This window comes from Arvicanthis niloticus, chromosome 10, assembly GCF_011762505.2.
Source record: "Arvicanthis niloticus isolate mArvNil1 chromosome 10, mArvNil1.pat.X, whole genome shotgun sequence".
Taxonomy (NCBI): domain Eukaryota; kingdom Metazoa; phylum Chordata; class Mammalia; order Rodentia; family Muridae; genus Arvicanthis; species Arvicanthis niloticus.
Window position 1 is genome coordinate 25,220,906 of NC_047667.1, and position 140,921 is coordinate 25,361,826.

Genomic DNA, 140,921 nt, shown 5'->3' on the forward strand with positions numbered 1-140,921 from the left:
CACTCACTTCTCACCATAGTCACCTTCAAGACGAGGAAACAGGGGTGCGGGGAGATGACAGGACATACCTGTAATATATAGCTAATGTGAGGAAAGCTGGGTCTGCCTTGCCATGCCCTTTCCCCTTCACAGGACACTCTTTCCTTCTGCCCATTTCTCCATTAAGTGTGGGCCAAGTCCTTGCTTCATGGCCGTTGCTGTGGTAACAGGGCTGCCCTGCTGTGCAGCCTCCTGGCAAATCCCACAATGGGTTTCTGAACTTATGGGGCCTGCTCCAGTATGTACATAGCACAGGGCAGAGGTGACACTTGGTGAAGCTGGGGCTAGGCCCCAAAGCTTCCTGGTGCCTTGTCAGTGAAGCAGTTACACACAGACACACAGACACAGACACAGACACACACACACACACACTCACACACACTCACACTCACACTTGCATACACACACATGCACACACCCACACACATACACACACACACACATACACACATACTCCTACACATATGCACACACACATACACACACATGCATACCCCCACACATGCACACACTCCCATACATGCACACACCCACACATATGCACATACCCCCACACACACACATACACCACGTGCCCTTTTTCTCCTGGTGCGCTGTCAGTGAAGCAGTTTCAACTCCTCCCCTTTCCACAAACCTCAGCACCAATAGCTTGCCTTGTCCACCTCACTGAGAAACAGTGAAGTCACTGGGAAGTCCTTCCTCTCAGTTCTTCTAATCATACTGATCTACCTACCCCCTTCTTTCTTCTTTACCTACTGAAAGCTGAGTCTTTGCTCCATGCATTTCCCACTCCAGCCCTTCCACCCTCTCCCTATCTCTGTACTGTGTCCTGGTTGTGTCATCTTCCAAGCGTGGCTCAGAGCTACCAGACACCGCCGCGCCTTACGTAGGTGAGGCTCCCACTCACCTCTGAGCTCCAGTGTGCCTCTCTAGAATCTTCCTGAGCCTCTACCTGACCTCCAGCCATCCTTCAAACCTCTTTTCCTGTCATTTCTAGGATATGGCCAAGCTGTTGAGAATCTGGCCCTCAGGACACGCCCTGGGACACGCCCCCAAACATAGACATCCCCAAACATCTTTCCCATCCCAGAAAGCATGGCAGCATTACTGTGACTGCATTTTACCCCAGTCAGAGGCTAAGTTCCCTGAGAGCTGGAGCTGTGCTTGCCTTGTTCACAGCTGCCTCTCTAGAGCCTAGCACTCTGGAGGCCCAGACACTGCTTGTTAAACAGGTGTTCTGACCAGCTAAGAAGCATAAACCCTTCCCGCTCACTTGATGTCACCAGCTCAGGAGGCATTTCAGCCACCTTGGCTATTGGGGAGGCCAAGAACAGATGAGAGGAAAACTCTCTACCTTATTAGTCATGGTGGCTCATCCCTTTAATCCAGCATTCCAAAGACAGGAGATGTGGCTCTCTCTAAGTTCAAGCCCAGCCTGAGACTGAGTTTCAGACTAGCCAGGGATACATAGTAAGATTCTGTCTCAAACAAAACAAACAAATAAAAACAAAACAAAAAAGCCCTCTGTCTCCCAGTGTGCCAGGTGGGAACCCTACTGTGGCCTCCAGGATGGAGGGAGCACCCAACCTACCCACAGTGTCTCCCCTTCACCTGACTCATGGTTAGAGAGGTAATAGCAACCTACATAAAAACATTCCCTTTGCTATAAAACACTATCAAAAGGTGTTGTACTTTGTTGAAGCACCTGAGAATCTTGTATGGTATTTAGCATGTACAGAATGCCAACTATATAACAAATCCTGTTTCAATGGTTTTGATTACGTATTTAGCCTTCTTAGAAATTAAAAAAAAAAAAAGATCATTCTCTATTTTGCAATTGTGACACAGAGATCTCTGACCTAAGTCTGTGCACCTAACAAGAGGCCCAGAAGGAAGCTGGACCTAGGCAGTTTGGCACTGCATTCTACATTCTTAACGGATACACTATTTGTCAGGTCTACACTATCCTATCCTGACTTATAGGTACAGATAGATATACAACATGGGAAACTAAGTCTTCGTCCCTTTGAAAAATTCAAGCAATTTCCTATTTGAGATACACAATGTTCTAATTCATTGTGTGCAAATTGCATCCTCTACCCGGCTTCAGCTTACCTAATGAGTGGTTTCCATCAGGGGTAGATGGTCTGCTCAAATAAAGCCCAGGAGGAAAGGATGACAGAGGAGGAATGGGGCGGAGGAGTGAGCAGGTGTCAGATGAAACAGATGTCCCCTCAGGAGGACCACCTAGCAGAGTCCATGTACCATAGGGGCAGTTGGGGTCCCCTTCTGTCACTGGGAGGCACCAGTGTTCCTGACAGTTCTATGACGATTTGGAACCCAGCTGCTGGGTGGGGATTATGCCAGAGGGATAGGAGTGACATTTGCAGAAGGGATGGGCTCAAAATGCACACAAAGACTGCAGAGATGAGGGAGTCTCTTCCATCTGGAAGGTACAAAGCTCAGAGCCTCCATGGAAAAGCCAGAAAAAAAAGTATGCTCTGGTGCCATCCCGTCAAAGTCACAAGAACTCTAAGCTCTGGCTCTGAGGTTTCACGGGGACTGCTCTGAACAGGGCCTGCTGTTTCAGGATTGATTTACTGTGGTGCTAAGGATTGAATCCAGGGCCCTGTACATGCTAAGAACGTGTTCTACCACTGAATTACATGCCAACCCATTACATGCTTTTTGTAAAGAGGAGAGGTGGCCACACTGCAGTTGTTAGAGCAGCCTTGGGAACTGAGGCTTATTCCCTGACTGCTATGTCACATAAGGGTCAGGAATTTCACATTGCTCTATAAGTCTATTTCTGCTCAACCTTAGGGTACAGATGGGCTCATGTCCTTGTTAAGGTTTCCATTGCTGTGATGAAACACCATAGCCAGAGCAACTTGGGGAGGAAAGGGTTTACTTGAGATATGCTTCCAAATGTAGGAGACGCTGGCTCCAGGAGCTGGCCTTGACGCCCCACCTGGTGTCTTATAAAGACCGGCCCCTGCTCTTGGGGCTGACAGCTCTCGAATCCTAGGTAGCATCATCACACCATGCTCTTGTTCTTGGCCTTGGTTTTGAAGCTGTGTATTCCTATTCTGCCCACCCAGAGTTGCCTGGATGCCAGCTCACCAAGATGGATGTGCAAGCATTCTGATTATTTTGATTTGGTTTGATTTTTGAGACAAGGTCTGGCTATGCTGCACTTCCCAGATCTCAAACCGTTCCGTCAGTATCCAAGTACTGGGATTGCAGGCATGCCCCTCTCTAGGTCTCTTCTATGTGGTGGGAAAGGCAAAGAAAGACTCATTTGGACAGATGACATAGATTTGATGTTAGCCACGCCCTGCCCCATCACCTACCTCTCCTTGTCTAGCATAAGGGACCCACATCAGCCCAGGAGTAGGGGGCTGCAACACGGGGCATGGGCTTTTTTCTGAGACTTTTTTCTTTTTTTCTTTTCCTTTTCTTTTTCTTTTCTCTTTATTTTCTTTTATTTGTTTTTTTGTTTGTTTGTTTGTTTTGGTTTTAAAGACAGAGTACCTCTGGGTACCCTTTGCTGTCTTGGAGCTTACTCTGTAGTCCAGTCTGTCCTTGAACTCAGAGAAACCTCCTGCTCTGCTTCCCAAGTGCTGGGATTATAGGCATGCACCACTGCCACTGGCCCTCTGGGCTTTTTCTAATTTTGGATATGACTTAAACTCTTGGCTCCACCCAGTCTGAGCCTTCCTTTTGGGTCCTCCAAGTTACTTTAGAGATTACAGAGAGGAGAAACAAGGTCTTTTCAACCTTCTCTACATCCTCCCATGACCTTCCTGACACTGATTCTGTTTAAGGCAATGTATTCTTTCTGTCTACTGCTTCAAGTTTCAGAAAACATGGAACTAAGGGAGGACATAGGCAGACATTTTAAGAGTGACGTCACTTTGGGCCAACTTGACTGTCAGTCAAAAGGACCCTTGAACTGATCCTAGCATAGGCCACCAGATCCAGCACACATTACCTGGGAACTGGCATCCACCACTGCCCAATACTATCCTGAGGCTGGCTGGGTTTCTGGAGAGCTGGCACCATCAAGGTTAACCTAAAATGTAAAGTGTTAAGTGCTGCTTTGTTGGAAATTTGCTGGGTAGGGCCTGGCTCAGGCAAATGTCTCCCAGAGCTAAGAAAATGATGCGTCTAGGGAGACTGAGAATCAATAACTCAAGGACAGGAGTGGCCTTTGTGAATTTCATCAGAGGGGAAGTGCTGTTGACAGAGGAGGGGCTAGCCCCTCTGGAGATCCATCTTGGAGGCTTGCTGCTCATCCTCCATCTAGGAGGTCTTTGTCACCTGCCTCATCTGCTTTCTTTTCCCTCTTCCCTCTCCTGGCTTGCCCTGACTGACCTCTTGATGTTCCTCTTGGGATCCCTCTCCTGTTCTATGCCAAGTTCTCAGTCTGTGTTTCCTAATTCCTTGTCACTGCCTCCCTCTGGCAGGTGGAAGGGGGGTAGGGGAGGGTTAGGGAGGGGACAGCTCTCCCTTTGAGCCCCCATACCATGTAGAGCAGGAGAGAGAGTTCCTCAGGGGCTGAGAACTGCCATTCTTTATCTCTATGACCCAAGATAAGCCATCCAATCTGGACCTCTATGCAAAGAAGAAGCTGAAGTAAGCTACCTTTTAAAAATAGCTCCATTGGGCTGGAGAGATGGCTTTGTTGGCAAAATGCTTGCATAAGCATGAAGATTTGAGTTTAGATTCTCAGCACCCACGTAAAAAGCCAGGCACTATGGCTATGGCACACGTAGGTAATCTCAGCTCAGGGGGGTGGGATAGGTAGGTCCCTGTGGCTCACTGGACAACAGCCTAGCCAAACCGGTGACCTCAGTTCAGTGACTCTGAGAGCAGTTAAGGAAGATACCAGATGATGACCTTTGACCTCCACACACAAAGCAGCATTGTTGATGTAAAATTAACAGCAAATTGCACATATCTAACACTTTGCCTTGAGAAATGCAGATGCCTGTCAGGCCATCTTTGTCTTACATATATACTGACCACCTGAAAGACTTTCTTTGTGCCCCTTTGTAGCCTCTCCTGACCTCTTCGGGGCCCCTACCACCTCTATATCCCTCCTTTTGCCAGACAACCACTGATCTGTTTTCTGACACTCTAGGGTCACTATATTTTCTAGGCTGTTTCTATCAATGGAATTAGACAGCTTGTGCTATTTGGTGTGCTTCTTTCTCTGAAAATAGTTGAGATTCATCTACTCTGCATCAGTAATGTACCATTACTCATGCCTTTTCCTTGTGAATAGGATTCCACCGCGAGCAGGCCTGTTTCTGTACCCATTCCCTGACAGTGAGCATGTGGGCCTATAGCAAAAGCTGTTGTCATCACCCCCACACCCACCCAAAGCAGGAGACTTCCTAGGTTGCTCTGCTCACTTTCTTAGCCCATCAGCTGTCAAAGGGCAGATCCAGACTCTTCCTTCATAGCAGTTCAACACAAGATGGAGTCACTGTCAGCTTGCTTGGGTTTGACTCTTGCTCTGTGTGATCGTAGCATGACTTTGATGGTTTGTTGTGTGGAGAGAATTATTCCTCCTTCCCGGAGCTCTGAGCATTGCATTGCAGCATGAAGCTCAAACATTTACCACGTGCTCGGCACAACCTTCAGAAAGAGGAACCGGGAGCCGGGCGGTGGTGGCGCACGCCTTTAATCCCAGCACTTGGGAGGCAGAGGCAGGCGGATTTCTGAGTTCGAGGCCAGCCTGGTCTACAGAGTGAGTTCCAGGACCGCCAGGGCTACACAGAGAAACCCTGTCTCGAAAAACCAAAAAAAACAAAAAACAAAAAACAAAAACAAAACAAAAAAAAAAAAAAACAAAAAAAAAAAAAACAAAAACAAAAACAGAAAGAGGAACTGTTAATATTTTGTCTGTGCTTCTGAATGGGTTAGTCCTGTGATATCTGAGCAGCCACCATAACCCTTTTTAGTGGCTCCATCTCACTGAGGGGTAACTAAGATCCGAGGAAATGAGTGACCTGAACAGGGCCAATCTTTGAGCTAGGGACGAATGCAGATATGTCCTGAGATCCAACCTGGGAATAGTTCGAGGTCGAGGCAGAGAAAGGCCCTTAGTGTTTTCCAGTGACTTCTCAGGGTGGTTCCTGAAGACTCCTGGGTAACAGAACAGCACAGCCAGTGTAACTGTGGGACCCCAAAGGGTTAATATTTAGCCACATATTTCTTTAGTCACTACAACCCAGTGACCGGGAAATTAGTAAAATCTTAGTCAAATTGGGATGCCTAGAGAGAGATGGTGAAAGACTTCTGGTTTTTTTCATCTACCCCCAAGTAGCCCCAAATCCAAAAGGGGCTTTGACCTGTTTGCAGGCTAGGGCCCTGGAAATCACTTAGACTCTTTGGCATCTTTAGATGGGAGCTCTCCAGACTCTGGGTCTGTTTTTACTAACCATATCAGAGTAGGTTAGGCTATGCCAGGACCACACACGACCTACAAGCTCAGCTGCTGATCACAATAAAAGTTTATTTCTCATGTACGGTCTGTGAATAGCACAGGTGTGACAGTGGCAGTGGCTCCTAAAGCTTCACTTTTTATTGGTTCAAGTCACATGGCCACTCGCTATCAAAGGAGTAAGGACATGCAGTCCTGCCCTGTGCTGGGAGGCAGAGTGCGGGGGAATTCAGGAACGGCACTAATGACTACTACCCTAGCCAGGTGACCTTTGAACCCATTTCCTCTTTCAAAAAACAGGCACGATAATTGTATACCTCAGAGATGATCACAAGGGTTAGATGAAAACGTGTGTGACACAGTCCAGTGTGGTTACAGGGTGAGTGAGAACTCTCCCCTTTCAGCGGGCCAGATCCCAGGGAGGCAGTCCAGAGTTACCTGTGTACAGAGGGGTGCACAAGGCTAAGGCTTCCTCCTGGAAAGCACCGTGGCTCCCAGTGTACTGCCATGTCACCAGCAGAGGGTAGAAAAGTTCTTGCAGATCTGCCTATCCACCCAGCAGATCTCACACTGACTGCTTAGATGATGAACCTAGGACTCCATGCATGCAGGGCAAGCCTTCTACCATTGAACTCCACCCCTGTCCCACATTAATGACACCTCATCCTCACAGCCTGTCCCCTCTCAGCCTAGTTCTTGCTCACTCCTGAGAGTCGCTCTCCATTCTGGTATTCTTTTTGGTAAACCCACCCCTCTGTCCAGACAGAGGTGGAGTCTGTTGGAGAAAAGATGGAGAACCCACAGACAATGTGAAGGACCGACATCTATTTTGAGGTAAGCACTGAGTGGAATTCTCGGTGCTGGTTCCCTCATTGCAACTCCACAATGGTCCTGAGATGAGGACGTGATCCTTCTTGTTTTGAGATGTGGGAGCTGATGCTGGGCATGGTTACATCACCGACTCAGGGTTACATAGCTCATAATGTGGATGTGAGCTCTGGATGTGAGCCCAGACCTCCGTGACTCAGAAGATCACAACTCAGCCTCTGGGCTGTCTTTCGTTATTTCACTCAGACCAAAGTTTTTTCAGGACTATAAACTCACGACAGTCTGATTTCAGATGTTTAGCCTTGGGGTCCTTATCATGCTGCCAGGGGACGGCACAGCAACCAAACTTCCAGCTTCGCAGCTCAGCTTCTGCTTCACCATCCTATGCAACTTTGGGCAAACCTCCTTACCTCTCTGCACCTCGGTTTCTTCATTTGAAAATAAGATGGCTGAATAATGTGACCTGGGGGCTCTTTTTGAGTCTCGACATTGGCATGGAGACTGGTGAACGTGAGAATTGCCACATCAATACTGTTAGCAGGCACAGTAAAGTAGAAGGGTGGGTAAAGTCACCATGTTTAAGAACTAGGTACAGCCAGGTGGTAGTGGTGCATGTTTTTAACCTCAGGATTCAGGAAGCAGAGGCAGGTAGCTCTTTGAGTTCGACCCCAGTCTGGTCTACAGAGTGACTTTCAGGGTAGCCAGGACAGAACAAAGAAACCTTGTCCCAAAAAATCAAAACCAAACAAACAAAAAGAAGCATATACAATGGAGTATGTCTGTAATCCTAGTGCTCTGGAGGCTGAGGCAGGAGGATCATGAGTTTCAATGCTAGCCTGTGCTTCATGGAAAGACTTTGCTTTTAAAATAGAAGGAAGGAAGGAAGGAAAGAAGGAAGGAAGGAAGGAAGGAAGGAAGGAAGGAAGGAAGGAAGGAAGGAAGGAAGGAAGGAAGATGTTTGCGGTTACATAGAGCATTAATTAAATCCTAATTATTATTTGAAGCCAAAAATGAGTTTGTTTAAGAGTGATGGATGTCTGAGATCCATGGGCAGCTAACTCTCTGCCTTCCTTGCTATTTATAACAGACTCTGGTTTCCTCTGTGGCCGAGTCTGTCTCCTTCTAAACACAGGAAGTGAGGCTCAGTTCATGTCTGCTCTCAGATCTCCTGAGTCTGCAGCTCAATGGATCTTTTCTGGGGTCCTGAGCTTCTTGCTGGTGGGAAGGACTAGGTTCTGCCTCTGGCTGGATATTGGAGTTTGGAGCTGGACATCCTCTAAAGGGCCCTGTTAGAGGATAGGCTGAAGCCTGCTCCCCTGGAACCAAGCACAGATGCTGGGATGGGCCTGGGGTTAGAACTTGAGATTTTGAGCTCTGTATCCACCACCACCATTTTACACTAAGGCTTATTTAGATTTTGCAATGTTGTCCCTGAAGGAGGGGGCAGGGACACAGAACGAAGACACAAGTTCAGACCTCCTTTGGGGACATTCCTGGTACCTATGGGGATCCCTTTCGTGTTTTTATCTGTTCCCATAGCACTGCTGTTTAAAAAGTGGAATGTGTCTAAGAGAACTCAGGCCAGATGGCTGCCCTAAGTCACTGCTGGAGTATTTTAACTACAGTTGCGTGGGAGCTTCCTGATTTGGAGGGGGCTCCCCACACCTCCCCTAGGTTCCCATCTGCCCAGACGCCCACAGCTCCTGTCAGGAAAAATGATGGAGGACCCAAGATGCCTAGGGGAAGGAACTCAGCTCAGAATAGAAGTTGGGGCTTATGGTCTAGTCCAGTTAGAGACTCAGCCTCGCTCCCACCCCCCCTTGCGTGTGTGTGTGTGTGTGTGTGTGTGTGTGTGTGTGTGTGTGTGTAGCACTGAGGGCTGCATGCAGTAACTGATCCTGAGAAACATCATGGTTCTAGGAGGAGAGCAGCCGAGAAGAGGTGGGAATACAGTAAAGAAGCAGTGGTTGTTGACGCTGGATAGAGCTCAAAGAGGGCAGAGATTGTCTTAGTCTTTCTCTGAACTAATCTAAATCTCTCCAAATGGCAGCTTAAGCCTCTTTCTCGCCTTGGATCCCCATGTGACCTCAGCCCAGTTAGTCCCTCACCCCTGAACAGCAGAGCCTAGGAGTCAGGGTCTGGACCCCAGCCACCCAGATGCTGCTTGCTGGCCCCAGAGGGAGCTGCTGGAGTGGCTGGGGCCACTGGAACCTTGAAACCCTAATGGCTAGGAGGCCTGAGTCTACAGCCCTGTGCTTCCTTGCTTACCCCAGAGCTGTACACTCAGAATGTCAGGAGATGCAGAGAGGAAAGCTCCGGTGGCATTTCCCAGCAGTGGAACTGTGAGTCAGAAGGGTCACCTACTGTTGGAAGTCTGAGCAGACCTATGGCAAACAGGAAACCAGAGTTAAGAACCAAAGAAGTCCAGGGATGGGATGGAGGGGGAACATTTTTGGTAAAAACACATTATCATCCAGGAGGGCTAAGCCTGGGGGGGTGGGGGGGGTGGGACCTAAGGGCACCTTAGGTAAAGCTGGGCCAGTCCAGCTCCCTTCCCCACAGGCCTAAAACCACATGCATGAGTCCCAATCCTCTGTGTGTTGCTTATGAGACTGTTTCCCCACTTACAATATTGAAAAATGAACCCTAGAACCTGGCTCGTAAGATTAGGAGGACGAACAAGAGCATAAGCACATAGAACCTACCTATGTAGGTGGTCGTGAGCATCCCTCAGCTCTCCACATCCTACTTTTGTTAGAAGACGGAGAGGGTCTCAATTCCTCAACACTGTCTCTTGCTCTGAGGGATGGGATTCGCTGGCTTCGGGTTTCAGATGGTAATATTAATAAAATATGTAGGATCGCACCAGGACTCCTTACACACCACCACTACCACCACCTCTCTGGGGCCATGGCTATCCTCCTGTTTGCTATGAGGGTGGAAAGAATGAACTGACATAGCTTTCGAATTTCCCCTTAAAATTATTCCAAACAAGGATCTGGGCTCCCGAGTGAAGCAGTCACAAATGGGGGTGGGGGTGGGGGTGGGGGTGGGGAATGATGGCACCAAGAAGTGGATCCTCAAGACCCTGACATACACCCTTGCTAAAATGTCTCACAGGGTTTCATCATCTGAGGCTGATGCAAGAAGCCTGGAGTCAGACTCCCCTGCCTCCCCTCCCCCAGAGGTCTCCATCCACATCTTGAGCTGCAGCTGGGTCCTCCTCTTGGGCCTTTTCCAGAGGAAAGAGCTGGGTGAAGCCTGGGAAGGGAGGGCAGCTGGTGAGGGGCCCTGTGAATGGTCCTAATGTTGGGAGTTGGGGGGCAGGGAGAAGAGTGGGGCTCAGAGGGAGGAGGTGAACTGGAAAGGGAATTGACTTCACATCACTGGTCTCCTTTCTCAGGGCCCTGTGTTGAAGTCTCCTGTGCTGAAGAATCCTTTATATGCATTTGCGATGGCAGCGGCTGGCCTTCTCCTCCCCTTCCCGTCCACTTTGCCGTCTAGCCTCTCCCAGGTATCTGAAGTCAAGTGCTCCTGTGTTCCTACTACTTCCCAGGCAAATCTGGCCTCCCACATTGACCCTCTGCCCCCACTGTCACAAAGAGTGTGAACCAGGCCATGTGGGTCATAAAGGTTAGTGGGACCCTGGTCTAGTGAGGAAAGCTGAGCTGGCCAGCCATCAAAGCGAAATATGAGCTTAAAGACGTTGCAGGGTGGAGATGGGGAAATTTACTTAGACATTAACAAGAATCCCCTTCAATAAAGGTTGGCGGATTTACCGAAATAAATGCAGAAGGGACACTTTGCTGGCTCTTTCAGATTGCTAATCTCTGTGGCATGCTTTGAGGTGCAGCACCCTGCCCAGAGACCAGGTTCTTACCCATGCCTAGCCACAGATTCGCTGTTTGACCTTGGGGTGTTCCTCTATGAGTCCCGTTCCTCATTTAGGAAAGGAAGATCCCACTGAGACTGAAGTACCCTGACTTCGAGGGCCGTGGTTCCCGAATGGTCAACTTCCCAGGGACGAGTCCATCATGCCACTCCCGTTTTCACCCCCAACCCCCCATCCCCAGCCCTCCAATCCTACCCCGCCCCTCCCAGCAACCCGATGGACGCGAGCCAAGAGGTCTCTTTAAAGGCTCAAGTCCCGCCTCTGCTGCTTGTTGGGGCTTTCTATTGGCAGCTCCGAGGAGGGGCGGGGCTCTGCGCGGCTCCAAGGGACTGGGGGTGGGTCCTGAGGCGGCTCGGCCCCCGCCCCCTTTGTTCGCGCTGCGGCGGGAGGTGGCGGTCCGGGTGGGAGGTGTGTGCGCGCGCGTGTGCCGCGCTGTAGGGAGCTGCGGGTCTCACTGCCCGCTGTCAACGAGCTCAGCACCTCCGCGCGATGGCTGGAGGAGACCTATGGGACCAGCCCCGTGGGGCCGGCCGCGGGTGAGCCCCTCTGCCGCCTCCTGCGAGCATGTCACCTCCAGCCTGTGGGGTCGCTTTCGCCAGCAGCGTCCGTGCCTCCGCCTTCTGCAGCCGCAGCCGCTGCCTGGAGCAGTGGCCCCCGGACCCCCGCCCCTGATCCGCGCCCAGACCCTGGTGCCAGAGGACCATGGCTGGCCAGGGCGACTGCTGCGTCAAAGTGGCCGTCAGGTATGGGTCGATGGCGGGGAAGGGGCGTGCGAGGAGGGGTTCGAGCTTTGTCTCGCGTGTTCTCGGGGCGGGGGGCGCGGGCACCGCTCGAGCTGGAGTCTGCAGTCCAGGAGGAGGGGCCGACGCGCGCTGGCCCGGCTGCCGCAGGGGAGCGGCGGCCCTGCGGACTGATGGAAGGTGGCTTTGTTTGGGTGGTAATTTCTGGCCCCTCTTGGGAGCACTTAATGATCAGAAAATCGAATAAACAAGGAAATCCGGTATTTCACACCCAGCTTTGGCCCAGGCCGGAGCGTCTGTGTGTTTCCTCTTGTCCTCCCCATGAGGCTGCTGTCTCATTCTGGGGTATAGGAGGGAATCCCCCCTCCCCCCATCTACCCCAGTTAGCTAGTTCTATGCTTTTGATCCAGTTCACCATCCTGGGAGCGGATACAACAGACAAAGCTCGGTTGTGGGACCCATGAAAGGGTTGGAATGGTGCCTTGGCTTTCCACAGGGTGCCAATGGCTTTTGGAGAAAGCCCTGCTGGTCCTGCCCCAAGAGGAGATGCAGCTAGGGAGGAAGAAAAAGGTATATCTGAGAGACTAATCCAGAAGGGGTGAAAGAGGGTGACAGGACCCTAATGCTACATCCACAGGCACATAGGTGAAACTGAGCAAGGGGGAAGGGCCCCTAGATTTATCTGGAGTCCCATTCCCAATATCCGTTGGTACTGAAGGAATCTGGCAGACATTAAGGGGAAAGAGGACGTGACAGAGTGGGTTCTTTTTCTAGGGGCACACAGGTGCAGGGACAGGAAATGCTACAAAGTTGAACTGTCTGTTCTTTGTGGTGTGTGAAGATGCCTTCCACCAGCTCTCCTGATTTTGTTTTGTGGTCTTATCTTTAAGAAGAACATATTGGGAGAGAACCAGTGTAGGAACTGGTGACCAACTCAGGGATGCACAGAGGAACATACATCTCTGTTCCAGTCTTGTAGAGTGGGGGAGGGGAGCAGTCAAATTCTAGGGTGGGTCCCTAAGACATATGTCCAGATCCCCTGGGTCAGAAATGACCTAGATTCCAGGGATCCTGGGAAGTGGCTTCTAGACAAGATGAGAGAAATCGATGGAATAGGTTTTCTTCCTGCCCCAGAGCAGTTACACCACCACCACCACCTTCACCTGACCAACTCTGTGGACCCCAGAGAGAAGGCTCGGAGGCTCAGTATATAGCCCAGGTGCTGAGGGAGGGGGACTGAGGGCCACCGGTCCAGCAGCTCCTACAGCACTCAGAACATCACTTGTGCACACTCTTCCTGGCACTGAACAGCCTGAGACAAAGAGGAGCCCTGCAGGTGCCTGGTGGGCTGGTGGGGCGGAGCCAGTCTGCTACTGAGGCTGACATTGCAGCCAGAACCTTTGGAGGTCGAGGGAAGCACATGGTCGGGGTGGGAGTGAGACATGTCAATATGGCATCTTCAGCAGATGGGAAGAGGGGAGCTACCTACCATAGAAAGAAAATGGAAACCCAACCCCCAACCAGTGTGAACAAGGACTGACAGGGCAGGAGATGGGATGCCCTATCCATGGGGGCTTTCCTTTCGACTCCATTTTACTCGAGAGAGCCAAACAAAGGCCTTCCCCCTTGATTAAGACTTCCCAGTCTGGCCCTGGCATGGTAAAATATTGGGGTTCCCACTTCAAGAGCCTAGGGGAATGGGCACCTGTGTAGAGAGTAAGGGGTAAGCTAGTGTTCCTTCCCACAACCACCATCAGGACGTATCTGGGGCCTTTACCACGGAGAAAGGATGGTGGCTGCCTTCTGTACCCAGAGCTTTGGGATGCTCTTCCCCAGAGCAGATGCCCTGCATCCCCTGGCGTCAGCTGTGTATATGAAGTTGTGTGGAAATTGAACATCTGAAGAGCTAGCCTTTCCAAGGGCTCCAAGAAGGTGAGAGTCCCGCCCACTCATCCCGTCTGGCTCTAGATCAGCCAGCCCGGCACACGGCACACGCCAGACCTCAATGGGCAGCCGGCCGTGCAGGCAGACAATGCCTGGACAGAGCCCAGGTTCTAATCAGAGAGCTGAGGGTGGGACTGGGCTGGGAGAAGGAGCAGATGGTGCCAGTGATGTGCTTTAGGGGGAATTCTCCTTGGTTCAGCATCTCTTTCCACGTCCCACCTCCAGTGTCCCCACCTGTGTTACTGACAGGACTGGGTGTGAGGCTGCAGTCCATGACACATTTATGAGCAGAAAGGATTTGGGATTGCCTAGCCCTAACCACTACTGTAAGTTTCCTAACTGCTGACAAAGAGAGCTGTCTTCCTGACTTCCTGGAAGTCCTCTCTGAGTTCCCATGAGAGTCACTTATGATGAAGCCCTGAGTGCTGGCCCTATGTATGAACAGAGAGTGAGACAGAACTTATCAGGGGTGTGTATGGGAAGATGGCCTAGGATGTTAGAAAGTGGACCCCGGGGCTCTTGATTTACATCCCGAGGAAGATAAAGCTGTCTGTGTACAAAGTACTGCTTGGAGGCCTGGATTCCCAGAATCAGAAAGAGGGAACTTTCAGGATGTGGGGGAGAGGGCCAGGTGCGACCGGGCCCCCAAATCTCCACACTGTGGTTCTCCCCTGCTAGGTAGAGTCAGACCCATCTGCCCCTGAACCCAGGCCAGTCAACCTCACAGTAGAGATTCCCAACGTGTCCTTCCGCTCGCCCTCCTGGGATCCTTTTATCCACTAATTCCTGTACTCTAAAAGCTGGACTGACTAGCTTTTACCTGGGGTAGGGGAGAAGGGTGTGCAGCCAAGCCAGAGAGGGAGAAGGCTGAGTTGAACCCACCATGCTGCAGAAACAGAGGACTGGCAAATAGGGGCCATAAGTGGGGGAGGGGGGGTAGTAGGGAAGAAACCGAAATTGGCAAAGTTTAAATTGGGGAAGGAAGCCAAGCTACATGTTGAGTTTAAGACCCTTTCAGGTGCCCCCTGGCTCTGAGCCTCACCATAAAGAGAGTCCTTGGTGTTGCCTAGCCCCTTCCCCTTATCTCTGCCTGACTTTGCTCAGCTTCCTTCCTTTAGTGTGCTGGGGAGGGGGAGGTGCTTTGGCCAGCCCCACAACCAGCCAGGGACCCAGGGGACAGTGGTGGATTTCATCCTTGCTCTCTCCTAGCTGGGCTATCTCTCTTCAGCTACTTTCCAAGTATTAGGCTTCCCTGGAATCTTGCTCAGTGACTGCCTAAATTTTTAGTCAAGACTTTGCCAGAATGGGAAGGAGAGTAAAGACAGAAGAAACTGTGGGGCTATGTGTGTGTGTGTGGGGGGGGGGGTGCCTTCGGGGTCCCAAAGCTAAGCAGTGCTATCCACTGTCAGCTGTACCCTGTGCCATTCAATTTATAGATCTGGGAAGCTGAGCTCTCTATGGGCTGTATAGAGACTTGAGATCTTGCTAGTGGCCTCCTGTTTAAGAAACAGGACTTATATCATCACAAGGAAGTGGAGTGTTGTAACCACAGGCCCCGGAAATTGGCCCCTCCGCTACCCAGCCAGCCTGTTTGATTGGATCTTAGCTTTTGAAAACAACAGAGCAGAGGTAGGGTGGGGCTAGGGCCACGGAACCAGCAGGGGTAACACAAGGTTGACACCCTTATTATAGCTCTGGGACAAAGGGCAGGGCAGAGCCCAAGTAATTGTCTACCAGGTGGGACATGTGGTCACTTCCCTCTCTTGTCTTTCTGGACCTGGTTTTACCCATCGGAGAATGGGAACACTTGGCTGGCTCTGATCTGATCCTTGTGCAGGGAGGTACTTGAGCTTAGTGCCTTGCAGGAAACAAAATGTGAGAAGACTCCTGGGACACTGAGGATGAGTGCAATGTTTAAACAAATATCTCTAAGTTAGGTGTGCTTAAGAGGTGTCTCTCTAGTTTAAATGATAACATCTATTTAGTAAAAATAAATTCATTTGCAGTCAATCTATTCATTTTTCTGACTGTGACTGAACACCATAATTGCTTAAATTTTTGTTCAGTGCTGGGCACTGTGCCTGTCCTATCATGCTCAGCTGACCAAATAATTGATGCTACTCTCACGAGCAAACACAGGGGAACAGGGATGGGAAAGGCTGGATCTGAACTCAGGGCACTCTCCTTTGCAAGCATATGCTTACCAGACACCCCTAATCTGCCGTAACTGGATTCTCAGTCCAGCTGCTAATTGGCTGAGTGCCGTGGTGGCTTCTTCAGTTTCTTCAGATGCTTTATTGCCCTGCCCTGTTGTGGTGAAAGGGATGAAGGAAATACATACAATACTGTGCAGATGCATGGCAAAGGGCGACGTTCTCCAAGTGTGCCTCAGTGGTTGCTGGGCACAGCTGCCTGTCACCACCGAGGCCTGAAGTCCCAGATCCTTGCTGTTTTCTTTGGGGTTTAAGAAGCTGCTGTTCTTCTGTTCTGAGGTCCTTGCGACTGTCTCCTGCCTGAGCTCCGACTGGACATTCTCCAGGCAAGGATGCTCTAGCAGATGTTTCTCAACCTTCCTCATGCTGCAACCTGTTAATACAGTTCCTCATGCTGTGGTGACCCCCAACCATGAAATTATTTTCATTGCTACTTTATAACTGTAATTTTGCTACTGTTATGAATCGTAATGCAAATATCTGTGTTTTCTGATGGTCTTTTTAGGGTCACAACTCCTGTAGGGTAGCCACCCCAGTCATGTCCTCTGGACATTAGTGCCTTGAGAACATTGAGGAAAGCTGTGTCTTTTGCCCCTCCATCTTGGAACAGCTGGAACTCTGTGAATCAGCTGCCTCAGCTGAGAAGATTAGGGGTTGGGACTATGAAGTCCTGGGGCAGGTGGTGGCCTATTGGGTGCCTTGTCCTCATCTCTGGTGGGTTCCTTCTTTTACCTCCATTTTCTCTAGAATATGGAAAGGAGAGTGTGCTATGGTTCCTATCCCCAAATGCTTGGCTCGCTACCTTGGTGGCACGGCAGTAGGAGAAGCTACCTGTCTTTTCTCCAGGCCAAGCTGCCCTATTTCAGTGAGATGCACTTCATCAGAGACCCAGCTGCCTACAGACTTGCAATAGGGAATGGCAACAGGACCAGTGTGGTGGAGGGAGGCTGGCTGCCCTCCATCTCAGCCAGCCAGCCAGCTGCCTGTTGCTCAGCATTCCTCAGCTGGGGAGTGTCCCCTGGGCCCAGCCCCTGCTGAGCTGCCCCCTACCAGATGCAGATGCCGGCACAGCTCTGGGATCTGGGCTATGCCTGATGCTGCAGTGTCTCCAGTCTCTCGGGAGGTCATGGAAAACCCCTACCAGATGCCCTGAGATGGGGGTAGGACAGAGAAAGCACAGCTGAGTGGCAGCTCCCTGGGCTGGACTTGCTCTTTTTCACAGGCTCCAAAGACAGAAGGGTCAGACTCAACCCCATCACAGGCTGAGATACCTCCCTCAGACAGGGGCTAGCCTCCTCGCAGCCTCCTGCTCTCTGGCTTCTGACATCTCATTCATCTGCTTGCTGCTTCCACCCTTGCCTGCTGTCGGTTTGGTTTCAGAGAGTGGCCTTGATGCTGAGGCCACAGACAAAGTTCTCCTGAGGTGTCTCAGAGAAGGTGCCCTCCCTGTTTCTGCTTCTGGGCGTGACTCAGAACTCAGTGGCCAGGACTCTAGGATGAACTGAAAGTAAAGTTGAGGACATCCCCTTTTGAGGGGGTGGAGTTAGACCCCTAGACACCCCAGTGCCCTGTGAGGGTGTTGTGGAGTGTCACATCCCCTCCCCATGATCTCAGAGGCAGAAGTCAGGCAGAGCGTGTTGACCGGCCCTTTTCACCAGGTCTGCTGGGGCCTCGTAAATCCATGCCCTTTGACCCCACCATACAAAGCCTTCTTGTTTGGGGGTGCACAGCCAGCCCCGTCATTTCCCTGAGGGCAACCACAGGAGGACTGGGCTCCAGATGCCTATGAAAAGCCAGGGGAGGTTCCAATAGGCAAATGGAGATAGGGTCCTGGTGGCTCTGCTTCCCGTACAGCCGGATTTTCTCTCCCTCTACTGAAGAGTTAGCACCCTGCATTAGATCTTGCCACCCTGATGGAGAGAAGACCAGCCCCTGTGGGAAGATGCCTTGTCTCAGCTAAGTCAGCTAAAAGCCCCTGGGCGTCTGAAAGCCAGACTCCCCTGAGAGAGCAAGGATTTTGCTTCTAGCAGCCTTCTCCAGAGTTGGCAGATTGCCAGGCTGCCTAGGAGAAGTTGTGTGTGTGTGTGTGTGTGTGTGTGTGTGTGTGTGTGTGTGTGTCTGTGTCTGTGTCTGTGTCTGTGTCTGTGTCTGTGTCTGTGTCTGTGTCTCTGTGTGTCTGTGTGTGCACAAACATGTGTATTGGGGGAGGGGTGCTACAGAGGGCAAAGGAAGCCTGCTTTCTACAAATGGCCCAGCTCAGCCTCCTTAGCTACAAAGCTTGGAAAGTGCTTTCCCTCCAGGCAGGCAGGCAGGCAGCTGCTGGTGGGATCAGCAGGAATTCTAAAGGGATCGGTTTCCTCCAGCCTGACCCCTCTGGCCCTGTGTAGGGGTGGCCCGTGACTGCAGCAGGATTGGGCACACATGAGGAGGAAGAGGAGGAGGATGCTTTAAATTTCGTCTGCATCATTATAAATTGTGGGGACTCTGTGCTTGTGCAATGCCACCTTCGAAATTTCAGTGAAATGGGGCATGTGTCCCTTGACTCCATTGTGTTGTGACAACACATAGAGTGCACGTGACACCAAGGTTCTCAGATGTTCAGTGTTGTCCTCAGATGAGGCTAGGGAGTGGGAGAAGGCAGGAAGGATGGCAAGCCTGCTACCCCCAAGGAATGATTTCTCAGGCTTGCCTTTCCAAGACTTAACAATCTTTACAGGCAGGAAGTTCTTTTTGCTAGCTTATCTAAATCCCTCTGGCTGTGGCTAAGTTCCCCTTTGATCTCGCCCAGTCTCCATGAGGAAGAGTGTGTCCTTGGCAGGTCACGTAGCCTTGCAAAGTGACTGTATGAATGGCAGACTGGAGACCATGAGGCTCCTCTGTGTCCCTTTTGTGTCTCTTGCATACGTGAGCCAAACACACACCATGAAGAACACAGCAGCTGGCCCTTCACTCTGCCCCACCACCTGTGGTTGGAACTAGGCATGAGGATTCAGGCTGGGTGCAAGGAAGAGCCAAGGGATCTAAGCTGCCTGTGGTTTCTGTCAAGCTTGGATACAGCACAGCCAGATGCTGGGTGATAGGGTTCCTTTATAGTCCCTCTGAAGCTCTCCCACCAGCCCCCGAGGGCTCCTTCTCAAGATCCCAGAAAGGACTCCTTACAACAAAACAGACATGCTTTTAGCCCCACTAAAAACTCCTTCCAAAGGGTCTATGTTGATTATTGTGGTCATCCAAGGGGTTAAGTCTAGTCCAGGTCTCTGGTTCCTCAAAGCCTGAGGGTAGGTCTGGGGAGAGAGTCTAAAATTCCTCAAGTGCTAATCTTACACAAGCCATTGTGTGTGTGTGCATGTTGATTTGCTCAAACCTCTGGAAAAGGCAGCCTCGTGCCCTATCAGTCAAATGACCTTACGTTCAGGACAGTATGGAGACAAATTGCTCATCATAAACGGTGTGATAGACTGTGATGACCCACCACGGGCAAAGTGACGGACGCAGTCAGCAAGAAGTTGTCTCGTCCCCTAAGCACTGAAGTTTATTGTACTAGGTGAGATGAGTTTCAGGTAAAGCCTCAGCAAAGAAAAGACATTAGGTGTCCGATCTTTTATATAGTTTCTAAGTGTTTGGTTTGGACCCTGTGTGGGACAAGGGACCCAGTTGCATATTTTACACATCAAAGCAGACCTGGCCTCCAAGTTCTCCCAGCATCCCTCAGTCCCTCAGTCCCTACCTGGCATACCCTGCCCCCAACTCTCCAGACTCTTCCCAAAGAGGCTTTTCCCTATATAAGCCAGACATATTTCTCTCTCTCTCTCTCTCTCTCTCTCTCTCTCTCTCTCTCTCTCTCTCTCTCTCTCTCTCTCCCTGTCTCTCTCTCTCTCTCTCCCTGTCTCTCCCTCTCTCCCTTCCCCTCCCCTTCTCCCTCTCTCCTTCTCCTGCCCTTTCTCTCTCTCCCCCTCCTCCACTCCCCATGGTGACTTCCCTGGCCTAGGTCCTTGGGGCCCAGTGAACTCACTGGAGAGCAGCTTCCCAATAAACCTGCCTTTAATATATTCTAATCCTGCTTGAACCATGTCATTTCACTGGCATAGAAATAACCTATCACTAAAGACCAGAGAGATGGCTCAGCCTGTAAAAGTACTTGAAGCTAAGCCTGATAACATAAATTCAATTCCCAGGACCCAAAGAGTGAAAGAAATAGATTCCAGTGGTTCTCTTCTGTCCTCCACATGTGCATCCTGCCATACATACACCTCATACATGTTTATTACATGCATGTATGCATACACACATACAAACATTAATGCTTTTTTTTAAAAAAAAAACTTCTGTCTCTGGAACAGCTCTCTGTTATTTTAATGTCACCGCCTGTTACTTCTCATCAGCAGAAAGTCTTTTAAGTGTAAAAAAGCTGCACCACCGGAGGCCTTGTGTGAAGACTAGGGGAGAGTACCTAGCCGCTAGCTGAGTATGTGCGACTAGTTTAAAAAAAAAAAAAAGCCACAGCCAACCCCCTAGGAGCCCAAGTCATTGGGCGGAGCTTCTGGGAGGGGTGATTGGCTGCCTTTGTGTGATGTCACTAGGGGCCCTAGGTGAGGCTCCTCCTAAACTTTGGTCTATTGGGTCTCTGGTTTGTGCCCGGGCTCACCTAGCCATTTAGCTCTGCAGAAAGCGAGTTTAGCCCTTGGCAGTCTCTCAGCAGCCCCTGGCCTGCCCCCTCGCTGTGTCCTCTGCCCTTCACTTGCTACCGCTCAGTCCTGCTCCGGATGAGCCCAGGAACCGCTGAGCTCAGCTCTTCCCGCGGCCCTAGGCTCCGGCTGGCTGCCTTTGTCCCCGCCTCGCCTGCCTTTAAGTCTCTCGGCTGTGGCTCAACGCTGCGGGGGTGGGGGCAGCCGCCCACATCACGCCAGCCACTGTTCGTTTGTGAGCGGAGGAAGCGTAGTGACCTCAGCCACGGTGCCAGATCCTGCCTCTGAAAAGCCTTGGCTGCGCCACCCTGCCAGCCGTTTGCCAAATGGCGAATAGGCCGTCTCTGTTCAGCGAGATTGGGGGGGAAGGGGGCTTTCGGAGAGGGGCCCTCTGTCATCCCTCCTAACAGGGTGGAGGGAAAGGATAGAGAGATGGTCTGCAGTGAGATTCACACTCTCCCTGAGCAGAAATGTCGCAAGATCTTTAGGCTGCCAACCTTCGTGGATAATAAATAGGCAACTGGCTTGCGGGCCAGTGTGCGGATTTCATTTTTTTAAATGTTGCATCTTTCCGCTTCCAGATTTTCTATTTTAGGATACATTCTAATCATTCGGTGATGGGTTTCAATATGTCTGTCTCATGTACTTTGATCTTACACCCACCTCTCTTTTACGTTCCTGTTTCCTCCTGACTTCTGGTCTCCCTTCCCCCTTCAAGTCTTATTTTTAAGTTTAAATACTACATATGAGAGAAAACGTGACTGGGTTTCCTGGGCCCAAATTAGCAACCTTTGGGATCATTAGTCCATTTCCTGAGAATAATATAATTCATTCTTGGCAATGGCAGAATAGTATTTTATTGTGTTATACATACTTTTTTTTTCTTTTTTTTTTTTTTTTTTTTTTTTTTTTTTTTTTTTTTTTTTTTTTTTTTTGCTATTGATCTACTGATGACCACATGGGCTAATATCCGTAAGTTTGCCATTTTGAAAAAAAAAATCTGTAGTGAACACGGGTGTGGAGGCATCTCTGTGGTCTGCTACATTTGACTCCTTCTGGAATATACCAAGGAGAGGTATAGCCAGTTCATAAGATAGTCTTTCTTGCTTCTCTTGCTCTGTGCTTAAGGTACACGCTCCCCTTGCCTCTTCCCAGGCCTGGCCTAGTTGTAGCTCTCAGGGGCCCATGGGACAGTTGGAAGAACCTGGCAACTGACCCCGACCTCTCCTTCCATGCTACTGGGAAGGATACAGCTTTGAGTGGTTGCCATCTGTGCCCATCCCACTATAGAGACTTCTCCCTTCTGTAGGTCACTGCCACTTTGAGGACAACCCACAGAAGTGACCTCATCCAGAGTGGGACCAATGGAAGAGGCTGTTGGAGGGGAGGGCGGTGTAGTTCTTAAACTAAAACCATATAGATCTATATAACCTGAGGCCATGAGAGGCAGGACAGAATCTAGAGGGTTCAAAATCTCCACCAGGCACCAGAGATGAGCTCAGCTGTCACATGACAGTGTGCCCTCCAGGGCAGGGCAGCCCAGTTCCCTGCTTGGTGCCTCCTGAATGGACTTGGGGGTGGGGGGACAATCCAGCTCTGACAGTGGCACTGGGGAGGAAGTCTGTGGCAGACTTAAGTGGATTTTAGAGGAAGCAGAGAGAAAGATAGGAGAGTGCCAGTAGTCTCAGACTGAGGAGAGATTGAACAGCCTTGTTTCTCACTACCTGAGTGACTTAGGTGTGGTTCCTGCTGGGATGTGAGGTCTAATACCCTAGCTCATACATCACCAAGGTCAAGTGATGGTGGGTGCTGGCTAGCCGGCCCACTACCCACACCAAGGAACATCTGTGAGACCTTCACTCTTTGCTCACTCCCACGGCCCCTCATCCACAAGACTGACACACTGTGCCTTGTCCAGATCAGTTGTTCTGAGAATTAGTGACTCACCCACTTCTCACAAATTGCATCCTGGTGTTTTGATTAGACTAGCAAGAGGATAGATGGCTTTCTGATGTATCAGGATGTATGGAACTGAAAAAATAATCTCAGGGAGACCCCACAACTCTGGGCACCTAAAGCCCTGGTTACCCTATGTATACCCTCCCAGGCTACTTGCCCTGACTCTCTTCTTTGATGCCCCCGGAATCTCTGGGGACTGGCTACTGAAGACCTTGGGAGGGCTCTGATAACAGGCCTGCTCCCTCTGCCCCGAGGGATGTTGATTCAATCTTCTCCAATCGCAGGCATTGCCATCTGCCTGCAATAATTAAATGGTATTTGAACTGCATCCAGAAATCCCATCACAGACTGCCACGTGGTGGGGAGGGTGTCTCTAGGAGCTCATGTTGTCTACGTAGTCGGAGTGTCCTCCCAGGCTGCTGCGATGTCCCCTCAGTTCACCAGAGAGCGCCCAGGCGCTCTGGGAGGAAGTATCCAGTTTTAGGCCCCACAGCCCTAGGGAAGAGCCAGTTCTCTGATTTCTATGCTCTGCCGTGCCTCACTCTCCCATCTGCCCTTGCTATTGTGGCTTCCCTCCACTCTGGTGGGAAGTCCTGGTCCTCAGTAGCAATGTGTACTGCAGGACTGAGGAAGGGCTAGTTCACTTGGCCTGCCTGGGCTTGGAATGGCTCCTCACTGTCTGTGACTCTGAATGACACCATCTCAGCTTCCTTATCTATCAACAGGACACTAGTAAAGACCTCCCAGGGGTTGTTGTGAGGTCAAGAGTTAAAGATGCACCATAGGCTTGGCCTGGCCTGTGGTGGTGAGCCCTGTGTGTGTCAGCAGCAGTGGTTAGATTGGAAGTGGAATCAGCATAGGAGTCTAGAGGGTGGGGGTTGGCAGCAGGGAAGAAAAGCTACTAGTCTGAAGGTCCTGAGAGAATGAATAAGAATCAGTTTTGCTCTTTCTGTCAGAAACCAGTTCAGGTGAACAGGTGAAAGGCTAGGACGCTGGGCTCCCGTCCTGGTACAGCTCTTTAACAGTTAGGTAAGAGTGGGGACTTGTTGGGGCTTCCATTCCTTTCTGGAGAGAGTCACTCACTAAAGTGACTGTTTACACCTCCAAGGAAACACTCCTGAAGAAAGCCAGACTCCCACATAGGGATAGAGACTTGCCCAAGTACCTGCCCCTGTACACAGACACCTGCCCCTCCCCAGTCCTTATCAACAGCAGTCCTCGACAGCAGGCCTGGGTGCTCCTCACCCAGCTGACAGCTCTGAGTGGGTCTTTGGGGGTGGAAGCAACTGGGACAAGGACATGATGGTGATTTGGAGGTGCTGGGATCTGCAGCTAGGCACCTCTGGGCCATCAGTGGGTGCTGGCCCAGCCCTTCCTTCTCTGGTAAATGTTGGCTTAGAGAGAGGAGACTGACAAGCAGCTCATTGTTAAGTGCACAGCCGATGGGGACACTAGTGTGAGTCCATGGCAAGAGAGCCTACCCCCACTCTTGCGTTGGGATGTCTGAAGCATACTTTCTGTCAGTCCTTGCATGGGCATGCTTACTGACTCATGCTTGGTTGCCATGGGGACCTCATCCTGGTGATGCAACTTAGAAAAGGGAATGAGGGGTGGCTGGATGGAGACAGTTTCGCCCATGCCTGACTTCCCACTCAGTACTGATGCCACTTACCCTCCACATAGGGACTCCTCTTCTGAACGGGTATCTGGGATGTGGGTCAACCCTGTGGCTAGTAGGTTCAGTGTCTCCTCTCGCTGCCTCGACAGGGTACTTTCCACTTGACCTACGCTTCCCTAGTTGTGTTTGGGCTGGCCCTTCAGTTCCTGGAAAGAACCAGCACTTGTGTCTAACAGTGCCACCAAGCCCTGGCACCTGGGAAGGTGGCTGCTGCTTTAAAGACCCTTGTAGCTTCCACAGGCCTCTGCCTCAGTTCTAGCCTCCTCCAAGACTGACTCAGAAAAATGTCTAGGGTGCTGCCTGGTCTGTCCTTCTCTCTCTAACATTGGCCCTAAGCTTTATCTCTCCAGAATGTGTTAGCTATCATCTCCTTGCAGGAGGGTTACTGACTTCCAGGCCTCTGGGGGTTGGGGGTTGTTGTGGTGGTGGTGGTAGTAATATGCTTTTGCCCAGGTTTGGCCCCTTCACTCTCTGGTGTGCAACCTTGGGCTACTCAGGGAAACATTCTCAGCCTCATCTGGACAATCAGGTGAATAGATACCTCATAGGTTCACAGTGAAGAACACATGATTTAGTTTATATAGAACATACTTAACATACATTCGGGGTACCAGGCATTCAATCAATGTTAGCTACTACTGGTTTGGGCAATATTCATATGTATTCCTGAAGCCATACTCTGGGCTTTCATACTATCTTCCTTCCTTTCCTGGCTTGTGAGGTAAACAGAGTTATGGCTGGCAATTTGAGAGGATGGTGTGTCACTTCTACCCTGTTGGATCTGACCCAGGGCTCTTTCTACCCTGAGCAGGATCCGGCCCCAGCTATCGAAGGAGAAGATTGAAGGCTGTCACATCTGTACCTCCGTTACCCCTGGAGAACCCCAGGTCCTGCTGGGGAAGGACAAGGCCTTCACCTATGACTTTGTCTTTGACCTGGACACCTGGCAGGAGCAAATCTATTCCACCTGTGTGAGCAAACTCATCGAAGGTTGCTTTGAGGGCTATAATGCCACAGTACTGGCCTATGGACAGGTAAGCCACTCCTACCCAAACCAGTGAGCACCTCAACCTCAGTCTTCTCTCGCCCAAGGCTTGCTGGTTCCCCAGAGGGGAGCGACCATTCACCACCTGTACTCTGTCTTTGCCCATGCAGACAGGAGCTGGGAAGACATACACTATGGGCACTGGCTTCGACACTGTGACGTCAGAAGAGGAGCAGGGCATCATCCCAAGGGCCATTGCACATCTCTTCAGGGGCATCGACGAACGCAAGCGGCGGGCACAGGAGCAGGGTGTGACTGGGCCTGAGTTCAAAGTCAGTGCCCAGTTCCTGGAGGTATGTGATGAGGGTGGTCGGGAGGAAGATGTGTCAAAACCTAAGACCATAGAAGCTGGAGCCCCAATCAGTGTAGAGAAATAAGCCCAGGGAACCCTGGAGATATCTACAGGGGATGAGTTCCCTGCTGCAGAGAGTGTCCAAGCTAGGACTAGAGAAACAGTCCTGGTGCGGAGAGCTGAAATGTTTCCTGCTTCAGATGGGGCCTAAGATCTCAGACCTTGGCTGATTCTGGCCTTTGCCTGGTCATGAGCTTCTTCTGCAAAGTGGGCTTGACATCTCTCTTTCCTTATGGGCTAGTAAGTCTGGTATGGAAGCCTCTACCTGGCACATGGTGAGAATCCTGCTTCTGTCTCTGGCCTTCATGAGGCTCTTCCTCTGCTCCCCAAGTACCTACCTGGGGGACACTTGATATCCTGGCCTCTCAGTGCAGCAGAGTCTCCAACAGGGGCTTTCCTTCATCTCTGGTCTGCCAGCTTTGGGAGGTATCAGCTTGAACTGCGCAGCCATGAGCTTTGGGGAGTACCCAAGGGGATCTCTGAGCTCTTTAACATTTGAGCTGTGCTGGAAACTCATAGTTGTGTAGAGGCTCTGTCCTGGAGATGGCCTTCTTGGGAAAAGGCTCCAGCAAGGTGAGTCACCTTGGTATTTCACACGGGAACCTGGCCAGGCTTTTCTGAAACATGTGGTCATGCAGTTCTGATTCCTAGCATTCAGTTTCCTCTACCAAGGAATCCTGCTCTGGTGTGCTTAGTGAGTTTGGAGCCACCCTACTCTATTACCTCCCAACCCTGATGCTTTTCCTAGATCTTGTCAGCCCTCAGAGGGGTGGACAGGGCTGAGGCTTGTGCCTGTATACTGCCCCAGTGTCTTTCCTGGGCACCCATGGCTGCTGCTTTCCCCACAAGGGACCTGTATTTTAGTCCTTTCAGTTACATCTTTGTATATATGCACATAAGTGTGCACGTGTGTGGTTGTATAAGTGTGTGTGAGTATGCATGTGTGTATGAGTGTTTGTGAGTGCGTGTGTGTACATGTATGTATGCATGTTGGTATACATGAGTATGTGTGTTTCCTGCTGTCTGTATATCATTGAGCTTTTCCCTGTTTTCTTCCCTTTGCCATTCTGTTGCTATGGAGAACTTCAAAAGGCATGCTAGCAAATTCAGGCCAAAGAGTGGACCACAAGGGGTTAACTGATGCAGTGTGCTTACACCAATACAAGACACACAGACACCATGAAACTCTGTCTCTTCCATCTCTTCCTTCTGTTTCCTCTTCCCCTTCCTGTGGGGTATTTTTGTCCCCTTAAGGCCATCAAAGCCTCGGATGTCTGAGGGCTGCAGTGCCACCTCTCTGTCTCCATAGGACTCTGTTGGCTGCTGCCCTTCTCCAACCCTCCCACCCCCGACCTCACTCCCATCCCACCCCCTACCCCTGGCTTTTGACATCACAGCCTTTCTGCAGTTGATTTCCCACAGTTTCAATCTTCTAACCCCAGGAATTGCCTTGGCAGACACCGTTTGAAATGGGCTGGCACAATGGTCTTGCAGAAGGCTGGGTCACACTGCCCGATCTTGCTTCCTCTGCTCCTGGGCCTCGGGCAAGACACAGCCATTTGTCCCCCATCTGAAGTTGCCATCACTTCTACTTCAGACATCATGGCACTCAGAGTTTCAGCACTCAGGGCACTGTCTCCTTGGTCTCTTCAAGCCTTGTCTTCCTTCATCTGGAATCACAGCTTCGTGCCATCTCTGCCAGCCTGGCAACAATGATGAGATCCTTTCGATTCAGGCTCACGGCTTCCCCATCCCTTACCACCTAGGACCTGCATCTTTTGCCCTTTTCCTCAGCCTCCCCTTGGAGCTGAGAGCTGCTGGATGCCGTTCCTTGGAGGGAGAAGAGCAGTATGTGTAGCCTCAGGATAGCACTGTTTGGAGGACCAGGGTTCAGCCCATTAAATTCCAGAGCTTGTTTTCAATTTAGCAAATTGAGATGCCCTCGGGGCTCTAGTCATGTACCATATGACCCCAGCCATCGTTTCCTCCCCATCACAGCTCTACAACGAAGAGATCCTTGACCTGTTTGATAGCACCCGTGACCCCGATGCCCGCCACCGCAGGTCCAACATCAAGATCCATGAGGATGCCAATGGTGGCATCTATACCACAGGTGTCACTTCTCGCTTGATCAACTCCCAGGAGGAGGTGAGCATCTCATACATGGGCATCTTTAAAGGCCGGAGCCTTATAATACGTGGGACCTGAGTCCTCCCCTCTGCGTCTGTCCCCAGCTGATCCAGTGCCTGAAGCAGGGCGCCCTGTCACGCACCACAGCCAGCACCCAGATGAATGTACAGAGCTCCCGATCCCATGCCATCTTCACCATCCACCTGTGCCAGATGCGCGTGTGTGCCCAGCCTGACCTGGTGAGGTGCTCTTGGGGGCCCAGGAGCTTCATGCTCTAGGGATGTCTCAGGGGCAGGATGAACAAACATGGTATAGGCTAGAACTCCAGAGGTGGGGCTTGCCTCTATCACTCAGTTTTTATTTCTCTTCAGCCTCTCACCCCATCAATGGAGTGAGATGTAGTAATGTTAGTGTGTCCAAGTAGTGTCTGCTCTCAGGTGCTGAGCACACATTGAGGGTTTCTGCTGTGCAACCTACCCTTACTCTCATGGGTGGTGACACTGTGGGGCGTGGGCAGTGGTACTGTGGGGCATGGGCAGTGTGGTACTGTGGGGTGGAAGGCTAACAGAGAAACTGGAGGTAGGGTTTGAGTGAGCTGGATGTCACCTTATGCTGCAGGTGAATGAGACGGTGACTGGGCTTCCGGATGGAGCGGCCCCCACAGGCACTGAGTATGAGACACTCACTGCTAAGTTTCACTTCGTGGACTTGGCCGGCTCAGAGCGGCTGAAGCGGACAGGGGCCACTGGTGAACGGGCCAAAGAGGGCATCTCCATCAACTGTGGTCTGGTAGGCACACCGAGAGTCGCCAGCCCTGGGAGCCAGATGGCACAGACTAAGATAGGCCATATGCTTCAATGGCTGCCCAGTTCTCTTTGGGATCCTAGCTGCTGACTGGAGCACCCAAAGGACCCTGTTGGCTCCTCCCTTCACCCTCATCTTATCAGTCTATGAACCCACCCAGTATTGCGCTCGCTGCCTTCCTTATGTGACTCCTGAGCTCGGGCTCTTTCTCCCACAGCTGGCCTTGGGTAATGTGATCAGCGCCTTGGGGGACCAGAGCAAGAAGGTCGTGCATGTGCCCTACAGGGACTCCAAGCTCACTCGGCTGCTCCAGGACTCTCTTGGAGGCAACAGGTAGCTGATGACCAAGTCCAGGGAGGGTGGGGAAGTTCCTGGATGCAGAACACTGACACAGGCTTAGGTCCTGACTCCCAGGAAAAGGGGACCTTCTCAGCCTAGGCTGCAGACTCATAGGCAGGAACCATGAGGGGTTCAGTGACTTGTGACTAGGTAGACTCAGTTTCATTGTTTCACAGATGTGAGAGACAATGCTTAAAGGCAGCCATATAGTCCAATAAGACGAGAAATGGGAAATGCCAGGCCACCAGAAAGGCAGTGACACACTCTTGTCTCCAAGCAGAGGACTTTGTTATTAGGCATCACTCCTTGTTAACTGTTTTCACAGGGTTTCTTCTCTTGCTATGGAAGATCTTAGCCAGGTGGTCCAGGGTCCCACATCCCAGGTTCTAGGTCCTTTAAGTGTTTAATTTCATGGAGGAGGGTCAGGGTGAAACAGACCCTCCTCTGTGGAACTTCTGGGTCTGGCTTTGTTCTTTGTCCTCACCCAACCTGGTTACGCTCTTAGCCAGACCATCATGATCGCCTGTGTGAGCCCTTCAGATCGGGACTTCATGGAGACGCTTAACACGCTCAAATATGCCAATCGGGCTCGAAACATCAAAAACAAAGTGGTAGTGAACCAGGACAAGACCAGCCAGCAGATCAGCGCACTGCGAGCTGAGATCGCGCGCCTGCAGATGGAGTTGATGGAATACAAGGCGGTGAGCACTCTCCTACCTCAGGCGTGCTGCCCATGAGGAGTCGATGCCCTGCTCCACACCCTGCCCTATAACATCCCACAACCAGATTCTGTGTGGACCTCCCAACTTTGCAGCGCCCATGCATCCTCATGTCTGCTAGACATCACTGTGCATCAGATGTGGTTCCCAGTCCTGGGATTTGTGGCAAAACCAGTTCAGGCTCAGCTGTCTAGGCTTAGAATACACAGTGCAAGAAATAGAACACCCTGGCTTTGTAGCATGGGTGTTTGGTTGAGGGAAGGTGCTTCTCAGGTGCTTTTGTTTGTCCACAGACTATATTGCATTGGAATAGATGACACTGCCCTGCTGTGGTGGAGTCATGACACTGGGGACACAGGAGTTGGCCAGTGTGCTGTAGGGGAGGAGGAGTGACCTACATGTGGTAGTGGTGTGTGGGGCGGGATTTTATGGAAGGGGCATGCATGTGGATTTTGAAAGACAAATGAGATATCAACAGAAGGAGGCCAGCAGGCATTCTGGGTAGAGAGCAAACCATAAGAAAAATACAGCAGCAGGGAGGAAAACAGGTGCTTTGAGGGACCATGTCTAATTCTAATATCCAAGGCTGACATCACCCAGGTCGCACCTGGTCTGAATCTTGCTGGGCGGGTTTGTACTTGGTTTCAGAAGAATGCAACCTATCTGACAACTTTTCAGAAAGTCAGGAAGTCTCAACATCTGTGGAAAATTTGTCTCTGCCAGCAACTGGCATTAAGTTGGCTGGAGTGTACAGCAATGTCACGATTTATTATATGAAGAAAATTTCACAATTCACACACAAACAAACTATACGTTTACAGTCATAGCCTGTTGGTAAGCAACCAAGAGTCACTGACCTCCTTTGGTAACCTAGAACACAGACAGTCAAGGAGGAGTAGGTGGTGGCAAATTCTGCACCACTAAAATTTTACCCTTATAGTAATCACTCTTCTCTGACAAAGCAGGGAGTATAGTAACATCTGTGGGCCAAAAATAGAGGGGGATTTTAAAAGGTGGAATTCATCAGTTTACAACATTTAACTTTTTATTTATACAACAGACAACTCTGTAAGTCCAATGTCTTGGTGATGTTATGCACAGTTAACCGTTTCAGCTTTAAGGTAGGTAGTTAAATGTAAGAGAGCAGGGATATCAAAAGAGTGGCTGCCTCTTTTACACTGTCTGTGATTTTTTTTTTTACTGCAGTCCCCACCACTCCTTGTTGTCTTACACCCAGGCTTACACACCCATGTATGCCAGTTGAGTGGCCCCAGGAGGGTTTTGACACTTGGACTACAGTGTTCTAGGATAATGAAAGTGCTTGATAGCTGGATAAGTCAAGAATTTGGACTTTTTATTGTTGTCAGGGAGAGAACTATTTGGTTGGTTGGTTGGTTGGTTGGTTGGTTGGTTTGTTTGGTGTTGCTTCTTGGATAAAACTTATTATGTAGTCCAGGTTTGCCTGGAACTCATTTTGCCCAGGCTGGCCTTGAATTTGTGATCTTCAAGTCTCAAACTTCAGGCACTGAGATGATAAGGCAGGAGCTTCCAGTGAGCTCCCATATCCAGTGCTGTGTAAGGCTCTGGGGCCTTAGGAGACAGGAGCTCCATTCAGAAACCTGGAGATAGACAGAGTCCCACCCTGTCCTGGGGAAGGCCGAAGGCGGGTGGAAAAGGATTGTCACTGTATCCTACTATGAGCTTTAGTACCTGACTGTCCTCTGCCTGTCTCCAACCCAGGGCAAGCGAGTCATTGGGGAGGACGGTGCAGAGGGCTACAGCGACCTGTTCCGGGAGAACGCCATGCTGCAGAAGGAGAATGGGGCGCTGCGGCTCCGAGTGAAGGCCATGCAGGAAGCCATCGACGCCATCAACAACCGGGTCACACAACTCATGAGCCAGGAGGCCAACCTGCTTCTGGCCAAGGCTGGTGAGTCAGGGTACGGCAGACTAGCTTGGAGCAACAACATGCCCCCGACCCCTGGAATCAAGCAGGCTATGGCAGCTAGCCAATGCACAGACTAGTTCATTTATGCATTTCCCCAACAATTTAGCATGACACACACATACACCCTTCTTCTTAAACATGTAAGAGACACAGTACATTAAGCAAAGGATGAAAATCCCCTCAGCAGACTCTCCACCCACATCCTCTCTGCTTCCAGAAGAATCCTTCCTGAGCCACTGAGTGTGTTTTCCCACGGTTTCTCAGTACATTTGTTTTGAGTATAAATGCACTTAGATATATCATGTGTACGTGTGTGAATATGCATTGCATTTTCTCTATATGAGGTCATACTTTCTATTTTATGACTTCCTTTTTTTCCGTTTAGCAGCATGTCTTATACATCTTCATATCCAAAGCCACTTAATTTTTTTAAATGACTGCATGACGGACCATCTGTGATGTTGAATAATTTATTGAACAGCCTCTGTTGACGGGTGTTTAGATTGTTCCCAATGTCATGCCATTATCCGATAGTGCTTGGATACAACTCTGATCATGTTCAAGTATTTCCTTCACGTAGATTCCGTTATGGAGAGGCTTGTGTGAGCTAGCACTCTGGAGGCTCATGCAAGTCTTAGAGTCACACTCCAGTTCTTGCTCTTGTCACCTGCTTTCTTTATTGTTTCTGTCTGTCTTCTCCATCCAGGTGATGGCAATGAGGCCATCGGCGCTCTGATCCAGAACTACATCCGGGAAATTGAGGAGCTGCGGTGAGTAAGCCTGTCCAGTACAAGCAGGCTGGGTGGCTTTGGCCAGGCCAATTTTATGTGACTCACCTGGTCCCACCCCCCCACTTTGTCCACACAGAACAAAACTCCTGGAGAGTGAGGCAATGAATGAGTCCCTCCGCAGAAGCCTCTCCCGGGCTTCCGCTCGAAATCCCTACTCCCTGGGGGCATCTCCAGCAGGTCCAGCCTTTGGGGGCAGCCCAGCCAGCTCCATGGAAGATGCTTCTGAAGTGATCCGCAGAGCCAAGCAAGACCTGGAGCGGCTGAAAAAGAAAGAGGTCAGGCAGCGGAGGAAGAGGTGAGTGCATTGTTACCAACTCCCCCGACAGCCAGAACATTCAAAGGTGGACCCCTCCCCAACACCATCCAGGAAGACTGCTCCCCACCCCATGTATGGAAGGACCACTCCTACCCCACTCCCCCGGGGTAATCACCAGTAATGTTTGAGAATTTCTCAAACATTCACTCAATTTAAAGGAATGATACCTCTTCAGCCTTTTCTGTGTGCATCTCCACCAAGGTCAATTTCAGGGGATAGAGTAGGAGAGGAGGTAGATGCTGGAGAAGAAGAGACATTCTCTACAAAGCAGGAACCTCCTACCAGCAAACTGTGGTATTATTCCCTAATTGGGCTTCATTTTCCTTCCAAAGCAGCCCGGAGAAAGAAGCCTTCAAAAAGAGGGCAAAACTCCAGGCAGAAAACAGTGAGGAGACAGATGAGAACGAGGCTGAGGAGGTGAGGACTACCCTGGTCCTCCATGGGCTCACCAGCATGTCCCCGTTGGGGTAGAGACTCCATCAATGTTATTGGGGGTGGAGTAGGGAGTTGCCTTTCGTTGGTCCTTGAGTTTCTTGGTAATGCTGACTTGTTGCCATGGTGATCTCCATCCCTCGGGCATTTGCCTCATCCCAAATGGATGATGCTAGACTAAGCATCCTCCACAAGGGCTGTGCCCAGGCTACCAGGAGTGGATGGTCTCCCAGAGGAAGGTCTGGCTGGCTCCCACCCCTGAGGTCTTGTGTCTGTCCCAGCCTCTGCCTCGGGGCTCCCATCAAACCAGACCGGTGCAGCCCTGATGGTACTTTGTGCCTAGGAGGAGGAAGAACGAGATGAGAGTGGCTGTGAGGATGAGGAAGGGCGTGAGGATGAGGATGAAGACTCGGGCAGTGAAGAGAGCCTGGTTGACTCAGACTCCGACCCTGAAGAAAAGGGTGCGTGGACTGGGGCTGGGGAGATGTGTTGCTTGTGGCCAGTCGCCATGGTGGGACTGTTGATCAGAACTGGGCTTCTCAAGAAGAAATTCAGATGGACCTGGGTGGGGTCAGGCCTGCCAGAGTGCTCAGAAACTGCTTGTCTAGACAGGGCTCAGACTCCTGAGTGAGAAGCCAAGAAAAGCAATAGTAAAGACAAATAATGGGAGGGAAGCATTAGCTCTCCTTCCGTGCCCACCGCCATGCTCAGTCTGACCCTTCAGAAGGCTCGAGGAATCCAGTGCTCACTACTACCATGGGCAAAGGTATTAGGCTCCCCTGAATGACCACTGAGCATGCTCAGAGAGATTCCTGACCCACTTCGATGGATTCAGAGACAGGGCGTTTGAATGACTTCAGCTGATCTCAAGACCCCCTCCTTCATGTGGAGACATCTGTCCTTCAGCCCTGTCCTGTTGTCATCTCTCACCCACAACCCTACAAGGTGTTCTGGGCCACTTTACCCCTCCCCCCACACATACACCCAGGCAGAGTCCCATGTCATCAGTCATGGTGACATAGGCCTATGATGAGCCCATCTAGGTAGGAAGGGTGTTAGACTCCCTCCAAGCTCCTGAGCCCAGGTGTGTATTTCTGAGGCTGCCCATTAAATGTATTGCCCCACCTGGCAGCACTCTGCCTCCCTGCTTGGTCACTGATTGGTCACTGCTGACCAAAAGACGCCCACTCACACCACTCAAATTGTCAAGTCTGCTCCCTTGCCCCTGTACCTGACATGGGGCTGAGTCTGGCTCTGTCTGACTCTGCAGAAGTAAACTTCCAGGCAGACCTGGCGGACCTGACATGTGAGATTGAGATCAAGCAGAAGCTGATCGATGAGCTGGAGAACAGCCAGCGGCGGCTGCAGACGCTCAAGCACCAGTACGAGGAGAAGCTCATTCTGCTGCAGAACAAGATCCGAGACACACAGCTGGAGCGTGACCGTGTGCTGCAGAACCTCAGTGAGGCCAGAGCCATGCAGCTCTTCTCTGACCCCCTGTCTTGCCAAAAGAAACCCACCATCTTACTAATAATGCCCGGTCTTGTGCACAGGGACCTTTGAGCGAAGCACTGTGATCTTTTGCTTGTAGTAGTTAAAAGTTCTTGTGTCTCACCCAGCTTCTCTGCTACTTTTGTTTTAAAATTATGTTTGGGACGTGTGTGTGTGTGTGTGTGTGTGTGTGTGTGTGTGTGTGTGTGTGTGTGCATGTGTGCGCATGCCTCTGTGACGTGGCACACACGTAGAGGTCAGAGGACAACTTGCAGAAGAATTCTGCTCTCTCCTTCTACCATCTGGGTCCCAGGGATTGAACTTTGATCATCAGGCTTGGCAGCAAGTGCCTTTATATGCCGAGACATCTTGACAGCTCTGCCATCCCTTTTTTGAGACAGAGTCTTGCCATGTAGCCCAGGTTAGCCTCAAACTTGTAGCAATTTTTCTGCCTCAGCCTCCCTGGTGGTAGAGCCATAGACAGCTGTCACTATGCTCGCTTGCTCTCTCTCTCTCTCTCTCTCTCTCTCTCTCTCTCTCCCTCCTTCCTTCTCTCTCTCTCCTCTCCCTCTCTCCCTCTCTCCTCTCTCTCTATCTCTCTCTTATATATTAAAATCTCTAATCTTTTATCTCCCTAGGCATGTGACTAAGACACCTCCCAACCCCCACTTACTATGTTCAGTTTATAAGACTTCCCAAATTGTGTCTTTTTCTACCGCTCTGCAGCCCTCTCAGCCGGTGATTCATTTCCTCATCCACTTGTTTAGCAAATGTTAGCCGAACACGTATTATAGAGCAGGTGTTATCCTAGGGACACTAGTTGTCTGAGTGTGTAAAATCCCTCTCCTGGAGTGCACACTCTGCCACGGGTGACAGCATAAAGCAGAAATTCTAGCAGGGATGGCACTTCTAAGTATTGTTTTTAATATGGCAAGGAGAGGGGTCAGGGAACTTAGGGATGGCGTAGGCTGGGCAGGGCATGGAAGGCTACGGAGAGAGGGTGACCTTGGAGGAAGGCTGAAAGAGCGAGTAAGTAAGGAAGGCTCTTTCTTGGTGCATTACAAGAGCAGAGCTACCAATGGAAAGAACATTCCAGATAAAGAGAATGTTAAGGCCCCAAGGCAGCTATGTCCCTGGCATGTTGGTAGAATGATGGTCTAGACAAGTCAGAGAACAGGTCATGTCTGTCATTGTAATATGTCACCTTGCCTCAGAGAGTTGAGATCAGCAGGCTTGGCAGCAAGTGAGTAAGGGAGTATCGAGAGAGAGAGAGAGAGAGAGAGAGAGAGAGAGAGAGAGAGAGAGAGAGAGAGAGAATACAAGACATTTTAAAAGCATTTTAAAAACATTTTTTGTCATTGTGTAGGAGGGTTAAAGTGGAAGCTTAGGGACAGATTGGACTAGTGGTAAGATGTGGTCGGGCTCTAGGCAGGAGGCGGTGAGGTTTTCTGAGATGGAGTGAGAGCTGGAAGTTGAGTTGGTCTCAGACCTGCTCCAGCAGAGATGTCTGACCGCTGTTCATGTGGGAGAGTCTCGGCGAGGAGCCAGCTTACTCCGGCTCGCTGCACTGCTCCGCTTCCTGCTGGCATTGCTTCCTGCTGGCACCGCCTTTCCAGGGACTGAAGCCTCAGTCTGAAAACACTACATTAAACGTCAGAGCAGGACAGTTAGGGCAGCTGCTGAACCCACATCCTCATTGTTCAAACGAAGAAGCAGGCTCAGGGAGGGGTCAACTGTAAAATCAGACCCCAGCACCTCATTCCCCATGAGCCCGTATTTAATGGGAGCCACGGAGCCCGTGCCTCTGACCCTGCTTTCCACCTTCCTCAGGTACTATGGAGTGCTACACGGAGGAGAAGGCCAACAAGATAAAGGCAGATTATGAGAAAAGGCTGCGGGAGATGAACCGGGACCTGCAGAAGCTACAGGCTGCTCAAAAAGAGCATGCCAGGCTACTCAAGAACCAGTCTCGCTACGAAAGGGAGCTGAAGAAGCTTCAAGCGGAAGTAGCCGAGATGAAGAAGGCCAAGGTAGACGGGATGAAGAGTGGGGCCAATGGACCTAGACCGTGTCTTAGAATCCATATTGCATGTTGAATATTATCACTTCTGTTCAAGTGAGGATGGTCCACTGAACACACAGCATCACCTGACCCAATCCCGCCCTAGCCAAGCACATCCTCCTAGCAACCTCATCCCAGTTCTGGGTTCATTGCAGACACCCTGCTTATTGCTGCCCCCTGTGTTGGGAAGCTGTACTACAGTTGCCCCCTGTCTGCACAAGGAAGCCTCCTTTGGTACAACCCTTGCTTCTAATCATAGTAATAGTTGGCACCATGGCCAGCTCTTAGCTAGGCGTATTCTCTGCTCAGTTACAGAAGAATGTCATTCCCACTGTGTTTGTGGAGATTTGAGGCTCAGGGAAGTTAGTTCCTGCTACACCAGGAGATAGTTCTGGGATGCAAATTCTGCCCTTGATGTTCCAAGCTGATGTGTGTTCTTGGTGACTCTGGGCTCCATTTTCTACTTTGGCACAGCCCACAGGGCACAGTCTGTAGGATCTGCTCTCTTGATATCAGCAACTCAGGTCTTGAACTTCTGGTATCTGGTATCTGGGTAACTTCAGCTCCTGCCTGGGGCTCACAGAGCCTTGCTCTGTGAATATCCTTTCTCATCCCTGGACCTTTCTGCCCTGGCCCTTAACTTCTGTTGTCTCTTGGCTCTCCACAGCCCTGGGCTAAGCTCTGGGGCTAGACCCCCTAACAAAGCCTGTCAAAGGCAGTATCCCCTTGGGGACTCAGGACCCGTTAGTAACTGTGTCTTCACTGCTGTCCTGACTCATGCTGACCAGTGTGAACTGGAAAGAGTCAGTTATCCATTTCAGAGAAAATGGAACTGCACCTGGGCGGGCTCTGTCCCCAAGCAGGTCCAGAGCCTTTTTTCTGCTGAAGTCTCTACCTTGCTGAGATCAGCCCAGCATGGCCCTGAAGAGCCCCTTGTTCACTTTCTACTTCAGTGCCTGTAGACATGAAGCCATTGACAGTAAATGGCATTGGGATTCAAATACCCACAGATCTCCGGGGCCCCTGGAGCCCCTTGGAAATGCAGACAGAGGGCCAGCTGAGCTTTATCCCCAGGCTATTTGTAGTTCACTGTAACCAGGGCCTTAAATTGCTGAAGCAACGTTGACATGCTTGTCTTTGTTTGTGTCCCATCGTTCATCCATCCATGTCTCCTGATCCTCCCCGCCCCCGCCCCCTTACTGGTGTCTCTTCAGGGTAGTCCCAGCCACTCCTTAGCCAGCTCTCATCTTGAGTGGGTATGACCCTAGAAAAAGCTCACAAGGGAACACTCACATGGGATTCTGAAACTTGGGGAAAAAAAAACAGCCAAACGCCCAAGACATGGTACAAAAGACAGAAGAATCCACACATGTACTTGTTCCTTGTCCTTGGGCTTGAGACCCTTCATCTAGGTGGACCTTCTGTCCACCTGACTACACTCCTGTGATCCCAGGTCTGTAAATGATAAAGAAGAGCCTGGCATTATCCAGGGGTGCCCTAACAGAGCCCCAGTTCTTCACAAGCTGGGTAGAAAGAGCATCAGTCAAAGACTGCAAGCTGAGCCTGTGTCTTGGGGGTCTTAACTGGGTGAAGCCTACAGCTTCAGGATCTTCTGGTTCTGGCAGGAGAGCATAGTCTCCTGTCTTTGAAAATCTGAGCAATGCTGTCTCAGTCAGTCCCAAGGCTCATTTCAGCACTCTCCTGTGCTTGGAGAGCAATCTCCCTGGAACGATGGATGCAGCCACACTTGCTGGTCATACAGATGAGCCTGGAGTTGGGAGGTTAAGCTGACCCAGGCTCCAAGTCTAGCCAGCCATCCCTAGCTCGGTGACTCTTAGTCATCTTGTCATGAAGGCTCATTTCTTTCTTTATAAATCAGGAGAGATGTCTTTCTGATATGAGCGTTATAAAGACAGGGCCTGCCACGTGGGCAGCTCTCATTGTGCTGCTATCACTTTACGATGGGCCCTGGAATCTTCAGCCAGGCTGAGGATGGTGGCTAGGATAGACTTTAAGTGGTAAGACCAGCTTTTTAGCAGCTTGTCAACGTATACTATATCTTAGCCCCTGAGGACGAGCGGGAAGGAAACCTTACCTTTCAGACTTTCCAGTCCGTGCTACCTAGAGGACCACTCCCCTGGCCTGTGACCCCACTACCAGCTACTGACTGAGGCACATAGGCCACTCCTGCCCAGCCCTGCCTCATTTCCGTTACCTCTGCCATCCCAGGTAGCCCTCATGAAGCAAATGCGTGAGGAGCAGCAGCGGCGGCGACTGGTGGAGACCAAGAGGAACCGGGAGATTGCTCAGCTCAAGAAGGAGCAACGGAGGCAGGAGGTGAGAGGCCTCCGGGAGCTTTCAGCCACCCCTCCCTACTGATTACCCTTCTCTCCCCCCGCCCAAGTTCCTAGTGTTCCAAGTGACAAGAGCCATGTCCCAGTAGAAAGGCAGAGCCACGGTTGGCTTCTGTCCCAACCTCTACATGTTCAAGAAAATAACTTGAGTCCAGAGAAGAGCTAGAATGTGCCCAAAGTCACCAGCAAAATCAGACACGTGGAGCTCCAGGCCTAGAAGAACTAGCCTAGGAGGACTGGGCCTCTAGTTCAGATTTGTGTTCATGGTAGGAGATAAGACCAAGAGAGTTGTTCCTGTGGGCAGGAATTCCTCATAGTCACCCCTGGTAGAAGGGTGGGACTCTGGGTACCATTTTATCTACAGTTTGGCTGTGTGAGAATCACCCTACACAAGAAAATGTTGAACCTTTGGCTACAGAGCTGCCCACCCTGTCCCCATTCCTGTCTGGACAGAAAGTGGTTGCACACACCTTTACTCCCAGCACTTGAGAGACAGAGGCAGAGGCAGGTGGATCTCTGAGTTCAAGGCCAGCCTCATCTACAGAGTGAGTGAGTGAGTTCCAGGACAGCCAGGGCTACATGGAGAAACCCTGTCTCAAACCTCACCCCCAGACCCCCAAAAAACATTGTTGTTGGTGGCTGAAAGTGGCCCAACCCCTTTCTTTTCAGTTTCAGATACGGGCTCTGGAATCTCAGAAGCGCCAGCAGGAAATAGTTCTGAGGAGGAAAACTCAGGAGGTGAGCACTCTCAACAGGCAGCCTGGTTGTACAGGACTAGGCCTGGCTCTGATGTTTGCTCTCCTCTGAAGAAGTGAGGGGGTGTGTACCCCATGCTACTTGTGGACTGGATTTTTTTCATTCAGTGAGCACAGCCTTGCCAATTTGTAGCGGCCTATGAGAAATGGTTTCTCAACCAGTGAGCTGCGCCTAAAGGGCAGAATCCACATCCCATCCTCAGTGTCTAGTTGGTCATTTACAAAAGAGCGAAAAGGGCTAGAGAGATGGCCCAGTCAGCAAATTACTTACCATTACTTACCACATAAGTATGAGGACCTGTGAATCCCCAATACCTACATTAACAACTGGGGTGTGGACAAGACAGGTGGATCCCAGAGCTCGCTGACCAGCCGGTGTAGCTAACTGGAGAGCTCTAGGGTCACTCCACACCCTTGGGAACACATGTGCATGCATATCTGGACACACACATGCACATATACCCGAGAGAGAGAGAGAGAGAGAGAGAGAGAGAGAGAGAGAGAGAGAGAGAGAGAGAGAGAGAGAATTTTATGTTTATTTTACATCACAGACATCTTAGCCCCTGCTTTTATAGCCCCAAGCTCAGGCCTGCACAGAGATGTTTCTTTTCTTCCCAACACCTCATTCCAGGCTTTCTGACCCTCCAGGCTTCCTGTCCCTCTAGGCTTCCTTAATCATTGGATTCCCCTCTTCTTGTCCCCACTTTCCCCAGGTTTCTGCACTGAGGCGCTTAGCAAAGCCCATGTCTGAGCGAGTGGCCGGGCGGGTAGGATTGAAGCCCCCCAATATGGATTCTGGGGCTGAGGTGTCTGCCAGCACTACCTCGTCTGAGGCTGAATCGGGAGCCCGCTCTGTCTCCAGCATAGTGCGTCAGTGGAACCGAAAAATCAACCACTTCCTGGGGGACCACCCTACAACCACTGTCAATGGCACACGCCCAGCCAGGTGAGGAGTCCAAGTGGTCTGTGGGCAGAACCAGGGTGAGGGAGTGTGAAGGTTGGGGAAGAGTACTGGTGCCTGGGCTATCTGCTTCCGGCTCTGGGGAGGGGCCTCAGTGGAGCTGCAGAGAGAGGTTCAGAGCAGTCAGCCAAAACCCCTTTGCCTCTGCCTCCCAGGAAAAAGTTCCAAAAGAAGGGAGCCAGCCAAAGCTTCAGTAAGGCCGCAAGACTCAAATGGCAGTCCCTGGAACGGAGGATCATTGATATTGTCATGCAAAGAATGACCATTGTCAACCTGGAGGCTGATATGGAGCGTCTCATAAAGGTGGGACCTACCTCCCCATCTCTCCCACCCACACTCCACATGTCCACTCACTTCCCACTTCTCTGGCTCCTCACTCCTTCCCCCGTCTCCCACCCTCTGCTCCTCATGCCTCTTCTGACCTCTGGTCAACCCCCGGACAGGAAGGTGGCTCGGTGTAGGGGCTGTGGGCTGGCGCCTGTACCTGAGATGCATCTCCCATCACTATCCCCTCCCTCACCCCATCCCCAGAAAAGGGAGGAGCTCTTCCTCCTGCAGGAGGCGCTGCGGAGGAAACGGGAGCGCCTACAGGCCGAGAGCCCAGAGGAAGAGAAGGGACTCCAGGAGCTGGCTGAGGAGATCGAAGTGTTGGCAGCCAATATTGACTACATCAATGACAGCATCACTGACTGCCAAGCCACCATCATGCAGCTGGAGGAAACCAAGGTGCCCACAGGACCCGGCCCTGGCTGGGTGGGGGGTGGTCGCAATGAGTGAGTGGACAGCCCTGTGTGATGCAATTTCTGCTTTTTGAACTCTTAAAGGAGGAGCTGGACTCAACAGACACATCAGTGGTCATTAGCTCCTGCTCTCTGGCTGAAGCCCGCCTACTGCTGGACAACTTCCTCAAGGCATCCATTGACAAGGTGAGCTTGCCAGCTCCCCTGGCACAAGACAGGCATCGCATACCCTGGTAGTGAAGTCCACGGGTTTGGCTCCTTCCCACCTGCGTCATTCACAGGCTGGGACAAGCTACTGAATCTGCAAGCCTCAGGTTCTGTGGCTATAAAACCCAAACGTTGACAATACAGAACTTGTAGCTGGTTGTACAGAATGCTGCATGCAGGGGCTTGGCACACTACAGTGCTTCAATTAAAGGTCCTGGCCCGGGCCCATGCACAGCAGGACTGGGCTTGGGTCTGTTGGAGACAGAGGGAGAAGTGTGTGTACATTAGGAATTGGGGAACAGGAAACAAAACTTATATTCCACCCTCTGCCTACCAGAACATTAGGAGTCTTTAATCAATGGTCAGAGAATATGTTACCTTCTGTCCTAGAACCCGAGTCATGGGGACAGATACCAGCCAGTGTACATATAGTTAACTGGAAAGAGGTTGGGAGGCCACCCTGCCTGACTCTTAGCCAGACCCTCAGTGGCTCCTCAGTGTTGCTTTGTGTCTTAGGGGACTGTGTTAGTGTTCGAGGGTTGCCATAGACAACATGTCACAGACAGGGCGATAGGGCTTTACTTCATCTAAGATCCAGGTGTCAGCAGGATGGTTTGTTTTTTTTGTTGTTGTTGTTGTTTTTTGTTTTGTTTTGTTTTTTTTGTAGCTTCCCTCCTTGGTCATTGTTTCCTCCTCATGTTTTCACATGCTCTTCTATGTGGCTTGTCATGATCTATTATTATAAAGACACCAGTCAGACTATAGTAGGAACCACCCTATGACCTCCTGTCATCCTGCTTCCCACTCTAAAGGACCAGTGTCCAAGTACAGTCACTTTTTGAGGTAGCAGGGCTTGGGACTTCTGCATATGAATGAAGGGTCACAAGTCCACCCATAACAGAGTATATGCTAAGGTGACTGTCCCTAAGTGTATATAGAAATCTAGGGCTATGGCATTAACCAACCACAGACCAGAAAGAGTAAGCCCGAGCCTTGTTCTTTGCCTCCAGGGACTTCAAGTAGCACAGAAGGAGGCCCAGATCCGGCTGTTGGAAGGACGCCTGAGACAAACAGACATGACAGGCTCTTCCCAGAACCACCTGCTCCTAGATGCTTTGCGTGAGAAGGCTGAGGCTCACCCGGAGCTGCAGGCCCTCATCTACAATGTGCAACATGGTATGCATGAGTGTAGGGGAAGCTCCCCTGCCTCAGGATTCCCTCAGAAGCCTTGGTCTGATCCTACCGGGTGAGATGCCAGAGAGACGCTGTGTTTTCTTTCCCCATACTCCGATAGGGTCTCTCAAACTTCTTCCTTCCTTCCCTCCCTCAGAGAACGGCTACGTGAGCACAGATGAAGAGGTTTCAGAGTTCTCTGAGGGGAGGTGAGTTTTCAAGCAGGGGGTCGGAGGCTGCCTCACAGCATGCACCTGGGGATGGGGGGATGTCTCCATAGGGCCCCCTGGCTGAGCTTGGCTTTGCGGGCTCTTTGGGACCCAGATATGTCTAAGTCCTAGAGAGACTGTATAACTAGCATGGTCCTAAACTCTCTTGGCTCCTTCCCTAGCTTTTCCCAGTCATTCACCATGAAGGGCTCCACCAGCCATGATGACTTCAAGTTCAAGGTAAGCCCTGCTGGAAAACAGGCTTTAGGTTTTCCTATCAGGGCCAACCTCCCAGGCTAATCTCTATGCCTGTAGTTTTTACGCCCCGAGCCCCAATTCAATTTTATCCTAATCAGGAATGGAGGTGCCAAGAAGCATCTTGCCTGGAATTGGGGGCGGGGAAGGCGGAACTAACCTGGAATTTGCTGTGTAAACCAGGCAGCCCACTCTTTTCAAGATGGGAGAAATGACTAGAACAACTAAAAGCTTCTTTCTACTCTGCCTCATGTCATGACTATACCCAGGGACCCTGCTTTACAGAATGTCTCCTTCCCCACGGAAGACCCAGGGTCAAAGCTGACCACAGATCCCTGGTTATCTTTCCTGTAGCTGTTCAACCGCATGAAAGACAACAGGAGAGTTTTCTTAACAGCAAGGGGTTAGTGATTAGAATGGACCAGAACTCAGGGCTTATTAAAGTCAGACTCAGGAAAGTGCAGACCGTGCCACCAATGATGAGTTGTGCCTAGTCCTGGGTGAGCTGACTGGAATTCAGTCTGGACACTCTGCAGTTTGCGTAGTCCAGCTCAGGGCTTCCATCAGCAACTCTCCCTCAGACCAGGCAGTATCATTTTCCTCAGAATTTACCCACCTCTCGGTCCTTTGCTCTGCTCTGCTTTTTTTTCCCCCCCGCCACTGCCTAGAATCTCAGCCTCCTGTGTACCTGGGGTTGCAGGTCTGGGTCATCAGGCCAAGTGCTCACTTTCCCTTTATGGTCCATCCATCAGTTGGGCAAATTGGTTCACTCATCCTCCCTTTCCTAGGGTGAACCCAAGCTGTCTGCACAAATGAAAGCCGTGTCTGCGGAGTGCCTAGGACCCCCGTTGGACAGCTCCACCAAGAACATCACCAAGTCCCTGGCCTCCCTCGTTGAGATCAAAGAGGATGGGGTGGGCTTCTCTATCCGGGACCCCTACTACCGGGACAAGGTCTCTCGCACCGTCAGCCTGCCCACCCGGGGCAGCACTTTGTAAGGAGGAGGATCCAGGTACATGGGGTTAAGGTGGGTAGAAAGTTAGGTCTCAGATTCACTGGAACCTTCTTTTCCAGCCCTCGGCAGTCTCGAGGTGCCACAGACACATCCCCTCTGACCCGAAGGAAGTCTTATGACCGAGGACAGCCTATCAGGTAAAAGCATCTTCTAGAACCTACTCCAGAGTCACTGCCAGTCCAGGCCTTAGGTGCATGAATGGCTGTGAGATTTCTTCTCTGTGGACCATCATACACACTTGCTATGGCCCAGCTGGCCTTAGTCATTCAGCTTTGCCATGAACCCTTGCCAACCATGTCAGGTATGGGCTCAAGAGATGCTGTCTCCACGAGGCAGCTGAAAGCACATAGCTAAGCCACAGGCTGGAAACTCCCAATGTGCACTTAATCTAGATGGCTCGCAGCAGCTTTGACTGGCATTGTCCAAATGTGCTTTAGCCCCTTTTTTGTGGTCTTAAATCCTTTGTAGTTTCCGTTCTTTCAAAGGCTTCCTCCTATGAGGGAAGTTCAGACTATCAGAGAAGTCATGTAGGAGTCTCCAGCTAGTCAGGCACACATGGGCCCAGCTCTGCAGAGTATCCACACCCTATGGACCCTTTATGGCCCTATGGTCATATACTTAATGTTAAGAGGTTTGGTGGTCTTCCCAGCTCAATAGTGAGGCATCAGGGCTCAGAGAAAGCATTGCAGCCTGCCCTGCTGAGAGGCAGGAAAAGAACCCGCGTCAGATGCCAGCCTCCCGCCTTTACCAAAGCAGATGCCATAGCACTGGCTTGCATGTGGTGCAAGTCGGGAGGAGTTGAGCGGACGTCTATGCACTTGGACCCTGACGGACTTCATCTTCAGAGAACACGCTGAAGTTGTAGTCTGAGGGTGAAGCTGAACTCACGAAGCCGATCCAAAAGGAAGGGAATGTAACGACAGTTTTCCAAAGAGAGGATTGAGCGGGCCAACAAGGTCATAAACTCTTCCTTGAAGGAACTGTCAGTTCTTCTGGTTCACGGTGAACAATGAATCGGTGATTCAGAGTCACTGGTCTCATAGAGGATGGAGGGCCAGGTTGCTATGAAGAGATGACTGTGATTACAGCATCAGTATCACCTTTAATTAGGTCTGTCTCTCTTTAAAGGCACCTTAGTTACTGTATGCTACCGCTTGCTAGCTCAGGCACGGCACTGTGGCACCAAGGAAGCTTGTGTAGCTTTCCCCAGCTTTCCAATGCTTAGCAAAATCCGAGAGCACTGTCACTTTATGCCTTGGGACCATTTCAGTAATCAAGCCCACCAAGTAACTAGGCCTGGTAGCCCACACCTGTCATCCTTAGTACCCAGGAAATAGAGGCAGAAGGATCATTTGCGAAGTCAGGGCCAGCCTGATCTACATGGCGAGGTCATGTGTCACAACACAAATGGAACTCAAAGGCATTGTTAAGAAACACAAAATGCAATGATAAATAAAGGCCACAAGCGAGGCACCATCAGGACATTTGCTTCCAGGGTCAGGGTGGAAACAGCCCCCGTTAGAGGCACACATGTGAGTTACTCGGGATTTTCACTACACTGCCTTTTGTAAGTCTGAGATTCACACAAAATGGTTGTGGGACTACAGACAGATTTCAGAAAGTACGTGAATCTCCAAATGTGCCATAAGGAAGTGATTTTTAAGAACAGCATCTAGGGACTGAAGAGATGGCTCTGTGGTTCAGAGAGCACCAGTGTTCTTCCAGAGGACCTGGGTTCAACCCTTAGCTCTCACGAGGCTCACCGCCTGTAACTCGAGTTCTAGGGTGTTTGGTGCCCTCTTCTGGGCTCCACAGGCACTGCACACACACATTGTGTAGTGACACAAAGGCAGCCGGTACACCCACCCACATCAAATCAAGTCTAATAAATATCTAAAAAGAACAGCTTCTAGGATCTTGACTACAGGCAAGCAGTTCTGAGGTCACTACACAGCAGGCTCCGACCTCTGGGGCTCTGTGGTGGGACAGAAGCTAGGTGGACTTATGGGCAAGTGTCTGATCACCGATGACTCTCTGTCCTCATTTACCAGATCCACAGACATGGGATTCACACCTCCCTCATCACCTCCCACTCGGCCCCGCAACGACCGCAACGTCTTCTCTCGTCTCACCAGCAATCAGAGCCAGGGCTCAGCACTGGACAAGTAAGGGCCTGTGGAGAGCCAGGGAAGGCACTGATGCCGGGAGGGAGCCTGTGGGGCCGGTTAAGTGGGTAGACTCCAGCCCTCTTGTTCCGGCTCCTCTGAGCCACGAGGCCCTGGCACTAGCATCTTTTCTGTACTGGCCAAGGGTCTCTCCCTCCCTTCAACATGCTGGGATGCCAGGAAAGGAAAAGAGAGAAGTTACCTCACGAGGGTGGGACAGTCAGGAGTGGTGTCCTTGTGGGGCACCAGAGGGTACTCTAAAGTGCCCCCCTTTATCTGCTTCTGCTGTCTTTACTGTTCTTGGAAGCCATTTCTTAAGCTTCAACTACTGTCCTACCTGATTGCAAAAGCTTTACACAAGGCCCCATGACCCTTGAGCACTGCCCAGTGGACAGAGACCTTTGAGTCATCCTCATGTGGCAGCCTCACCTGCAGCTGTACTCACAGCTCCTGTTGCTATGCTACAGTTGCTATGGGGTACTCAGCTGTACTCACAGCTCCTGTTGCTATGCTATAGTTGCTATGGGGTCATTCTGTTCACAACCATCCCTATATTCAGAAGGTGCTTAACATTGCTCTGCAATCTGCTGTACATGCGTAATTCCATTTAAACTGTCAGTCACTCCAAGGATTGTCTGCCCTTCCCAGTTTGCATAAGAATATGGTCCAAAGCAGAGCCCAAGAGCTCTTGCATAGAAAGTGCCCAGAATCTGGGGCTGCTCACCCTGTCAGTGGGACTTTGCCTTGGGGCAAACACCATCATTCCTGATTTCATCTCTGTGTTCCCCCAAGCCCACTGTGACCATCTTCAGTTCTGTGGGACCCCAAAGGACACTTTCTTTTTCCCCTAAAAGCTTTCCTTCCATGAGGAGCAATGGTGTTGAGACCTTCAGGGGAGCCTAAATTATAGACTGCTTGCTGTACATGCTACATGCTCTGTCCAGCCTCACACATAAGTATCCCCTTCTGACTTGAAATACTGCTCCCTAGATGATAAGATCATGAAGGCAGACACAGAAGGTCAGCATCCTGGACAGGTCAGCATCCTGGACACTGTCCTTTCCCCAGATTGTTTCAGCTCAGCTCCTACTGAAGGAGCTGTGGACATGTCTGGTCCTCCTTATCACAATACGTATCTCTCCCCCGGTGCCATGCAATTGACTTGACTGGTCACTTTGTTTACTACTTATTTCTTTATTTTGTTTTTGAAACAGGGTCTTGCCATGTGTTTAAACTATCAAACCCTTACTCTTCTGCTTTAGCCTCCTGGGTGCTAGGGTTACAGGCATGTGCCATTACATCCGGCTTGTGCCACTACATCCGGCTTAAACTTGTCTGTCTTTTTTGTCTCTTCCTTTTATCCTTCCTTCCTTCTTTCCTTCCTTCCTTCCTTCCTTCCTTCCTTCCTTCTTTCCTTCCTTCCTTCCTTCCTTCCTTCCTTCCTTCCTTCCTTCCTTCTTTCCTTCCTTCCTTCCTTTTCCCAAGAATTGGGCTAGGATCCTGCCCATCCTAGCCTGATCTTAAGGCTTTGGTCCTATCCACTGGTCCATTCTGGGGACCCATATGCAACAGAGTAAGCTTCTAGACATGGTCTCAGAGAAGGAAAGAGCAGTGGGGCCTCCTTGTGACCTTTGGCAGGCTTGAGCATTGCTGGGGTGATGCAGTTGGCCTTAGCTTATGCAGTGTGGGCCAACCAGAGAGCTTGGAACTAGCAAAGAGACCTGGAACCATCTTACCAAGAGTGGGTTGGCCTCCCACACCTCCTGTGGCTCCCTCCCCACCCCTACCCTGCTAGCTGAGAGACCCCCTGGTGGTCCACTGCTGGGGGACTCTCCCAGCTCCCAGGCCAGTTTGTCCCCACCCCAACCCCACCACTGTCCTCGAAGGCCTTCTTCCTCTGCCTCTCTCTGCCTTCCCTGAAGAGAATAACCGCCCTCTGACCTCCCTGCGCTGTTGCTGCCGCTGCTCCTGCCCTTCCTATGTGTGTTTTCCTCTCTCCCCTAATCCAGCTAATTTTCTGCCCTTCCCAGGTCTGATGACAGCGATTCCTCTTTGTCGGAGGTCCTGAGGTACACACAGAATGTCTCTCATGTTTGGCTCCCCTTCCACTCTCTTCTTTTTCTCTTTGCCCCATGCTACACCAGCCCCTACCCCACCCCGGCCTGTACACCTGTCCTCCGCATGCTGCCCCTCCTCTCCTAGCCCCTGCCTCTTCCATATCCGTGTCCCTCCTGAGATCTCTTCTCACCCCATGGTTCCTCCCTCTCATGGTGACCCCATGGCCTCAGACTATGCAATGCCTGACTAGAGCTAAGGGTTTGTGATGGGGGAGGGTGCAGTTGCTTGTGGCTAGCCATGTTCTCTTTACCCTCCTGCCCTGGGCAAGGTGGGGGAGGGACATGGAAGCCTGGGTTGGGATGGAGTTGAAGCAGAGCTTTGCAGAGCAAGAGGTACCATGAGGACCGTGTCAGCCTGCTAGTTTTTTGTTGACTGTCACTGGCTATGGCGGCTGTGCTTGCTGTTCTTGTAAATTAGCTTGTGTTGATGGGTGAATCTTGCAAACTTAAGCTCCAAGGGAAGCAGTGCCCTTGCTTATCTCTCTTAGCATGCAGTTTGTGGGTGCCTCCTCCCCAGCCCATGGGACAGCCAAACTTACTGAGCACAGATACCCCACAGCAAGGGGTAAGACTTGGGACGCTGGCAGCAGAAGGCTTTCTTCTAAAGGCCAAGAGCTCCCTCTAGCTCTCCACGCATGCTCTTTGCTCACCTTACTCTGCCTCATGGTTAGCACCCTGTGCAGTGAGGCCTTGCCAGCAGCTGTTACCTATAACACACCAGTCTCTTCAGAGAGCGGGCTCCTTAACGAAACATTTTCATGGTGATCTTGGCCTAATTCAGCCTAAACTGACATCACGAGCTAGGAGCAAAAGCAGCTCAGGGAGCTACTTCCACATGTGTTTATCTGGCAAGTAGGCCTGCCTGCCTGACTAGGATTCCAGTGTTGCACCAGCCATGAGCAAGTCTGCCAGGCTGTGTAAAAGAGCCACAAGTGGGACCTCAGCCATCTGGTAAACCCCCAGGCACTGCTCTCCTGTCAGCAACAGCCTTGTCTTTGAACCAGCTTGACTATGGTTTTAGGTATAACCTGGCTGGATCTCACCCAAAACCTTCCTGAGAAAGACAAAGTCATCCCCAGAACCCCAAGAGGTAGATACACCTAAACCCTCACGCTGACTTGGCTTTATTCGTATACTCATGGAGCGGAACAAGCAGGTGCCATTCTGGGTCCAGGCAGGCTAGTTCCAGTGAGACCCGAGCATCCCAGCCCCAAGCTGGGCTGTGGTCCCTGGGTTATCTATCCCTTTGAGGTTTTGGAGGAGGGCGTTATTTGTTGGTTGGTTTGTGTTTGATAAGGTTTTGTATATTGTCAGGCTGGCCTTGAACTCCTTTTGTAGACCAGTCTGGCCTCAAATGCACAGCAATCCTCCTACCTAAGCCTACAAAGTGCTGGGATAACAGTGCTGATTTATCCTTTTGTATGTGATAGACGCAGGTTTGACTATGCTGGTCCAACCAGGGGCTCTGTGTAGATGTCTACCTGCCTCACTGTTAGAAGGTACCAGCTCCAGAATGCTGACTGGCAATGAAGCATGGAGAGGGTGATGACCTGGACATCTTTCCCACTCTCTTTCCCTTCCCCCAGTTTTGATCACCAAAGAAGCATGTAGGCTGATGGGAAGGAACTACAGAGGCCAATTCTAATACCTGGGCCTCTACCCTGCCCCACCAGAGATGGCCGTATGCTCATCTCCAGCTTTAAGTCAGGGAGCCTTTCCCCACCCTGTTCCTTCCAGCTTGCCTGGCATGGGCTTCTCCTGCAGTGCTAAGGATGGCAACCACAGCTCTTGCTGGCTCTCAGACATTGGTGACATGTTGCTAGCAGCGTCAGAATCTCTCAGGATTCATTGTCCCTCTCAGCGCAGACCCCTCTCTTCCATGTGCCTCAGTCAGCCTGGCCCCGGTCTCCTTGGCTGACTGGCACATCCTCTCTCACTCTCTCCTGGGAAGGGGCGTCATCACCCCCATTGGCGGAGCAAAGGGAGCACGGACGGCCCCACTGCAGTGTGTCTCCATGGCTGAGGGCCACACCAAGCCTATCCTCTGTCTGGATGCCACCGACGAGTTGCTTTTCACTGGATCCAAAGGTTTGTGGAGACTTGAGGGGCCATCGGGGTTAGGCTTGGAGCTCACACACCCAACACAGGTGCTTGGCTGAGCCCTCCCTTCCATGTAGTCCTGTTGGCTCTACCACTACCTACTCCTCCAGGCCACATTTCTAGAAGCTTCTCTGAAGTTCCAACATCTCAACTCTCTAAAACCATCACTTCCTCCCCAATATTACCCAACACTCCTGTCATCTCTGCAGCTGCACCCAGGCAGTTCCTCTAGTCTCAGCAGCAGAAGTTTATTGTCCTACTACCAAGTCACAACAAAAAAGTTAAAACTTTGACCAGAAGAAGGAACAAGTTTGTATCAGACACACGTAATAGGAAACCTGTGTATGCATATGTGAATATATGTATGCATATGTATATATACATTTATACACACAGAGATGAGTGGTTAGCTACCAACTGAGGTATGGTTGATTGGTTCCAAGTTTTTTCATGTTTTCTTGATACTTGGTCATTTAATAAGCAGTGGGTTTATAGGAAATTTATTTAGCCCAGGACACCTTACAATGATCAGAGAACTCACCATTATTTAAAGACCTCAGCCCTTTCTTGGTCTCCTGTGTTTTTATGAGACTACACATGCATGCATGCTTCTCCCTCAGACTTGTTTCCCTGTCTCTGGCAGACCGTAGCTGCAAGATGTGGAACCTGGTGACAGGGCAGGAGATTGCAGCTCTCAAGGGCCACCCCAACAATGTGGTTTCTATCAAATACTGCAGCCACTCGGGGCTGGTGTTCTCTGTGTCCAGCTCCTACATCAAGGTGTGGGACATCCGGGACTCAGCCAAGTGCATTCGGACACTCACGTAAGTGTACCACTACTTGAGAACAGTTCTTCCCTGCACAGCCTGATTAGGTGGGCACAAAGGTCCTTGCTAGCCCATAGACTTGCTTTGACTCCAGGGGAGGCAAGGTGGCTTGGGGGACGGTTTCTGAACAGCATGTTAGTGAGCCTTTGGCCTACCTTTGTCTCAGTCCTTCAAGTTCTACCATTTGAGATGGACTGCATAGGTCACAAGGAATCCAAAAGACCAGCAGATGGCAACAGCCTCCAAAGCCAGGCCAGCCACCTGCCTCACAGATGCGCCACCCAGCATGGTCCTGCTTGTAAGGACACAAACCCTCCAGAAGTCAGGTTTTGTCCTTATGTGTACACTATAAATCACAAATTGTTTAGTTTGATAGTTGAAAAACAGACACAGAGGGTATTTAGGGCCCTGAACTTGTTCTGTATGATGCAGTAGTCACAGATAACGTCACGCATTTGACTGAACCTACAGAGTATAGAACACCCACCCAGAATGAACCCCACTGTACGCGATGAACTTGGGTGATGATATATCCATTATAGGTTCGCCTGCTGTAGCCCAGGCTGTGCTGAGGGATGTTGACAATGGGGGAGGCTGTACACGTTGGGAAAGAAAGAGGTATATAGGAAAACTCCACCTTCCACTCAGTTTTGCTATAAGACTAAAACTGTCCTTATATATATTGTTTGGCATTTATTTATTTATTTATTTAAATGAAGTCTGGGTGCGGGGATGAGGAAATGGGGACTCAGAGAAAAGACGTTAAGTGATTTCTACATGAACCAGCCAGCTTCAGAGCCTGTCCCTGGACTCTTTACAGTCTACCCAAACCTACCCAGGCACACCAACAGGTCATAGAGACATGCTGGATTGAATGTAGGGGCACATGCTTCTAAAGAAAGCTGTTTTGCCCAGATAGGGGAAGAGACTTCCTGGAAGAAGTGTCTTTTCTGAGCTGGTCTGAGTGAAGTTTATTTGTTTCCTGGCCTTTGTGGGTAGACTCTTCTGACCCATTTCTGGCTTTGCCTTTTTTCCCTCTGGGTAGGTCCTCAGGCCAGGTGATCTCAGGAGATGCCTGCATAACCACATCCACCCGCGCCATCACCAGTGCCCAGGGGGAGCATCAGATCAACCAGATGGCCCTCAGCCCCTCAGGCACCATGCTATACGTTGCCTCTGGCAATGCTGTCCGCATCTGGGAGCTCAACAGGTCGGTGAAATATCTGGAGAAGAGGCCCAGGGAAGGTCCACAGGCCCTGCATGGGGTGGCCTACTCCAGGGTGGGCAGGACCTCAACTGTGCCTCCAGCCCCCTACTCTATGAACTTCTTTCTTGCCTTTGAAAATCTTGGTCCTTGATCTTGCTTTGAAGGGGAGAGGGAGTAGATTGGCCAGGTCTATCTATTCCAGATCAGATTCCCTCCAGTCCCCTGATCCAATGTAAGTGCCCTCCGACCTACTATCCCTGCCTGGGCCTCTCCCTGCTGCAGGTTCCAGCCCATTGGCAAACTGACCGGCCACATTGGCACAGTGATGTGCCTGACGGTCACCCAGACTTCAAACCAGCATGACCTCGTGGTGACGGGCTCCAAGGACCACTATGTGAAGGTATCTACAACTGCCTTGACCTAAGCTGTGGCCACCTCTGCTCTGAGGCCTGAATGGTGCTGTTTACTGGGAACACATAAAAGCCAGTGAGACTCTGGGAACTGCTGCTGGAGAGGGCATCTCGGAGAAGATAGGAAGATGCATGTTGATAGAATTATTCTGTAAACAATGAAAAATAACAACCTCAGTGTATGAGGGATGCAGGTTGAGCCTCTGAATGGGAGATGTTGCGATCGTTAACATAATAAATAGGGGAGAAATACAAAGTATACAGAACCCAGTGATTTGGTTTGCTCTCTGTGGATATGGTTGGACACTGGGTGGCCATAAAACAGAAAGAAGCAAATAAACAAGACAGAGGTAGTGGGACTATAGCAGTGTTCTTCCAACGGTTCTCCAGACCGGCCTCAATCGATCATGCCCCTGTCTGAGCTCTGTCCCTTCTCGTCTGCAGATGTTCCAGCTGGGTGACTGTGTGACGGGCACCATTGGCCCAACCCACAACTTTGAGCCCCCTCACTATGATGGTATCGAATGCCTGGCCATCCAAGGAGACATACTGTTCAGTGGCTCCAGAGACAATGGCATCAAGAAGTGGGACCTGGAACAGCAGGAGCTCATTCAGGTTCGGGGAAGGGAGAGGAGGAATGTGCCAGGGCAAGGCCCCAGGCAGACCGTAGCAGAGCCCCTTCAAGACTGCCTGCTGTCTACTTTCTTCCCTGCTGTCCCCACACCCCTCTCCCTGCAGCCTGTGGGGACTCCATTTGGGCCCTTGCACCCAGTTCTTTGTGGGAGCTCTTTGCTTTAGCCTACTCTCCTGTGAGCTGAACATTTCTCCAGCAGCACAGATTCAGATGCTCGGGTGTGGGAACTGGGGAGAAGAACCCATCTGGGCTTTTGAATCCCCTCAGCCTGGCTCCTGGGAATGGTAGGATCAGTCTGCATGATAGCTAGAGCTGCCCGGAGCCAGGCAGCATCCCTCCACTGCTAGCGGGGTGTGGGTGTGGGTGTGGGTGTGGGTGTGTGTGGGGTGCTGTTCCTGGGGCTCTGGGGCAGGCCCTCTCCCTTCCCTACATCTTATCAGCCCTGGCCCTTCCACAGCAAATCCCCAATGCTCACAAGGACTGGGTGTGCGCTCTGGCCTTTGTACCCGGCCGGCCCATGCTGTTGAGTGCCTGCCGGGCAGGCTTCATCAAGGTCTGGAACGTGGACAACTTCACGCCCATTGGTGAGATCAAGGGCCACGACAGCCCCATCAATGCCATCTGCACCAACAGCAAGCACATCTTCACGGCCTCCAGGTAGGTGCTAGGCAGAGAGAGCCACTTTGCTCCCCTCCTAGGGTGACTGGGTTGACAACTGGCTCAGGGCTCCACAGCTGTCCCCACACAGATCCGATTCGCAGAGCAGAACCCCACCAAGCACCTCTCTCTATACCTTTGCTCATCTCCACTGAGCACAAAGCACCCAGTGTCCTGGGTGCTGCACTCGGCAGGGGATCAGGGAGCCACTGGGCCCCAGGCCGGGACTTGCCCCTGCAGCGATCCCAATCACTTGCCCCTGCACAGGAGCTAAGGACTGCCCCGCCACCCCCACACCTCTGCCCCTGTGCAGGCAGTGCCAGGTCCTCTATCCCAAGGACACTACTCAGCCGGGTTTCTTCTTTTCTCTCCTTGTTCCCACCATGTCCCTTCTTTCCCCTCCCATCTCTTCCTACCTCTCTTCTCTGCCTCTCTACCTCTTCCCCCCTCCCCCAAATAGTGACTGCCGGGTAAAGCTGTGGAATTACGTCCCTGGACTCACCCCCTGCCTTCCTCGACGAGTCCTGGCCATAAAGGGCCGCGCCACCACCCTACCCTGACCCTCCCCCTTCCTCTCTCACTCTTCCCCTCTTGCCTTTTCCTGTCTTTCCCCACCTCGATCTGAGCTGCTTCTTCACGGTATGAGACTGTTTTACTCTTGACCTTCTTACTTCACACCCTGCCTGGCCCCACAGATTGCCCTCCCGGACCCTCTTGCAAGCATGAGCAGTGGGCCAGAACCCTAGGTGGCAGAGAGCAGAGGGGAGGAATTCAGGCCTGGACAAAACAAAACAGGAAAGTCCAGGACACCAGTCTTGCAGGGTCTTGGACACCATGGCCTGGGCCCTCCCCTTGCCCAGTACCCTTCCCTGTGAGGTCCCCACGGGTCCTAAGCAGTATCTGCCTTAGCACGGCCATATGTGAGGGAGGTGGGAAATCTGCCCAACCTTGACTTTTGGGGGCAACCAGCCGCCCCCACATCCACAGCTGAACAGCCTCGCTCTGTCCTCCCCAGTGACCTGACAGTGAAGTTCTGGAGCATGCGGAGGCTACCAGCAGCCCACCCTTGAAGTTAGGACTGAAAGTGGCCAGACCCGGCAGCCTACCCAGCTTGGAAAGGAAGCTGTGGTCCGACCTTACCAGACCAGCCAGGTTCACGAGGACAGAGGGTGTGGCTCCTCTCTAGCTCTGCCTCCTCCACGCCCTCTCTGTCCCTCCCCTGCCTCCTGAGAAAGGAGAGGCCGAGGAGGGAGACAAGCTGTGAAGCCAAAGGGTATGATTCCCATGCTGCGCTGCCCTCACCTGTTCCCTGCCTTCCTCTCAGCTGGCCATGTTGTCTCTAGCTGAGCCAGCCCTGCCCCTCTCCCAGGTCCTCAGCCTAAGTTGAGACTGAGGGAGAAGCAGGGAGAAGCCCCCATCTATCTTCCAGTGAGCTAGCCCCACCTCTGGAGCCACTGCACCTGCCTCTGAGCCCACCAAGGTAGTTCTCAGGTAACCATGGAAACAGATGTAAGCAGCTGAGTCCTGCAGCTGACCCTAAACCCTACAGCCACCCACAGCCAATCTCAGTGGGGCCCAGTCATTCCTTGAGGTTCTCTTCTGCTGGGACCTCAGAAGAGCTGCTTAAACGATTCCTTTGGGGAGAAGGTCAGCAGTACTGCAGTCATTTAATATACTGATTTTTATTTTTGTGTTCTGCTGTTTGCCTCCTGGAAACTGACTTGAAGTTTCTTTCCATTCTTCCCTCCGCCCCTGGCGCGGGGGGGGGGGGGGTCTTCTCTCTGGCACTCCGGGGCCCTCCCTCTGCTTGCTCTGCAGATGAGGGGAGCCTTCTCCATCCTTTGCAGCTCTGACCATTGCCCCAGTCCTGCCCATCCCGGCATACCTTCTAGGATAGACCAGGTCTCTAGGCCACCTGATGCCACAGTGCCTTTCTCCATCCTGAGGCCTGGCATCATGCTGGGCAGCCTTATGCTAGCCATGCCCGCAGCCCACATGTGTCTTCTACTCTGGGCCTTGTGCCCACAGCCCCTGAAGGTCAGAGTGTCCACCCCAACATCCCAGGACCAGGGAGCCCATGCTCCCAGGAGTCCTGTGTGGTCCAGTGGGATGTAGCTTGGTGGACTGTCCACTAGGTAGACTTGGGTAGTAAGGGTACCAGGTCCTTTGCCTAAGCCCCCAGCCAATTATGTTTCCACCCCCAAGGGGACAGGGAGCATCTTCAGCTTCTTTCCCTTTAGTCGTTCCAGAAACAGCCTTAAAACCAGCCTGGGCCAAAGGCCCTTCCCTTTCAATTAGTGTGAGGAGGCAGTGTCCTTGCTTCTCCCCTTGGTGCTGTGGACTCAGCTGCTGGGATGAGGTGAAGTCAGTGTCTAGTGCCCCCTACTGGATCAACTATGAATTTATAGGACTGGGCCATGAGAGGGGCCAGCTCCATTCCTGCCCTGCAACCCTGCCAACTCCCCCCCTCTTCCCCCCCCCCCAGCTTCCCCTGCCCTTAAACTGGTCCACACTTATTCTGTTGCTTCACTGGTCTTGTGCATCCTGGTCTCATTCTGGGATCCATGAACCCCAGCTCCATTCAGAGGACATGGTGACTTGTGGACTTGGAGAGCTAGCATGGTGCCTCTGCATCTAGCTCTTCTCCCTCTAGGGCGAGCACATTGGTGCCTGTCCATACAGCCCTAGGATGGGAGAGTTAGGAACTGATAAGGCCAGACCCTCTCTGAACCATCCCAGAGCTGTGTCTGAGGCTGAAACTAAAAAGATCGTCCCACCTATTGGTGGCTCCAACCAGACACAGTGTTAAGTCTGGGTAAGTGGACGTTTAGAACAAAGCACCAAGAAAGCAGGTCATCTGGAACCTGGACTGTCTGTCTGCAATGACCAGAAATCCTCCTTCCCCTGCTCATCCTGGGAGTGTTAAGGAACATCCTTAGCACTCAGAAGTGACCACATCTTTTCCTTCACCCCTCTCCACCTGAATGGAAAGCCTGGACCTTACACCCTGTAAGAAAACCCAGAACCCGTCTGCATGACTGTTTACAGACTACAGAAACACGTGAGACTTATGTCCCGACCCCACAGGCTGGGCCGCCCCAGCCCGGGGTACCTGTACTGTATAGCTGCAAGGCCAGTTCTTGCACAAAGTGTGTGTGGTCTTACAGCCCCCGCGAGAGGTGCTCACCGGCATTACCCCTTCTGCCATTTCTGATGGGTCACTACCTCATGGCGGGGCTGCTATGCTGTCCCAGCGAGTGTCATTGACTAAACTTGAAATCAGAGCTCTGAGCTCATCGTCCCTGGGGCCATTCTGAGCTGTGTTCTGGGAACGTTGGCATCCCTGCCCACCCACCCTTTCAGGGATGTCCAAGGTACATAGTCGGGAGCAGGTCCCCAGCTCTACTCATTGCACAAGCATCCTACTTGTCGGAAGCACAAACTGGTTGTGATTTGAGCACAATAGCATGTCTCTGGGTAGACAGTACGAGCAAACTTGGGCCTAGGAGGTCTTTCCCAGATGGGCTGCGTCTTAGGCTAGACCAGGGCTGCCCGTGTCTGTGGCTGACTCACCACATACTTCTATTCCTTGTGCCCATCTTAGGACTTGAGACCCAGGCCACATCTGTATGCTGTGGGGGTCCTCCCTAGACCCCCACACCTTAAGCCTTTAACAACCAGAGTATAGCTGGTACCCCATCATACTGAGCCTGAAGAGCCTGGACCCAGACTCCCATCTCTTGAGCTAACCCCAACATCTATGCTTCCAAAACTGATTAACTTCCATCTGGATGGAAAGTGTCTATTGTCCCCACTCTCTTAGGCCTTTTCTGTGCACAGTCCTGTGCCAGGACCCATCCCAGTATTAACCAATTCAGTGTTTGGTCTTGGAGAGACTTGATGCGACAGGAGCCAGCTCATGGAGAGGCTGCCTGGAGCAGCCTATAGAGACTGCAGAGGAGAGAGAGAACGCAAAGAATGAGAGGCTGACCCAGCGCAGCCCTTGATGTGGTCAGAATGCCACCACAGCTTCTGGGAAAGGGACAGATATGGACCTGGGAGTAGCCTCCCACCGTTGCCCCAGCTGCAGCCTTGGGGTTGTCTTAGGCTGTGTGGCTTGAGCAAAGAGCAGTTCAAAGCACAAAACCATGTGGAGAGGATGCTGCCTTGCTGGGGGATTCTCGTGCTACCCATTGTGGTGGCAGCGCAGGCAGGAAGTTGCTGCGAAGGAAGGCAGGACATTACATATCTGCCCTGCCCTCTCCCAGTTTTTGGAGGCCTCCCCTGGAGTCTGGGCTGGGTGCAGCAGGCACGCCTCCTTGGCTGTGCCTGGTATGTTTGTATGGGCAGGACCTGCCCTGCAGGAGCAGTGCATTCCTTCCCACCATGTGGCCCAAACCTGCCACATTTGTCCCTTTGTCCTTTCTAACAAGAAACTGCTTGCTGCTGCTCCCTTTGCTGAGTACAGTGGCCAGTGCCCCCAAGGACTTTCCTGAGCCCAGCCCGTCATCTCCTGACTCCCAGGTCTTCACTGCTCCTTGTGTGCAAGAGAATCTGCAGGGAACATTCGTGTTCTTTGACATCATTGTTCTGTCCCCTGTGCCCACCCCCTGCTTCATCTCCAGTGCCCAGCTGGCCTCCCTTTGCTCCCTCCCTTCCACCTTCAAGCCTGTGCCCTAAAGGCTTTGTCAGAAAGTGGGAAGTCAGAAAAGACCACTGATGTCTTGGTGCCCTGCCCTGCCCTGCCCTGCCCTGCCCTGCTCCACTACCAGCTCTTATGGCAGTTGCCCCTACATAGGCTGCAGGGTGTCACTCGGCTCCTGCACTCTCCTGGGACGTGGTAGCACAAGGTGTGTATATGTTTTGTACCTCGGCTGATGACTGTACATAGTGTATGAAAGTTATTTAAGCCTCATGCTGTACATTTCTGTTCTGGAAATCGTATGTGTTTGTTCTAAGAGCTTGTCATAAATAAAACCGTGGTCCACAGAGCTGTGACTAGTGGGCTGTTGGCCTGTGACTGGTGGCTCTTTCTTAGGCGTGGGAGGTCGTTCAGGGGTGGGTGTGTGAGACTGACCTTTGTGACTGTAGCCCCATGGGAGGACAATACTTGGCACTGAGTTTAGGGTTCCCTGAAGTATGTCCCCTTCTCTCCCAGCCCTCCATGTGGCCTACAGGGCTCAAGGCAAGTACACAAGCAGTGAGCACACCACCCCAGTCCTGTTCAGGGTGTTCTTTGCTGCATCGTCCCTGTCCCTGGTAATAGGTGATGGTCTCTTTATGAAATGAGAACAGTCATGGCACGGGAGGGACTCACCAGGACAGAGCTGAGATTTGATCGGCCTGCCCCTCCAAAGCACCCCCCCCCACTCCCCTTCACTAACAAAGTGCATGCCTTCCCTAGGACTTGGGACTCCCTGTGTGTGGCACATACTGGACATATTTTGTTTCCTTGCCACCTACAGAATGAAGACAGAATTGTAAATACCCTGAAAACTCATTTACAAAACTAGCTCTGGCATGGCTGTGATTTTATCACTAGATCAGTACTTTCCAGTCTTCGGAAACCTGTATTCTCCACTGCCCTTTGTCATTTTTAGGGCTGAGAATGGAACCCAGAGCCTCATGCATGCTAAGCACAAGGCCTCCCGCCCATCTGCCCTTCTAGCCCCAACTACATTCTGTTATGTCATTTGTCCATCTCCCTGAACACTCTGTGTCTGGCCTACTCCTCAATACCACCCAAGGTTAGAAGGCTTTGTTTTATGACTTCTCTATAGCCGGGAAGCCAGGAGCATCTTTTGTTGCTTTGGTTTCCATGTGGAAAAACCAAGTGGCTTCTGAACCCCTGCTGCTTATACTGACCGGAACAAGCTAGGGTTCCATGCTGGGTGGGGAGGGTTTCTGAAAGAGATTCTGCTCCAGCAGAATAAGTGAGAGAGGGCCCTTAGCTACAAAAGGAAGACACTGTGCGCAGTCTTGCCCTATGTCTCCCCACCTCTTGGGCAGGGACAGAGCCTCCTGCCTTGGAGAATGGGGTGGCTTCCTGCAGATCGTTGATTTTGGCTAGGCAACTGAGTCCCACCCCATGCCAGTCTCCTGCCCCACCCCTGCTCTCCAAAGCTTATGTTTTACACAAGATCCTATTCTGCTCCATAGACAGCCGCAGCTCAAGTAAGTGACAGCTGGGTGTGGCCAACTGCTGCTGGGATGGGCATATAGATGGCCATGAGGCAGGAGGGGGTGCTTCAACAGTTTCCTCCCTTTGTACTGACTCCTCCCCTCACGTCCCAGAATATTGTCAACAACAGTTTCTCAAATTCAGGTCAGCCTGTGGGGACACCAACACTCTTGGCAAAGGACCCAGAATTAACAAATTCTTTAATATGGGGTGGAGGGGGGGGCAGAAAGATGGCCAGTGGTCAAGAACGCTTGCTGCTCTTTCTAATAATGTGTTTAATGCTGGGCATGGTGGCACATGCCTTTAGTTTCAGCACTTGGGAGGCAGAGACATGTGGATCCCTGAGTTGGAGGCCAAGCCTGGTCTACAGAGTGAGTTCCAGGACAGCCAGGGCTATACAGAGAAACCCTGTCTCAAAAAATAAAGTTTATTTAAAGATTTATTTTTAATTGTGTATGTGTGTCTGTCCTACACATATGTGTGCAGGTATACATGCTTGTGTGTGTGCACGCACCTAGAGGTCAAAAATTGATATCAAATGTCTTCTTCAATCATGTTCCACCTTGTTTACATATGCATTGGTATTTTATTTGTTTTTTATTTCTTTGTTTGTTTGTTTGTTTGTTTTTGTTTTTGTTTTGTTTTTCGAGACAGGGTTCTCTGTGTAGCTCTGGCTGTCCTGGAACTCACTCTGTAGACCAGGCTAGCCTCGAACTCAGAAATCCGCCTGCCTCTGCCTCCCAAGTGCTGGGATTAAAAGCGTGCGCCACCACCGCCTGGCTATTTTTGATTTCTTGAGACAGGGCCTCACTGTATAGACCAGGCTGACCTCAAATTCACAGAGCTGTACTTGCCTCTGTCTCCCAAGTGCAGAGATTAAAGGCATGTGCCACCATGCCTGGCTTCCAAGTCACTTTTGAGATAGGTCTCACTGAATTGAGAACTTGCCAGTTCAGCCTGGCCAAAAAGCCCTGGGGCTCCTCCTGTCTCTGACCCCGCCAGGCTTGGGTTACATGTATGCACCCCCACACTCTGCTTTCTTTTGTGGGTCCTGAGAGGAAGAACCAGATGATCACGCTTGTGTAGCAGACACTAGGGGCTGAGCCCCTTGTAAGAAGTTGGTGCCATTCACTGCCTAAGCTGGATAGCACCACAAAGACATATTTTTCCAAATCCCCCATTTTATACACACAGGAAATTGAGGCCCAGAGAAGCCAATAGAATTAGCCAAAGGGGTAGTAGAAGAGAAGTTTTTAGAACCAATTATTTTATCCCTGTATCTGGGTTTGACTAAAGAGAATGGGGTGGCATGAGGATATACCCAGTGTTGGGGGAGGTTTTTTTCCCCAAAACCTGTTATTAGTTGTTTTGTTTGGCTTTATTTTTAATATAAGATATACTATCCTTGCTTATAGCAAGGCATCTTTGCCCTTTGGGGGCAATGCAAGAGCTATAAGGTGTTTCTGAGTCTTGGTTATTTCTACTTACTTTTATGTATAAAAAGTGTTCAGCTCAGAAAGCTTCCTAATGGTAACTGGGCAACTGATGAGCCAAGGAACCAGACCAAGGGGAAATGAGAGACAAGCCCTCAACCAATGCAGTAACAGGTTAGCGGGGCCTCTACTGCCACCTCTGGGCTTGTTTGCTGGCAGATGAATTTGCAAGATAACACAAGAAAGATGTGGGCCTGCATAGGGAGCACCCCAGGTTCCTGAGGCCTTGTGTGTAGGAGACAGCTGGCAACTTCTCTGTCTGAGCACTGTGAAGCTAGGCAGGACTCCAGCCAAGCCCAAGCATGCTTGCCCATTGAAAGAGCTTGTGTTTGTTCTGGGAAAGTGGATTGTGTTCCACAAGCTTTTCCCAGTGACTGAAGGTCAGGGTTCTAGACAGAGTGGTGAGGTGAGAGGGGCTACAGGAGCCGCAGATGGCCCTGTATAGCACACCCCAAGGATTCAATGCCGGGTAGATCTCAATAAGACTGATTCCAACAGGGGCTTGAGAAAGAGCAGGCACTGACCAAGTCCTCTTAGGGGGCCTTGCATGGCAGGGGAAAGACACTCTGGCTCTTTGGCAGAACAGTGAATATACTTCTGATATCCGGGCCCAGGGGCCCTTTGGGGCACAGCCAACCATTTGGGCAATGCCCAGGGGCAGCCACAGTGTTGCTTTTATAAAATGATCCTACCTACAATGGTTTATCACACTCTGTGAGCTCTCTCTCTCTCTCTCTCTCTCTCTCTCTCTCTCTCTCTCTCTCACCACAAACAAACAAAAAACCCTGAATCATTTTTTTGCTTCAACTAGCCAGAAGGGACACTGTTGTCTATCAGCAAGAACACTGCCCAGCCACTAGGAGAGTTCGAAACAAGCCTAGACCACATAGCAAGACAAGTATCTCAAAATAAAGGCTGGCTCTTCCAAGACACACCTATAATCCCAGCACTTGGGAGACTGAGGCATGAGAACATAAGTTTGAGACCAGCCTGGGCACATGACAAGAGCCTGCATCACAACAAGCCAAACAGCTGCCTAGTACAAGTGAAGTCTCGATGTCTTGTGTATCTATCATTCAGTCTGTAATTCAAGTTGATTCAAAGAAAACCACTTACTCTGACTTTAGGTCACATGGCTGAATGGGAGTGGACACGAAGCTGCAGGGCCAGAGAAGCCAGCCTGACCCAGGTGTTTTCTACATACAAGGCTGCTTGTGGTCACAAATTGACATCCATCTCCACAAAAATCATGATTTCTCTTTTTACTAACAGAGTTCTGCAGGGACACACCATTTCTAGTACAGGACTCAAGGGTTAGCCTGCTGTCACAGTGTTGATGGTGTGCCTACAGGCTCAGCAGCATCTCCTTTTGATCCTTCTCATGCAGAGGAAGGGGGAAGGGGCCTTAGGCGGCATCAGCTTCTCTTTGACTTCTAGGATGTAGAAAGTCTGCACGATGAGGCAGCTGACTGTAGGGTCAGGGTCTCTCTGCATATACCTGAAGGCTTTAACAGACACAGGGGATGGTACAATAAGCAGAAAAGTGGCCAGGCTGGACCAGGAGGGCCCTGGCTCTGCTTGGAGAAAGGAGGCAAATTGGCAACTTTTACAATGTAAGCAGTGATTTCTTCTACAAGGTCACACTGTTAATTATAATGGAGACCCCAAACTTGCCCCAGGCTCAGGGAGACACAAAACAGGCTGCTCTTTTGGTCCCTTCCCCAGTTCTGACTTTCTTCATTCTGTGTGGAGTCCTCTGACCCCCCCCCCCAGGAGAACTGCAGCCCAGCACAGAGCCACACCTGGGGTTCACTGTATCATGTGTACAATGTGGAGACATAGAAAAAGGGGGGCACAGTGTGTAGAGGACATGTCTCGGGGACAGGCGTGACCACTCACCTGCATATTCCTCTTCAATTTCCTGCTCCTCAGCTTTATTAAGGTTCCGGATGATCTGAGCTATGGGGCACATAGGTATTCAGTGGCCTCACAAGGGGCCAATGGGTCCTAACTGTAAGCTATCTGATAAAAGTCATCACCTGACCCTCTGTTTGTCTCACCCTTGCTTCTCAGCCTTAGGGCTGCACTTGCTTCATGAGGCCAAAGTGCTTCTCCAATTCTGTGAAGGGCTCTAGGCAACTTAAATAAACACCACTTCAAAGGTGCTGTCCAAGGGATGACAGGAGGTGGCATCCATCCGTCCTTGGACTTCCTCCACCAGGAACAACCCACAGGCCTGGTGGTCCACCCTTTGGGAGCTATGCTGCCCTGGTTTCTTAGGAGTTTTCCATTCTGCTAATAGACAGGTCATCCCTACCCAACCAGGGGCTCCCTGTGGTGGGAGCAGATGGGAGTCCTTACCAGGGACTCTAATTACCTTGGGTCCTGTAATTAACTCCTCACATGCCCAGCCCTCAATCAGTTTGAAAAACCCAACTTCAAGGAGACAGTGGCTCCAAGAAGATAGGGGGCCATCATACCTGCAAACCACACAGCCACCTGGCGGATGGGGGCCTGGGGACTCTTAAAGAGGGCCACACTCTGCTTCAGAAACCAGAGCATCTTGCTCCTTTCCTGCTTCAACTGGAAGAAGCAGCATTAGATAACACAGCTGCCAAGTCTCTTGCCTCTCAAGCTAAGCAGGATGGTAGATAGATATTATCCCGACCTCAAAAAGACCTTTCAGAACCTCCTATAAATTTAGCCCTCGTGTCCCAGCTACTGAAGCGTTATTTCTTCCATGAAGTCTTCCTAGATTGAACAAGCCACAGGAATGACAGTGCATACAAAGGCCCTAACAGACTGAGTCTTCAGTTCTACTGGTGTCTAGCTTTTACATGTAGCCATAGCCTCGGGCATTTGAATACTTGATCCCTAATTGATGGCACTGTTGGGAAGGTTTGGAAGGAGACGTTTATCACTGGAGGCAGGCTTTCAGAGTTTAAAGACTTGTGCCATTTTGAGTTCTCTCTCTCTCTGATTCAGGTTTGTAGTTCAAGATGTGCGCCCTCAGATCCCTGCTCCTGCCACCATGAACTCTAACCCCCTGGAACTGTAGTGGAAATAAACCCTTCATGATGTTTAATCACAGCAAGCGAAAAGGAACTAATCCACCAAGCATTACCCTCTTCCATTTCTCCCTGGGAAGATGATGTTGTCTGGGAAGCCTTTCTTCAAGCCCAAGCTGGGCCAAGTTCTCTGCCTTTGTATTAGAAATTGTTTTTCCTCCACCTTTCCCATTTCCAAAGTACTCCAGATTTACCAGTTCATGTACCTATGTCTGCACGGTTAGCAAACACTGGGGGGGAGGGGGGACAGAGAGCACCAGTAGGTGGTCTGCATGAAGGAGATATAGTCTGTTAACTCAAATGGCTTGGGACCGGAGGGAGGGGTTAAGGGCTGATTCTCTTGCACAGGCAGAATGATGCATCAGCTGCTGGCTTACCAGGGCACCGAGGATGGTAAATACGTCATTCTTGGCGAAGACCACTTTGAATTTGGACCAGTGCAGGATGGTAGCTACGTGGCAGAGGCTGAGCCTACAGACCTGGGGAGATAAGAGGCTCAGCACGTGGAACCTTGGGAATGAGGGTGGGCAAAGATGCAGAGGGGCCCAGGAGGGAAACAGGGAGCAGCTCATTTGGCCTTAGTAGACTGGAGACTCAGAAACTGCAAGGATCCAGGCTTAGGAGATGCCTGTCTAGGCATCTGGCTCTACTGAAAACCATTTTTTCCCCCATGAAGACGTTGAGGTGATGGTTCTAATGTTTTTTCCAGTAGTAATGCTGAGTCCCACATCAGTGTGACTCTACAGCACGGCCTTTGTCACCATGGCTTTCCAGCCCAAAGTGGTCTCTCTGAAAACAAGTGTCCCTATTTTGGACCTCCCTTGAGACATGTATGCCAGGCTAGCCCCAACTGGCACCTTAGGATCTTGAATATCAGGTTCACCAAAGTATACCACCTCACCCAGGTCTGTCAGAGTCCTAGTACTCCATCTGAGTGGTCTCTGCTTTACAGAAAAGTTGACTTGGTCAAAATATCACTGAGTTCGTCAGGGAGGACCCATACTTTTCTGTCATGTGCTCAGCTGCATCCTTGGATATATCTAAGGGGTCTCCTGTTACAAACCAAGTCAGTGGTTTCCAAGTGTCTAGCTGTGGTACATGCTTCTAGGCTCCTGAGGTTGGAGCTTGGCCTGTCACAGTCCAAGTCTCTATGCCCAGCATTTAACCCACAACTGGAGCTTCCCCACCATGAGAGCCCCATTTCTTCTCATTGGTGAGGTGAAAGAGAAAGTAGTCTAGAGAAAGACTACAAGGGCCAAGGCAACACAGCAGGAATAGAGGAGCTGGTCCCACCACGAGACTTCTGCATCAGAGTTTCCATGTCCACAAACTTCTACTGAAGTTGGTAGCTAGCTGGGTCAAACTGGAGCTGGAGGAGACTCAGCACAACAGCCAATCAACCATCTGTACTCAACCTCCCCAACGTCAAAAGTCTAGTGATGCCCCGCCTCCCCCCGTGTCACACGATCCTGTCACAGCCCTGTCCAAGGGCTTACCATGCATTAACTTCCAGTGAGAACTGAATGCCAGGCTCCACGGTCCGGCTTCTCACCTCCACCACGGCGGCATTTACATCCTTCAGGTGTAACACAAGGAGGATTAGCAAGCTGAGGACCTGGTGCCTCAAGAGAAAGACAAGGTTCATCCTCGAGACCTTAGCCAGGATGCTTGCGTAGATCTCGAAGGTTATCAGGCGCAGCTCCTCTGATTCCTGGGTAAGAAAATACACACTCGGGAAGACACAGACACCTCTGTATGTGCACAGGTCACCCCGGTCAGAAGAACTCTGAGCTCTGCTCCCGCCAGCCACCTTCTTGCATGCATCCCCTAACTACTTTGACCACTCATCGGCACAGCTCTCACGCATTGCTCTCATTGGCACCTCCTCTTTTGACTATTACAGAACAAGAATACAGTTGCAATCAGTCCCCCAAGAACACTCCTGGAGTCAAGAAAAGAGCTTTTTAAACAATAGCTCTACCCTTCTCTGTTGGGTCACAGACACCTAGGGTAAGAGAGCAACCTCTTAATCCCTCGGGGGCTTTACCTCCTCAAAGAAGTGCACCAGAGTGAAGGTCAGCTTAATGATGAAGGTGGAGGAGAGATGAAAGGTGAGGTCCTTGAGGATGCGCTGCAGCATGCGGAAGGTCTCCATCACCAGGTCACTGCTGGAGGAGTAGCAGCAGCTCAGCACGTAGGGCTGCAGGATGTTGAGGAGCTTTATCTACAGAGGAACAGCCACTCAGAAATACAGTCAGGAAACATTGTCCACCAGCATTTGCCTGTAATGCTGACCTTCAGGCTGACCAATAGAAACAAGCTCTCATATATTTCACTCTGAAAGCAGACATGGCCCCAAGATTGGATGGTGGGCTGCCAATAAGGTACCTGGCCAGGACCCTTCTGTCCTTCACGGGCAGAGGTAAGAAGATGGAGGGTTTTTGTCTCCTGCAGCATAAATTTCCCTCTTCATTGCTTTCCTCGTTCCCGCTGATGGCAATCTCCAGAGGCCTGAATGGTACCTCCAAGATCCTGGGATCGCCTAGACCTATCTTCTGAGGTGACTTATGGAACGACTTCCTTCAGGAACTTTCCTGAATGGGATCTTGAATGCTCAAGCCAACCTGGATCCTGTGCTTGGAGGACTGGCCTCAAGAGGACCTATATTCTAATTCCAAGTGTGTCATACCCTATCTATAACTGGCCACTCTAGCTCTCCAGGTCAGCCTATCCCTTCTCTATGGTATGTCCTTTACCCCTGTTCCATTTTCACCGTGTTTCTGTGCTTTGCAAAGACTTCTGTGATCTGCAGGAATAGATGCGCCGTGGCTAACTCTTCATAGTTGAACCAATCTGCCATAATCTTGGTGGAGACTTCATCCACAACACCTGCCACATCTGGACAGCAGAGTAGCTGGCAAGCGGAAACCAAGAATAACAAAAAAAGTAGGCAAGGGAACAACTGGATCCAGATTCTGCCTCGGGCCTTGGTCAAAGTTTAAAGGACAGTTCGCACCCTGCCATTAACTCGTGGTACAAGTCTTACGTCCGCATCTTTGAGAAGGGGTGATGAGAGATAGACAGAAGAATGCACACAGCTGTCACAGATTCTAGTGCTTTAGTTGGGGAGCCAGTAAAGACAGGACCATGAACTTTCACTCCAAGAAAGGAACAAAGTGCCATAGACTGAAGCAGCTACAAAATATTGTGAATGGAAGTTTATAAAGGAGGCAGAACTTGGAATAGACTTGAAGACAGAGGACCTCATGAAGTCCCAAGTCTTTAGACAAGAAGACAAATAACTTAATAGGAAAATAGGCAGAAGACATGGAAAGGATTCCCAGAGGACAGAGGACTGTGCATGCCTGTGTGTGTGTGTGTGTGTGTGTGTGTGTGTGTGTGTGTGTGTATCTGTATCTATGTGCCTGTGTGTGTGTGCATGTGTACATCTGTGTCTATGGGCCTATGGGCCTGTGAGTGTGCATGTGTGTGTCTGTGTACATGTATGTGCCTGTGTCTGTGTATATATGTATGCATGTATGTGCTTGTGTCTCTCTGTGTGTGCACACGTGCATGTATGCCTCTCTCTCTCTCTCTCTCTCTCTCTCTCTCTCTCTCTCTCTCTCTCTGTGTGTGTGTGTGTGTGTGTGTGTGTGTGTGTTTGTGTGTAAAACCATGTAGACCTCATGTAGACTTCGTTCTTGTCAGGCCACCAGACATGTCTACTGTCAATTAGTCAGAACTTCTTAAACTCTCTGAGCCTGAGTTTTGTTCTCTACAAAGTAAGAATAAAATACCAGAGTTCAGTCTTGCAAGCACTCTGAATTACAGCACACACCCCTGTCTGTTTTAAATTCTTCTGCCTGTGACTGTCTCTGGATGGAGGTAACAGTGAGCAAGGAGCTATAAGAGACTGTAAAATGTCCCCGAGTGTCACAGATGTGAGCATTCTGTCTAAGTGCCACCCCACAGTTACCTGGCAACAGCCAGGTAGGCCTGGCCTACTATAAAAGGGGCTGCTTGCCCCTTCCTCACCCTCTTGGTCTCTTGTTTCCCTTTTGATCTCTCTTGCCTTCTTGCTCCCACTCTGTCCCCATTTCCTTCTCCCCTTTCTCTCCACTGACCTCTACTCCTCTACTCGTCTACTTCTCTATTCCCTTCCTCTCTGCCTTTCTCTGCCTCTACTACCCTCTTGACTCCCCTCCCCATGCCCTGAATAACCTCTATTCTATACTATACCATCGTGTGGCTGGTCCCTTGGGGAAGGAATGCCTTGGCATGGGCCTGCTGAAGGACCCTTCCCCCATACCTCACCACACCTCCATAGAACACATCCCCTTCTCTCTTTATCTTTTCATATAGACATGGTCTCTCACCTACACATCTGGACTCACTTTCTCAGCCGGTAACTACACCCCACTTATTCCCCACTTTAAAACTGTCAAGCACCCCTCCAGTTGCTGAGGATGGGCCTCACCCATCTCTCTCCCTGAAAGCACTATCCCAAACATGCTAACCCCACTCCAGCCTGAAACTCCAATAAGGGTGGCAGCTGGGCAAGTGCTTGTGTGTATGTCCTTATTTCAGCTGGGCATCAGCATTTGAGGGAACATCTAGAGTATCCCGCAGTACCAGCTGTTTCTAGATCATGGCTGTAAACTAGGGAGCTTAGAGAAAACTAGTGCCTGCACCCACCCTAGAGCAGTTCTGAAGAAATAGGCACTGAGGAGCAGGAGAACGTGGTGAGGAGTTTAGCACCCCCTAGAGCAGCGGTTCTCAGCCTGTGGATCACCACCTCTTTGGGGGTTCACACATCAGATATCCTGCAAATCAGATATTCACATTATAATTTATAATAGCAAAATTACGGCTATGAAGTAGCAACAAAATAATTCTATGGTCGGGGGTCCCCACAGCATGAGGAGCTGTATGTTCAGGGGTTGCTAGGAAGGCTGAGAAGCACTGCCCTAGAGGATTCTAATATGCAGCCAGGGCTCAGAACCGCTGCACAAGGAAATCAGCCTCTGGCTCTGTATGCTACTCTCCTGTACTGTTTCTCAAAGATAAGTGCAGGGATTACCTGCCTATGCAGCAGCAAAGCGCTTTAGAAAAAAAAGGCTCCTGTGGACCCCATGAATAAGGGCCCAGGTATTCATCTGCCCTGTGATCAAAATCCTCAGTGGTTCGATTACACCAATTCCTGAGACCACTGCATGAACACACTTCCAACTAGTCAGGCTTCTGTACCTCCAAAAGAATCCTTCACATCCTTATCAAGTGTCTGCTAGCATCTTAGAATGAAGATCATTGTCTCTATCCTAGTACTATTGCTATTGTATTATCTTCTGTCAGGATTCAAAAGTAATCTACTTTTTATTTTTTTTTAAAGTAGGTAGGAATCAGTGAGCTAGATCAGTGGATAAAGGTGTTTGCTGCCAAGATTGAGACCTGGGTTCAATCTCTGGGACCCACATGATGGAAGAACAGAACTGACTCCTACATGTTGTTCTCTGTCTTTCACATGTGTAAAAACACACACACACACACACACATACACACACACACAAATGTGATACCTTTTAAACAGGTAGTTTGAATTTTTAAAGAAGCTGATTTAAAATTATAACAAGGCAGACCTCAAAAAACTGCCCAGTCCCCTCTGGGGGAAGCCTAAAGCACTCCAGCTTTACTGGAAAGCCCCTGTGCATTAGAATCAAAAGTAAGATAAGCCACTCACACTTGAATACTTCCACATACTATAGTCAACAGTTAAGGCAATGGTCTAGAATATGGGAAAGATTTTGCATAAAAGTGTTTATTAGAGTATTGTTTATATTTGCGTTAAATCAGAGACAGAGCACTCCATCAATTATAGAACATTTGTGTTAAACACTTGTCACAAAGAAACCCATTTCCTTATAGAGTGACCAAAAAGTGAATTTAAAAACCAAAAATGCAATGAAAAGAGCTAAACAGAATATTTGGGAATGATTTCAAACACACACACACACACACACACACACACACACACACACACACACACACACACACAGAGTGATTCCTTTTAACCACTGTAAGGATTAATGGTTTTATACAATGTATATACATTTCTAAATTCTCTACGCATTTTCCCCTGTCCAATGACTGAATTATGGAGTGAATTAGGGTGGCTAGGCAAAGCTGAAGTAACAGCAAGAGAGGAAATTGGTACTCTACAAAGTCGGGGCAGAGGCAAAGCCTTGAGATTGAAGAAAAAAGGTTTGTGACCTAAAGAAACCGCATCAAGAATTCTTACCCCTGTTCCCCAGCCCATCCATGGGCAGGGATAGACCAGGCCACTTCTCTCTCTGGGAACCTTTTAGAGGAGTCCCCTTGGGTACAGTTGCTTCCCAGGAAGCTGTCCCCACTGCCCTCTGCCCCACCCTTCTCCAGTCACCTCTGTCAGGAACACCAGGGCTGTGAAGTAATTGGTACAGCCTGGGCTCTGGAGGGTCTTAATGAAGAAGCTGAAGACAGGGCGATTGTGCCAGCAGTTCTTGACAACCAGAGATCTGAGATAACAACGGAGTGTTCATAGTGAGACCGAGGTCACAGGAGAAGACCTAAGCACAGAAGGTTTTCCACCCAGGGACTGGACACACAGAGCTCACCTGGCCAGCAGAGTGACTCCTTCATAATGTCTTTCAGGGCTGACAAGCAGCTCCCAGCCCCCAAGTGTCTGAATATAAGACATGTGGTCTATGTACCCCGAGCTGCGCAGTAAGGTCTTCAGTGCCTCTACAGAAGAACTGGGGACACAGCAGGAAGCAGGCAATCACTGCTAGCCACGCTCTCCTAACCCATGTGACTCCCACCCATCCTGTGACTTGTGAACCTGGCCATGGAACGCTTACAGACCAAGTACATTTCACAGTTGAAACAGACAAGGGCTATGAGGGTCTCCCAGGCAGCACAGGAAGCCTGCAAACACCAAAGGAATGGCATCTAGGTTGTGGCCCACGAGTCTTGCTTTGAGTTTGCTTTAGTACAGGAAATACATCCACCCACCGGGCAGCCACTTTAAAGTCTTTTCAGGGAAGTCTGGGAAGGCTTATTGAGTTGATGTGTGTCTTAAGTAAGCGTGGAGGGTGTGAAAGGACCAAGTTAGTGAGGGTGCCAAGGCCAGCTGGTACACAGAGCGTAGCCATTCGCACCCTGGCTCAAGGGCCCAAAGTACCTCACGGTGTCCATGGATTTGGTTTCATTCAGCTCATCCTGGGCCATGGTGCTCCCTTTAGTCACCAGGGACGAGATTTGGAAAAGCAGTGCCACGAACAGGGAGGCAAAGAAGGTCTGCACCTCAAACTGCTGATTCGGTACCAGCAGCAGCTCATGGATGGCCCTGGTGGCCTGGAGTGAAAAGTAGGCCACCTTTACTGTCACTCATAGTTCCTGTCATAGTCCCTATTGCCTGTCCAGTGAAGTCAATGATGTTGCCAGCAAGTGAAGATTGAGCACAAGGCAGACTGCTTCTAGAACACTGTTACGTGCTCTTATAACGACGGGTTGTAACGCCTTAGCCTCTCGGGTTCCATTCAGGCAGGCCTGGGGTGTTTGCCTTACAACATTGCACTTCCACCTCCAGCACCACTCTGGTTCTCTGTTCTAAGTGGGTCAATTGACCAGAAACCCTCTTTCTAACCCAGCCTGGAGACTCTGCTATTAGAATGCCCAACTAACTGTGGGCCCCTAAGTGGTACTAGTCCATAGAACCCAAGCTAGCCCAACAGAAATCCCAGTGCGGTTCCTTCCCAGCTCCCAGCTCCCAGCCCCGCCATACAATCAGCGTTGAGAGTTCTGTTTCATGGTCAGCCTCCTGGTCCTCAGGTGCCTGGGGTGAAATTATCCTCTGCAGCAGATACTCCATAATCACTTGGTAGGCTTTTGGAAAGGTGGCCAGGATTTCCCAGGATGTGTGTGTGTCTCTGTAGAGTCAGAAACCACCAACAGTTATAGGCAACCCATTTTCTGCTGTTCTACAATGCTTTCTGGAAGTCCCTTTACTCCCTTAGGCCCGTCCTGGCTTTCTGCTGTCATCCTTCTCCGTGTTTCCTCTTTGATTATCCTGTCATTTCTCCTTTAATTCTTTTCATTATCCCATTGCCTCCAGGCTCCTTTGTTCCGTTACATTACATATAGCCAAATAGGCAAAAAAAACACGTTCCCTTAGCTCACAGGCCTGAAAACATCAAAGACCAAAGCTTGTTGGGTGCCCTTGAGTGCATCAAGTGAACCCTGTGATCACGTCTAGGCACTCCTTAGCTCCACCGACACTGCATCTGGGGCTGGGAATAAAGCTCAGTCGGTTGCATGCTTGCCTAGTATGCATGGTTCCTGGTTCAGTCCCCATCACCACATGAACTTGGTGCAGTGCTCCACATCTGTAATACCAGCACTTGGGAGTTAGAGGCAGGAATAGCAGGAGTTCATGGTCATCCTCAACCTAATAGGTAGTTTGAGGCCAGCTTGGGCTACATGAGTCTCTCCTTCATTCCCATTCATAAAAGAAAGGAAGGAAGGAAAAGAAAAGAAAAGAAAGACGGAGGGGGAGGGAAGGGAAGGGAAGGGAAGGGAAGGGAAGGGAAGGGAAGGGAAGGGAAGGGAAGGGAAGGGAAGGGAAGAGAAGAGAAGAGAAGAGAAGAGAAGAGAAGAGAAGAGAAGAGAAGAGAAGAGAAGAGAAGAGAAGAGAAGAGAAGAGGAAGAGAAGAGAATCTTCCAGACTCCTCCAACCCCCTGCCTGCAATCATGTCACTTTGAGCCCAGGGCTGATGGCTTCTCTTCACAGTACCCACTCAGCCTCACACCCCACACTGTCCTCTCAAGTCACACTTTCACGGTGCCTTTGTTTTTCATCTGGAATATCTTTCCACATCTGGATCTGACAAAGCCACGCATAAAACAAAATAAATGTCTGAAAAATAGTTTCTACAAATCATTTAATAAAGTTTTAATTAACTCTGTTTAATACCCTCCAGAAGTCACCTGGGACTTTTTGAAACTTCAGAAGAGCCAAGAATAAATGGCACAAGACTTTAATCCCAGCACTCAGGAAGCAGAGGCATGTGGATCTCTGTGAGTTCAAGATCAGCACAGAGTAGACCCTATCTAAAAAAAGAAAAGCAAAGGTCTATCCCAAGGAACCACAAGATGAAAAGAGAAAACTGACTCCTGCACGTTGTTCTCTGGCCTACACACACACACACACACACCTCACACACATATACACACTACACAAACACACACCCCCACACATAAACATATCATACAAACACACACATACCATGTACACACCACAAACACACACATACCATACATACACCAAACACACCACATGCACATATACACACCACACAAACACACCCCCCACATACATACCACACATACACACCCCACATACAAACACACCCCACACATATATACACCCCACGCAAACACACACATACCATACATATACCACACACAAACACACCACATGCACATATACACACCCCACACACATACACACACCACACACATATACACGCCACACATGGCAACATGTACTCCAGGGACAAAGGCAAAGTAAAGAATGGCCAGATATAGATGGATGGCAGTTAGACTGATAGGGACTTTCTAACAGTGACAATGGAGAGGGACAGACGAGAGGTCAGGCCATTCAGGTTGAACAACAACAAAATGTCATTACTGAGCAAATGGATGGTTTGCTCAAACGGACAGACAGAGGATAAAGGACAGACTTCAAGGGAGAAGCAAACCTATTTCACAAGGAACACATGGGATACAAAGACAATGACACCCACATAAAGTGATAAGTCTAAACTCGGGGTCAGCACAGAATGTGGGAATGTAAGCATAGTTATGGCAAAGACACTGAGCACAAAAAAAGAGTGAGCGAGTGTGGACCAGTTGCATGATAAAGTGTTATAAGAAAATCTAAGGGACTGATATCAGTTCTAACAAACTGGGTGAAACCTAGCAGTACAACAGTAAGAATTCATCAGATCAAGTAAGCATCAAGACACTGATGTGCAGAGGGTTTACTCATGCATTGTAACCAATCTTGTATAATAACTTTGCATGTATTAGAAAACACATTTTATTTTAAATTCAACCTACAACAAAATTGATAACCATAGCTTACTAGTTCATATATCAAAAAATCTCAATCTAAAAAGGAGAGTTAAAGATCATGTTCTCCAACTGTTATTTAAAAAGAAGAAATTGACCAAAATGTCTAACACTTGAAGACTGTGTTTGGTTTAAGAACCCGGAACAAGGGACTGAGGTGCACCTTTTATTTATCAAAGCAGACCTGGCTTCCAGGTTCTCCCAGCATCCCTCAGTCCCTATCTGGCATACCCTACCCCCAACCCTGAACTTTCCAACCCAGAGGTTGAGTTGCCATCCCCCCCCAGAGGCTCCTCCCTATATAATCCAGACATTTTAACCTCTCTTCTTTCTTTTTCTTTCTTTCTTTCTTTCTTTCTTTCTTTCTTTCTTTCTTTCTTTCTTCCTCCTCCTCCTCCTCCTGCTCTTCTTCCTCCTCTTCCTCCTCTTCCTCCTCTTCCCCCTCTTCCTCTTCCTCTTCTTCTTCTTCCCCTCCCTTCTCTTCTCCCTGGCCTCAATTCCTTGGGCCAGTGAACTCACTCAAGAGCAGCTTCCCAATAAACTTATCAACCTTTAATATACTCTAATCTGGCTTGAGTTGGCTCATTTCACCAGAAGAGAAATAAACTATCAGACTAACTTGTTTAAGATCTGTACAGATTGAATATTTGGTAAAATTTAAAGTTGATTCGTGGTTTTGTTTGTTTGTTTGTTTGTTTGTTTTAATTAGCAGAATAAAATAGAAACGTCTTTCCCATGATAAGAATATTTATTAGAAATTAATAGGGCTGGAGAGATGGCTCAGTGGTTAAGAGCACTGACTGCCCTTCCAGAGGTCTTGAGTTCAATGCCCAGCAACCACCTGGTGGCTCACAACCATCTGTAATGGAATCTAATGCCCTTTTCTGGTGTGTCTGAAGACAGCAACAGTGTACTCACATACATTAAATAAATAAATCTTTTTTTTAAAAAAGAAATTAATAGTAAGCAATTTAAGTTTCTGTTGTCCACCAAGAGTGAGAGAGCCCTCTGTAGTCCAGTTTTCTTGCTGATTACAATGGAAAACACAAACATCTCCCCCCTTTCTCAGTGGTTCATAGATATAGACAGAAATCAGTGCAGATACAGCTGAATAATGCTATCAAGTAGTTCAATCTAATTTATAAAACTCAAATTGGATTAGATCCTGAAAAATTAATAAAAGCAGGCAGATTGGCAACCAAAGCTAGAATAAGGAAAACTAACCTATTGAGTAAAAAGCCCCAGATTCTGTTCTTTCTCTTTTATCTCCCAACTTTGACCTACACATGACCCCAGAGCAAAAACTGTGCACCAGACACTGGCAACAGAACCTCTGGGTGAAATTCTGTCTCCCTGGAGCAGTAGGAAATGTCCTATGAGTCAGGCGGCATGAGTAGGTCTTTGTTCATTATTCTCTTTCCAATCCTTGTCTGGGTGACTCTAACAGAACCACAGAGTGGAAGTCGTCCAGCCGCAACACAAAGATAAGTGACTTGGTAGGTAGGGTGAGGAAAAAAATCTCTGCTATTGTTATTGAGGGTTTGTTTTCTTGTTCTAACTGTGTCTGTGGTGCTGGGGATCAATCCTCAGGACCTTGCACAAGCCTTGTAGGTCTCCACTGCCCAACCACAGGCTAGTTCCTCCTTGTTGTGGTCCTTATTGTTTTTCAGGTCTTTCCCCACCACCACCCTGCTTCATCACCCTAGTAACTGCTATGTATCAACAAAGAGAGCCTAAAATTCCAGCATGAAGCCAGCTTGACAGACAGAAGACCTGGGAAAAGATCCTTCAGAGGCAGCAGGTGGGAATCTGGTTCTCTGTGGACGCCAACACAACTCCCACTCTCAGGTTACTCAGGTACAGAAGAAGGCTCAAATAATCCCGAGACAAAGGAAGCTATCTATGTGGAAAAGAAACAGAACTACCAGCCCAGAATTCTATATTCACTGAAAATAATTTTTTAAATGAAGGTAAAATAGGAAATAGTCTCATACAAAAAAATTAAGGGAAATTGTTGCCCAAAGATGTGATTTCAGTGAAATTTTAATAAAAAGTCTTTAGCTGAGGAGAAATTCTATTATAAAGAAATTTTATTTAAATAAGAACTTCAATAATAAAAAGCAATATAAATATAGTTTGGGAAACTGTAATGGGTTATTTTCTCCTCTTAGTTTAAAAATATACATGACTGTTGAAAAGAAAAACAATAAGCTTTGACAGTTTATTCAATATATGTAAATGTGAGATGGATGATAGCCATTGTACAGAGACAGGAAGACAAAAGAAGCTGCAGGATCTTCCTTTTCCTAAAGTTATTGATATCAGCTGTTAGTAGACTGCAGTATGGCCATTTAAACTCTTAATCACCTAATAAATTAAAAGTAAAGTCTGATCTAATGAGTGTCCAGGCAAAGAAAAATGGAATAAATGAAAGAATTCATGTAATTCAAAAAGTTGCAGAAAAACAGACTCTAGATATACAAAACAGAGAGACAGAAAACAAATAATAAAACTGTGCATAAATCCAAATAAACCACCAATTACATTAATTGTAAATGGTTTAAATATATAAATTAAAAGGGAAGAATTTTCAGATTGGATAAAAGCACATGATCTAGCTTTGTGATAAACCAATTGGCCCAATATGCATGAGACTCTATTGTCAATCCCTACTACCACAAAAAAGCCAGTAATGAACACATACAGACACCCCCCAAAATATAACTGTGTATTATGTAAAGAAAATTTATTTTTGACATATTAGTTAACATAAAAGATCAGAAGAGCAAATAGTGTCCTAGTCCAAAAGATACAATTATAGTTGTAGATACAGGACACCCTAGAAAAGGCAGAATGATGGAGATAGAAGACAGACCAGTGGCTGCCAGCAACTGAGGGGCCAGAAAGGAGCTGGCCCTAGGAAGCACAAGGGAATTGGGGAGGGTGGTCATGAACTTGCCATCATGGCTGGTGATAATTATTGTGACCATGCATTTATAGAATTCATATAAATATGTGTTAAAATGGTGAGCTTGCTACATGTGTATCAACTTTTTATTTAAAAAAGAAAATTTAAATTATAATATAGTATAGCCTTACAATATAAGATCAAGAAGCCATTAAAATTTTACCTATTAAAGAGTTTTAACTTAGAAAATTTTATAATAAAGCATTAAATAAAAAATACACAAATTAATAGATATAATATGGGCTTAACTATGCATATATATTATATAATATTGTATATAACATATTTAATATATAATACATATATATATAAATAGTTTTTCTACCTGTTTTCAGAAGATAGACAAATTATAAATTATACCCAAATGTTAGCAGAAGATGCTACTGGCTGATACCAATACATTTAATACATTTTTTTTTTTTTGCTTCACTTTTTCTAAATTTTACATGCTTGCTTCCAAGATTTTCTGTGGTAAAGCAGACAGCTGTTAGAATCACTCTTCTCTGAATAAATAAGAAAATATTCAATATTTGAATACATTGTAAGACTAAGGGGACTGGGGAGATGCATTTGGAGCCCCAGCACCCACATATAAAGTTGCATACAGCAGCACATGTCTGTTAATCCCAGGACTGGGGAGGCAGAGAGCCAGGTCCGGGAGCCTGGTAACAAGCTCATTGAGCTGAATTGGTGAGCTCCAGGTTCAGTGAGAAACCCTGTCTCAAAAAAAATAAGGTGAAGTGTGCTTAAGAAAGAAGCACATCATTGTCTCTAGCCTTCATGCACATGTGTACAAATTTGTGCACTCGCATGCGCACACACCCACACCCACACCTATGAACATGTACATTCACACACAAATAAGCTATTTAAAGGACAGCTAGTGTTTGTAAGTTTGTAGCTGATGGAGTGGCTCACCTTTGTGATTGGTCCTTTATTTTAAACAGCGTCAGGATGACCTCATCTGTGTGGGATTGGACCAGCAATTGGAAGACCTTCTTTATGGTATTCTGGGCAGTTCTCTCGGTGACTCTGTCTATGTGGTAGTAAATTAACCTGATGATTTCTGGCACCTGAAAGAGCGGGATGGGGGCTTTTTCTGGACTGCAGCACCAGCGGAGCAGGAGTCACAGGTCACTGAAGTGTGTGACTGCAAACAATATAGTACCTAGTGTCAGGACCAAGTCCACCTCTGTCTGCAGCACTCGGCTCTGGCCAGCTGATCCCAGTGGACCTGTACCTCCAGACTTTCAGAGGGGCAGACAGAACACATCCATGGAGGGACATACCATGTCTGGGAAGCATGGCATGAAGAATAGTGGAAGAATGATTTCGGAAATGAAAGACAGGGCCATATGATCATTGCCTCAAAAGGGCATCGTGGAGAGGGAGTGGCTGGGTAGTCCTTCTGTTTACTGGTTGTGGAACAGAGGCTGCTTCCTGTTGAATGGCATGGACTCAGAGTCGCCATACCACCCGGATTTGAATGTCACTTCAAAACTTACTACCTGTGTGACTTGGAGGAAGACTTTCATCTTCCCTGTGTTTTGTGTCCTCACTTAGAAAACAAGACAAGTCATTTTATCTGTGACAGCATCTAAGTTAGCACATCTGTATTGGCTAGAGCAGAGTTTCTCTCTGTGGGTCACGACCCCTCTGGTGATTGAACAGCCCTTCCAATGGGGTCACATATCAGATACTCTGGCATATCAGATATTTACATTACAATTTGTAATAGTAACAAAATTACAGTTATAAAGTAGCAACATAAATAATGTTATGGTTGACGGTCACCACAACATGAGGAACTGTTTTAAAGGGTCACAGCGTTAGGAAGGTTGAGAACCACTGAGCTAGAACATTACACATCATGCAAGAAGTCCAGAAACGCTGGGCAGTGGTGGCACATGCCTTTGATCCCAGCTATTGAGAGGCAGAGGCAGGTGGATTTCTGAGTTCGAGGCCAGCCTGGTCTACAGAGTGAGTTCCAGGACAGCCAGAGATACACAGAAAAACCCTGTTTCAAAAAAAAACAAAAAAACAACAACAACAAACAAAACAAAAAAAGAAAGAAAGAAAAGAGAAAAAAAAGAAAAAAAAAAGAAGTAGAAGAAGAAGTCCAGAAACTTTGATCTCCAAGGCTTATGGCCTCCTTGGACCTTTCTTCATCACTTAACATTAATTGTGTGTGTGTGTGTGTGTGTGGTGTGTAGTGACTGTGGAGACTAAAAGCAAAGGATCCCTTGGTGTTGCACTTTCAGGTGATTGAACAACCAGAACAGCTAAAGTGAAACTGTGTTGTCTTAAGTTGATGGAGACACAGGAGGCTCTGCCTTCCAAGTCTATTCATGGCTACATCTCCTGAGTGCTTATTCCCACTGACCATGTAGCCAGCTCCTGCCTTGCAATTCTCCAGCTTCCTGATGGAGTGAAAGCAATACATATTACTTCAAGCAATGCTTTGAAATAACTTTCATCTTCTCCGGGGAAAAAATATGTGGAACAACATTCTCTCAGTGCTGGGTGGTGGCAGGAAGCTGCGGTTTTGTTAGCCGTCGGATGACAAGAGGAGACGGCTGACAGAACCATGTGCTACTAAGCCAGCCTGTTTGGTGGGCTAGGAGTGTTCTCAGCTTCCAATATTTTCAATGAGTTTATTAGTATGCCCCATCATCATGATATCAAGATGTACCTGCATGCATGTTTCTATGTTGTTAAGGTATGAGTCAGATGTGTCTCCCATGGTTCATGCCTTTGACAATTGTTCCTTAGCTGATAGCATTATTTGGGGAGGCTGTGGAACCCTCAGGGAAACCTAGCTAGTGAAGATAGTCTCTAGGGGCAGGCCTCTGAAGGTGACAGCCTGGACCCTGGTTCCTGTACCCTGTGCTAATTCCTGATCTACTGTCACTGGACCAGTCTCCTCCTCCATATGCCCCTACTGCCATGTACTGAGATTCTTCTCTGCCAAGTGTACCTTGTCAGGGTAAACTGAAACCCTCTGAAACTGGGAACCAAAACAAATCTTCCCCGATCTTTTGTTTGTTTTGAGACAGGGCTTCTCTGTGTAGTTCTGGCTGTCCTGGAACTTGCTCTGTAGAACAGACTAACCTCAAACTCACAGAGATCTGCCTGCCTTTATCCCAGCACTTAAGCCCAAGGCATACACCATCTAGCTGGCTCCCTTTCTCCTTAAAATTGTATCTACCAGGCGTTTGGTTGGTCATGAACACCTACCTTCGTCCTTGACCAGGCATTCTGCCACCTATATGAAGGAGTAGCTGCTACACACATAACATACATAGTGTGTGGAAGCAGGAGGAATGATTAAGGTCTCCCCTGGTCCCATGAGGCCATAGTAGTCCTCCACTCTATCTTTGACCTGATTCTTGCTAGGATTCTCTCCATCCTAGTGGAGATGGAGCCTAGTCATCACCACTTTATTCTTCTCCACAAAAATAGTTTTTGCACCATTTGGGAAACAACTCACCAAGTAGGCTTTTCTCTTCAGGGGTCAAGAGATCTGTCTTTCCTCAAGCTCAAGTTGATAGAAAATCAAACCAGATCCCCCCAAACAGAACAGGAAGACATTGAAGCGCATTCCCTAAAAGCCTACCTTGGCAACTTCTGTAACAGAGTACCTCAGGATCATCTTTAACATCTTGGAAGCTGCAAAGACATCATTCGTGCTGCCATTGATCATGGACTCCATGGCCACCAGAATCACATCGGCTCTCTCTACAGGGTTCAGGTATTTCCTGAAGAACTGAGAGAAGAGAGGAGTTCTCCATTCTAGCATCCCACTTGAGGACTGCCCCAAAGCATCTGACGTCTGTCCGCAGAGACCCATCAGGCAGGGCTCAGTTAGGAGACAGCCGGGGAAGCATCTGTGGTATGAGGTCATCTCCAGAGTGCCACCAACACTGAGATCCCCATGAGGGAGCAATAGTCCAGACAGTGTGACACAGAGGAGGCTGCCAACGGCCTTTCCTTTCTAAACTTGAAATGCAGTTAGGTGAGCCCATTGGAAACATACTCTAAGCCTAGTGACTCTACTGTATCCAAAGCAAGTGGAAAGGCAGACATGCCTGACACAGGAATCTGCACATCTGACACTCATGGCAACCAATCAATATTGGTACCAATGTTGTATGTGGCTTAATCGTTGGGATCTAGGGAGGAATGTGAACAAGATGCTCCATGGCTTTGCCCTCTGCGTACTCATCATCATCTGAAATAGTGTGGAGAGAAAAGCTAATAATGGCCATGGTGGAACACTGAAACTAGCTGGAAAGACTGAAAAAGGCTTCCTGGAGTCCAGTCCTGAGGAGACTGGGGAACAAATTGCAGCAATGAGGTAGAATATGAGAAGGAGAGGGTGCACAGGACCTCAGTGTGACTAGAGTGTCCTGCGAGGAAGACTGGGGCCAGCAGGAAGAGGAGACTGAGGAAGGACAAGGCAGGACAGGTAAAGCAGGAACCAGACCACAATGGCCTCTGTGAACCCACTGAGGAGGCTCGGCCTTCAGAGTAAAGAAAACAGAGTTTGTACTCAGTCTGAAGGGAGGTTTGTATTTTAGAAACATTTTAGAAACATTTTCCCGGATGACAGGGAGATGGCTGGAAATGGAACTTTTAGAAACAGGCTGCTGTAGTGAGCAGGAAAGAGGTGATGGAGGACTCAGTTACTGTAACTGATGCAGGGCTGAAGCATGGTGGGCAGACTGAAGAGCCAAACAGGAGACAGAGGCAGACAGGTGTGGGGTGGAGTTGGATGTGAAGGAAGAGAGAAAGGAGCAGAGGGTCTTTTCTATGTATCTGACTGAGGTGATCTGGGTTGACTGAGCTTGGGTACAACAGCACTTCTTTCTAAAACCTCTTGGTGACATCAAAGTTCACATGACTCAAGTGTCACTAGGCGAGAATGTGCCTCTCACTTTTAGCCGCCTGTCTCTGAGAACTTGGACTTTGAAAGTGCTCCTATTTGTAGGGATCATTGCTTCTATAATCTACTACCCAGCCCTAAAGTGCTCCTATTTGTAAAGATCATTGCCTCTATAATCTACTACCCAGCCTTATTTCTCCCCCATTAATTCTCCCCATCTGAACATCCCATGCACGTGAGTATCTGGGTTACCATTGTGAGACTCTGCATGTTGGCCAGCCAGTTTCCACGGAAGTGTTTCTGTAAGTCCTTCAGGATGGCCTCTCTCTTCGGTCTGATACCTCCAATTCAAAAACAGCAAGTAAGTGGCTGGGCCTTAGCAGTGGAAAATGAACCCATACTCCCATCTCTCCTCCAAGCTTCTGAGGGTCATAGAGACAAATGGATGACAGAGCATTGGCCCCAAAGAACAGAGGGACATCCCCAGCACTCTAGGGAGGTGAAGGGAGGATATGGGTTGGGAGTCAAGCTGGCCCCTGTTCCTGTACCATGGCCAAATGTGGACTGAGTTATTCCTGTGTTCTTAGCAGAGTGTACCCCCACTGTACCCCCACTGAATCTTAAGAAACCAGGATCTCTGAAATTGCTTTTGGGGAAGTTTTCAAATTTCCTGGTACCTCTGTGATCATGACTATTTGAAAGAGAAGGGCTAGATTGGGGGGGGGGAAGCCCCAACATTTGTTCTGCAAGAAAAGATGCTTACTTCCCTGGTGCTATGCATATGGTTAGGATGGGACAGCTAGGAAATATTGAGACTCCGAGTGGATCCCATAAGTGACTGCAAACTTAGCTGCCCCTCCCAAGAATGTCATTGAAAAGGACACAGGATCAGACATGGGCTGGCATTTATCCAAGTAAAGGTTGCTGGTTTCATCAATTGATCTCTTGGTCTATCTGCATCATGCCATATCATGTCATCTCTCAGATGCTGGAGGGAGAAACCTTTAGGAGTATGTCTGAAACAATGCCTGCGTCCACTGATTCCATGAATTCAGCTGCAAGTGGCCACCTGAGTGAAGTTCACTTACTTCTCTGAAGCACGAGGATGATGAACAGATAGTACAGTGCCTCTAATGCGCTGCTACAGATGTCTTGGCTGGGATTCAGGCAGAAGATGCTGAAGGTGCCAATCAGCTTCCCAATTATGGAGAATGATGCCATGTGCTGACAGGAAGCAGAAATGGCTGCCTGTCCCCATCCTGAGGGAGCCTTTCCCTGCTAAGGTCTCCCAACCCAAACTTCTTCCTTCCACCACTGTCTTTATGTATCCCATCCTTCTACCTCACACTGTCCTGGCCAAGAAAAGCTTCCATAACCAACATTCAAAGAAAGGGACAGCCAGAGCCCTGAAACACGTTACTCCGAAGTCACTGGGTCTCTATATAGCTGGATAGGCCAAGGACACCAAATAGGCTCATCAAAACTTATTAGACTCAGGACAAACACAAGAGCAAATAAAGCCTCTTGGTTGTCCGGGACAAAAATAAACCCTGATGCAGAAAAGTGGCATGTGCTCTACCCTCCAGCTGAGCCTGCAGAACCTGGCTCAACCAGTGCCTCTGTCCAGAGAAGCAGGGCATGCTGGGTCAGCCTTGCGCTGATCTGCAAATACTCACTGACAGTTCAGAGAAATTACAAATAAACCTCAGCAATCGGGAAATAGTGGCCAAGGCTCGGATCTGCTCGTGCACTTTGTCTGACAGCAGTAACCAAGGTAAGATGATCTGCAGAAGGGACAAAAAGGACCATCAACATGGCAGCGGAACAGTGCTCCTTTCCTAGCTTGTCCACTATCTACAGCTGACAACCAGAAAGAATAACTAGAGGAAGTTATAGCTGGCACCCGCTCCACGAACTTGGAAAGGCAGTCCTAATTCATTCAGTTCATTCAATCTGTTCCCCTTTGAGTCTCTTCACACAGAAAATGCAGAGAGAAAGAGAGAGAGAGAGAGAGAGAGAGAGAGAGAGAGAGAGAGAGAGAGCACCATCCATACCTAGTATCCAGTACAAACTCAGACATGTCACAGATGTATACTTAAAATCTAGACTTAAGCTGGTCTGGTCTGGGTAGCTCGCACCTATAATCCTAGCATTCAGGAGACAGAGGTAGGAGGACTGCTGTGAGTTCAAGGCCAGCCTGAGCTTTATTTATTCATGTGCAGTGACTCAAGTATGCAGTGTTTTTAATAACTTTCCATCAAGTTCTGCTGGGTAGCCTGCATTGTGAGGGTCTATGACAGTCCCCTTGACCGACTGCTTGAAGGAAGGTAGCTCCCACCAGCACTGGGCTTTTGTTTGAAAGCCTATGGTGTCTGGTAGAGGCAGTATCCCTCTATGTAGGGAACTCCAATTAAACTCTTTGGTTTTTATGTAGAGTTTACCCTAAAGATCTTTAGTATTATTCTACTGTTCAAAGTCAAATTAAAATAAATTATGTCTCATTATGTTACCATAATTTTATAGTAAAATTTTTTTAAATAACATGGCAAATATAATCCAAATTTCGTTGCATATAAAATTGTGGGGAGCTGACAGAAGGTGGCTATCATCCTTGCAGCCATCTTGAGCCATATACCCTGACAAGAGATTTGTTTACAATAGCCTACAACAGCTGAGCACACTCTGATAACATCTTGTTTTAGATACCCAGGATTTTCTCTTCGGTGTGTGAGACTTAAAGGTGTGATTTAGAGATAAGACCTAAGGGCGTGACTTAAAGGTGTGGCTTTGAATTGAGACATATAAAAGGCAAGAGGCAGACAGAAGAAAGTAGTAGGCACTTGAGACTCGAGAGAGGCAACTAGGATTAGACACTTGTACTTGGAAGAGTACTTGAGACTTGAGACGTGAGGCAGGTAACTTGGAACTGGGAAAGAAACTAGCAACTTAGAACTAGGATTAGGACTTGAGACTTGGTGCGGAAGCCCAGGACCTGAGACTTGGTTCTTGGATCTAGGGACTTGGAGAGAAGAAGAGAGACTGAAGAATAAACAGGATTGAATCACACTCTGTCTGGTCTCCTTTCGAGTCCGTCCTCACTCTCTCTCTTGCTGAACCCCGACCTGCGAACTAGAGCAGCTTGGGGCAATGCGGGCTCTAACAATTTAGCCCCAAGGCTTTTGGCAGTGCAGGTTCCAATACTGATAGAGCAGTCTGAGAAATTTTGGCCCCCAAGCGTGGGGCAGAGCAGTTCTCAACATTTTGGCACCCAACATTTTGGTGCCATAAAATAACCTGTTTTCTGGTCATCCTACCAAAAGCAATTTTTGACACAATCCCCATCAAAATTGTAACACAATTCTTTACAGACCCTGAAAGGACAATTCTTAACTTTGTACGAAAAAAAAAAAAAAAAAGCCCAAAACAGAATGGTTAAAACAATCCTGTACAATAAAAACTGCTGGAGGTATCATTGTCCCTGATTTCAAACTGTACTACAGACTATAGTAATAAAAACTACATGGTATTGACATAAAATCAGACCTGTTGTTCAACTGAATTAAATTGAAGACATACACATCTATGGACATCTGATTTTTTTTTTTATGAAGAACCCTGAAATACACAGTGAGGGGAAAAGACAGCATTTTCAACAAACGGTTCTGGCCAAACTGAATGTCTGCATATAGAAGAATGCAAATACATCATATCTATCACCCTGAACAAAAATCAAGTCCAAGTGAATCAAAACCAGATACACTGAACCTAATAGAAGAGAATGTGCAAATAGAAAGAGAATAGAGAATGGGAAAGAAGACAACCTCCTGAACAGAACACCAACAGCTCAGGCACTAAGGTCAACAATTTAAAAATGAGACCTCATGAAACCCAAAAGCTTCTATAAAGTAAAGGAAACAATCAGACAAAGTGGCAGCCTATAGGATGGAAAAATATTCTTACCAACTCTACATTTGATAGAGAACTAATATCCAAAATATAGGAAGAACTCAAGAAACTAGATATCAAAAAATAACCAAAAACAAATAATCCAATTAAAAATAGAGTGCATGTCTGGAGAGATGGCTCAGCAGTTAAGAGCACTGACTGCTCTTCCAGAGGTCCTGAGTTCAATTCCCAGCAATCACGTGGTGGTTTACAACCATTTGCAATGGGATCTGATGCCCTCTTCTGGCATGTCTGAAGAGAGTTACAGTGCACTCATGTAAATAAAATAAATAAGTAATTAAAAAATAAAGTACAGATCTAAATGGAATTCTCAAGAGAACAATTTCAAAGTGGATGGGAAACCTTTAAAGAAATGTTTAGCATCCTTAGCCATCAGGGAAATGCAAATCAAAACTACTTTGAGATTCCATCTTACACCTATCAAAATGGCTAAGATCAACAACACAAGTGACAGCTCACATTGGTGAGCATGTGGAGCAAGGGGAACACTCTTCCATTGCTTGGGAGTGCATAAATTTGTACAGCCACTATGGAAATCAATATGGCAGTTCCTCAGAAAACTGGAAGTCAATCAACCTCAAGACCCTTCTATCCCACTCCTGGGCATATACCCGAAGGATGGCTCCATCCCATTACAAGGACACTTGCTCAGCTACGTTCCATGCAACTTTATTCATAATAGCTAGAAACTGGAAGCTGCCTAGGTGTCTCTCAACCAAAGGATGGGTAAACAAAATGTGGCACATTTACACAATGGAACATTACTAACCATTATTAACATTATTGACAAAAAATGATGTCATAAAATTCACAGGCAAATAGATGGAAGTAGAAAAAAAAAATCATCCTGAGTGAGGTAAGCCAAACTCAAAAAGACAAATATGGTATGAATTCACTTATCATTAGATATTATTTGTTAAGTAAATGATAACCAAACTACAATCCATAGACCTACAGAGGATAGGGAAAGAGAAAGGATCTGGGGGGTGAGACTCATAGATTCCCCCAGGACAGGTAAATAGAATAGATTTTTTTTTTTCAAGACAGGATTTCTTTCTGTAGTTTTGGATGTCCTGGAATTTGCTTGATAGACCAGATTGGCCTCAAACTGAGAGATCTGCCAGCTTCAGCCTCCCCAGTGCCGGGGTTAAAGGTGTGCACCACCGCCACCCAGCTAGATTTTATGGGTGAACTAGGAGCAGGTGAGGACAGGAGAAGGAAGAATCAGGTGTGGGAAAGATGGGATGTAGGGAAAGGGTGTAGAGAGAAACTTCTGAAATTTGTGAGGTGGAGTGGAAATCTAGTACAGTAAAAATTCCTGGAATCTATAAATGTGACCCTAATGAGGGCTCCTAGTAATGAGAATACAGAGTCTCAACCAGCCATCTTTTATAGCCAGGCAGGACTCCCAGTGGTGGGTCTGGGTTGCATTCAATTGAGTTGTTGGCCAAGGGGGCGTCCCATTGAAGTCTCCAAAGGACTCAGGTGGATGCTAAGACAAAGGGTAGCTCTCCACAAAGTGATAATGGGGCCCCAGTGCCAAGGACATCATCCATATAACTCATCGAAGTCGGAGAAGCTGAGCTGTTGCCTGCATGGAGCCTTCACCGCTATGTATGGTGTAGGAAGGGACCCCGCAGGCAACTGAAAGAGAAGCACGGACACCAACCCGGCCACAAAACCTTTGACCTAGGATCTCTCTCGCCTGAAAATTATGCTAGGGTAATGGTAACACAGAATGTGTTGGAGTAGCCAGTCAATGTTTGATTTGCCTTAAGACCCACTCCATGAGAAAGAACCCATACCTGAAACTGGGTAACCAAGAACCAAAGACCAGATATCCCAAAGACCTAGGATAAAACCAAACATGGTTGGCCTAAAACAACAACAAAAACAAAACAAATTAATAAAAATGATTCCTAATGATATCCTGCTATACTCACACATCAGCGCCTTATCCAGCCATCACCAGACAGGCTTCCTCTGTAGCAGATGGGGACAGATGCAGAGCCAGACTTATGCATACAGAGGGTCCGAATGGGATGTCTCCTTCAAATCCCTCCCCTCAGGAAATCCCACAGAAGAGGAGGCAGAAGACTGTAAGACCAGGGGGAGTGGAGGACACCAGGAGAACAAGACCATTTAAACCAACTAAGCAAGGTACATGTGAGCTCACGGAGACAGAAGCAGCAAGCGCAGGGCCTGCATGGGTCTGCCCCAGGTCCTCTGATTATGTATTATAAGCTACTAGCTTAGCATTTTATGGGACTCCTGACTGTGTGAACAAGTGGGTCTCCGACTCTCTTGCCTACTCTTGGAACTCGTTCCCTCCTGTTGGGTTGCCATGTCCAACTTTGATATGAAAAATTGGCTTCATCTTACTGTATTTTATTTTGTCTGGTTTGGTTGTTATCTCTTAGAAGCCTGCTCTTTTCTAAAGAGAGACAGAAAGAGTGTGGATCAGAGGGGAGAGGAGATGGAAAGGAAATGAGAGGAGAAGAGGGAGGGAAAACTATAATCAGGATATATTGTATGAGAAAAGAAACTGTTTCCAATTAAAAAGAGGGAGAAACAAAGTGCAGAGAGCTATTTTGAAATAAATAATAAAAAATAAAAATAACCCATTTTCTATGAAAGGTTGAAAACTTTTTAAAAAAGATTTATTTATTTTATTCTTTTATGTGTATGGGTATTTTTGCCTGCATGCACATGTATGTGCACCATGTGCTTGGTGTGCCATGGATCCCCTGGAACTGAAGTTCCAGACAATGGTGAACTACCATGTAGGTGCTAGGAATTGAACCCCAGTCCTCTAGAGGAGCAGCCAGTGCTCTTAAGCTCTGAGCCATTTCTCCAACTCTGGTTGAAATCTTTTGCATGGTGCTATTTTATTTTCTGTTATACGTATATATTATATATGTAATATATGTATATATCTTATATTTAAGTATATATCTTAAGACAAAATCTCCCTATCTAGTCCAGATTAGCCTCAAACTCATTGCAATCCTCCTGCTTCTGCATTTCAGTGGTGTATTTATAGACATACACACTACGCCTGGCACCGCTTATCTCTGGAGAACAGGAAGCTTGGTAAGGAATCCTGAGGACTTCACCCAGACAGGACTCCTGCTCTGTGCCTCCCTTCCCCCACAAACTCAGAAGATAACAGAGGGTTTGTTATTGCACTCACAATGAGGTGTCTATAAAGTATGGGAATGCCTCTCAACAAGCACCCAGTTCATTCCAAAGCACTGTGTCACTCTTGCATAAGAGTAAATGTCCCCTCTGGCTGCAAGATACCTGGACACTCTTATCTCTTTACTTGTAGTCATAAGGAATTTTATGCAAAATTTCGTACCCCAGGCAATAACCATTTTGCTCATGAATGTTATTTTCAAGGGACTCTAAGCTAGATTCCTAATTCAAATTTATTCTTAGGAACTGAGAATTTGTCAAAACTAAAAATATTTTAAATCAACTAAAGAAAAATAGCCTTTTTAATGCTTTGAGTTTCCTATATTCAAGAAATTAGAGAAGTGGCCTGAGGGGTGAGCACTGATCAGATCACAGAGCAGTGACACCATGTGGCAATACACCGAGAAGATTTGAGTATACCCTGGGCATAAGTATGATCACTGTTAACACTGCAGCATGCCTGAGTTCTAGACGGAAAAGGGTCCTATGACAGTGGTACCCAAACAACATCCTAAGAACACCTTGGGGGACATGGGACTGCATCCTCACTGACTCTTGTCATAGTCCTTTCCTGCCTACCTAGCATAGAGTACAGGCACAGCGTGGGCTTCTACAGCCTCCTACCTCCAGAAAGCTTTGCAGTATAGCCATGTTGGGGCTCATGTCTTCCATCACAAGAGCTTGGAGCATGTCATCCAAGGCCTGGATAGTCTGGAAGTGAGGAGACACAGGGTGTACGCTAGGATGACTGCCACATGCTTACTTAGCTTCCTGACAACACTCCCTTCATCCACTCCACAGGATTCTCAACATTAGAGAATTGTCCTGCCAGTTTACGGAGACTTCCGTGTTTTGTTTATTACAATTCTGGGAACCAATGCCTCTTGGGTGCTAAGCAAATGCTTTACCACCAAGGTATAGTCCCAGCCCCAGTTTAAAAAAAAACTTTTATTTATTATTTTTTAAAGAATTATTTATTTTATGTATATCAGTACACTGTCGATGTCTCCAGACACACCCAAAGAGGGCATCAGATCCCATTACAGGTGGTTGTGAGCCACCATGTGATTCCTGGGAATTGAATTCAGGACTGGAAGAACAGTCAGTGCTCTTAACTGCTAAGCCATCCCTCCAGCCCCTCTCAGCCCCAATTTTAAAGCCAACTATCCTTGGGAAAATTTGGCAATCCCTCCGACAATTATGTCCTATAGTCTATGGGTTTTGTTGGTAGGCTATCTAAGATGGCATGTGAGCTTCAGGGAGAAAAGGTATGGGTGTAGCCATCCCTGGGAAGCTGAGAATGACAGTCAGCCGAAGGAAGGACAGAGGGACTTGGGCTCCTGAGGGAAGAGCAAGAGGAAGGCCAGGAAGCCAAGCAAACAGGAGGTGGTCCTCGAAACAAACTCATCCCCATGGAGAACTTCAGCAAGACACATATGGGGGTTACCTGGAGGTAGAGGCTTGCGCTCTCCTTTCGATCTAGACTGGGCATGATGAGAGGCAGGGAGAATGTGCTCGTGACGCTGACATTGACCAGATCCAGCTTCTGGCATAAGTGGAAAGGTGGATTCACCTGACTTGGAGGAGAAGTGGTGGTGAACAAGGGACTTAGCATCCTGTATGAGGCAGAGGGATATTTTCAAACCCTCTGGGGGGTGGGGGTGGGGGAATGTTCAGCTACTCTCTGAGTACAGAAAGCTGTGGGCCACTTTCCTGTGACTCCTTGTCAGGGTGGGAGAACACTGATTAAAGAGGCGTCCTACACTAGATTTCCAAAAGGTCCCCCTAATCCCAGGATGCAGGCAAATGAATTGGCAACCATAGACTCTGCCACCTTTATCCTCCAGTCAAGTTCCCAGATTTTGCCTGTCCTCCCAACCCACATGCTCTCAGAGTCAGACCCCCAGAGGCTAGGAGAGGGTCCATGGGGGAGGAACCTCAGGGCCACGATGCAGAGCATGGCTTGCTGACGGACACTACTGTCCAAGATCACAGTGGGTTCTTCCAGGATGAATGTCTAGAAAGACCAGGAAAAATGAGAATTTACCTCATAGGGATACTAACCCCATGTCTAGGATAAATATAAGTTCTTTCTCACCTCAATTTTCTTGGCCAGAAGGGTTTTAGGATAGTACTTATTCATGTTGCCATTTGCCTGGTCACGCACAACACCGCTCAACGTTGCCACAGCATTCAGGAAACTGAGCTTGTCTAATTGGGACTGGGGTAGAAGACAAAGCCAGTCTTAGGGCAGGACCTGAGACCTGCACCCCACACTCTGCCCACTCCCAACTCAACTAGACTGTGCTACACATCACTGTTATCTTGAGCCTTGTTAGCCTTCTGGGGATAGTAGTGTCAAGAAGATCCTTTAGACAAGAGGGTTACTGCCACCCTGTCTAGTGGCCTGGCCTCCAAATGTCCCCAGATCAACAGCCACTGAGAAGCTGACATTCGGGAGGCTTCAGGGGTAGTGCCAAGGGAAGCATCGACCTTTGGATTTTCCTACTGTGCTCCTTAGTTCCCAAAGAGTCTCAGAGAGTTTCCTTACCATCTGCCCTGGCTCCATAGAATCCAGAATTAACTGATAGGCTTCTTTTTCTGATTGGCACAATCCTGAAAGGGGGTGGGTGTCATTGGAGAAGATCAGCTGGTTTTATCAGGTGGACTAGGAAAAGACAACCCCTATTCCCTTCCCCCTTCACTGAGAAGACGAGGTGCTGCATGGGAATTTGCAGCACTTCTCATGAAAACATGGAAGCCAACATGGAAAGCATCCAGGTGTGGACTTAAGAGACTTTCTGCATCAGACACAGCCACTGATGCAGGAATGATGGGAAGAGAAGTCACTCTCAGTGTCCCACAGATTTCTGAGACTGTTTAACACTGGCTTTGAGATTACTGATTGTGAAGGGACTTTGAGTCTCAAGACAGCCTTGGGAGCCTTTCTTGTCAACTAAGGGGAGATGTGCATAGTCTTAAGGGCCTGCTGCAATGAGAAGTAGAAGGAGGTTAGGAGAGAGGGCTATGGAAAAAAGCCTGATTATCCCAAGTTGAGTCCAGAAGGGATAAGACAAATGACTGAGAGCTGTGGCAATGGAGGGGTGGGGCGGGGGAACAAAACAGAGTAGATAATGGGTCTGAGTGCAGGCCTCTGTTGTCCCCATAGACACAAGGTTCCAGGCAGGGCTTGAAGCCAAAGCGCAGCCCTTCCATTCACTAGCCCTGTGGAATGCAGCAAATGAAGCTCTCAACTCAGTTTCCTCAGCTGTGCAGTAGCAAGGATAGACCTCCACATGGTAGGCAAGGATAGATCTCTATGTAGTGGGCAAGGATAGACCTCTATGCTGTAGGCAAGGATAGACCTCCATGTAGTGGGCAAGAATAGACCTCTATGTGGTTATGTGGTGGGCAAGGATAGACTTCTATGCTGTAGGCAAGGATAGACCTCCACCTCCACATGGTGGGCAAGGATAGACCTCTATGCTGTAGGCAAGACCTCCACATGGTGGGGTTCAATGAACTAATAAAGGCAGATAAATCCTTAGTAAATTTAACCACACCCCCATCCCCAGGCCCAGTAGTACACACCTTTAGTCCTAGCATTTGGAAGGTAGAGAATCAGGAGTTCAAGGTTACCCTCAGCTAGTAGTGAGTCCAAGGCCAGCCTGGACTCCATAAGAAGAGCCTGTCTTTTTTTTTTTTTTTTTTTTTTTTTTTAAAGGGGTCAATTAAGAGACTGAAACAGTAACGTGGAGAGACAAATGGTAGCTTTCCTGGAGGGAGGTGATAGCAGGAAGTAGTCATGTCTGGTATCTATATTGATGATCAGTAGAAACAGATGATGGAGAAGATGTGAGCCTGAAAGCTAGAGAGAAGTCAAGATGTTTTTAGGGATAGGAGTGGAGCTTAGTGGTACAGCACTTGCCCAACATGCTGAAGGCCCCTGGTTCGATTCCCTGGTACAACTACTAAACAAAAATTAATTAGGCATAGTGGCACACACCTGTAATCCAAGCACTTGGAAGACAGAAGTGGGAGGGTCTTGGAGTTGAGGCCACCCGGAGTTATACAGTTGAGTTCTGAGCCTGACTGAGTTATGTAAAATCATGCATCAAACAGTAAAAGTAGGTACAAAAAAACAAAGAAAATCAAATCAAATAGGTGTGGTACACATTTGTAATTCTAGTACTGTGCAGCTGCAGCAGAGAATCAGGGTATCTGGGAGGCCAGCTTGATCTACAAAGTGGACTCCGAGCCAGTCCAGTGCCATGGGGCTACACAGCAAGACTCTGCTTCAAGGAAAAAAAGAAATGAAATGTTTGGTCTGAGAAGCTAGAAGGCTTGGGCTGCCGTTTGTTGACCTGAGGGGATGTGAAGATGGCAACAATGCCAGGGTTCATTTGCAGCGTGGGCCATGTTGATTCTGAGATGTCTGCCTGGCATCAAAGTGCAGATATCAATAGGCTTTGGGATGGGCCGTACATCCCTGTAATCCTAATCAAGGAAGCTGAGGCAGAGGAATCACAAGTTTGAGTAATTTAACCAAACTCTGTCTAGAAGAGGAGGAGGAAGAGGGAAGAGGAGGAGGAAGAGGAAGAGGGAAGAGGAGGAGGAAGAGAGAAAGAGGGGAAAGGCCAACTGAATAACATAGCAGGTAATCATGCTAGTTAAGACATCTGACAGTCTAATCTCAATCTTCTAGACACACGTGTCGGAGAGACCCATCTCCCCTAAGTTGTTCTTTGATCTCTACACGTACACCATGGCATGCATGCACATTGTACATGTGTGTCTACACACATGGTAAAGAAATAAAGTGAAATTAAATTTTAAAAGATCGGGGCTATAAGAACTTGAAATTTGGACAGCTCTGATCTAAAAATCAAGTGTTGGTTAAGAGGTTGTTGGCCTGTAGATGGAATGGAAGATCAGCTCTGAACATCTAGCGCTCCCCTGAACATCTAGTTGTCTCTAGGTGAGCTTTCAATATCTCAGACCATGTCCGAGTCCAGCTCAGCTCCAGGCCTCGGAGGAAGATGAGCCTGGAAAAGAAGCAGGCCTGTAGAGACGAGAGTTATGCATGGGATAGCCAGAAGTAAGCCGATGTGTGCCCTTTGAGTGACATCTCCAGCAAAAGCCAGGGAGCCATCATCACTTACGTATTGCCGCAGTAAGATGAGTGATACCCAGGCCTAGAGAAAACTGCTTACCTGATAAGCTTGGCTTTAACAAGACATCATTGAACGATGGCCGAAATGCTACTCTGCTCAGATTTCTCTCCTCGATGTGTGGATTCATCTGCACACCCAGGACAGGACCCAACAGCTTGCAATGAGACCAGCAGTCAGGCCTGGTGAGAGTCTGGTCTTCTTAGTGATGCAGGTTTTATATAGAGGAAGGCTGCAGGAGGCCGCCTAATGGTTTACAAGGATAGGGTTGGGATAGCAAAGCACTTTCTCATCGTGTCCTGAAGCTCTGTATTTATCCACGCCGTGAGGGCAGAGTCCAGAAAACAACAGAACCACAAGAACTGACCGGCCAGTGCCCATGCTAGGTCCTGTTTGCTAGTTTCTCATTTTATCTCCTGGTTCAGGGGAAGGTGCACAACTCCCTTGAAGAACCCTGATTCCATATGGGTCAGGCAGGCACCAACCAAGGATCTCCTGTGGCAATCTCAGACTCAAACTGGCTCCCAAGGGAAGTTTCTATCTATGGCTCTGGATGTCTTAAGGTTAAATCTTGAAGCTGTTCTTAGCAGAGCGGCTTCTTCCCCGTTCCCTGGGATGTCCCTTCTGCCATCCAGTAGGGGAGGCTAAGCGCTCTATATTCCTGCCCCTCCCAGACATGGCCACTGAAAGGAACTGAAAGGAGCCATGACCAACCAGCTCCTCACACCGGCACATTTCATGCCTGGCTGCTTACAAGAACGTTGCTAGTCTCTCTTTCTTTTTTTTTTTTAATTTTTATTTATTTTTTTTTAACAACCTCCTCCCCCAACCCTACATACACACTTCAACTTGCTTTGCCATCTAGACATATTATCATAGCAGAACCCTCTGATATTGGGTCAAGTTTCCCCGGGGATTGGAGGGTGGTAGCTGCAGAGATGGCTCAGCTGTTAAAAGTGCTCATGGTAACTCCAGTTCCAGGGAATCTGATGCCCTCTTCTAGCCAAAGTGGACACTGCACACATGGTACACCCATATACATTAAAAAAACAAACAAACAAACAAACAAACAAAAAACCCTGAAATGTATTTCCCTGGGCCTAACGGATAACAAGTGGCTAAAATACAAAACCAAATACTTGCCTAATATGTATGAAATCCTGGATTCCATCCCCAACACAGAAAAAAAAAAATAAAGTTCAAACTCACCATAAAAGAAGTTAAATCCCAAATCAAGTTCTTACTGGCCACAGCTAACAGTTTAATTGATGTTCAGGTTTGAGATAAGGATGCTCACAGCTTCTTTAGAGGCTCTGGAACTGTCTTCCCTTCCCACCCAGCCCCTAGTGTGGAACAACCCCCTACCTAATAAAGCCTGGCCCTTCAAGGCCAGATTCCTACAGTCTCTAGGGCTGACTACCAAGTGCAGGACTGGGGTCACCCCTGCATAGCCATCTGCCTGACCCTTTGTGACCTACTTCTTCCTTGGCTGTGGAGAGGGACAGGCAAAACAGAGACCCCTTTCTCTGCCTGACACAGGGCTACCTCAGACTCACGCCACAAGCTCTCCAGAAACTGTACCCATAGCAGTCACTCTGGCCCCACGTCGTGAGAACCCCATACAGAGCAGCAGTAAAAGCTGCAGCCCCCCCCCCACTGCACCCCTTCTCACATTCTCATGGAGGGATCCACTGTAAAAACACAGAAGGGGTCGTATGGATAGACCCTCCTTACCCAAGGAAAGCCTGTTTTTCCAGCCACAAGAACAATTTCTCATAAGCCTCAAAACACTGCTTGGCCCGGGCTATCTGAAGCCAGAGATGAAGCTGTCACAAGCGTTGAGGTGCCTTGCAAGGTAACTCCACGGAACTAGAGTAACCATGAGCTACCATGAGGCTGACAGAATGGAATCTGGGCTTTCCAGAAGAGCGGCCAGCACTTTTAACAGTTGAGTTAAAAATTGAAGCTCTGGAGACTTCAAGGAGCTTTGCTGAACTCCCATTGGTCAGAGAAGCAGCTTGAGTTTCCATCTGCCACCCTGCTTGCCCCCTAGAGTCGTGGCCAGACCAGTTGGAAAGGTCAGGCAGACATCACAAGGAGCCCACACTGCGAGTGTTCAAAAAAAAAAAAAAAAAAAAAAAAAAAAAAGCACACCCACAGAATCCTTCATCCCCAGCTGGGCCAATCAGATTTTATTGAAGTATTTGGCACAACATTGCACAGTCTCAGCCCTGCAGCTGAGGGCACCGCCACTGTGCAACCACATGAGATAGCTGTTAGGTAAGACCAATAAGTTAATCTGAAGGACGCTCAGGTGTGGGGAGGCACTAGCGCTCGGAAGTCTCCCAGGTCTGTGACTCAGGATCTAAGGCACTTAGGAGTCCAGAGAATACACTGGGATGGGAGCGCAGTGGTGGATCTATACACTGGGGAAGGGGCTCAGAAGCCATACAATATGGCAAGTGGAGGTGGGACTACTGTAGGGTGTGGGGAGAACACTGTGACAGAAATGCCCTGTGCCCTGGGTGTGCGTCATAGAGCACATAAAAGGGAGAGGAGAGTTCTGCCCAGCATCTGGGAAACAAGGGAAGGGTCTCTGTTGAGGGAGTACCACATCCCGCCTCCAGCAATAAGAAGCAACAGCTATCTCAGAAAGAGGGCCCAGAGCACCTGGGGAGTCTCAATAGGCCTCCTATGCCACCTGTCCTGCATAAGGAGACAAGTGCTGTCGACCAGTCCAGCACGACATTAGTCCAATTAGGCCAGACTCTGGGGGATAAAGCACAATCATGTTATTAAAGAACCTTGAAGACAAATCACAGATATAAATCCTCAGGTCAGGACTTTTGGAAAACACATGTAAAAACAAAGGTTTCAGCTCTGCGTCATCGGCCTGCGATGAGGGTAGGAGAGCCGAAAGAAGCACTTAAGGGTGAGGGGGTCCTCGCTCGACCCCAGCTCCAATGTAAAAGTCTTTTCCGGTACTGGGTGAGCTCGACCCCAGCTCCAATGTAAAAGTCTTTTCCGGCACTAGGTGAGCTTTCAGAGTTACACTTGACTGATGATCTCTCCATTCTCAGGCACAAAGACCTGCACTGGGGCTCCATCTGGCGACCTCCGGAGTACGCACACTGGGGGCACCTGTCACAGGCAGGAAGAGAGGAGAAGTGGATGAGCAAACTGGGTAGAAACGTCAGCACAGCAAGCTCAGTCACACGGTTCTCTTTGCTTAAAGGGACAGACCATCAATAGTGAAGCCCCAGCGCTCTGCTTCTGCCCTCTCCAGGAATGATGCCCCCAGGTACCACCCCTGATCCAGGCTCTTTGGGGTGTGACCGGCATCCTGACCTTCTCCACCTTTCCTGGACTCATGTCTCATCACCGTCCCTGTCTGACAGGTTGGGATGAGCCAAACCCAGACCAAAGACAGGTCCCAGCTTGCAGGAAGGGAAAGGCATGCCAGCTAGAGGGTGTATAGCCTGGGACCGGGCCAGGGTGCTGCCCAGCCAGGGATGGCAGCTGCAACAGCCCAAAGAATCAGGAGGGGGGATGATGCAGCTGGGCTGCTGGGAATCTCAAAGAAGTGGCCTGTTGGTAACTTCTAGAGCGTGTCCCCTGCATAGCCTTCTGAATCAGGATGGGAGAATAAAGAAAGGATTCATGCCGGCTAGCCTCAGTTCCAGGATGAAGAAATGGGGCTTACAGAAACCAAGGCTGCACCCCTACCCCAAGTCAGAGTGTTCCGAATCCTACTTACTTCCGATACAACGTAACACACACACACACACACACACACACACACACACACACACACACTGCCCTCTGGGAGCCCACGAGACAGAGATATTGCTGGATCTAGTACTCTTGTACATTGCTTTAATCATTTCAGCCTCCTATCTACCCCATGAGAGGGGTCATTTACTATGCCTGTCTTTTAGAAGGGGAAACAGAAGCCTAAGAGTTAAGTCACCCAAGGAGTCATGGAGTTTAAGCAGGGCTAGGATCAGAAACTGGTACTCCAGCTGTGTAACTGTGAGACCATCTCCTTCCCAGCCTGGCTACAGGGAGTTGTTTTCTCTAAACCCATTTTCCAGATTCTCCCTTTGTCCCTGGGCCCTCGAGCTAGAAAATTCCAGGGGTTAATCTGGATTGCACATTTTGGTTCTGAGGAAGTTTATCTGTTTTGTGGATCATCTGTGAAGCCATTTAGGAGGAAATCTCTGAGCTATCTGTGTGGACGATCTCTACGAGGGCACACTGGTATGCATTCTTGCACTAGACACTAGACACAGCAGGCACAACACAATTAAGAGGCACCCCCAGGGAAGTCAGAAGTGCCTTCCAAAACCAAGAGGAAATATTCTCTTTTTAGTCTAATTTTCCTAACTAGTGATAACTCAGCCAGTAGTCTGTTGGTCTAATTTCCTGCCCCCAGGGGAAGCTGTACCTGTGTCCGGGGTCCCGAGGCCCGACCGAAGCTCTCCCTCCCAGGAGGCAGACTCCTAACACGGAAAGCCCCTTGGCGGTCTAGCGAGTGGGGGCGGCTGCTCCGGAGACGCGCTCGCTCATGCCACCACTTGAGCTCCTCTGAGACTGCTGCCTTGCTGAGTCCCCGGCCCGCAGGACTGTCCTTTAGTGAGGGTGTGCGCACAATGCGGCTGTGGGAGGGCACCAGCCTCTGGTAACGCAGGGGTGCACCTTCCTCGTCATAGGCAGCACCCACGGCTGCACGACACAGCTCCCACTCGCCCGGCGGCAGGTGGCCCTCGGCCACCATCACATAGCGACCCGTTGGGAAGTACCCAGCGGGCAGCAGTAGTTTAGGGTAATGAGTGGCTAACTCTCTGCCACAGGCTGGGCCCCAGGCCCCACGGTGGCGAGGTGGCTCAGGGGGACAGAGAGGCCGTAGAAAAGAGATGTCTGGACTGCTGCTGCCCGGTGAGGTGGGATGGGAGATGCTGGAGACATCAGAGCCACTGTCTTCAGAGCAGGAATGGCAGGCAGGGTGTGGCAGCGGGGGCTTGCTGGGTGTGAAGCAGGAGTCTGGCACCGTCACTGTGTAATGAGTGGGGCGGCGGCGGGGAAAGGCACTGCGACCTCGGCCCTCCACACCTGCTCGGAAGGAGTCCACCCTGAAGAGGGAAACAAGAAAGCCTTGAGTTGGGGAGGGGTCATATCGGAGTGATGAATTATGACCTTGGGTGCCAGTGTTCTATCGCTAGGCCAAGGCAATGAACATGGACTATGTCTTACTGAGGTCAGGCCTCCTCAGAGCAAACAACCCAGTCTTGTTCTAATATGCAGAGGTAGGGCATTCCCTCCCCAGGTGCCACATTGCTATACTGCTCTTGTTCCCTTCCAGACTTTTCCACATCAGGATAAATTGATTCCTGAGCCACAAAATTCAGGTCAGACAAAATAGGCAAGTATTACATACAATACACCCTGTAGACTTTAATCTCTGGAGTACTTATAATTCCTAATGCAGTGTAAATACTATGTAACTAGTTCACATATTGTACTACTTGACAAGATTCTGAGGGGCCCCAGAATGTGCCTCAGAGGTGAGAATATTTGCTTAACGTGAATGAAGTCTTAGGTTCAATCCTAGCCCTGCAAAAAGAATTGGTACACATGTTCGATGCATACTTGTTTTAACGATTTATTTTTATCTTATGTGCATTGGTGTTTTGCCTGCATGGGTGTTTGTGTGAGGGTGTCAGATCCCCTGGGACTGGAGTTATAGACAGGTGTGAGGGGCTATGTGTTGCTGGGGATTGAACCCCAGTCCTCCAGAAGAGCAGCCAGTGCTCTTAACCACCGAGCCATCATTCCAGCCCTGATATGTTGATTTTTTTTAAAGTATTTTGGTTTCTCAGTTCAATAGGAAAGGCCAACATTCTGCTACATCCATGTCACTTTTCCAGTCAGCTAGGGTACATTATGTTAGTAGCATTTGTTCAGACTTCTAGTGGTTAGATGTTGTCAAGCACCTAACTTAAATATGAAAACTTTCATGTGTTCCAGAGGGCAGGTGTTTGCAGCACAGGGTGAAGAGGGCTGAAATCTAAACCCCACTTCGCTTCTATACTGGGCAAGGGGCTGAGTTGCCTTTTAAGATTTTTGTACACACTGTTTATAAAATGACCTTGGTAAGTAGGTAAAATATAAAACATGTTGTTTTACTTCTGAGCTGTTCGGTGCTGCCTGATATTGGTGGTAGCAGGTCACTATGGCTGACGCTGCCTCTCAGACCTCACTGACTAAAATAATTACCAGATAGCTTGAAGAGAAGCATACAGTGATTTTCATTATTCACGGCTTTAGTATATGCCAGCCCACCTACATGCTAAAACTGACTTGCTAAGTCCAAAATCAATACACTCAAGGTTTCTTTTCGATGGCAACTCTTGTCAACTTGATAAGCTCCAGAATCACCTATGAGACAGACCTCTGGATATGTCTGTGAGGGAGTTTCTATACTGGGCTATTTGAAGTGAGAAGACCCTTCCTAAAAATGGGTGGCACCTTCCCATGGACCAGGATCCACTTCCTGTGGCATTATTTAGTGCACCTGGAGTGGGGAGGGCAAACCACTGTATTATTGTTTGTGTGTTTGTTTGTTTGCTTATTTGTTTTGAGACAGGGTCTCTCAATGTAGTTTTGACTGTTCTGGGTCTCATTACGTAGACCAGGCTGGCCTGGAACTCAGAGATCCACCTGCCTCTGTCTCCTGAGTGCTGGGAGCACCATACCTGGCTACTTTATATTTACATGGCCCCACAAGAGATGCGATGTGCTCTCTGCAGTTTCTAAGCACAAAACCAGTTGTGAGGTGCCTTGGAGAGAAAGTAACACTGCTAGGCCAACTTCACTCAGACTCAGTGTCATTCAGAGGTACAGTGTCATTGAGTGTCCTTCAACAAAAACTGTCTTTAAACAGAAACTCATGCTCAACAGGGAGATATAGGGTGTGTGTGTGTGTGTGTTTGTGTGTGTGTGTGTGTGTGTTAAAGTTAATGACCAACACTGTCCCCCAGACTTGTATTTCCTTATAGGACAGTGGTTCTCAACCTTCCTAATGCTGCAACCCTTTAATACAGTTCCTCATATTCTGGTGACTCCCTAACCTCACAATTATTTTTGTTGCTACTTCATAACTGTAATTTTGCTGTTATTAATTATAATGTAAATATCTGTGTTTTCCAATGGTCTAAATGACTTTTTCCCCAGTGAAAGAGTCATTAGGCCCCCTCCCCCAAAGGAATCATGACTCAGGGTGTCTCAGCTGTACCTTGTACCTTGGGATGGGAATGGGATGTTCCCTGAACCTCTGGGCTAGCCATCTCACCTTAGAGACTGTGACTGGCCCCTCCTGCCCTGCATCTCAGGGGTGGCTGGGGCACTGGTGCGGCCCTGACGCTGGCCAGGAACATTTCGGATGGGGACCACGTGGTAAGAGGCAGCATCCAGCACCCACAGGCTGGAGGGGCTGGGCTGGTCCTGAGGAGTGGTGGCTGGGCTGCTGCAAAGAGGGTGAAGGTAAGTCAGTGACAGCAATATCTTTATTTAAAGACTCAAGAGACAGGGAGCCCCAAAGGGAAGAGTGCAAAGCGCCAGTACCCCAACAAGATGCCACTTCTCACACCTCTAGCATCGCATAGCTAAGGAGTGTGATCGCTTGCACATTGCCCCCATCCATGCCTCCAGTATGGACCACGCTGTCACTTCCCCCTGTCCTGGACTCTTCCCCTACTCCCTTCCTCCTCGGTCTGACCTGGACTCGCTACTGAGCTCAGAAGACTTCCTTGGCTTCTCATAGGGGTGGTCCAGGCTGGTCTCTTTCCAGGGACTGTTTTGGATAGGGGCCCGCTCCAGGCCGCCAGATTCAGGCCCTGTTGGCTGCAGGCCCTCAAGGCTCTGAGGTGGGAGAGGCCGTGAAGGTGGTGAAGGCGGTGCCGGTGACTCTGGGGGAGGTTTTGGCACTTGAGAGTCTTCTGTAGGGGTAGAGAAAGCAGAGGCTGGGGAAACCGGCTCATCAAGTCCCTCCACAGCCCTAGCCTTGCTCCCTCACTGCCTTGACCTACTGCCCCAGGCCATAGCCCCAATCCCCAGATAAGAAAAGCTGTTTTCTTCCTAGGGACTCCCTCCTTCCCAGTCCTATTTTAATTTACACCGGCTTCCTCTCTGATTCTCTCTACCCCACTTCTGAGCATGTGCTTCTGGTGCCTTTCTGCAGTTAGTTTCCTTGTTCCTGCCTCACTTAAATGCCCTATTTCCTTATTGGTCTGGGCGCACCCTGGCCACGCCTGCCTCACCTTCTTAGTCCACTTTGACCTGACATTCTTAGTGTTTTTAAACAAGGTCCTTAATCCACAGTCTTGTACTTCCCCCGCCCCACGCTGCCTTCTTTACAACCATGGCAATGATCTTAAGTAGACCGTTCCTTGGCTCTAACCAGCCCCACCCATATATAGCCTGACTCCACCCATATATAGCCTAGCTCCACCCATATATAGCCTAGCTCCACCCATATATAGCCTAGCTCCACCCATATATAGCCTAGCTCCACCCATATATAGCCTCAGAGGGAAGGAGAGACACTCAGGCCAGGCAGAGCTCATCGTTCCCTTCCTCATCAAAAGGATTCGTTGAAAGAGGAGCTTAATAGAATATCCAATAGAAAGAGAGAGAGAGAGAAAGGAAAAAAAAAAAAAAGAAAGAGGAGCTTAGCTCATCCCCAACCCGCAATGGTGCATGTTCCCGGAGAGATACTGACATCAGAGCTCAGAAAGACCCTTTGCTAATACCCTAAACCTCCCGGTCCCACTAAGGGTCCTCACTAGGAAGCTCTGCAAACGCCACCATGGTGAGCAAGTTCCCACACTGTCCATCTCACCTTCCTCCAGGAGTAGCCCATCAGACAAGGAGCTGTCATCAGAGGTACTGAGTTCTAGAAGGAGCAGAAGAAAGAAAGAAGTGACACAATTAACTCAGGGTTGGGCAGCAGTGAGCAAACCTTAGCCCAATTCCTCTACCAGGACAGCAGCTGAATCCCCACACTTCCTCCCTCCCCAAGGAAATACCCACTATGTGCATCAGGAACTTAGTTCTTAGAGGTAGAAAAAAGGTTGGCAGGTTAGGACTGGGAGACAAGACATGTGACTGTAATCACATTCAAATGGGTCTCTCCTTAACCATTTGGTGGTGAATAAGCCATTGCAACTCTCTGGAACAGGGTCACAAACAGGGCTCTCTGATAACAAAGGAGAAAAGCCAAGAGCCATTTTAGAAGGCACATAGGATGCAAAGCATTTTGCCAGTGTGTCTATAATCTTCAAACATCACAAATGCAACCCAGTTCCCCTGTCTTAAAAGTGAGAATTCCTGTGGTATCCACAAAAGAAGTCAGGGCAGAAGGCTGGGCGGTGGGGTCTGGCCAGCTGGCCATGTCTGCAAGTTGCCTGAGGGAAATGTGAAACAATTGCGGCTGTCACTAAGGAAATTGGGGTGGAGGGGGCTTATTTTTGCTTTTGCCCCTGACTAGATATAATACTCTGGAGTCTGAGACTAAGTCTGTGTGACCCACATGGAACCCAGAAATCATTTTCAACTGTTTGAAGATAAGAAAACATTAATAACGGCTAATGTTTCTATGGTGCCAATGTTTTCCTAAATATGTTGCATTCGCTAATTCATGTAATCCCTTAACAGCTAAGGTAGATGCTATCATCTCCATGTAACTGAGGAAATCCAGTCTTAGTCCATCCAACAAGGAGGATTTTGTCAGTGTACCAAAACAGACTGCTGATGGAGAATTCACATCCAGACAGTCTGGCTCTAAGTAAATCAAGTTCCTTGATTGGCTCTCCTATCAGCCAGCACAGGTCACGCCAGAAAGTTCTAAGAGCGAACAGTCTTAGCCATCCTGAAATCTTCTGTTAAGAGAGAGGATGGCATGGCTGGGTGGTGGAGGCCCACACCTTTAATCCCAGCACTCTAGAGGCAGAGGCAGGCAGATCTCTGTGAGTTCAAGGCCAGCCTGGTCTACAGAGAAAGTTCCAAGACAGCCAGGGTTACACAGAGAAACCCTGGGGGGCGGGGGGAGGAATAGAGGGAATAGGAGCTGGCAAGTTTTGACCCACAGACCAAGTCCAGTTCACCTTAACCAGAGCTGATTTCACCAACAAAGTTGTATTGAGACACAAGTACAGATTCGTGATGTCTGGCTGCATCAGCACCAACACGGCAGAGTTAGTTGTGATATGAGACCGTATAGCCCACAAAGTCTAAAATTATTCGCTGTCCAGATCTTTACAGAGAAAACTGCCATGGCAGTTCTTCTCCTCTGTGCTAGGCTGCCCCAGTAGCCAGCCAAGGTTTTGCATAGCTAACAGTTAACTTTTGCTCTGGGGTTCAGTGGAAGAGAAACCCTCTTACTGAATTCTAGTTCTCTTGGGTTTTTTTGTTTTTTTTTGTTTTGTTTTGTTTTGTTTTTTGTTTTTTGTTTTTGTTTTTTTTTGTTTTTTGTCTTTTACAAAACCTTTAAAGTATTTTATCTTTGGCAGATGTCAGGTTGAAAGGATTACCCAAGTGTTACTCTCTCAGCCCAGTAGTGTATCATGGGGTCAGATTGTAGGCTTTGGTTAGAATGTAAAGGCCTGGAAGGAGGACCTTATTCTCCATCACCTCTGAGAGCCACATAAGCAAGACGATCAGTTTTGTGGGCCAAAAAAAGCTGCTATGAGGGAAGTCTGGAGACAGGTTTTGCAGGGATGAAAGCTTGGAGCACAAGCTGACAAACACAAATGGCTCCTAAGATGTTTACTGTCTCAGCCCTGTCCCAATTCAGTCCTGGCTCACTCTCGTCTTGTTCTCTATCCACCATGACTCTCCCCTGGTAGCCATGGCAGAATACCTCAGGCAGAGATGAAACTACGAGACCATCAAATCATATGAGGCCACACTAATTCAAATTTAAAACGCAGCTCCTTAGTTACTGGGGACACAGTTCAAATGTTCAGTAGCTACATGCAGCTGGCAGTCGCCATGTTGGACACATAGCATTTCTGTCATCACTGGGCTCCTATTAGACAGTGTTGCCCCAGACTGACGCAGTCAATCAACAAACACAAACAAGGCACCCATTCCATCGGAAGAATACAAGAAGTGGTTCTTGGGCCCACTCATAATAAAAATTAGCCCAATACCTGACTGCTCCTTGCCACCTGCAGAGAGCTGACTAATTACCCTCATCTGGCTAATTACTTTCTCAAATTGAATAACCCTTGTGTGCAAAGGGGAGTGGTGGTGGAAGGGTGGGTGGAGTTTTGTTTTGACTTTTTTTTCCCCCTTTTTGGTTTGTTTGCTTATTTTTCCTTTTTAATTCAAAACACCCTCAGGCCTCAAACTAATTATTAATCTCTCTCCTTCCTCCTCTCCAGGTGAGTGCAGCTGATGGAGGAGCCGAAAAACAGGAACAACTAGTGTCCAGAGCCACCTCCTTTTGAGCTCCCAAGTCAGGACACTAGAACCCAGAACCTCAGGCCCGTCTGGAGGGTGGGGTCCTTGTGGGAGACACACAAGTCACTGGTTGTGCCAGCTGGTTCCTCTGCCCTGTCTTCTCTCAGACTAAAGGCCCTGAGAATATCAGCCTTCTTCTCTCCTACACAGGGTTAAGCCAGAGCCCTAGGCATGTCCCGTCCTGCTTCTCCACTTCCAACAAGGAGTGCCATCAGTCACAATGGCAGCAGCGGTGGCATTACCCCCAAAGCCCCGCCCTGCACAAAAGCGCCCAGAAATGCCTGCACCTATGCCCAAAGGAGCATCTGAACAGTACACGTGGAGAGGGACCAGAGAGTTGGAGACCAACTGAGACAGGTCTACACTAACGACTCCTTCAACAACAGAGGTGGCCTTTGGGGGCGGTTATGCCTCTGTCAGCATCTGCCTTACCATACCCAAGGCCTGTGGGAAATGAAGAAGAGAGAATGACTTTTTCCTTCGAGTCTTGGTGAGTGACAGTGATATCCTATATTAGGGCCAGGGCCACTGAGAGCAGAATAGGGTCTGGCCACTAGGCCTGGGCTTCCTGGTCAGTCAAGACATGGAAGAACACATTACTCCTTGCCATCTACTCTAGGCTTCCAAGGGTGTCTGTTCACACAGTTCGTCCTGGAGGTCACAGGTGCTGAAAATAATGCCTGCCTGAGGCACGAAGCATGGGGACCAGAAAGGACCTTGAGGCTTCTACTATGTCCATGGAAAAGACGAACTGCCTGGCAAGAACCAGCTGATATTCTAGTATGGACAGGGGCATGAGGGAGCCTGTTGCTCCCCAAGCTGAGCCTGATGCTCGGGGTAAAGAGCATCCGGTCCCTCACACCACTTCCTTCAGACATCCAGGCAAGAGGCTCCAGGGAGCGGGGCTGAGCTGGGAATGAAGGAATGGAGGCTACGAGTCCTAACTTGACAGAATTTGGGTCAGGACAAAGGAAATGGTCTCACCTCAGGGCTCAGAAAGCACTAGAAGCTCACCAAACCAGACACACAGAAGTCATTTGGCTGGCTCTGGTTCTGAGGTGCCCCCACAGCCTCATCTCTGGGTCAGGGCTCAGTCACTAGGCTACAAGAACGATTCAGCATTCTTGACCAGTTGCAGACATTGACTGGATTGTAAGGGTACAACTGGATTCAGTGTAAACACCCATGAGTATGGGGCCCCGAACCCATCACTCATTGGCTACCCATAGCAACAGCCAATCCCTACAGATGCCTAACCTGAGCTGGAGGAAAGTGCATCCCTGCAGAGCCTTCGGCTTATTGCACTTTTCCCTGAAGACAGTATTTGACATTGAATAAACCCTTGGATTACAATCAAGCGGAGGGAGAATGCCTTCTGTCTATAAAGTCTTGTGGGAGTGGTAGTATTACGTGGGAGATGCTAAAACGGAATGAAGAAGGTCTTCCTGAGTGGAGATGCCTTGTGGGGTACATAGGTCAGAAAGGACCTGTGTGGACCCAGGAAAGAATACCCTAACTAGCCAAAAGCTTAATGCAGGGCTGCGCTGGCTGTCCCACAAGAGCTGTATGAGGCCTGAATGGCTCAAGACAGCGGGCTCACCTCTGCCCAGGGAGGGCACAGTGGTAGGAGGGGGCTCACTGTTCCTCCGCCGATCCCCCAGGCATCGCTGAAGGTCCTGAAGCTTCTTCTCCTCCAGCACTGCAGCGTGCTTCCGCTGCCTGCGTGCCTGTCTGCTAAGGTTCTCCTCGGCACACAGCCTGCGAGCCGCCTCGGTGATCTGAAGCTGCAGGGCCAACTGGCGCTCCAGGCTGCTCAGGGGGTCCTGAGAGAGAGGTTGGGAGTGAGGGCCAAGAGGGTCCACGGCACTTGGGGGACAGAAGACTCCAAGCACTCTGAGCCGGTTGTGAGCAGACTACAGTGTCCAGGGACACACAGCAAAGGATGGGGCACTGGGAGGGGCCCAGAGCCAACTGGTCACCATGAAAAGTTGGCACGAGATCGTCCCACCCACTGCTACCTGCTGTGCTGGGCTGGGAGAAGACTTAAGTAGATCACTTTCCTTCCTGACCCCAAAGGACCAAACATGTCAACCCATGGGATTCTCCAAGAGGAAGGTCATCTAGGGTCAGAGCGACCCCTACCTCTTTCCATCTAGGCGGATAAAAGACAAACCTCATGCCACACCAACCTCCCTGAACAGGCAACTGCCTCTTTGAGCTGGTTATTGGTATTTTTAATCCTCTGCCCACGGGGGCCAAGCTGCTGAGGTGGCAAACTTACTCAGAGACATCTGGACTACTCCTGAGAAGCCAAGGACTGACATAGCCACCACCCACACTGGATGATAGGGATTGCCAGTGCACTGGACTGCTTCAGGAGTCAGCCTTCGGGGATGAGGTACAGCGACCACCTCCTCTGACGTTCCTCACCTCTCTGTGTAGGGCCTGCTCATCCAGCTTGTATGCCGCTCCAATCCTGCGCCGGACCTTGGGGGCCTTCTCACCTGGTTTAAGGGGATACTCTGGTGGCAAAGTACCGGTCAGCTCCTAGAAGGAGGGCAGAGTCAAGTCAGTCTTCTCCACCCGTCTCCGCTTGCCCAGCCCTTGACCAGCCATTTAAAACTTGCCATCCAGCTCCACATTGCATGGGCCTGACATTCCAGAGGCCCTTGAAATGGCTGGCCACTTGTACTCCTGCTCACCTCATCCCATCTGCCACAGTGGCCTTCCTCCCATCCTTGAAGCACACTTTGTGTCTCTTTTGCCTTCTCATTTCCTCTGGCCACTTCCTCCTGAGGGCCACCTCGACCCAAGGTACAATTATCAAATGCACTTCCATCTCTTTGGCCCCTCTGCATCCCCTCATCTCTTCCTTTCCTGTACTTGAAACCCTGCTCAAGGTCTAGCCAGTGTCCAGATCAAACGCACGTGATAGAAACTCTAGGCCCAGACCTCAGTCTAATTTCAAGTCTCCTAAAAGACAAGGGCTTCCCCCTTGGTCTCAATGTTCCAAAACATAGTTAGTTTCAGGGCTCCTCAGATGAATGCTAAGTTTGTGGGGGCAGGGACTCCAGGAGCCTCACCGCCTCTCTCAGGCAGAGTCTGCGCAACTCCTCCAAGCAGGCCTCCAGCCTCGCTTCCAGAGCCCTCTGCTGCTTGCGCACTGCATTGGTCAGCTCTTTCATTGGAGAGACAGGGCTGTCTGGGCCTGCAGGGAGATAAGGGACACTTGCTCAGGAACGCTGAAGCAAGGCACCCCTAGGACACTGTTGGCCACCTCTGGGGGAGTACACACCCATCCCGTCTCATGCTTGCCCACAAACTACAGGCTAGCTGTTAAGATTTGTGCCACAGCCACAGCGTGGCTCCTGGCTGCCCAAAGGTTGGTAACATTATAGTTCAAAGGGAGAGCTGTCCCACCTGGTGTGGGAGGGGCCCATGGTCAGAACTATGTCTTCTGTTCCTCCTCCTCTCCTGCCCTCTATCAAAACCAAGCCAGACTAGACCCACAGGCTCAGGCTTAGTAGAGACGGGACAGTAATACCAGTTAGATATGGTTTTTCAACTTCTTAGTCGGTGCTGGAGCTGAAGACGGACAAAGCAGATTCCGGTTTCAGACAGGACAGAAACACCTGGCTGGTGCCTTCCAGCAAGGAAAGCTGCAGTTCCTTGAGGTGCCAGATCCTCCAGTCTTTCTACCTCTCCAGCAGCTTCTCCATCCCCTCCTTTCCCCAGCCCTTTGGGAGTTTTAGCTCAACTAGCCCAGGGCCTAGGGACTCACTCTGGAGTCAGGGACCAGGGCAGGGGAATTTCCTAGATACACTCACCAGACTGCAGGATGATGCCGCTGTCCGAGTCACTGACTTCATCCTTACTCTCCATGATGAGTTTCTGGGAAGAGGGGGCACAGAGGAAGGAGGGGCTGCGCCGGTCCCAGCCTGGGCCAGGATGTGTAGGTAGTCTGGAGTTTTCCCAGCTTTTAAGAGAAGATAACAACCAAAATGCTCTATGAAGTCTCCTGTGGCTCAATGCTTGAGGGTGGGGAAAGAGGTGTGGATTGTGTCTCTGGAATGATCTGGGGTTCTCAGAGAGCTCTCTGGGATGGGAGGACATTCCAAGGGTGCAGACTAGCCACTCCCCCCATTAGGTCTCCTCCCCCAAAAGTCTTCGGGGTCCAAAACAGTTTGCTGCACTGGTGGCTGTACAAGAACCAGAAAAAGAACAGAGAGAAGAAAAGGAGAAGAAGGGGGAGGGGGAGGAGATTGGATAGTCTGGCAAAGCAAGGAGATGACAAGGACCCTTTACGAGGTATGGCTGTCCTCAGCTTGAGAACAACGAGATATGAGGCATGGCCTAGCATCCCGCTGGTTGAAAGCACTATGAGAAAATGCCTGGATAGTTAGCATAAAGCCAAGGTTGGTCAGGAGCCCAAGGACCAATGCACCATCTTGTCTGGACCTGGTCATTCACCAGGAAGGGCAAGCACAGAGTTGTAATAAATCCCAAGTAACCAGTATACCTAGGAGACTTCTCAAGGAAGAGTTAACCTGCAGACCCTACACCTCAAAGCTAGAATAGAGGGGGGGTCTTATGGATTGTTGGTGGAGACAACAGCATACTAGAAGCTACCCAAGGACAGAAAGGAAAACACACGTTTTTCTGCTTCCCTACAACTGGACGGTGTAGGTACAGCCCAGCACACCACTCACCAAAACAACACCTGTGACCACCCCTGTCTCTTTCCCAAACCCACACCCTTGGTGGGATCCCAGCTGGCCAGGGCTGGCAGCTGCTAACTAGAGCAGGGGTGGAAAGGGGAGGGTGGAGTCCAGGCGGAGGTCTGGAAGGAGAGGCTAGCCACCTCCTCACTGAGTCAGCCCATTGAGTAAGAGTCCAAAAGTCCTTCGGAGTTTCAGTCTGGGGCAGTGGCTGCAGTGAGGGGGGAGGGGGAGCTTCGTCCCTGCATGACAGACAATGGAGAATGATAAGATGGGGGCCTACTGTCAGCTAGGCTCCCCATGTCTGCCAACTGAGCCCCAGAGGGGGTAAACAGTATCATGGGGCAGCAATAGTTAAAACCATGGCCCCGAAATTGGCATATACCATTTGCATTCTGGAATTGTAGTTTTCCAAGCAAGTCTAGAGAATGAAAGGGAGAATAAAAGAGATACAAGTGGATGAGGTAGCTTTGCAAACGCACTGAAGACTGGCCATGACCCCTGGAGCTTAGAGGAGTTTAGGGTGATTGGTAGTTCACACTGTCCCTTTATCTCAAGTCCTTTCTAGCACAGAGAAACAGGCAGCTGGGCCTTCCTGCCACCTTCCCCAGAAGACAGCAAGATCATCTTAAACTAGGAAGAAGGACCGGGACTCTTATCCAGTAGGGCTGGCAGCCGGCACCTGAAGCCAGTTTGCTTTGGACAGAGGGAGGGAGTAAGTGGGAGGGAAGCTATCAATTAGTCACACTTGTTAATTAATTATTAACCACTAAGAAGTTGCCTTGAAAGGCTGAAATAACTCAGGCCCTCCCTCAGGGTGGGGAGTGGGGTAAGGGGGGGGGTCAGACTGTAGCAGACAAGAGGGGCATTCGTTCTGAGACTAAGGGGTGTTTTAGCTTCTCCTCGAGGCTCTGTTATTCACCATGGACCCAATATGATGCAGGGTCAACTCTGGGCTCACTTGCTGCTCCGAGAGGGCAAGAAGCACAGGCTCAGAGACCTGTCTGCATCATCGGTTGTGCAGCTTCCTGAGACAGCTGAGGAAGGTCTCTGGCCTTATAAGCCCCACTTTCCCTCACAAAGATAAGGAAAATCAGAAAGGTCTAAGGCCCTTCCTTTCCTTCCCTAAATTACGACCTTCTGGGCAATACCAGTCCAAGAATAATACCTGTACAGACACAGAGCACAGCTCTCCAATATAAGGAACTTTCCCCAGAGTCCACAAGGGCAGCCTAGACCCACCCAGAAGAGATCAGGCCTTGGTGTGAAAGTTCTTACTTTAGATAAGGGCAGTTTAGGTAACAGCCCCAGCCCCTCCCCAACTCAGGAGTGTCTCTGTCCCACTGCTGTTCCCCAGGCAGCCCAGACACTCAAAAGCTACCCCTAGCAGCAGCCAAAGGGAGAAAAAAAAGGCTTAGAAGAAGGAGGGGGAAACTCCAGCATCCTTTACCTCAGGGAAGCCATTGGGAATCCTCCCCCATCACAAATGAGCTCCCAAAGCCAGGTCCTCTCTGCTCCAATTCATCAAATTTAGGCCTGCTCACAGAGACGGGCTCCCTATTTCCAAGCCTATTAGCAGCCCCCTAGTACCCCTGAGCCCAGAAATGATCTTAGGGGCAGGGGAATGTTGCCATGTCTGGCTGGGGCTCCCTCCATTTCCTGGTCTGTCTGCTGTTCAACCTCAAAGACTGGCCTTATCCCTCCCGACTCTCACCTGTTCCAGAGCTCAGTCCAGATCAGGGAAGACTCCCGCTTCCTGATTAGGGCTTTGAGACACCTCTCATGCCACCTCCAGGGGTCTCTCAGGTCATAAGCAGGCCACCTAGTGCTCTTGCTCCCAGGAAGCTCACCACACGCTGCTGGCTGCCCCCTGGCTCTCTCTCCCTCTCATCAGGTCCCGCCTGCTTGTTGTCCCTCCCAGGCTGCCGGGCCAGGGGAACCAGGCTACCTGTTAGGACTTGAGTCAGAGGGGAGGGGCAGGTGAGCAAGTCCTTCCCTGAACTAATCCGGCTGCTGGCAGTTGCCAGCAGGCAGCTCTGAGGCCTCCGCACTTCCGGGCCGAGGGGAGCAGGGAAAGGGGACTCCCCATGAAAGAGAACCAGAAGGCAGCAGAGTCAAGTTTCCCTAGCCATAAGGAACCCTAATAGAGTGTGCTGAGCCATAAAATGCTTCAGTGTCCTCCAGGTCCCTCCTGTCTTGCATGGCTCTTCTCGACTCCCTTGTCTCACTTTGTCTTTCTAGAAATAGAGGAATAAGCCTCCCCCGCCCCCACACACGCACTCACAAACAAAACAAAAAGCAAGCAAACAAAAACCAAAACAGAGTAAGAAACTCTGTCCCCAGGGAGCATCTTGGAAAACCTAGACTCACAGAGTGGCTGCTCTTCTGACACAGGAATGAAGATCACAGCCTCAGTCTTTCCCAGATTAGGATCTAAAAGCCTCAGACTGAGCTGGGGGTTGTGGCAGGCACCAGTAACAACTTGCAGTCCCAACTACTTGTGATCTGAGGCAGGAGGATCACATGAGCCCATAGACTGAAGACCAGCCGGGGCCACAGAGAAAGATACTACCTGAACAAACAGACAAGCAAACAAAAACAGAAGGAAAAGACAGCTGTGAGTTTATGGCGCTCATCGGTCAACTACAAGCCAGAGGTCTTGGGTTTAAAACCCAGGACCTAGAAAAGAACAAAACCAAATGGACAACAGAAACAGGCCAGGGCTGCTTTTGCAGAGACAGACTCTAGGGTGTTAGGGAGTCAGAGGACAGAGCTGATTTCTTTTAATCCCAGCCACATCGAGAGCACCACACCCCCTTTGTAATCCACATGTACCCCAAACAATGTTGTCTATGGGGCACTGACCCACACTGCCTAGTCGTTCCTTAGTCCATACAAGAGCAACAGTAACCTTCAACCTTACCTCACTCTCCATACGCACTAAAATGGACCTTGGTCCAGGCGAAAAGTCAGCCTCCAGGCTCTCTGTCCACAGACCCTCAGGCAAGCAAAGAGTTGCTTACAATACATTGCTTTGGAGTGGTGAGCAGAGCTGAGGCCAACTGTTGCCTGCTCCCAGAGGCTAGCCAGATAGAGCAGACTGGCCTGCATCTCTCAGATCTTTGTCTCATCACCCCCCATCCTCCACCAGTGGGACCCAGGTCTCTGCATCCAATACACACCCAAATGACTTCCTTCTCCCAACCCCTAAGGAACCCCGTTCTCACTCCCCATGCCCTAGCTGGCTGTTAAGCATCCCCTGTGCAGAGCTATGTCACCATCGGCCACCACCCTTCACCAACAGCCCCATTCCTTCTCTACACAACCCCCCTCCCATAGCTTCACATTCCTGTACACACCCTCTTCCCAAACAATGCTAGCCCCAGAGTCCTACAGGCTGACCACCTCCTCCAAGCAGAAGCTGAGGGGCCCTGACAAGGGACAGACTCTCCCCCACTGTGGAGAGCATGCCCTCTGAACCTCCCAAAGAACCCACAGCCCTTCCCATCCCCCCACCCCCAGTCCTCCACAATATTATAGTCCCTTCCCATCCCCCAACAGGTTTACATGTTCTTCCAGTGTCTGAAAGGGCCCGGGCTTCCTTGGCCCATCCCCCAGCTCCAACTGGGGACTGTGGTGGAGTTTCTAGAATCAGCTCATAGCTCAGTTCTTAATGTATAAAATACAGAGATCGATTATGAAGCCCAATTATGCTGAAACACAGTTCTGAAACCACAATAAACATGTCATGTATACTTCGTTATTAACATTAAACAGAACCCAGCAACGGGAGGTTTCAAACAACCGATGAATGAAACTCTTTACAGGTAACTTTACATATCCCCTCATGGGAAAGTCACAGGTGCTGCTGCTGCTGCTGCAGCCTGAGGTGTAAGTTTTAGACTCAACTGAGATCTCTGGCCTCGGGCAACCTCATCTGAATTCAGGGACCAAAAGCAAAATCGGGTTAAGGCCTGTACACACCGGGACATAAATTCTTTACACTGTCTTCCAGGAAAAAGCCTCCAGGCTTTCACTAATGATTCTCGGTGCTTGAAAACCAGCTTTTCAAGAATGGACTTGAGCAGAAGCCAGGTCACTGCTATCACAAACTCAAACCCCCTCTAGCAGAACATAACCCCCTCCCCACCCCACCCCAAGAAATAGGCAACCTGGAAAGCGGCAAGCCCAGCAGCCAATCAGCAGCTCCCTCACTCTTTGACTGCCCACGGATCAGGTAGGAAGACTGATCCTCCTGGCCTCCTGCAGGTCAGCTGTGCAGTGGAGCTTTTTTCTTTTTTCTTTTTTTTTTTTTTTTGCAGAAACTCAGTGCTGGCACAGGCTTCCATTGAAGATGGGTAGCAGTCCACTGCTCGGGAGTGGATGTACAGACCAACCTGCTTGCACTGATCCTTAGCTGTTTAAGTCAAGTCCACACTCAGCATTTTTTCCAACCCATTAAAATCTAGTGTTTGGAATTAGGCTGACAAACCGACAGTCCTCCCGCCAAGATGTGTGTTGATGGGAAGACAACACCGAGGGATAGGTGGGCACTCCCCGGAAGTAGCTTGGAACTTGGAACTCAGCACCTAATTCTAGGAACCAGGAAGCTGATGCAGTCCCTGACCCCAGGCCCCAGAGCACTAGCTACAAGGACAGGTGGAAAAGTGAAGTTTCCTTGCATAGGAATCCCATCTAGATGAAGACAGCCCTTTCCACAAAACCACCTCTTCAAAACCTTTCGTGTCCAAACCCTTCCACAGATCTGTCACTAAACGCACTCCACTGCCTCCGCTGCCCCCGAAGTTTCCGTGATACTTTAGGAGGCAAAGTTTTAAGAAACCAAGTCTTTCAACTTGACCACATCAGCCCAACAGCACCCAGCAAAGTTCAGCCACCAGCATTCCCACAATTACTTAATGAATTAACAAATCAATGGCCAGCCGCAGGAGCTCACGGTCAGGAAAAAAAACCACGGGAAACAGTCGAGGACTCTCTCTGGGCAGGAGGGATGGGAGAATATGTTTTCTTTCTCCACTCTTTGACCACTAGGAAAGGTGTTCACCTCAACTTAGCCAGGGTGGACAACTAGGGGTGACAGAGGATGCACCCTGAAATCAAACCTCTAAGACTCTCGGCAAAAAGCCCCTTTGTCCTGTCCCCCCCCCCCCAGCCCCTCCCCCACCGCGCCCTCTCCTTCCAGGCCGGCCTGGGACTCAAGCTCCTTTTGTTTGCCTGTTTTCTGCCTTCTCGGAACCTGGCCAGGAGATCCACCGGCCTGGAAAGTCGAAGGAGAAAGGTTGGCGGTTGGAAACGGCTTTAGGATAGAAATTCGGGAATTCTCGACCTCTTGGTAAAATCACTCCCTTTTCCTGCGAGACTCTCTCTGCAAAGGATGAAGACTGAGGTCCAGGAGCTCTTTCCCCACCCCCGCCCCCAGTTCTCCCGCGCTCCGTTCACTAAGTTTCCGCCTTACCTGTCCCACCGAGCTCTGGCGCCCCGCGCCTGCCCCCGCGCCCCCCGCGCGGGTCGCACAGCTTCAGGACCTGTTGGTCCCGCCCATCTTCCCTCTCCCCAAGGCTCCCCCGGGCCTCCCCTCCCCGGAGGTATTTCATTTAACTTCGGCATTTGCAGCATCCCAAATGTTAAAGATCCCAAGACATCTGTCCCCTGGGGCATACCAAAGGCCCAGTGGAGAGAGGGGAAGAGGCTAGAAGAGATTCGAGATTCTGATCCAAGAGACGGGGCGGGGCCTCACGTCGGGTTGGGACTGTGCCAGCCCAAGTGTGCATCCTACGGGAAGAACAGCGCTAGGGGCGACGCTGCCCCCTATCTCCCGCATTCAGGCGTCCTCGTGGTGGGACACCCCCTGCTAGACCGGTTTCTGAAATCTGGGCGGGACGAGGCTCGACTAGAGGTCCTAGGGGCCGCCTTTCATCCCCGCGCTCTAGCCCGGCTGGGGGCAGTTTTCATTCCGGAGACCCAAGCGTGGAAGAATGAAAGGAGACTGCACGCCCCTCCCCCTCCTTGCCTATTCCTTCTGGCGGCCGGGGACTGCGGCAGGATCGAACAGTGGTTGGCTCCCCTCTTAAGTTCCCAGCCGTGTTCCTTTTGGGGGCGGCGGGCAGAACTCCGGCTTCTGAGGCAAGGCACACACTCCTGGGAGGTGGGCAGCGCCTCCTGCTGCTTACGACTAGCCCACGAAACCTTCCATTCACTCAAATTTGCGCTTTCCTTTTTCCGTTCGTTCTGTTTACATTTGTGCTGCCCTTGGCAGGGCCAAGCATGGCAATTCCAAGTCCAGACTCCTTCATTAAGGTTCTTAAGTGTAGCTCAAGCTAGTATAAGTTTGAAGACAAAGAACCAAAGGATAGTGGAGGCTGGCCCAGGCTAAGAGTCCCCAGAGCCTGGTTAGAGGGGTGTGCTATCTAAAGAGGGACCTTGACAGGCAGGATGTACAAGACATCTTGGCAAAGGAACACAGCAGGACCTAAGAGCTGTAGGGAATTTAAGATAGGAGTGGGGAGGAGAGAGGAAGTTTTGACAGTTACAAGGGTAACTTGTGCACTGGGGGAAAGAATCAGACTTTCCTGAGTCTATTGGATACTGGTCCTGAATTGACACTGATTCCAGGAGATCCCAAGAAACACTGTAGCCCTCCAGTTAACGTAGGGGCTTATGGAGGACAGGTGGTTAATGGATATTTGGCTGATGTCCAGCTCACAGTAGGTCCCCAAATTCATCCTGTGGCTATTTCCCCAGTTTCAGAATGTATAATTAGGATAGAAATACTTAGAAGTTGGCAAAATTCTCACATAGGTTCCCTGACCTGTGGCGGGACCTGGTGTTATGGTTGGAAAGGCTCAATGGAAGCCTTCAGAGTTGCCTCTGCTTAAGAAAACAGTGAATCAAAACCAGTATCATATTCATGGAGGAACTGCAGACATTAGTACCACCACCAAGGACTTGAAAGATACAGGGGTTTTGGTTCCCACCACATCTCCCTTTACGTCTCCTATCTGGCCAGTGCAGAAGACAGATGGGTCATGGAGAATGACAGTTGACTATTGAAACCTAAATCAGTTAGTAACTCTGATCGCAGCTGCTGTACCAGGTCTTGCATCCTTGCTTAGGCAAATCTCCTGGTACCTGGTATGCTGCTCTTGATCTAGCAAATGCCTTCTTTTCAGTACCTGTCCATATGGATCACTAAAAGCAATTTGCTTTCAGTTGGCAAGGCCAGCAACGTACCTTTACAATTTTGCCACAAGGATATATTAACTCTCCTGCCTTGTGTCTTAACTTAGAAGGGATCTCGATTGCCTGTCTCTTCTACAAAATATCACGCTGGTGCACTAGATTGATGACATTATGCTGATTGGACCAAGTGAACAGGAGGTAGCAACCACTTTGGACTCATTGGTAACACTTATGCATTTCAGTGGATGGGAAATAAACCCAACTAAAATTTAAGGATCGTTTACCTCAGTGAAATTCCTAGGAGTCCAGTGGTGGGGCATTCAGAGGGGAAGTTATTGCACTTGGCCCCTTCTACCACCACAAGAAAGTAGCACAACATTTAGTGGGTCTATCTGGGTTCTGGAGACAGTACCTTTCTCACTTGAATGCATTACCTAGGCCCATTTACCAAGTGACTTAGAAAGCTGCTAGCTTTGTGTGGGGCCTGAAACGGGAGAAGACTCTAACAGGTCCAGGCTGCTGTGCAGGCTGCTCTACCACTTGGACCATATGATCCGGCAGACCCGGTGATACTTGAGGTGTCAGTGGCAGCTAGAGATGCTGTTTGGAGCCTCTGGCGGCCCCTGTAGGTGAATCACAGAAGAGACCTTTGGGATTTGGGAGCAAAGCTCTACCATAATCTGCAGACAACTGTTCTCCCTTTGAAAAGCAGCTCTTGGACTGCTATTGGGCCTCGTGAAAACAATGGGCCACCAAGTTACCTGAACTGCCTGCCCATCATGAGCTGGGTGTTATCGGACCCTCCCAAGTCATAAAGCAGAACATGCACAGCAGCAATCTATTATCAAACGGACGTGGTGATCAGGCCCGAGCAGGTCCTGAAGACACAAGCAAATTACATGAAGAAGTTGCCCAAATACCTCTGGTTTCTATTCCTGTTACAATGCTGTCTGCTGCCAAGTATGTGCCTATAGCCTCATGGGGTGTCCCCTCTGATCGGCTGACTAAAGAAGACTAGGACTTGGTTTATTGATGGTTCTGCATGTTACATGGGCACCACCCAGAAGTGGACAGCTGCAGCATTACAGCCCCTTTCCAGGACAATCCTGAAAGATACAGGTGAAGGGATGTTCTTCACAGTGGGCAGAACTTAGGGCAGTACACATGGTATTACTGTTTATTTGAAAACAGAAATGGCCAGATGTACGATTGTTCACTGACCCGTGGGCTGCAGCCAATGGACTGGCTGGATGGTCTGGGACTTGGAAAGATCATTATTGGAAAATTGGTAAGAAGATATCTGGGGAAGAAGTATGTGGATAGATCTCACCAAATGGGCAAAGGATGTGAAGATATTTGTGTCCTATGTAAATCCTCGTCACAAAGTGGTTTCAGCCAAGGAAGAACTCAGTAATAAAGTAGATCGGATGACCTGTTCTGTAGATAGTCAGCCTATTTCCCCGGCCATTCCTGCCATTGCCCAAAGGGCACATGAACAAAGTGGCCATGGTGGGCTTATGCCTGAGCTCAACAACACGGACTTCCACTCACCAAGGCTGACCTGCATACAGCTGCTGTTGAGTGTCAGATCTGCCAACAGCAGAGACCAACACTGAGCCCCAGATATGGCACCATTCCCCAAGGTGACCAGCCAGCAACCTGATAGCAGGCTGACTACATTGGACCACTTCCTCTGTGGAAAGGACAACATTCTGTTCTTGGATATTTATTCAGATTATGGATTTGCCTTTCTTGCACATAATACTTCTGCCAAAACCACCATCCATGGCCTTACAGAATGCCTTATCCACGGTCATGTTATATCACACAGTATTATGTCTGACTAAGGAACTTATTTCACAGCCAAAGAAGTGCGACAGTTGGCCCATGATCATGGAATCTACTGATCTTACCATGTTCCCCATCATCCTGAAGCAGCTGGTCTGATAGAAAGATGGAATGGCCTTTTGAAGATGCAGCTACAGCCGGGCGGTGGTGGCACACGCCTTTAATCCCAGCACTTGGGAGGCAGAGGCAGGCGGATTTCTGAGTTCAAGGCCAGCCTGGTCTACAGAGTGAGTTCCAGGACAGCCAGGGCTACACAGAAAAACCCTGTCTTGAAAAACAAAAACAAAAAAAAAAAAAAAAAAAAAAAAAAAAAAAAAAAAAGAAGAAGAAGAAAAAGAAGAAGAAGACGCAGCTACAACACCAATTAGGTGGCAACAGCATGGAGGGCTGGGGCAGGGTTCTTCAGAAGACAGAATATGCTTTGAATCAGCATCCGATATATGGTGTAGTTTCTCCCATAGCCAAGATCCATGGGTCCAGGAATCAAGAGGTGGAAAAGAGAATAGTTCCAGTCACTATCACTCCTAGTGACCCACTATGGAGGTTTTTGCATCCTGTCCCCACAACTCTAGGTTCTGCTGGCCTAGAAGTTTTGGTTCCAGAGAGGGGAGTGCTTCTACCAGAAGCCACAACAAACATTCCATTGACTGGAAGCTCAGACTTCCCCCTGATCATTTTGGGCTTCTAATGCCCTTAAACCAAAAGAGAGGAATGGCAGTGTTAGGAGGGGTGATAGCTCCTGATCGCCATGGGGAAATTGATTGCCTCTCCACAATGGAGGTAAGCAGGATTATGTCTGGAGTGCAGGGGATCTCTTAGGGGTCTCTTAGTACTACCATGTCCTGTGATTAAAGTCAATGGGAAACTACATCAGTCTAATCCAAGCAGGATGACAAAGGACACAGACCCATCAGGAATGAAGGTTTGGGTCACTCCTCCAGGAAAAAAGCCAACACCTGCTGAGGTGCTTGCAGAGGGTGGAGAAAATCCAGAATGGATAGTAGAGGAAGGTAGTTATAAATACCAGCTAAGGCCACGTAACCAGTTGCAGAAACGAGGATTATAAAGTAATATGAATGCTTCTGTTTTATTTTGTTCCTAAAAGAATGTTTCCCAGGGAACATTGACCTGTTCTAAATTTACAATGCATTTGTGGTTGCACAAGGAATAGTTACATTATGTTAGGCATTATTATGACCTGATTATTGCTTATGCATTTACAGTTATACAAGGGATAGTTATATCATGTTAGGTTTATTTATGACCTAGTTATTGTTTTCACTTGGATATGAGATATGATTTATGTCAAGTTGACAAAGGGTGGCTTATGATAACTATTCTCAATTGTCAATTTGTGTTACAGTTTGTGTATGCTCGGCCCAGGGAGTGGCACTATTAGAAGGTGTGGCCCTGTTGGAATAGGTATGGGTGTGGGCTTAAGACTCTCACCCTAGCTTCCTGGAAGTCAGTCTTTAACGAACAGCCTTCAGATGAAGAGGTAGAACTCTCAGCTCTGCCCACAGCATGCTTGGCCTGGACACTGCCATGCTCCCACCTTGATGACAATGGACTGAACCTCTGAACCTGTAAGCCAGCCCCAATTAAATGTTGTTCTTTATAAGACTTGCCTCCATCATGGTGTCTGTTCATAGCAGTAAAACCCTAACTAAGACAACTTGACTGTATCTGGAATGAACTATAATCCAGAAATGGAGGGCACACATGTGACCCAGATCTTGAGGTGTTGCGGCCTGCTCTGCTCTGCCTGGCTAGAGACAAAAGACTTAACAATGCCTGAATAGTTACTATAACAAAAATGTTGCGACCTGCTCCGCTCTGCCTGGCTTGGCCTCCCAAGTGCTGGGATTAAAGGCGTGAGCCACCACTGCTCGCTCAAACTGCCACTCTGGTCTTCAGGTCAGGGTCTAGAGAGAGAGAGAGAGTGGGGATAAGGGGAAGAGACGCACAGAATGGAGACAAGACAGAGGTTCTGATCAAGTCTCATTTATTGAAGGGAAATCTGGGGTATTTATACACTTTTGCCACATGCCTTGTAGGTGCGTGGATATGAAGTAAGTCTTACAGGCATGGATAGCACGTGCACCGTGCGCCTTGCAGGCGTAGATACCACGTGTGCCTTGCAGGCATATATGGCGTGGATAGCTGCTTTCTAGCCGCTTTCTGCTAAAAGTTGGCTCCCAACAGTGAGGCTGGAAGACAAAAGCTTTTGATCCAGATATTGAGGTAGGAATGACACATGCTCTTAATCCAGATTGACACACATCTTTAATCTGGGCCATACCTTCTGCTGGAGGCCTACGTAAAGACAAAGGAAGAAAGAAAGATTCGCTCTTCTTTGACTGTTTGCACTTACTTGACAGCACATCTATTGGAACCTACTTCTTTAGGATTCCCACCTATACAGAAGACCAGCTGAACTACCCAGCCATGTGAGACTGAGCATCTACAAGATTCTTGAGTTTTCCATTAATAGCTGCTCGTTGTTGGGTTAGTTGGACTGAAGCCTGTAAGTCATTCCAATAAATTCCATATATATGCACATCCCATGAATACGGTAACTCTAGAGAATCCTAACTAATATGAGACCCACGAGGAGAAATATTGGGAACTTTTAGAGCTGAGGCAAAGGATACCTTTGGAGTTGCCATTATTATTTGTGAGTGTTACTATTGATTGACAACTTGACAAGATCTAGACTCAAACACATGAGTCTATGGGGGCCAAACCTATTCAAACCACAACACTGACCTGAACTCCCACCAGAATGGCAGCAGAACTTGGCAGCTTCATCTGTAGAATACCGAGTTAACACGCATGGAAGATGCAAGAGCGAGGCTTGCACCAAGCCAGTCAGGCCAGGCCTCCAGACGCCATTTCAAGTAAGTGTGAAAGTGAGGCCTAAGTTGCTTGCAGTGGAGGCCCTGGGATGCTGGAGATGCTAGGACCATGGGTGTGATGACTATTCTCAGTTGTCAACCTGACTGCACCTGGAATGAACTACAATCCAGAAATGAAGGGCACACCTGTGAGTGATTTTCTGCTTGGTTTGAAGTGGGTGAATTCACTTCTAATCCTGCCCTTTGAGGTAGGAAGACACACACCATTGATCTGGATCTTAAGGCTGGAAGACATACCTCTAATCCAAATCTTGAGGCGGGAAGACACACCTTTAATATGGGCCATATCTTCTGCTGGAAGCATAATTACAAAGTAAGGACATAGAAGAAGGAAACTTTTGCTTTCCACCTTCTTGCCCTCACTTTGCTTGCACATCGATTCCTTCACTGGCATTAGAGACTGTTTCTCTTTGGGATTCCAGCATGTACAGAAGACCAGATGAGACACTCAGCTTTGTGTGACTGAGCAACTACTAGATTCTTTTCATCCACGGGTAGCCATTGTTTGATTAGCCTGGACCGCAACCTATCAGTCATTCCAATTAATCGTATATACATATACACATACATAAATGGAGAGGGGGAATTCATTCCATAAGTTCTATGACTCTAGCCAACCCTGACTAACACAGTAGGACATCTGGCAGGAAGTAGAACCCAGGAGAGAGATACTATGTGTTTTACAGACAGTAGAAACGGAGAGGCAGGGCTACCCAAGCCCTATGGAATCTAAAGGTTTCATCAGGATCCCCGAAGGCCAGACCTGTGGCTCCAGGATTTGGAGCCTCCCTGCTGGGACTTGGTCTTTCTTTGGTCCCATCATTTCTTCCTGTGACCCCAGTCCTCCCAGTTGAATATTTATTCCATGCAATTGTTTATTGAAATTATGTAATTTATTTTTTTATTTCAATGGCACTCAAGAGAGTGCCTTGAATCTCAGAAAAGACTTGGACTTATAAATAGTATTGGAATTGCTAAAGGTCCTGGGGACTTTTGAGGTTAGATTACATGCACTTTTCATCATGAGCTGGTCCTGAACTATAGGGACAGGGAATAGAAGGTTATGGCTTCAAATAATGATGTTTGTGTCAAGGTGATAAGGGGTAGACTTGTGACAGCTAATGTTGTCAACATGACAGGTTCTAGAATGGCCTGTGGGAAGACCACTTAGGTTAACTGTACGGCAGTATCTAGGTTTGGTTAACTAAGTTGGGAAGACATACCCTAAATGGGGGTGCCAGTATTTCATGAGCCGTGGTCTTAGGCTGAATTTAAAATGAGAAAACTGAGCACCCACATTTCTGTGGTTCTTTACTGTGGATGCACAGTGGTCAGCGGCTTCATGCTGCTGCCACTATCTGCCACTACGGTGGGCTGTACCCTCAAATTGTGAGCCAACAAACCATTCCCCAAGTTACTTCTGCCGAGTATTTTATCACAGCAGTAGTCACTAGTCTATAACTACTCACGTAAGGTGGTGGTTTCTGACACACAGCTCGGTGACCCAGCCCTGACACCACCACATTCTCAGTGATACCTTTTCTTACAGATGAGAAGTAGAATCTTCCTGAAGGTACCAACTCTGGGTTCATTTAGAAAATGCCAGCTGCCCACATTGGCAGAGGCAGGGATGGGAGTCTTTGGGGTTCAGGAGAGGAACGAGATAGACTGAGACTGGGATCAAAAATGCTGTGTGTCTTGGGCACCATATCACAGCATATCCTTGGAAAGTGATGGAACCTCAGCAGGGGTAGGAGTGTGGGCCCCAGATCTCCTGCCAATAGATTCTGATATCCCACATGTGTAGGGGACAAGTTTCTTCTGTGTACAAGAGACCTCAGCAGTCTAGAGCAGGGAAGATGTGGGTCCCTAACATGGCAGCCTTCCCTGAACCTTTAGATTCTTCATTTTTTTAAAATGAATTTTTTTCCCTGCCTAGGTCAAAATCAAAGCAATTTATATGTGCTGTAGATGGTTTTGGGTTTTTTTTTTAAGATTTATTTTATTTTATTTATATAAGTACTCTATCTGCTTGTACACTTGCATGCCAGAAGAGGGCATCAGATTCCATTACAGATGGTTGTGAGCCACCATGTGGTTCATAGGAATTGAACTCAGGTCCTTCTGAAGAGCAGCCAGTGCTCTTAACCACTGAGCCATCTCTCCAGCTCCTTGTACTGTAGTTTGAATAATGTCCTCCCCCTCACCAAAGTTCATGTGTTACAAAGCTGATATCACAATTTGTAAATTGACAGCTTTGAAGGTGGAGTCTTGGGTAGTAATCAGGATTAGATGAGGCCATGAAGGCAGAGCTCTCTGTGTGGTAAGTACTGGCTTTGGTGGCTAAAGACCCCAGGTCTCCTGCCTGCCCCATCTACAGTGTCATGCCCTTATTCTGCTTTGGCAGAAGAAGAAGGCCTTGCCAGAGACCAGCACCATGCTCTTGAACTGCTCAGCATCTAGAAGTAACCCTAGGTTTTTTTCAGTGTTCTTTTTTTTTAAATTTATTTACTTTGCTTTATCATCTCGGAATGTAGCCCTGACAGACATAGAACTTGCTATGTAGACAAGCCTGGCTTCCAACTTAGATATGTTGCATGTAGTTTTATGCTCTACCTTTCTTTACTCTAGGAAGTGATCATGCTACCAGCCCCCACCTGGCTTCCCTTGGCACACACACATAGTTCGTTCCTTTTCCACGAGCCTTCTTGGCTGAATTACTGAGCAACACTATCTCTCACCTAGAACAGCATGCCCTTACCCATTTCTTATCTCAGTCTCTCTCACCTGCCCTAATCTTCAGAGCTAGTCCCACTTAACCCCTGCCAAACATCCCTGACCACACACCTGTAGTAGTGACCACAGGCTCCAGCTCCTCCTGAGACCTCACATGGCTGCTGCGTTCTCTGTTTCCAAAGCATGGATCTCTCATCTCCTCCTTTGCATCTCACTGGCTTCCTTCAGGGACCCAGAAGTCCTGCCTGTACCGTTCCCCCAGCAATTGGCCCAAGCTTTCATTACTGACAGATCAAGAACCAATTGGAGAACAGGACCATAGCATCAGAACTGTCCCCTACAAAGATCTGCCCGCCTCTGCCTCCCAAAGAATTAAAGTTTTATATCACCACACCCAGAAGAACTCAGTTGGGGTTTTTTTTGTTTGTATGTTTTTTGTTTGTTTTTAACAATTACCCAGTCTCCAATATGTGAGTATAGCAGCCCAAAATGGTCTAAAATGGTTATGCTAATTACTTTCTCAATACTGGGACAAAAATGTCTGACAGATACAACTTGTGGATAGAAGGATTCGTTTGGACTCACACTCCAAGGCGATTCAGTCTACTGTGGAAGGGGAGGCTTGGTGGTAGGAGCCTAAGTAAGTCACTCACATTGTATCTATAGTGATGAGCAGGTACTCAGCTTGCCTTTTCCACTGGTGTGCAGTCTAGGACTCCATGCCATGGGATGGCGCTATCCACACATAGGGTGAGGCTTCCCACTCTGGTAACTTAAGTCTATGAGTGACTTGCCCAGAGGTTGGTTTGCCATCGTGATTCTTAACCTCATCAACTTGACAATCGAGGTTACTCATCACAATGGGCTATCTCGAAAGCCTGGGGTTGTAGGGTGACTGGGTTTGCTGTGCTACTATTACCATCATTTGGCAGACGAGGAAGCTGAAACCCAGAAGCACACAGCTACTAAGTTGACCTAGACTATGGAGACAGAGCTTCTATTGCCACAGCTCTGTACTTGCTGAAAAACTTTAGATGTCAAAAGGACAGAATGGTCAAGGGAAAAAATATGTCAGAATAAAATATATAAGAATTCTGGTCCTCATGCATCCTAGTATTTTGTTTATAGTCTAGCAATTCATTCTTAGCTTTGGTTTGAGTTGGGGAAGGGCAGCAAGATGAGCCCAGAAGAGGATGAAGGATGAAGGAGATCATGACAAGTTATAAAATGCAGGTGGTCTGTACTGAGACTTCCTTTGTCAATGCAATTAATCTGAGTCTCTTTACCTTAGCCTCAGGCAGACCCTTTAGACAAGGGCAAAAAGCAGCCACATTCTTCACCAAAGCACTACAAAAAGAGTCTCTGGGCCACAAACTAAAGTTCTCCCCTGAAACCTCTTGAGTCTGGTTTGCACAGTTGAAATCACTCACAGCAACAAAATCTTCCACATTCCTACTAGGATAGCCCATTAAGCCCAACTTGAAACACTCCATGGATTTCCAAATCCAAAGTCCCCAAATCCACATTCTTCTAAACAAAAGCATGGTCAGGCCTATCATGGCAATATCCCACTCCCAGTACCAGTCTTGGTTAGGGTTTTACTGCTGTGAACAGACACCATGACCAAGGCAGTTTTTATAAGAACAACATTTAATTGGAGCTGGCTTACAGGTTCAGAGGTTCAATCCATTATCTTCAAGGCAGGAACATGGCAGCATCCAGGCAGGCATGGTGCAGGAGAGGCTGAGAGTTTTATGTCTTTATCTGAAGGCTGCTAGCAGAAGACTGGCTTCTAGGCAGCTAGGATGAGGGTCTTATAGGCTGTACCCACAGAGGCACACCCACTCAAACAAGGCCACACCTTCTAATTGTGCCACTCCCTGGGCCGAGCATATACAAACCATCACATTGTCTTAAACAACAGTCACTGCAAATGTCATCACAATAAAACACTTTTGTTTTAAAAACAAAAGCTAAAAATACAATTTTTCATGAAAAAAAGATTGTCTAGATGGGTGGTGGTGGCCCACATCCTTAACCCCAGCACTTTGGAGGCAGAGACAGGCAGATCCAGTTTCAGGACAGCCAAAGATACATAAAGACACCCGATCTCAAAAAAACAAACAAAAGCCCTCAAGTATTTGAGTATACATATATCCCTAAGGCTATCCTGCTAGTCTATCTCATGTTGAGGGCATTGGGAGCCTAGCACCGGGGAGCCTTGAGCATGGGCAAAAGCTGGGGCTGGAGAAGCAGGAATTTCCGCAGTAGAAACCCAAGCCCCGACCAGATGAAAGCTCCCGGAAGGTGCAGAGTGATAGAGTCAGCTAAGCTTCATTTATTTTCTCTTCTTCCTGCATCAGCTGAAGAGTAAAAGGCCTTCTTCTAGCAGATGGGCTTCCTAGGAGATCAGAAACTGACTTCTTGCCCATCTGGAAGAAGCAGGTAGAGAGAGATCTCACAGCCCTCTGGAAGCTGGGCATGTTGTCTGTATCCCAGTGGCCTCCTTCAGAGGGAGGGGCCCCCAAGCAATTCCTGTCTTGCCTTTCAGAAGCTGCTATGCCCAATCCTTCCATCCTCCAGCCTGGCAGAGAGGGAGCTCACCGTATGTAGTCTCCTCCTGAACTCTAAGAGCCAAGTGGGAGAAGAAAGGCCAGTTAGTCACCTAGATACTGTTCTATCAATGTCTTGACAAGAAGCTCTCTGGAAACCCCAGAATGACTGGGCCAAGGCCTGCTTCCTCTCCTGACCGCATCCTGCAAGCTGGGGCAGGTGCCAGCAGGCACAGTTTGGTGTCCTCTACAACTATGACTAGAACTCTTGATGTCCAGGCTGGACCCCAGAAGGGTAGGTAGCTCCACGAACTGCATAAGACTGAGTTTCAGGGCCAAACCAGGGCCTTCCCTTGGCTGCCACAGGGAAGAGAAACAAAAGTGGGCCCAGACCCTGAGTCTACAGAGCTGCTTCAGACAAGGCAGGCCTAGCCCTGGGGTCATACCCCAGGCTTGCATGAATCAGGCTACTCTTCTAGCACCCTGTGGATGTCGGTTCTGGTCTAGTTTCTAGATTTTTCTGAGTCCTCCCTGAGCTTCAGTGTCTTTCTTCTCGTTCATGTTTTCTTCACTCTTTCTGTCTCCATCTTTGCTTTCCTCTCCAGCCCTTCTGTTCTAACCTTCTGAGCTTCTGTGGGACGTGATGCCACAGACTGGCATCGTTGGGGCTCTGTGGGGATCACTGGCATACTTTTTTCTGTACCCCCTTAATCTTAATGAGACCATTAGGTGGTGATAGTTACCACTAGTCCTGGTCACAGTTGGTCTGGTCAGTGGTCTTCTGTAGGTCTAAAAGATCCCCCAGGAGTTGGGTAAAGGACAGGAAGAGGACTCAAGATTTATCCCAACTTCCTCACTTTCTGTGTCCATGCTAGAGGAGACTCTGATCACTCCTCTTGGGAGGGCAAAACCTGACCCCTCTCTTGCTGTGAGCCCAGCTCCCACCTAACCCCCTTCCCCTTGAGGACTACCTGCTACCAAGCAAGCCCCACGGCTCCTACCATCCTCTCGTTTCTGGAGGCCAAAAGAAGATTTGAAACTTGAAGGTAAGAGTGAATTTGTGTTTTTGCTTTGTTTCTTTCTTAAGATAACATTAAATACAGCAGTGCAGAGATAGATATCAATCCAAGACAGGAAAGCGGGACCCCCAAGGATGCTCTGCCCTAAGTCTTCCTCAGGCCCTTTGGGGAAAAGCCTTCCTGATTCTTTGGAAAAACCTTGTTTGAAGTTAGCTACAATGGGGTCTAGAGAATTATTGATCTGGTCTTGCCTGTTTCTGCCCTGGCCATGGAGTGAGTTCATCTCTAGGCCAGGCCGGGAGACAGACCCAGAAATTGAAGTCTGCCAGGGCTGCAGACTGACAACTGAGAGACCCTTGGCCAGCGTGTTGTGTTTATGCTTGCCTGAGGGTGCTTAATTTCGAGGTGGAGGTGGGAGGTCGTGCTTAAGAAACCCAGAAACACATGTAGTTAAGGTCCTGGGGGATTTTTAATTGTGGCTCGTGAATAGGGAAGATGTATCCTTTAAACTGTATGACCCTGGTAAGCTGAGAGCCTGTCAGCAGAGAGGGAAAAGAAAGCAGAAAGGGACTGAGAGCAACTGGCTGGTGTCGAATTACTCTGGTCACTTTACCTAAGGGACAACATCTTGGAACTCATCTTGCTAGTTAAAAGCATCCAGTTTGACGATTTAGCTGTTTGTTTGTTTCCTGAGACATTTCCTTTCCTGCTCCTGAAAGTTATTGAGTGACCCTATTGGTCTGATCTGCTGGGTCAATGTGGGAACTCAGCCCAGACAGTCATCTCCTATGATTTTTGTTGTTGTTGTTGTTGTTTGTTTGTTTGTTTTTTTGTTTTTTTGGTTTTTTTTTTTTTTTTTTTGGTTTTTCGAGACAGGGTTTCTCTGTGTAGCCCTGGCTGTCCTGGAACTCACTCTGTAGACCAGGCTGGCCTCGAACTCAGAAATCCGCCTGCCTCTGCCTCCCAAGTGCTGGGATTAAAGGCGTGCGCCACCACCGCCCGGCTTGTTGTTGTTGTTTTAATTTAACATCACTAGGAGCAATTAAACTTTCAAAAGGTCTGAGATATAGGAGACACAGGAGAAGTCCGAGCTGGGGCTGGGAGTGTAGCTCAGTGGTAGAGCACCTGCCTACCCTGCAGAAAGCCACAGGAAACTATGGCTGAGATCCTCAATTCCTTCCTTTGTAAAGCAGGTGATTTGAGACCCTCGCCTCCCGCCTTCATGGCTGTGACGGTGCACCCATGCACATAAAACACTTCTTGGCATTATACTTTGCCCATAATAAACATCCAATAAGTGGTAGTAATTTCTAAAGAGACGTCCTTACATTTTTAGACTTAAAAAAAAAAAAAAAAAGGCCCCGTTTTCTTCCTCCTCACTGCTAACTCTCAGGAAAACAACGCTTAGACTTCTGCATGGTTCTATTTTTGAAGATCCAGACCTGTTTGCCAGTGACCATCTTGCACTTCCTGTGGCTTAGTGACTAGCTGCTTTAAAAGGCCCAACTCCTTCTGTGCTGGGGCTGAGCCAGAGCTGCGGCTGGGACCATCAGAAACAAATTAATACCTCCCATCTTTTGGCTGCTCTGAAGATATCTTAAGCTCCATAAGAAAAGAGGAAGGTGGGTTTTCACTGAGGTCAGATGACAGCTGTCTACTTAGTGGAAACGGGCCATGGCTGACTTCTTCCTCCCTCTGTCTCCAAGCTCTGACCCCAACCTTTGCCCATCTCCAGTCTTCTGTGTGTTCACTTAGGTGAAAGCCTTGTGTCTATTTGTTCTTAGTCACACGGACTGATGAATTCTAGTGAGAAGCAGCTGGTGGAGAGATGGGGTACAGGGGTGGGGTGGGAGGAGAGTTCAGTTTGTCCAATGAATTCCCCTTTACTTATCATGTCAACTTAGGGAAAAAAAAAAACTTTTTTGAGAGAGACGAGGTCTTATGTAGCTCAGGCTGGCCTCGAACGAACTTGCTGTGTAGCCAAGGCTGACTTTGAACTTCTGATCTTTCTGCCTGTACCTCCCCAGTGCTTGGCTTATAGGCATGTGTCACCAGGCCTGGTTTGTACAGTACTGGGATTCAAACCCAGAGCTTCGTACATGCCAGGCAAGCATCGTAGTGGCCGAACTGGATCCCTAATGCTAGACTTAGTAACCATTAACACACCCCTATATTTCCTTGTTGATACTTTTAATTTAAAAAGATTTTTAGAAAAGCAGTATGGTGTCTGGAGAAGGGTTATGGGTAGGCATGATGTTTGGAATCTTTGAGCTATAGAGGTTCAGGAAGTGTTTTGATCCAACCCCAAGAAGCCTTCAGATCTGTCCTAATGTTGGGACAGAGGGAGCAGGCTTGTTAACATGTGGTATGGCACTTCAGGGAGGTGTCATTGTGGAGAAGGTCCTCTCATCTCAGGGTTCCTTCTGAGCTCTGGAAGGTAATTTTTAAAAATAAAATTTTAAGCCGAGTATGGTATACACCATACCCTCAGGAGGCAGAGGCAAGTACATCTCTGAGCTCGAGGCCAGCCTGATCTACAGAGCAAGTTCCAGGACAGCCAGGGCTACACAGAGAAACCTTTTCTCAAAAATTAATAAATAAGTAAGCAAGTGAATAAACAAATAAATAATAAAAATTCAATTGTATTTTTATGTGTGTGGGTGTTTATGTGCCTAGTACCTGTGGAAGCCAGAAGAGGGTGGCAGATGTCCTGGCACCAGTGTTACAAATGGTCCTGAGCCACCATGAACAGCCATATGGGTGCTGGGAATCGAACCTAGGTTTTCTGCAAGAGCAGAGCTCTTAACCGCTGAGCTGTCTCTCCAGCCCCTAGAAGGAAATTTTGAGCAGGGAGACAAAGTGTCCTTGCTCTATCCATGGGCTTCTATCCCTGGGACACATTGACCTGTCATCAGAAACCCAGTGAACACACAAGAGACCAATTCACTGCTCAGAATTCAGATCATAAGCTTTAGCTTGGGTGGGATTTTTTTTTTTATTCCCCTCTTCAGTACCACTGACTTCACATTTTCTATCTTTTTATGAATGGATGGAGACTCAGTTATCAACTGTTGTTTTGTAGAATTGGGAGTCTGTGCCGCTTCAGTCTCCTCACGCTCTTGCTTACTGGAACACGGAATCACGAAATAAGAGTTACATTCACTCCGAATTTGAGAGGCGAGACCCAGAACCACAGAAGCATTCAATGACACTCATTATTCTGTTTATTTTGCTACTGTAATCAGCACATACAATGCTTACTATGTCCAGGATAGTTCTAGATTCTCCACCACATACTGACACATTTAACTGTTTTGTCTACCCTATATGACAGAAGCTTTCCCTGATGTACAGATGCGGGTTGTGAGACAGAAGAGAACTGCAGAGCTTGGGCTTGAGCCCAGACAGTGGCAGCAGAAGCTGTGACTGTTACTCTTGCTTTCCTTAGCATGCTATGCTGCTTTTCAGAGTGCTTTGCTGATGTATTTTCACCCCTCCACAGTCGCTGCTGTTGGGAGTCTGTCTTCTGTGTGATACGGTCAGAGAGGCCAGCAAAGGGGAAACGCCCAGACCAGGAGCAGGCAGCAGATGTCTGGTCACTTTTGACACAAACGATCCAGGCCATTCCCCAACTGGAAGAGAAAGATACTCATGCCTGCATGGTGACAAGAGCAACATCTCGGGGACAATTTCAATGTCCAGAAAAGAGGAAGACTGGTCATACTGTGGTCTATCCACAGAAAAAAGCTTTCAAAGTGACAATTCTGAAATATACACTGAGACAGAAAAAAACTTATAGAGTGCTGTGCAAAAGAAAAAGCTGAACATTAGGGGCTGGAAAGGTGGCTCAGGGGTTAAGAGCACTGGCTGCTCTTGCAGAGGACCTGGGTTCAATTTCCAATACCCACACAGCAGCTCATGTCCCCTAACTCTAGTGCCAGGGGATCTGATGCCCTCTTCTGACCTCCACAAACACACACATGGTATATACACATACATGCAAGCAAAGCCCTATACACATAAAATAATAAAATAAGCCAGAGAAGAAAAGAAGGAAGGAAGGAAGGAAAGAAAGAAAGAAGCACATTACATCGACATAGCATGTAACCACACCTGAGAAGGTTTATAAGGATGTACAAATGGGAAAATTCTTGCCATTAGAGCAGAGGGTCTTGAGCTATTTCACAAACACTACTTTATTGGTAGTAAAAATAACTTTAGAGGTGGAGACTTAAGAGGATTGGGGACACTGAGTTATGTAAGGAACAAAGCTTTGTTTAAAGGGAAGAGTGGGGAGGGTTGGTATTGATCTGGTAAGTTAGTCACACTATGCTGTGACTTCAAGATCCTAGAATCTAGAGTAGGGGGTCCCCAACTAGTTGGGCCAGCATATTTTAGACTTGTTTGAGCAGGCACGTAGAGTGGAGATGGGGCATTCCACATCATGGAGGACAATCAGGAAAGCTATTATGAATCACCCCTGTCTGTCACATCTCCCTGGGTCAAACCACAACCCCCACATACCCCCCCCCCAATCTCAGGCTGTTCAGAATCTCTAATGAGTAAGTTTATTTTAAGGGTCAGGTGTCGGGGTACACTCCTAAAACCCCAGCACATGGGAATCCTGAGCTCAAGATTGAACTATGTAAAAAGACTTAGAGAGAGAGAGAGAGAGAGAGAGAGAGAGAGAGAGAGAGAGAGAAGAGGAAGAGGAAGAGGAAGAGGAAGAGGAAGAAGAAGAAGAAGAAGAAGAAGAAGAAGAAGAAGAAGAAGAAGAAGAAGAAGAAGAAGAAGAAATTAAAATTTTCACTTCTAGTAATTTGTCCAGGGTTGAATATGGGCTGTCTCTCCCCAAACAGGGTCTTACTATTTAAGGCCATTCAGAGTGGCCTTAAATTCATGATCTTCTGGCCTTATCCTGCCTTCTGGGCATAAATCATTTTGTGTAAGGATGCTTATCCTGAATTATTAGGTTAAATTATATGAGTAAAATCCCAGGAAAGCTGAGGCAGGAGGATCATGAGTTGAAGGAAAGCCTGGGCTACATAAGTGGCTAGACAGCTAGGGCTACACAGAGAAACTCTGTCTTGAGGGAAAAACAAAAACAAAAACTGTCCTGAGAATAAATGCCTAAGTTCTCAGCCTTAGATGGGATGTGTATGTCAACCCTCCTCAGTAAGGATCACAGAACACTAAGGGTGGAGGACACAGAGCTGAAGGACAGGAGAGTACTGGGACCCAAGGTCCTCTGGGCATGACATGGCTGTAGCAGACACAAATGGTGACCGCTGTGGTTACCTACCCATGATCTAGTAGTCAGTTAAAGATTCCAGCGTGGAGGGCTAGGGCCTCCAGTGGCTACGCCTCTAACAGAGGAGCTATTGGCAGTTGACTTTGGGGTGGGGGGAGGGGAAGTAGTTGCTGCAAGACTAGTCCTGCCCCAGGGGAAGCTGCCACACCCATCTGTATACAGCAACACGAAGTAGGCTCAGTGGCTTACAAAGAAGAGGGCGTGAAGTTGGGAGACAGATGTGCTGGGGAGGCTCCAGAGAGAACTGAAGGGAGGGGGTAGAGAGTGGTATAATTAAGATGCATTGTACATATGTTAAAATATTCAGGAAATAAAAACAAAAAAGGGAAAATATGAATAAAAGCATGAAAAAGACATATTATTCTATCACAGATTAGAGAGTGTGTGGTTTTTTTCCTTTGCTAATGTTTATTTTTATCTTGTGTGTATGCGTCTGTATCTGTGTGCACACCACATGTGTGTGGGTGCCCACATAGGCCAGAGGAGGGACTGGGAAAGGCAGCTGTGAATTGTCTGATGTGGGTACTGGGAACCAAACTCTGCAGGAGCAGCCAGCGCTCTTAACTGCTGAGACATCTCTCCAGCCCTGAGTATATTTCTATATGCATACATAAAATACACTCATACATATATATAAGCTCATATATATAGTTAGTTAATTGTAGAAAAGAACTAATATAAAGTTCTTCTACATAAGTTGGTGCAACTTTATATAGACTATTGTGGATCTGTTTTGCTCACAAGTATGTGTAGTTTCTGGCTCAAGCTTGGTATGCAGTAGTTATTTGTTAATATAGGTCTCTCTCTCTCTCTCTCTCTCTCTCTCTCTCTCTCTCTCTCTCTCTCTCTCTCCCTCTCCCTCTCCCCCCCCCTGTGTGTGTGTGTGTGTGTGTGTGTGTGTGTGTGTGTGTGTGTATACAAAACAATGCTAGACCTTGGACCAAGGTCTTCACCCTTGTAAGTTTCTCTACCATCAAACTACAGTCTTGACCCTGCTACTATATGCAATACACATTATTGCCCAGGCTAGCCTTGAAATCCTGATTCTTCTGCCTCATCTGACTGCTGGGATTATAGTTATGAGACCCCTGTTTGGTCTGTAGTTTGCTTTTCTTACGTAACATATTAGACAAAATGCTAACAGTGGGCAGGTTAGTAGTTTCCTTCAGGCTTCTTAGCCGAGGGAGAACAGAGCCTTAGACCTGATAAAAATCCCACAAGTGAGACGACTTCCTAGTGTCCAGGGTCCCCTCAGTGGGGAGAGGAGCTGAGTCATATCGCACACCACCAGCTTACACCCCGGTTCTGCCAGCCTTCTGAACTCCTCAGATCACTCATCAGTCTGGGCCCCAGTTCCCACACTGTGCCCTGAGAACAGACCTGTGGGGTCGAGGGAGGAGAGGAGAAAAGTCAGAATTAGTCACCAGAGGCAAAAGGCCATATGCCAGCCTTTGCCTGGATGTGGAGTTTCCCTCTCTTCTCTTCCCTTTCCTCCCTGCCCTGCACCCACCCCCAAACCTAGCTTTCTTACCTGCTAGGTATAAGGGCTCTCTCTATGGCTGAATTAGAGCCTCGGCCAGATGTTGACCTTTTCAATCCCAGGGCAGCCCCACAGGTCTCTCCACAGTAAAAAGATGGGGAAGGAGGTCAGGGCCTGGAGCGTGCTAACCCTAAGGCCGAGCTCTTGGGACACATCTGTCTGAAATGCCACTACTCACAAAGTACTTTCAAGACATCATTTCCTTTGATCTGAGATACAGCAGAGCAGATATGATCAGTCCCAGCTTCAGCTCAGAAGCCTGGGTGAGGGGCCCAGGGACAGGCATCTGAATGTGACGGGGGGGGGGGGGGGGAGTGTGGGGGGTAGGGGAGCAGGTCCTACTCTAATTTTAGCTTCCTTGTATCAGGTGCATGAATATATTGCCAACGGCCCTTGAAATGCTTATAAACATTTTCCAGGAGGAACGCGAGGGAAGGTTCTGTAATTCTCTTACTTGTTGGCGTTTATTGCGTTTTCTTCGAGCCTCCCTCTCTGTGCTCTTTAATAAAGTGTAACTATTACTGTACGCAGGATGCAATGCCACTTCTTTCACCCTTCACAGTGTCTTACATGGCGACACAGTCCTTGTAGTTCATATAGCAGTAGTTAACGCCTGCTGTGTGGAGACACTGCCCCAGACACTGGGTCACAGCATACAATCAAATAACAAAATTCCCTGTAATCGTGGAGTGCATATTCTGGCGAGAGAGACAAATAAACAAATACATAAAAATGCTGTTATTCTGTTAGTGAGCAGCAGGAGAAAAGATCTTACCCTTTGTGCCTAAACCCTGAGGGATAAGAAAAAGCAAGACATAGTATTGATCCAAAGGAGACTGTGCTGGCTAATTTTATAGCAACTTGATATAAGGTACAGTTATTCAGGACAAAAGAATTTAAAAAAAAAGATTTATTTAATGTATATAAGTACACTGTAGCTGTCTTCAGACACACAAGAAAAGGGCATCAGATCCCATTAGAAATGGTTGTGAGCCACCATGTGGTTGCTGGGAATTGAACCAAGGACCTCTGGAAGAGCAGTCAGTGCTCTTAGAAGCCGGGGAGTCAGCTCTTCAGCTCTGGACAAAGGAATACTGATTAAGAAAATATCCCCACCAAACTGACCTGTCTGAAGCCTGTGAGGGTAATTTCTTAGTCAGCAGTTGGTGTTTCAGGGCTCAGCCCATCATGGATGGTGATACCTCTGGGCAGATGTCCTGAATAATAATTAGTCTGAGCAAGACAAGTGGATCAAACCAGTGAGCAGCGCTCCTCCAGGACCTGTTCTGTGTTCTGGCTCTGACTCCCCTCAGTGATGGACTGTGATGTGTGGAACTGTAAGCTGACATTAACCCTTTCCTCCCCCAGGATGGTTTTGGTCATAGTGTTTAATCACAGCAAATAGACCCCTAAGAGTCATGTATGTTCCCCTTCAACAGAACCAGGGCTGACAAGTTTACGCCCTTCGAATCAAAGTGTGAGGAAGTTATTTTAACTTCTGAAATTTTAGTTTCTCCCTCTTGGAAATTACCGTCAACATTTTTTTTTTTATTTCTCCTTGGATGACATTAAATTTTGCATTTTAGTCTCTCATGGTCATGAAACCATAGCATTGTGTTTGGACATTTCAGGGTTTTCCTTCTAGGTTTAACTCTAAAAACTTCTCTTCTTTAGCAACCTAACTTCCGTTGTTGAGGATTACCGAGTTAGGAGGGGGCATAGGCGAAAGATTATGAGGTAAAGGAGTATGGGCATTCCAGGGCATGGGACATGCACATCTTTAAAGTTCTTGATGAATAGGACCGACTGCTTGCTAAACGACTTTAGCTTGATCTTCCTTCACAACCCATTCCTAGCTCCTGCATCCACGCTTCGACTCCCTCCCTCACCAGGAAGTGAGAGCTCATCCTCCACAGACTGAGGGACAATTTCTAAGGGGCACACCAGCGTCCAATTGAGTGACACACTCCAAGAGCTGTTCTTCATACTGTGCGTAGCTCTGTGCAAGGGCACAAATGTCAGTTTTCAGTAAATGCTAAAAGGAGGGGACATGAAAGCTTCCCATGGGCTGGAGAATCCATCTGTCTGTCTGTCTGTCTGTCTGTCTGTCTGTCTTCAGGAAGCTCAGCTGAGAACGTGGAGATGAACTTAAGAGGGGAGCTCTGTCCCAGCAGCCTAGAGCAACATCTGCTCTGTAAGCTTCCGTCTCACCACACATACCTTGATGAAGGTCAGCACCCCTGTCCTGAAAGCCCTGAGCCTTCACCCCAGACAGCAGTGGTAAGGAAAGGAAGGCTTATGCTATAGATGGGCTCTTGGACTTGAAAGCACCTGAGGTATATCTTGCTGGCCAAGGTGCCTGTTGGGCTGCAAACCTTGTTGATCCCAGGACATATATGGGGGCACGCAGAGATGTCCTCTTTGATAAGAGCAGCTACAAGATGGGGCTAAGGTGGGCTGTGATGCTAAATACACTCCAGCCAGGCCTCGAATGCTATTGAGAGTGCAGCGGTGCTAGATGAAGAGGGAGGAGGTTAAACAGCCCGAGAGGATGCCCACCCTTCAGAACCAACCTAGCACTGACCGTCAGTCTGCGCTGCTACTCCTCCATCCACCGTCTGGCTAGGACTTGGTTCTTAGCCCAATCAGAGACTTTCTCTCACTGATCAAAATGTCTGTAGGCTAAATCCTTTCAAATAAAAACATTTACTTTCTAAGCCTTCCAGAAGCCTCAAAGGATAAACCAGAGCCTGAAACGGTTAAACATTTGTACGGGGGGGGGGGGGGGGGCTGAGGGGTGGGGAGCCTGGACCACATTTAAAAATCAAAATTACACATCTCTTCTTTGAAATGACACCTGGCAGGCAGATGCTGTACGTCTTCCTCATTTTTTCCTTTCATCTTGCCACTCTCTCGATGCGCGATGCCCTTTTACAGAATGAGACTAAGTCATCATTCTCTGCCCTCCCGAGAGGACCGCACTCACAGGTGTGACTGGCACTCCTAGTCTCGGGGTCACACAAACCATCACCCTGAAGGGCCTGAACTACTGAGTTGAGTTTTGTCTGACTGTGTGACACACCCTTCTGACAACCCATCTCACTCTCGGATGTTCAAGTCAAGAAGACACGGTTGCCAACTAGGGCCAACAGAAGTTTTTATTGAGATGTGTGCTCACAGAAGAACCTGGGGTCCCTGGCTGAGTGATGGGGGAATCTGAACCCACGGAAAAGTTTCAGATCCCAGCATTCAGAAGGAAGGCCAGAACTACTTTCAGGGTGAATCTCACAGCGTCTCCAGAGGGGAGAAGGGTCGCCACATTAGGGCGAGGCAACGGATGGGAAGGACCAAATTGAGCAGCTCACACTGGGGGGTTGGTTTCCATGTCTTTCGTGAGCCTTTAAAAATGAAAATCCGAACTGGGGATGAGAAACAATGTAGAAAACATAGTGACAAGGAGAAAAAAAATTCCTCAAAGGACAAAGGCTTTTGCAGGGGCAAGAATAGTCAGGGACAAGAAGGACCTTTGAGAGTCTGGATTGGATGTTTGAGCTGAATTACACAGAATGAACCAGAGAACGGAACCCACTACCCTCCCATCTACTAGGTGAACCCATTTCTCCAGGTGGGTGTCTGCAGCCTTTCTTCCCCTGGAAAAAATTAAGGAAATTCCCGATCTTTCCCCGTCGGTTTGCGAGAACAGCCAGCCTCAGCAGCCAGCTCTGAGAAAGCTGATGGACAGTCCCGGGCGCATCTGCAAGCCCATGGTTTGCTCTCTTTGAAGTTCCGTTCCACCTGCTCCATCCCTGGGA

At 48.9% G+C, this 140,921-nt stretch overlaps 4 protein-coding genes and 1 long non-coding RNA gene across 16 annotated transcripts in view; 1 reads left to right on the forward strand and 4 right to left on the reverse strand.

Annotated features, from left to right (window-relative positions):
- Positions 1–5,933: 5,933 nt before the first annotated feature.
- Positions 5,934–10,341, reverse strand: LOC143443672 (uncharacterized). The gene is made up of 3 exons (XR_013112842.1): positions 10,027–10,341; positions 6,811–9,705; positions 5,934–6,195 (listed from the first exon to the last, which is right to left on the reverse strand). It is a non-coding gene; the product is annotated as an uncharacterized LOC143443672 (long non-coding RNA).
- Positions 10,342–11,819: 1,478 nt separating this feature from the next.
- On the forward strand, positions 11,820–59,638 carry Kif21b (kinesin family member 21B). 9 transcript variants are annotated; one of them, XR_013112839.1, is made up of 36 exons: positions 11,820–11,956; positions 25,244–25,466; positions 25,588–25,770; positions 27,828–27,977; positions 28,064–28,198; positions 28,578–28,748; positions 28,981–29,096; positions 29,608–29,803; positions 31,562–31,751; positions 32,476–32,539; positions 32,637–32,855; positions 33,209–33,293; positions 33,652–33,769; positions 34,579–34,770; positions 36,630–36,829; positions 39,091–39,198; positions 39,885–39,953; positions 40,684–40,916; positions 41,087–41,234; positions 41,463–41,657; positions 41,756–41,857; positions 42,889–43,054; positions 43,209–43,260; positions 43,443–43,500; positions 44,304–44,509; positions 44,590–44,667; positions 46,582–46,695; positions 48,726–48,764; positions 50,764–50,900; positions 51,556–51,736; positions 52,785–52,949; positions 53,229–53,346; positions 53,801–53,971; positions 54,448–54,647; positions 55,108–55,286; positions 55,663–59,638. XR_013112839.1 is itself a non-coding variant. In XM_034512885.3 (35 exons), the coding sequence occupies exons 1-35, from the start codon at positions 11,916–11,918 to the stop codon at positions 55,205–55,207; spliced, it is 4,923 nt and encodes a 1,640-aa protein (XP_034368776.1). In that variant the 5' UTR covers positions 11,820–11,915; the 3' UTR covers positions 55,208–59,638. The 9 variants fall into 9 exon arrangements, 8 of the variants coding, with proteins under 8 accessions (XP_034368776.1, XP_034368780.1, XP_034368777.1 ...); XM_034512885.3 differs by having other exon boundaries at positions 55,108–59,638; XM_034512889.3 differs by lacking the exon at positions 55,108–55,286.
- Positions 59,639–63,313: 3,675 nt separating this feature from the next.
- On the reverse strand, positions 63,314–95,932 carry LOC117716549 (maestro heat-like repeat-containing protein family member 7). The gene is made up of 22 exons (XM_034513609.2): positions 95,787–95,932; positions 93,125–93,189; positions 92,672–92,794; positions 92,511–92,590; positions 92,021–92,150; positions 91,198–91,284; positions 85,086–85,193; positions 84,498–84,633; positions 83,662–83,750; positions 82,141–82,290; positions 79,443–79,597; positions 73,209–73,353; positions 72,606–72,778; positions 72,040–72,177; positions 71,826–71,940; positions 68,163–68,303; positions 67,437–67,613; positions 66,942–67,100; positions 65,767–65,868; positions 64,802–64,904; positions 64,221–64,280; positions 63,314–63,826 (listed from the first exon to the last, which is right to left on the reverse strand). The coding sequence occupies exons 1-22, from the start codon at positions 95,872–95,874 to the stop codon at positions 63,675–63,677; spliced, it is 2,676 nt and encodes an 891-aa protein (XP_034369500.2). The 5' UTR covers positions 95,875–95,932; the 3' UTR covers positions 63,314–63,674.
- Positions 95,933–97,905: 1,973 nt separating this feature from the next.
- On the reverse strand, positions 97,906–117,637 carry Inava (innate immunity activator). Of its 4 annotated transcripts, XM_076941269.1 has the most exons (11): positions 117,462–117,637; positions 115,391–115,393; positions 111,095–111,243; positions 110,351–110,475; positions 109,698–109,814; positions 108,868–109,090; positions 104,644–104,697; positions 103,522–103,741; positions 103,096–103,269; positions 100,192–100,876; positions 97,906–98,885 (listed from the first exon to the last, which is right to left on the reverse strand). In XM_076941269.1, exons 1-11 carry the CDS (start codon positions 117,620–117,622, stop codon positions 98,793–98,795), a joined length of 2,004 nt encoding a protein of 667 aa, XP_076797384.1. In that variant the 5' UTR covers positions 117,623–117,637; the 3' UTR covers positions 97,906–98,792. The 4 variants fall into 4 exon arrangements, with proteins under 4 accessions (XP_076797384.1, XP_076797383.1, XP_034369110.2 ...); XM_076941268.1 differs by lacking the exon at positions 115,391–115,393 and having other exon boundaries at positions 103,096–103,266; XM_034513219.2 differs by lacking the exon at positions 115,391–115,393.
- A 22,594-nt stretch (positions 117,638–140,231) lies between these two features.
- Positions 140,232–140,921, reverse strand: part of Gpr25 (G protein-coupled receptor 25) — a 2,047-nt gene continuing 1,357 nt past the window's right edge. The window contains exon 1 of the mRNA XM_034512825.2: positions 140,232–140,921. This exon is cut by the window's right edge and continues 1,357 nt beyond it. The gene's annotated coding sequence lies outside the window, so the exon portion shown is untranslated.

What these genes read in the sequence shown, in the direction of transcription:
- Kif21b (XM_034512885.3), top strand. Translation starts at nt 11,916, where the DNA reads ATGGCTGGCCAGGGCGACTGCTGCGTCAAAGTGGCCGTCAG. An exon ending in TCAAGGCATCCATTGACAAG is followed by an intron (nt 41,858 to 42,888) that starts GTGAGCTTGCCA and finishes CTTTGCCTCCAG; the next exon opens with GGACTTCAAGTAGCACAGAA. An exon ending in TCTTTGTCGGAGGTCCTGAG is followed by an intron (nt 48,765 to 50,763) that starts GTACACACAGAA and finishes TCTCCTGGGAAG; the next exon opens with GGGCGTCATCACCCCCATTG.
- LOC117716549 (XM_034513609.2), bottom strand. Translation starts at nt 95,874, where the DNA reads ATGAATCCACACATCGAGGAGAGAAATCTGAGCAGAGTAGCATTTCGG. An exon ending in TACTGCAAAGCTTTCTGGAG is followed by an intron (nt 85,194 to 91,197) that starts GTAGGAGGCTGT and finishes TCCCTTCTGCAG; the next exon opens with ATCATCTTACCTTGGTTACT. An exon ending in ATAAAGGACCAATCACAAAG is followed by an intron (nt 73,354 to 79,442) that starts GTGAGCCACTCC and finishes CTGACTCTACAG; the next exon opens with AGACACACACACATCCTGGG.
- Inava (XM_076941269.1), bottom strand. Translation starts at nt 117,622, where the DNA reads ATGCTGCAAATGCCGAAGTTAAATGAAATACCTCCGGGGAGGGGAGGC. An exon ending in TGTGCCCTCCCTGGGCAGAG is followed by an intron (nt 104,698 to 108,867) that starts GTGAGCCCGCTG and finishes TGCTCCTTCTAG; the next exon opens with AACTCAGTACCTCTGATGAC. An exon ending in TGGGCTACTCCTGGAGGAAG is followed by an intron (nt 103,742 to 104,643) that starts GTGAGATGGACA and finishes CTACCCCTACAG; the next exon opens with AAGACTCTCAAGTGCCAAAA.